Source organism: Podarcis gaigeae (assembly GCF_964106915.1).
Source record: "Podarcis gaigeae genome assembly, chromosome: 17".
NCBI classification, from domain to species: Eukaryota; Metazoa; Chordata; class Lepidosauria; order Squamata; family Lacertidae; genus Podarcis; species Podarcis gaigeae.
Genome location: NC_139694.1, coordinates 2,653,281 through 2,785,722, shown reverse-complemented (window position 1 = coordinate 2,785,722; position 132,442 = coordinate 2,653,281). Strand labels below are relative to the sequence as shown.

The following is a 132,442-nucleotide window of genomic DNA, read 5'->3' as shown; positions in this document are numbered from 1 at the left end:
CCTCAAAGAATTCTGGGCATTGTCGTCCCCCGTTACATTTCGCAGCAACCCTGAACAAACTACAGAAACCCAGAATTCTTTGAGGGGAAGAATGTGCTTCAAAGATAGTGCATGGATGGAGAGATGGCTAGAACAGGGTGAAAGGGAAGCACCGAAAGAAAAGACACAAGTGTGGCACAAGCGTCCTTAGAGGAGCCCATCAAAGGCGAGCGGCAGCCAAAGCCCCTGGAGAAACTGTTTCACTGCGATGCCTCGGCAGGCGAAGGAGTGTTTCGGGGGAAGCAGCCCAGAAGCGAGGCATTCCCTGGAAGTTGTTGCGCGCCCGCGGCCAAACAGGGCTGCGCCGACGCGGCCACCAGCTGCCGCTTTCTCTCGTCGGGGCGGCCTCCTTGCTGGGCGCCGGCTCCATTTCTGCCCCCGCGCACGCAGGCATCCTTCTTCTGCAGTGGCGGAACAGGCGCGGACGCGGAGGGCAAGGCAGCGCCCTTTTGCGCGCCCTAGGACACAAAGGGGGAAGCAATCTCTCCAGCAGCTAGGAGGCGGCGGAGCTCTGCGCCTCTTGCTCCTCCAGCGCAGCGCGCGGAGAGCTCACAGGGAGATGGCGAGGCTGATCTCCCCGGCAAGGGTGCCAATTTGAATAAAATATGGGGAGGGGGCAGGTAGGCCCCACCCGGACCTCGATCACAAGAGGAGGCACACACACAGAGACCACTTGAATGGCAATGCCCATCCACTTAGGGGGGGCTGGCCCCCTCAAATATTTTATTGGCCGGGGGGCGAAGGGACCTCTGCCCCTGGGAGTCCTGGCAAGCTAGCTGCTCCCGCAGCCAATCGGAGTAGGTGGCATTTATTAACTTACTGGGTAGGGGAGATCAAAGGGTCGGAGCTTAAGTCGATTAATTGAGCCTGTAGGGCTGGTCCAATGCTTTTTGCTGCCTGAGGCAGAACAAGTAGGGCGCGCGCACACACACTCACACTCGATCCTATCCTCTAGGAACACAACACCTGCAGTAAAACGCACGCACACACCTCACAACCTCTCTGGCTGCTATATAAAAATAAAATAAAAGCGCAACGATAACAAAATAACAGTTCCGCCGTCATTTTATGACATCCCAAACCAGCTGCCTAAGGCCCCTTCCTAATGGGAGGGCCGGCTCTGTGGTGCAGCGTGGCCCTGCTTTAGAGAAGACGGCCCTCTGTTGTTGCGACAGGCTTGACAGGAGCGCAACCCTCTCTTTTGAGGGTGCCTTATTTTGAGGGCTGCCCAGCCCAAACCGTTCTTGGCATCCGCCTTTCTCCGGAGACAACGGAATGCGCCTCCAAGACGAACTGCTGGAGAATCACAGCGCCTGTTGTGGCTGTAGAGACCAAGATGCAACCGCTGCCTCCCGCGTTTGCTTTTGCTGCGTTTGCCTGCACCGAAGTGACCTGGAGCAAGCCTGGGTGGTGTGTATAGTGTGTATCCTGGGCTGCCCAGAAGACAATTCAGCCTCTCCGATGGGGTCCAAAGGAAAGCAGAGCAACTACTTTTGGCACCAGCTTGGCTGCAGGAGTTGCTGGAAGGAGGTGGCGTCTCCAAGGCGCCTTAGGGACTCCAGCCCCAAAACAAGGAAGCAGGGAAAGGGAAAGCGCCAGAGCCTTGAAAGTTGCCCGTGGGCACTGAGCAGCATTCAGACGTTTCCCATTGCATTTCTATACTATAGCCGCTATTTCTACACTTGCACCTTTGCCTAGACTTCGCCAGGTGCGATTTTAATGGAAGATGCCAAGGGTGTTTGTCTAAGAACGTAGCACATTATGATGTAAATAATGGTATTTTTTGTCGGGAATCCATCTACAGTAGTGACTCCTAGCCAGTGGCATAGCGTGGGTTGTCAGCACCCGGGGCAAGGCAAGTAATTTGTGCCCCCTACCCGTGGATTTGCGCCCCCTAACCCTAACCCCCAGATGTTGCGCCCGGTGCGGCCGGCCCCCCCCTGCACCCCCACGCTACGCCACTGCTCCTAGCTCACCCCCTCCAGTTACGTTCCCTTGATGAATGAAGAGATTTAAATAAACCTTCATAAATGCTGAAGTTTGCTGGTCTGTGTGCGGTTTATTGGGTGGGGGGAAAGCCAATGCCAGAAACCACCAGGTGGATATCCAGGTTATGCTTTCCTTCTTGCTCCTACCAGCCAGAAACAAAGGCTGTGCAAGGACCTCCACACTCCCAGATGTATGCAAGGACATACAGATGTCTGGGTCACTTGGCAAGATATTCTTCTCCCCCCTCGGATGTCCATGTCACCCCTTTCCCGTCAAGATTATTTCAGTCGGAAGCAGCAGCTCCATAATGGAAGATGCGCACACGACCCTTTTTAAAAAAATGATGCCAATCCAAGAGATGTAGGACATATTATAATGTTTGAGAACTGGGAAAGATTGTGGAAGAAAGGGGGCAAGTTCACCGCATGTACTTTGTCAAAGGAAAATATAATGAAAATGGTGTGCAGATGGTAAAATTAGCAAAGATATATCATAATTGTGACAATATATGTTGGAAATGTAAAGAAAAGGAAGGAACCTTTTGTCATATGTGGTGGACCTGTCCCAAAGTGAAAGACTTCTGGGAAAAGAAGTTAAGAAGTGTAATTTTCAATAAGGCTATGATTTATGTTTGTTTGTCTTGTGGGTTTGTTTGTGAAATATACTCAGAGTTGCAAGGTGATTTCATGCTCTTTATTCAGCTCATAGTGGTGAGGAGGAATGAATGAAAGTCCCCTCAAAGTATCTGCTTTATATACATTATTTACACAATGGGCTGCACACGATTGGCTAATTCTGGAATTCTACTGTAAGCCAATCAGGTTGTGGATTCACTTCTATCTGGAGCATGATTGGGTGGTTCCTGCCAACCAATCATACTGCTGCATTGTTCTAGGACCAATCAGACTGCTGCCTTTTGGATCCTATTGTTCTAGGACCAATCAGACTGCTGCAGTTTGGATCCTATTCTATTCAGTACATAACAGTTTGTTTATAATATTGTGAAAACTAATATAATTTTTTTTGGGGGGGGAAGAATGATGCCAATCCTGGGCCGCCGGGTCCGTGAGCCAGAAAATGGCTCCGTGAGGTAGTCTAGAGGCCGGACACCTCGGCGGTGCAGCCGAACATGGCGCCTGACTCCGGCGCCCCCTCAGTCCCCACCATCCCCGGTGGCCTCGCCGAGAGTCCGCCATGAGCCGCCGGCCTAGCAAGGCGGGAAAGGAGGCCGGGAGCAGAGGCCGCGCAGGCCGCTTCTTCCTCCTCCTCCTCGCCGCCATTTTGCCTGCTCCCCGCATTCTCCTCAGGCCTCCCCCGTTTCCAGCGCGCCCTCCTCGGAGGCCTCTTCCTTGCCGCTTTGGCGCCTCCGGCCTCCTCCGCCGCCTGGAGGTTTCCGGGCCTCTCCGAGGGGCAGACACAACAAGCCGCCTCTCGGGAACCCCAGGCCTCCTCGGCCTCCCGCGGACCGGGCTGCTGCCTGACGGGAGGCCCGGTCAGAGAGAGGCCGGGGCGGCCTTGGTTTGGCAAAGGGCCGCAGCGCCCATCTCGGGGCGGAGGCCTGCGGGCGCTCGCTGCCGGTGAAAGGCGGCCTTCGGGGCCTCCCTGGGCGGCGGCGTTGCCTGCAATTGAGCCCCGGGAGTGTCCGGCTCGGGAGGCCGGAAAAGTTCCCTCGGCGCGCTGCGGAGCTCGGCCTGCCAGGGGGAAAAGCGGGGCTGGAAATGCCGTTTTTTGTGGACGGAGTCGCCGGAGAGGAGACGGATTCATATCCAGGATGGCAATTTGAAAGCGCCCTCCGTGGGGATATTTTGACATTTAAAGCGCCTAGTGGAAGGGAGAAAAGGAAGAGGCCAGTTGCTTTTTCCCCATTTTCTGCCCTGCATCTCTATGGAGTTTGTTATGGTGACACTCGAAATCCGCTTTTCCTTCCTCTTTTTTTTTTTAAAGAGAACCGAAAACTTGCACCGATATGTATGCATATATATATATATATATATATATATCCCCTTTTCTAGATTCACATTCATCCAAATGGCATCACAGACAGCATTTGCACGCCTGAGATTTAAATTGGCTCCCCCCCCCCTAAAAACCAATTGATATTGCAAAGGTAAAAAGCAAACACTGGTCAGAAGACTGAATTTTGAGTTTCTCTTCCTTGGCTTTCCATCTCACATTTTCATAACTGGCGAAACTAGAGTGAGAGAAGCGCTCTTTTCAAGGGTCTTGTGTGAAAATGTGTTACGGCACAATTTTTGGTGAACTTACTCAGAGGTAAGTCTTAAGTTCAGCAGGGTTCCCCCCACTCTTTAGAAAATGTGTTGAAGTTTGCAGTTCTGAAGATGCCCAACTTTTGCAGGTGATGATGCATTCCAGGTGAAATATATACTTTATTGGCACTACAGGAAAACAGCCATTTAAGGGAATGGCTAGAATCTCGTCACAGCTCTCCATAGGCTCAAAGGGGTCAACTCTCCTCTGCCATCCTATGTTCTGCACAACTCTAGGAAATTTTAAGTGGGAGAGCTGCAGGGAGGGTGGACCGTGGAGGAAAACGTGTCATTTAGGCGTTTTGATTTCAACATCAATAACTTCTGTTTATACACTTACTCCGAAGCTGTCAATTATAATTGCATGCTCTCCTCTAGCTCAGCTGAATGGCAGTCCAACTGAGATCTGGACAGGATACCACCAGATTTAGCTAATCATACACTTTACTAGAGAAATATAGGTCTTTTCCATTTTCTGGTCTATAGTAGGTATAGAGTGGTGAGAGTGGAAATGTAGTCTAACTTCAGGGAGGTTGGAAGAGCTAAAAAATAAAGTGGAGAAGACGAGTGGTGCAGGAATTCCAACAGTGCAAACCTAAGTGTTTTAACTCAGAAGTAAATCCCACTATCCTCAGTGGGATTTGCCTGCTAGTAAAAATGCTTAGTGTTACAGCCCCAATCTTTTATTAAAGGAGTTTAATGACTAAAGTGAGCATCTGAATCTGATCTTTAAAATCACTTGAGATGGAGGGAAAGAGTGTGCTTCCTCACAAATTTCTACAGCTTCTCACAAGCCTAAGGATAATATCTACATGATGACTGGGCCCTACACTGTTTGACCCACATCAGTTGTTTCAATTGCTATGCACAATAATTACTACTTTTATGCTGGCAGGTTTTTCAGAATAGGATTAATTTTCATGATTCCAATGAATCATTTACTCAGGATGGGAATGGTCTGAATCTGTAGTAGCTCTACAACGTGGACCATTTTCAGAGCCTGAAAACTTGTGCAACATGTGCAAAAGCTTGCAATGTGACACCATCATGCGTGTTTTGCATAGGTTTCTGCCTATGCAGCAGGGCTTGTAGGTCATTGGATGGAGGTCAGTTATAACTGCCTTGGGAAGATAATCCTGATAGGTGGCTTTAAAAAAATGCATTTAGAAATAGTTTTTCAACGGACTTAACAGTAACAAATGTACTTCACCGTTATTCGCCTGGCCCTGTCAAAACAAAAATGTTAAATATATTTTAGAAAATGGCATGCTCTGTCACTTTAGTCTGGTGACATACAATGCTGCTGTGTACATGGAATGGTGAGGTTTCTTACTTCAGGACAAAAGGGCCCAAATCAGCTACAGCATTTGCTTAATTTGAAATATGGAATGAAATCTCAAACTCGGATTAAAATCAGAAATGAAATAGTACTTTCAGAATTTGAAATAATCTTTTGACAGCAACAAATGCAGGGCAGCAGTCTTATGCATGTCAACTCAAAAGTAAGCCCCATTTTGTGCATGGGAGTGCAATTCCTATAAGCATGCATAGAATCCAGCTGATAGGCCCCTTTTGCTCTGATGATGTCACATAATGAAATGAATGTGGGAATGTCTGTATATTGAGTACCACTTAGAATTAGTTGACTGAATAGCATAGCAGGAGCCTTGGAATTTCTGGGGGCCAAATTGCAGGTGATACTCGTTTGACTTTTGTGACTCTTGAATCCCACAACAGTAACGGGGAATTTTTGGTGGCCCATAAACGTGGCCAAAGAACAAAAACAAAAAAACTTTTTCTCATGCCTACTTAACCATGACCCTTCAAAGACAAATTACCCAAGAAAGCGTGATGGCATTCAGCCTCAAGCTTTAACAGCAGGTGCTTTGGAAGCCAGTCTAACTAAAAATAAAAAGTTGTTGAAAAAAATGGAAAAATAAACAAAACAAAACGGCAATACGGTTGCGGGTCGTCCACTGAAAAACGCAGTGTTCAAATCTTTGCTACAGGCGTAAGTGTGCAAGGAAGGGTGCTGCTGCTATCCAGACGGTGTCGGAAGTTAATGGTTATTTTAATAAAACCGAGATGTGCAGAGCCCAAGCCGTTGAAGGTGGAGAGGGAGACGGGGCAATGTGGGGTGCAGGAGAGAGAATGCACGGAAGAGGGATCTCTCTGCCAAGAGATTTTGTGCAAATGCTGCGCTGTGCTTCCCGCCATGGAGCAGCATTCATCAGCTGCAACATTCTCAGAAACACTCGATCCTAATGGGCGCTTTTTCAGCGCAAAAGCAAGGAAAGGCAGTGAATGTCTGGATCTAATGGTTTACCCAGAAGAAAATCCCACCGGTTTTAGCAGGGCTTCCTGGGATCGAAGCCTTTATCTGAACACCCTAGGGAAAGAAGGACGTGGGAGAATTGAGAGATCCAGCATCTGCGTTTGTGAAATCAACGTGATCACCACCAGAAGGGCGAAGAAGACCGTCGCAACCATTGAAACCAAAGATGAAATTATGCATTTCTGTCCCCGCCCCTTACATGAGCTTTTTTCGCCCTCCAAAAAGCAAGGAGGACATCTCCATCATTTGTTTTAAAACAACGGAAAAGAAACCAGTTCGACCTGTGCCTTCTCCCTTTATTCTTAAGAATGCAGCGCTTTGCCTAAGAGAGAAATTATTTCCCGCAAAAATTCAGCCTCAGGGTCCTGGATGCCCAGTTATCCAGCCGAACTCTTAGCAAAGGCGTTGCAGACGCCAGCCTCTGGGAGGTTTTCCTGAGCCAGCCCCATAGAAACGAACGTCTGTTACTCAAAGGCACCGAGGGGCAAGGGTGCTTCTGCCACTTTCTCTTGTACGCAGCTTAATTCGTTCTTCCAGATCCCCTAAACCAGAGTTCAGCGCCCCGCTGCCCTTTCTCGCTCTGCGCGACGCTGGCCTGGTCTCTCCTCTCCCCAACGCCCCTTTCCATAAAAGACGGCGGGGAGACTTTGCACTGCGCGGCTTTCCGCTCGAAAACCTCTAAAACTTTACTGCGGGGAAGGATTGAAGGCCTGAGGGGAACGCCATCGAGATTTCTCACTAAGGCAGCCTGAAGCAGAGGGAGCCGTCGTTGCATTTGATCTGGTCTATAACGGAAAATTCCCTCCGAACGAAGCAGCCCTTTTGCACTCCACCCTGGCCTCTCGCCTTGCTCTGCCTCCTTCCAAATCCATCCTCACGCGCGTCTTGCCCAGCTCTCAGACGGTGACAAAGAGGGGCCGCTTGCCTTTCGCCAGCTGCTTCCACCGGTTTCGACCACGCCGGACACCGGCTCCTGCCTCCTGGGAAAGCAGGAGCACCTGCCCGCGCACCTTGGGTACCATCCGACTGCGTGGCATCTTCTCTCGCCACCGCGCAAAGCAGAGAGAGAGGTCGCCTTTGGGATGGCGCTGCAGATCGCGCGGATTTCCACCCGGGCCGACGGGGAGCTCGACACAGCTAGAGAGCAAAGTTCAACCTAGAAACAGCCCCCTCCCTCGGGAAGGGTGCGTGCAGGGGGGTAGAAAACTGCGCAAAAGGGCGGCAGTTCACTGGCCTTTGTTTAAACAACCCACCTCCCTCACCGCTTTGGAGTTAGGAGGTGGGGCTGCTGACAACAAAACGGCCTGCGGCTGATCTCTCCTCTGCGCTTTTTACTCTTCTGCGCAATCCCCTTACCCAAAGGTGCGCTAAGCTTGAATAGGGCTGCCGAGGAGCTTGCCAAGAGGTCAGCTGCCTGTGGGTGAGGATTCAGAGCCCCTTCCCCACACGCCCAGGCACAGGGTCCAAAAGGGCAAGCGCTCTGGCCTAAGAAAAGCAACCAAGGCCCTGTGGCACCTTGGGTACTTCGGGAGACCTTGATGAAATGGGTCCTGCCCGCGAAACCTATTCGGGTCCGGTCGCAGCGCACTATCCTTTCAGGGTTTCTCGGCTGCTTTGACTGCAGGCGGAGAGACGCGAGAATCGGACGCACAAGCTGCTCCAATTTGCAAGCAGTTTTAAGCGAAAGCAGCTGCATGTAAGGCGACTCGGTCCCAGCCAGGTCCATGTAACTAATTGGCCGGAGTCGACCCAGGCTTTGATTCTGGCTGTCCAGTTAAGGAGGAAGTGGAGGGGGGGAGCGGAACAAGAAAAGGCAGGCTGTCTGGTTGCCTCGAAATGCGATGAAACTCATCGCAGCTTGGTAGGCTCTTTAACCTTTGGGCTGACGGAGATCGAATTAATGCTTCAATCTATCTTTTGGGGAAAATATGGGGAGATTCTGTTTTGGGTCTGTGGAAACAGAGGAAGCCCCCAAACATCTCCCCCCCCCCGTCTCCCATTTCAGACAATTATGTTTGTCCACAAAAGCGGAAAGACAAAACAAACCCGGGCCAAGTCCTCACCGACGCCTGCTGTTAAACCAGAGGCGGAGGGTGATAAAATCAAAAGGGAACCTGGTGGCTCGGTTTTTCTAAGCGCCCCCCACGCCAACCCCCGTTTCTAGTAACGCACTCAATCGAAGTTCCCCCTTTCCTGGAGAAAAACAGATAAATTTATGAAGGGATAGCTAAGAGAATAATTACAGGGGAAGGCCGTTAAATTTTATTTCGAATCCCCAAAGGCAAAAGTTGACATTTTATTGCAAACATCTGGCGGGCTTAAGGAGGCTGGCATGGGGTTGGTTCCAAACTCTTAATGCCGGTGTGTGTTTTAATTCGGAGCAAAAAAAGCAAGCGAAGCCTCGTCAAAACACGTTCCCACTATCCCCAAACCCTATTTGCTCAGTTAACAAAAAAGGGGGGAGGTTTAGCAAGAATCCTTTGGGAAGTTCTCTTGCGCACGCCTCGCGGAGCTGCCCAGAGCGCTCTTGAGCTGGTGTGGTGGAGCGGGGCGCGGGCTATTGACCAATGCGGTCTACTTGGGAGTAAGCTACCCTGAAGAAGCTCAGGCTCCTGCAGCAGATGGAAATGCCAGTCAACGCTTCCCACCCACAAGTTCTTAAAATCTCACTCGCTAGCTGTCCTTAAGGGAAGCTATTCCTCGATCCCCACCCCATCCTCTCCCCAATGGGCATAATGGATCTGATCTACTTTTACGGGGCTCTTATAACGAGGACTGCCACAAAATAATATCTGCGACGCCCTTTGAACAACCCGAAGGCGCGACGCAAATAAATGCAGCATTCTTCTTCTTCTCTGCAAGTTGGGAGGGAAGGAAGAGGGCGAGAGAACCTCCATCATAACTAGCTAATAAGAAGGAGGCACTGGGCTTGGGGGTGTCCCATAAAACTGCAGTCGGAGGCCTGCTCTTTACAGTCCTCATAAATGCGCCCCTTTGCCAGCCGGCGCGGGGATATCAACGTGCTTGACATTCCGAGGGCAACCAGAGCAATTGGGCTGAAATTAATCTCGCCTCTTAAACTAGCGCCGGGCCCGGCTCCTCCACCCCCTTTTAAAGACCATCTAATAAGGTAGTAAAGGACCATAAATCACAAGAACGCCAGCCCACCCCGCCGGCCGGCCCGGCTGAGCGCTCTGCAGCTATTGCGCAAAGACCCCTTACTTAGCCGAGCCTGGTACAAAGCGGGGGGGGGGGGGTGCCCTCAAAAAGTTCTTTTCCCCCCCTTCTCCGAAATGGGCGAACTAACCCTCCCCTTCGTGGGGATGGAGTAGTTGACGGTGCTACTACTTATAAGCGTTTTAACCGGCTTTAGCGCAAAACCCTCTTCTCCCATCCGTGGTTTTTGAAGTACATTTATTGAACGGTGCGCTTCGCCGCTTCAGCTTGGTTAGGTAGAGGACGCAGCTTTCCCGGGGGCAGCCCCTGCAGGGTCTACTCTGAAGTAAACCCTGCTGGGCACAAGGTTGAGATGGGAAAGCTGGATCTGCGCTGCGGCCCCTCAGATCGCAGGTGGAGGCCAATCTGATGGAATTATCCTTCGCACCAAATAAAATAAAAATGCTATGTGCCCACAGCATGCCAAGTGAAGCTCATTATGCGTGCAGCGTTTTCTTCCTGCTTTGTTTTTTTGTGGGACTCGGGAGAAGCACCCGGGCAAAAGAATCAATTCCTGGGGTCTCTGAGCTGGTACAGTCCAGACTCAGGCTTACCATCTCAGGGCGAAACGGGCCTAAGGGTGAGCAAGACTGCAACTCTGGACTGGGGTTTCCAGGTTTCAAAATCTAAAGGCATTATCACTCCGGAGAACGTGAAGAGGGAGATAAAGGCTCTCATCTGATATAATCGCTCATCTAATCGGTCTGGGGTGTGTGTGGAGCGAGTGAGGGGCGCTGTGATAGATGTTTCTCCTTTTGCAAGGAAGAAGAAATAGGAAATCCCATACAGCAAAGGATTCAGGTGGGGAGATGATAGCGATTGTCAGTAAACAGCTAATTAATCCGAAATGACCGACGGCGGTGTTTAGGCCACCACCTAAAACTTGTGGGGCGGGGGGACGACCTCTGGGGTCCTCCCAATGTCCTGGAACTGACCTCGGTCCTCGCCAAGACTTTCAGGAGGCAGCCGCGCTCGTAGGATGCCACGCAACCTCGTGGCGTCTCAAGGCTAGTTTATGCCATAATAAACGTGTTAGGTGCCACGCAGCTCTTACTCTCACTCCCGGGTAAATGTGCTTCGGAGTGGAGACGGATCTTTCGGAAGTTAAACAATAGACATAAAAATCCGAAGGAAGGACATAGATGGGCTCGGAATCGTGACCTTGACAGAGGTCTTGTAGGTGAGCGAAGTCTAGGAGAGCGATAGGGGAGGGGGCGGTGAGTTGTCAGCCTGGGTGGGCGCTATCTCACGCACGTTAACTTGCCATCAAATCCCATTTAATTCTATGGGATTTACTTCGGAGTAGAAGAGCTGTTCGCCCCCGGATTTTCCTATTCGCTCCAGATTTGCCAGCAATCACTGCCGCCTGCCTTTTCCCTCCGCGGTTGGCTGGTAGATTTTGACTGCATCGTCGGACCACTTAATTTCGGATTAATTTCTGAAGCGCGCGCGGAAGTAATGCGGGCAGTGGAGGTCGAGTAAATATTTGTCACCTCTGGAGCCCTAAGGAAAAATCGACTTAAATAAGTTTTCCAAACTGCGATAAAACACCAAAGGAATTTAGCGCGCTTTTGGCGTCGCCAAATCAGACTGAAAGAGGCGCAGAGTGGCCATAGTCGCTTATCTTCTTATCTTTTCGAAACACTGCGGGCAGATTATTATTATTATTATTAAAACAAAATACCCCAGACTATTTGCACTTAGTTGGACGTCCGCGGCACAGATTCCCGAGGGCCAGGTTCCTTGCAGGCCACTTGTTCTGGGACCGTGATGTGGGCGAAAGAAGCGCACAGGCCATAAGGCAAGATGCAAGAGTAAATGAGATTTTGTTAAACTCATTTTCGTTTCTGTGCTGGGTTTATCACCAGTCATTAAATGGATAGGAACTCTATCCCGATAGTTTCCACTTAATTTGCGTACACATCAGTGTGCTTAGGATGGGGGGGCAATTAAGTAATCTCACTCAGCGCCCCCCTTCCACTCGAACCCTGTTTATTTACTAGCAAATCAGTCCAGGTGGCTACCATTGAACTGACTGGACCCATGTGCGTGCAGAGCATGCTCACGCAAATATAATTGGCTCCAGTGAGCCTTTACTCTCGAGTAAATGTTCTTAGGGTTGCAGCATTGAAGTGTCATGGAAATCGAAAGAACTTGCACCCAAGATTTAAAAAAATTTTTTTTGGCAAAGTGTCACTGCCTCTTCTGAGAGCGCTTAAATTTTCCTCACAAAGCTTTCCGTTACATAAACACTATCAAAATCCGCCGGCTTTACAAGGATTAAAGGTGAGTAGATAATTCTGTCTATTTTAAAGCCAGGATTTTGGTTTTAGAAAGGGTCTCCTAGGATACGAATGAGCGGCTTAAAAAAAAAGCTAGTCTAAACGTCAAAAAATTCTTCATCTCCTTTCCCCAGGTAGCTCCTATTTTCCTTCGTTTCTGTTTTAATACAAAAATGAGCCCCTCACCTATTTGCCTCCCCGCCCTCCCCAAGCATCTATTCCTCTCCGAAAGAGCCTTTGAATTGCAGAGTCCGCCCAAATACAGTACTGAGAGAATCGCGCGCTCTGACGCCCGCCATTCCTTCCCCGACGCACCACGGTTGCTTTTGCGTGGAGGACCCGAACTTTCGCCCTCCTCCGGCTGCTTTGCCGGAATTCAGCCTCCTGCAAATTTCGTGCGATTCGAAGGCTGGCGAAAGAGAGGATATGAGCTCAAAAGCTGACGAAGAAGCCCCGCTTTCTTGGCATGGTGGGTAACCATAGTCGGGGAAGTCTAATCGAAAGAAAAAGACGGCGAGAGGGAGAGTTTGGTGCGCGCCCGCGCGTTATTTGTCGCTGTCAACTCCGAGCGGAGCAGCCCGTCCAAGCCACCGCGAGGCACCGAGCCCGCCCGCGGGATACCTTACCTGATCTTCGCCAAGCTTTCCCAGCCCCCTCCCCGTCGGTTCTTCGGTCTCAGAGGACCTGAAATCCATCTGAAGAAGGAGGTTTGTGCCTTAGGCTGCCTTTGGCCCCAGCAAAAGTCTGGTTCAGCCGTGCCAAAGGACCGCAATGAGACGCTGCCTAGCTAGCCCCGACGTGGCTTTCTAGATAGCCGGCTGCCTGGATGTCCCCGCGTCCTTTCTGCCGTCCAGGGCAGCAGCCTGCGAGCGTCGGTTATGACAACTTCGCCTTTGTCTGCTATGGATGAAGGAGAGGCTTGGTGCACGATTCGTGCGCGCGGCTGCCTGCCTGCGCTCCCTGCGTCTCTTTCTCTCTCTCAACGCTGTGGGATTATTGGGCAGTTCGTTTTTCTGTTTCTGTGTCTCAACATAGAAGGGCGTGTAGGGGGAATGAAATGTAGCAAGAAAACAGAGTTGGACATTTTATTAAAAAATGACGACTCCGCTTCGCTTTTGCCCAGATTTATGAACTGGGAAATTTGGTTAAAATAAAATAAAATACCCTCTCCATAAAGAGGCCGATTCCAGCCCAAACCCCAAAACCAGGCAGCCTCTACATGCTTTACTGGCAAGTAAATTCTGCGGGAATAATTAGGGTTTAATTCGAGGGGAAATGCACAGGATCGCAGCCTGCCTTGATTTCACCGGGACAGATTTTTACTGCCGGCTCCTGTGCGCTGATTTCGTCGGGAGGTATTCCCAAGCTAGAGAGTTTAGAATCGCAGCCTTCTCGACGGCCTTGACTCTGAGGTCAACTTAAAAGTGGCTGTTACCTTGGGCTAGATCCTGCCCACGTCTTTTACCGCATCCACCTTTTTGTTGCCGTTTACAGCGCTCTTTCTTCCCCCATCCCCAGTAAACCTCTTTGAGTCCGTGGGAATGTGGCCTGTAAGTCTTGCAGAGCGATAATCAGAATTATGCGGATGGGTTAGTAGAATGGTCAATACATTCCATACATTATTAGATGTAAAGAGGCGTAGGAAATTCCTGTTTCCCAACCTTGTGCCTCCAGATGTTTTTGGCCTACAACTCCCATCATCCCTGACCACTGGTCTTGCTAGCTAGGGATGATGGGAGTTGTAGGCCAAAAACATCTGGAGGCACAAGGTTGGGAAACACTAGGACAGGAAACATCGAATAGTCGTGGCCGTCATACCGTGATATAGAAATATATTGTGCCTCTGTTGAGTTTTGATTCGGTCGTTGTGATTATGCATTTTGGACGCACACCTGAAAGAGTTTTCTAAGGCCGAAGGTTTTCACGGACAGTCCCTCCTCCCGTCCACCCATCAACCTACCAACATCGAAGTTTGCCTGGATTGAAACCATTTTAAATCTCATCCAATAACGCCCAAAGAAGCTATTCGCGCGCGCACAAAACTTTGCACTCGGGAGGAATTCCGGATCAGGCTGCTTAAACAGGACTTCGCCGCGGAACTGCCAGACCCTCATAACGGACTTCATTTTCAAGGAGATATGTACTGTATATATATTGGTTAGTACATTTTAGAAACCTCGCTGCTGCTCCCCCAACCCTCGCGGCTTTAATTCGCTAGAAGGAAAAGGTAGCGTTTGCAGAAGTGGAAAACGATCTCTCCTGCATGCGGTCGTCGGCGTTGTCAATTTTCTCCGAGCAGCTTCGCATATTTGGGGGAGCGGGTGGGGGAGAATCTTATGCAAGATGCCAGGGATGAGGGTGGGTAGGTGGGGGCTAGCATCTGGGGCAGGGTGGGGGGCTGGGCGCCCCCTCGGCTTGTTTTTGGAGGGGGAGAAGGGAGAGTGGCTGCGTGCTGGCGGAGGGGGGAGGAGTGCTGCTCGGCTTCCGTCAAGCAAAGGGTTAATTCCGCGCGCAGCTGCCCAGGAGGAGCCAAGCTGGGAGAAGCAGCCCGGGCGCTTGGCCCGCCCCCTCCTCATTGGCTCCGGGGCGCCGAGGTCCCTGGCCTGCGCGCCTTTCCATTGGGCAGGGGCTTTGCGGCTCTCTCCTGACAGGCGCGCACAGCCTGGCGGTGTCGTCGGGGGTGTTGGGGGGGGGGGGGGAGAGAAGAAAGTTCCCCAGAAGTTTGGATCAATCAGAGGGAGGGAAAGGAGGGGGGGGAGGGAAAGGAAAGAATGAAGCGCAGGCTGCAAGCGCCGCGACTCTGAGCGGCGCCGGCGATCCGGGCGGTCGGTGGGTCGTCTGCGCTGCTCCGCGGATCCATGTAGCGTCCAGGCGGCCGCTGGGCGCTCTCACGTCGAGGCGGCCTCTCCGCTTGCCTCTTGCTGGGGCCCAGCCTCGTGAACCAGCCATCTAGCCAGCGTCGCCCTCCCTCCGGCCAGCGCTTGGGCAGCTGGCGGCGTGCCTGCCCCTCGGGCCGCGGGACTCGCCAGGCACGCACTCACCCCGTCGGGCGGCTAAAATGAGCGAGAGGAGGCGCTCGGCAGTGGCCCTCAGCTCGCGAGCGCACGCCTTCTCCGTGGAGGCCCTCATCGGCTCGCACAAGAAGAGGAAGCTCCGCGACTGGGACGACAAAAGCCTGGATTTGTCCATGGACAGCCTCAGCCCCGACGGGCAGCTGCCGGACGCCGACGACCCCGCCCAGTGCCTGGACCTCAACGCCAACGGTGAGTGGCCTGGACGGGGTTGGATTTGGGGAGGGGGAGAAGGAAGGAAGGAAAGGGTCCGCGGACGCGCCTTGGGGCGGCTGGAGAGTCCTCTTGGCACGCGGAAGCCGTGGCCAAGTGCGAGGCCAGAGCCCGTCCAACGAGACAGGCGTTGGTTGTGGCCTGCGGAAGCTTGACCTTCCGCCGACAGGTGTTGCTGCAGGGGGCCCGGAATAATGGCCGGATTTTTGGAGGTTTCTGGTGGAAACCGTTCAGGCTGCAGGCGACGGAGACATCTTTCGGGAAGGTTAATTTAGCGCAGAATGGTAGCATTGGAAGCGACCCACAGGGCCGTCTCGTCCGACCCCCTGAAATGCAGGAATCGCCTCAATGTTGCTTGTGGTTTTTAATAGCCGTCGGGGAAACTGTATCTCTTGAACCCCGGCCCGGGCGTCCCCAGGGACTCGGCCTTCCCACGCCTTGCCTTCCTCTTGCTGCCAGGCAGCCCCTTCGCCCCTCCAGGACAGGAATAGACCGGCTGATGGCTATTAATAGCCAAAGGCATCAAGGCAAGCCTCGCCTGGCATCGAAAGAGCGCCCCCCGAAGGGCCAAGCGGCGCTGGGTGGGCGACGCACGCTCCTTGCCAGCTCGCCACTGCCGGGCCTGGAAGAGATCTGGGAAAGGGGCGCCTCCTCGCGCGCTCCTACCGCGAACACATCCCGGGATGGAGACTCGGGACTCCGAGCGCGGAGAAGTCCGGGGAAGTTCACTCAGGGACGCAACAGGATCAGGCCTTGGGCCCACGGGCGGGAGCTGGGCTGCGGGTCCTGCCGGAAAAAGGCGCCGCGATTGGCAACTCAGCTTGGAGACTATTTTCGTTCAAGCGGCTCCTCTCCAGAGTCCTTGGGCCGCGGAGCCCGGCAGCGAGGATGGACGGACTGGGCTCTTGCGAGGACCGGGTCCCCCCCTCCTTCCCCACGGCTCCAGGGGGCTCGGTGTAGTGTTAGCAAAGACTTACCTACTTTTCACATCGGTTCCTCTTCCTCATCCTGGTCTTTCAGGACGCATGCCATATATCTACTATATTTATTTATAGCTGTATCTATAGCTGTACAGTATTTGTGATCCGTATATATATGAGCCTAAGCAGCCTTACTCAGAAGTAAGTCCCATGTAGTTCATGGGACCTTACGTGTATGCGTGGGATCGCAGCCTCCACAAATAATTACATGACATCCCAGGTGATCGTTTTGAATTTTCAGCTTTTTAACCGTTTTCCGTTTTAAGCAGTGCTTCCTGTAAATTATATTGTGTCTTCCAATGACACTATTGCGAGAAAGGGTTTAAAAACGCCATTTGATGGTAATCCATTTTTTCCCTTTGTTTGGCTGCATGTGTCAAATCACTTCAGTTATAATTCGAACGACGGTTGTTTAATTACTGTAAATAATATTATTTTTAAAAAATAAGGACTTCAGAAGCAGGAAAGCGCTGAAAATCTGTAATTTTCCGAAACGTAATTTTTTTCCTGTTGCAGTAAAAGCGAAATCTCTTTTCTTTGGGTTAAAACCTTAAGTCAATTCGTGTGTCTAGGAGTATAAATACAGGCCAGAATTACCGGTGGGTTGTTTCATGAAACTGCCTGCTCGAAGTCAGTCCCTTGCTGGGAGTCTGGAGCGAGCGCACGCTCCAAAGTGCCGTCGAGCCTCCAGCGGGGCTTAGATTTCCACGTAGCCAAGGATCGAAGTCCTTTTGCAAGTCCTTTCCCCGCTTCCTACACTTCCCCTCAATGCAATTATGACGATTAAAAAGCAAAACAAAATCCCTATTCTGACCTCTCCGCTGTAGCCGAAGCCCCGTCGGGGGACAGCGAGTCGCAACTCGCTCGGATTCGGCAGGATTTTTGGAGTTTGCCGTCCAGTCTTGGAAAAAGCGCAATTCCTTGGGACGTTTTCCAGCCGCTTCCTCGAGCAGTCAGTGGAGCTTTGCGCAGGAGAACTGCCCGGTCTATCAGTCTCTGAAATATAGTGGCTTTCAGTCCGATTTGCAGTCCGCCGGCCTTTCCCACTTTGCCTCACGGGTGAATTATTTTAACTCAGTAGGACAAGGCCCGTCTCCCAGCGCTGTTTCCCGAGGCCCCTCTGCTGTGAATCGAACTCCTTCCCTCTCTTGTTATTTCTACTTCAAGTGGGCTGATTTTTTAAAAAATAAATAAATTGGAGGGCTCGTCTTAATTACAAATGTCTTAATTATGCTCTGCCTCGGGAAAAATTAGAGAATAACGGGTGCGGGCGGGACAGCAACTTCCTTGCCCCTTGTTATAGCCAAGTCTCCTGGAACCGCATTTAATAGCCCTTCGATAAGCGCTTCTAGGAACCGTCGGAAAGAGACCTTGCGAAGAAAGGCGTTTGAGATTCCGGAGGCGAAAATTAATTTTCTGGAGGGGCCGCGAATCCGGGAATCCAGACTTGGGTATCGAAAGTTCTTACACAAAGTAAAGAATATAGAGAGATCTATCTGGGGGATTCCTTCCCCACCCTTTCCCAAAACCCCCACACCGCTTTACTCCCCCCACACCTCTTGGAAGAGGGCGCACATTGTTCAGCTATTTGCAGTCCCGTAGAAGCGAGATGTTTTCCAACTTAGCAGGAACGACGGCGATCCCTGCTCCACCCCCGCTCCCAGCGGATTCGTTTCGAGGGAATCCCCCGGGCTGAGGGTCGGAAAAGGAGAACTGCGAAGGGAAACGCGAGGTCGAGGCGAGGGGCTTTTGCGCAAAGCACCAAACCAGAACAGAAACAGGGACTAGCTGCGGCAAGAAGATAATAGTTACCAAAAAAAAAAAAAAAAAAAAAAAACCCCACAAAAGGCAAATCGTTAGGGGAAAGAGCCCATTGCAGCAGCCGCCTAGATCCCGAGATTATCGCGATCATTATGGACATTTATTTCTGACGCCAACAATGTGGGCGGCGGGAGGGAAGTACAATACTTGCTTACTTAAACCAAGAATGGGGTGTGTGGCGGGGATCTCGCTGCAACGATAAAAAGCACAACAAGGCTGGCTGTTCCCTTTTAACGAAACCCGCTCTATACACAAGAAGCGTGGCTGGTTTCCTCTTGTCTCTACGCAGCGGGCCACGATCTGCGCTCTGCGCCAGGCCTCAAATTCAGCGTCCATTATATTTGCAGCCGTCCTCTAAAACACCGGATCATAGTTAAACGTTCTTAAAGAGCTTTGGTGCTGTTGCCGAGCTGCCCAACCGAAACGCGTCCTGGAAGAAACGTAAAACACGGCTCTAACTTCGCACCCCGTCTCTTCTCCCGCTACTCCCCGTCATAATATGTATTTCTCCTCCCGCGTGGGCTTTTCACTCGACCCGTAAACCTGACAAGTCCTCTGTTTCCTGGTTTTTGCCGCTGCAAAGCGCGCGGGGCGTTTGCGCCAAAATTGAACCGGCCGAGAATTTCTCTCTCTCTCTCTCTCTCTCTCTCTCTCTCTCTCTCTCTCTCTCTCTCTCTCTCTCTCTCTCTCTCTCTCTCTCTCTCTCTGTGTGTGTGTGTGTAGGGGGGGGGCGCACACTGGTACGGTGGATGATCCTCCTTACCTAAAAGGGCGAGTCCAGTTTGGAAGAAGTTTGGCGGGCTCCTCAGTTTGTCTGGATTTCTGCCTAACCCAGTCTGCCAATGTCGCCCCGGTGAAAGCGACTAGTTTAGCTGAATTAGAAACCCTTTCGGGCAGGATGCGCCGTTCGGTAAATCCGAGGCACAGCCTTGGAAAAAGAGAAAATTGTTCTTGCTTCTCGGGGTCTTTTTCCTTAAAAATAAAATAACACTGGAGAGTCTGGAGGGATTTTTTTTTTAAATATCGAGACATTTTTTAAGATTCTGACGCGCTAAGCATCTCCCTAGTCATTCTGTACACAGTCGACAGTGCAAAGCGAGATGCCAGCACAAACTAAGGATTCAAAAGTCTCTTCAGAAAACAAACAAACCTGAGAGCAAAACTATGTAGGATCTTGCGTGTCCTTCCTTGCATTTTTCGGGGTAGTGATGGTGGGAGGGTGGGTACCGTTTTTCACAGCGATTCCACTTTCTATTAATCTCTCAGCCCCATGCCACCTATGCGATGGTGTGTTTTCCCCCGATGAGCTTACGACCTTCTCCTTCTTCTCCTCCTCCCGCCCTCAGCGCCACACACGTGTCCTAGGTGCAGAGATTTTTTTCACACGTAGTTTATGCCCTCGACTGGTGTATGCAACGACCTGGGTGGGTTTGGGGACACCGATCTGACAGTGGCAGTAGAAAATTGAGTAGAACAGGGCGTCGTCGGCCCCTTCTAAAAGTGGGCGCGCAGGGGAAAAGTTTGTGAAAAGGAAGGAGACGTTCTTCCCAAGTCAGACTGGGATGGTGGGGCAAGTGGAGGAACAGCCCCCCTCCAGGGTCAGCCAGTGGGGGTCCTCTTCGAGAGAGAATTTAGCCCTTTTGAATTGTGACAGCAAGAGGTCTCCACACACACCTCAAGATCCTACCCCGTTCCCAGATTGTCTTTCTCAGAGAGGAACCTGCCCCTTAGTTTGGGATCGGCTCCGATGAATCTGTGGCAACACAGCCCAAACTACAACCCCCTTCAGGTGAGCAGTTTAGATGCTTTATAGTTGTGCAAGCCTCCCCATAATTATCCCGAAAGTTTCATTGAAATCAACGAGATTTTCTTCCAGACGCATGCAAATTACCAGGCTGCTGGAATGGAAATTGGTGGGATTTCAAACGAATCCCCAAATGCTGTGTTTATTTTCATTAAGCTCAATGAAGGTATGGCTTCGTGCTTGGCCCGCTGACTTGGAAGTATCCATCTCTGGACGATGTGCCCCTAAACACATTTAGGTCAGAGGCACAAAACTTGAATCTAAGCATGTTTCCTTAACTGGGTGGATAGTTACTGCTTTCTGTGCCAAGTAACTGTTTGCTAACCTGTTTCCGAGCCCGGCAAAAGCGCCAAAATTTGAGCACAATTATACTCCCACAACCTTCACCACGCCGTTTTGGAATAAACTCGGTTGGAGTTAGTTGGCTGTGCTCACCAGTTATATGTTGGGGGTCAAAGTTGCCAGCTAGGGCCTATAGTTGATCCTATCCATATTTATGGTTATCGGGTCCCCGTGTTTTTAGTGGGTCTTGCTTCCTAGCGCCTTTGCCTAGGATCACATCTTAACCAGCCGCAGCCCAAGAAGCTTCGGTTTATCTGGGTTGCGGAGCAGGCTGTGAGTTTGTTATGCGCAGCTGTCCATCATAAAATGTGGACTGTGTAGATGGTGCTGGTCGTCACAGTGTGCATTAAAATAACCCCCCCAGAGGTCAGGGCAAGGCAAACGGGAAGATTTCCTCTCAATATGGTTCCCTTTTATCTCTTTTATGTTGATGATAACTCAGAGAGGGGGTTTACATAAACCAGAGAATTACCAGCTAGTCCATCTGTTTATGTTAATATAGTTTTAGTAGTTGTACTTTTAGGTCCAATAATCAGAAAAACAGAAGAAAATTAAACTTCCTCTTCTTTGCTCAACAAAGGTTTTACTTATTTATTCATTGTGAGTTCACCTTATTTTTTTGGTTTCTTTAGTGTTCTACTTGCATTTCTCAACTTCATTGTGAAGTTGTTCGATGAAGAGGTCTCATTGCTGGGCAGCATCTCTTTGTGGCATAATGGTTCTCCTGAGAGAGCTGTAGGTCAAGTTTAATTTTATAGTTTAACCAAAAGGTCATAATGATAAAATGCCAAACAAAGGAAGTATGGTTCAAATGAATGTGTCTGCAGTCTAGCAAGAATATGCAGGCTTTTTTTTTTCTTTTTGGCCTCAGTTTCATTGCAAATTTTGAGATTCGCTTTGTGGCACATTTCTCCTGATTTTATTTTTTATTTAAAAAACCCCCAATCTTTGTAAAATAATAATAAAAAATAGCTAAGGTCTTCAGGTTCAGTAGAGATGGTGCAATGGAATACATAATACATAATGAAACACTGTTTAAATTTCATTGCCCCACAGATGCATAATAATAATAATAATAATAATAATAATAATAATAATAATAATAAAAATTTATACCCCACCCATCTGGCTGGGTTTCCCCAGCCACTCTAGGCAGCTCCCAACAGAATATTAAAACACGATAAAACATAAAACATTAAAAACTTCTCTAAACAGGGCTGCATTCAGATATCTTCTAAAAGTCAGATAGATGTTTATTTACTTAACACCTGATGGGAGGCTGTTCCACAGGGCGGGTGCCACTACTGAGAAGGCCCTCTGCCTGCTTCCCTGTAACCTTACTTCTCGTGGTGAGGGAACCGGCAGAAGGCCCTCGGAGCTGGATCTCAGTGATGGGGGTGGAGATGCTCCTTCAGGTATATGTTGTTCAACTGGAATTTTCCAAGAACAGTGATCAGAACACTGTTAAGCCATCACTTGGAGCCTGAATGGTGCCTGAATTGGTACCTGAAGCCAGTGGATGCTGGTCCACTATGGTGAATGGGGCCACCAACCTTAATCTGCCTTCAGCCAGCCCTCACCTAACTGCCATCTTACTTACAACTGTCCTAGAGCATGGCCTTCCCACCAGCTTCCTCCTGGTTAGTCTCGGTGTTGCCCTCAACAGGAAAGAGACAGGAGTCAAAGCTAGAACTAGGTGGCTCTGCCTCTCATTGGCTGAGCTTGCCCTTGTCACTGGCTCTTGCGCCACCTACTGCTGACATCCCTGCCTTCTGCCCTATCACCAGCCCCCACAGCTGGAAGCAGAGCAACAATGGCACCCCTCTCCTCAAGGCGAGGTGCAATATACGGCAAGGCTAACCAAGGTATTCTGGACCCGAGGCAGGAAAGTTCCACAGATACCTCTCTGCCATTCTAGCAGTAAAAATACAAGAATAAAAAATAAGTAATGAACAACTTGCTGCCTTTTTGCTTTGAATTTCTTGGGAAAAGTGAAAGAACAACAACAACGTCTCCACCCCTACGGTCATCAGCTGTGTCTGAGGCTGTCTAATAGTAGGGTCAATCTAAGATGGCAAATTAATAAAGGGACTCAGTAGGTAATGAATGAGACTCTTAATCTCTGGGTTGTTAGTTTGAGCCCTACGCTGGGCAAATGAATGAATGAATCGGTTTATTTCAGTCACTGACCCGATTGTATGCTGGGCAAAAGATTCTTGCCTTGCAGAGCGTTTGACTAAATGACCCTCGTGGTCTCTCCCAACTCTGCAATTCTATGATTTTATGAAAATAACTTTCTAAAGCATGACTAGGTTTTGCAGGGTGAGGGTATAGTGAAAATGCTGTGGTTTGACTCGACTCCATATCTAAACTAGGGAGAAAATGCTTTAATCTCTTATGTAACCAACGTTTTGATTGATCTAGGCTTCAGTATCTTAAATTCTGGGGGGTTAATGCCCAGTGCCCCTAATTTTAACACCCCCTTTCCCTATTTGACTTTCCAGTAACTGCTGCTAATATAACTGCCTTGTTCCAGAAAAGTTTAAAATAACATATATAGAAAGACTTAAAAGTGCACCATTTTATCAGTTTAAGTCTCACTTCTTCTCCAATACATGCTGTGGGTGTTCCAGGCAAAGTTGTTAGGAATTTATTTAGTGAGATTTCCAGCCGTTTGGTCTCAATCAAACCCCAAGCCACAGCATCGTAATTGGGGGAAAGAAACCTCTAGTTTGAGCACTCTCAGGGATAGGAGGGTCAGACCACTCCCTTTCCTTTGCCAAACCCAGGAATAGCTTGTGAAGGCTGAGTAGCTTTTAGCTTAGCTCACATCATTGCTCCTGTTTCTGCAGATGTCACCCTCGAATCGTTGAAACAACGAACTTGCCCAATGATTTGATTATCTAGGGTCCCTCTTTGACATGCAGTCCAGTCCCGAAAAGCAGCCAGTTTTATTTCAGTGTAATTAATATATAACTGCTCTCTCTGTCAGATTGCCTCCCTTCAACCTTTCAAAAGCCTTCTCGGCCCTGTGTGGGAGCTGTAACATAAAAGTGTGTGTGCGCTTGTGTGTAACCCTAGACGACTGTCTAAGCAATCCCCATAATACTACAAGATGTGCCCAAATTAATCTCTCTTGCTCTTCAGCCTGACACCTCAGCTTCAGCAGCTGTGGTAGGGATATTTATAAAGTTGACTGCCATTCTGCTTGGCCTCTGACTCTACCCCTGATCCCAGGCTGGAGGCTGTTTGAGGCGTAGCAGGTGGTTAGGGTGGCTGCCTAACAGTGCTCAGAGCCTATTTGTCTGTTTGTTTATTGCTCCCATGGGGAAGGGAAACAAGGAAGAATCTCCAGCACATTCCATCTGGGAAGTCAAGTTGCCCTCAGCACAGTTCTCTCCCCCCTTCCCTTCCCTTCCCTTCCCTTCCCTTCCCTCCCCTGCTCGCTCCATTGCACACCAATACCCATTTTGGGAGGCTGTAGAGGAATCGGAGCTGAAAGCACTAATTCAATTAATCAGCAGATTAGCCAATTAACTCATGAACTGCAGATCAAGGATGACATGTTTTAACTGGACTGTCTCCCATGATGATTAGTTAGCGCTGATGACATTATAAGGAATCTATTTGACTTCCTTGGTCTCAAGTATGTTTGGCTGATTTTTCCAAAGGTTTTTTTTTTTGGGGGTAAACATCAAACTTATGAGGAGATTGTAATAATCATTTATTAGGTTTTAAATGAAGTTGTATTAGACACTTAATATGAATTAAATATCCCTCATGTGCATTGAGATGCACATGTAGTTAAATGATTCACTCAAAGTAGGGCTGATTCACAAAACTTTGGCAGCTTCTTATTTTGAACAGGTTTGCTTTTTAAATTTTATTTTTTTGGTGACCCATTCTGGAAATAAACCCAAGGAAGGCTGAGTGAGTTAGCTTTTTATTTTCTAAAAAAACATATAATAGTCTGGGACATATAAGGAGCCTTGTTCGGGGTTTGTACAACCGCCACACAGCTGAACATGTACGTGTAGTATCAAAATAAGAATCTGGAAAAATAAGAATCTGACCATAAAGTCATATAGGAGTTTAAAATATTGCTCTGGTCAGACCTCTCTTTGTCAGAATTGAATGAAATTTGAAGGCAAAGTAGCCCTTTTTGTGGGTAAGAAGCCTATTGAGTCTCAGACAGGGATTTATAGACTAGGTAGGACTTGCCAATCAGAAGGTCGGCAGTTCGAATCCCCACAACGGGGTGAGCTCCCATTGCTCGGTCCCTGCTCCTGCCAACCTAGCAGTTCGAAAGCACGTCCAAGTGCAAGCAGATAAATAGGTACCACTCCGGCGGGAAGGTAAACAGCATTTCCGTGCGCTGCTCTGGTTCACCAGAAGCGGCTTAGTCATGCTGGCCACATGACCCGGAAGCTGTACGCCGGCTCCCTCGGCCAATAAAGCAAAATGAGCGCCGCAACCCCAGAGTCGGCCACGACTGGACCTAATGGTCAAGGGTTCCTTTAACTTTACCATTAATATAGATATATTTAAAAGGCAACCCTATAACTTTTTAATTCCTTAGCAGAATTGGATTATATTTTCAGGCACAGTTTCTCTTCCTGAGGGAGTGAAGACTGCCAAGTTTCAGACAGATAGCTACAGAGGATTATGTGCAAGGGGGAGTCGTTTGGGGAAAAAGGAATTTGTTCCCCCCACTTTGTGAGGGGCAATTTGTATTTAAAGATCTACATCAGGAATGGGGGCGGGGGCGGGAATAAATAGCTACACTGGGAACAAGGAGGAGGAAATCAAATCACTCTGACCCTACAGCTGAAGTGGGAATCAAAGGCCATCTCAGGGGAGAAAGGAGGCTAGCTTTGAATAATGCTGGGTGGGGACAGAGCCCAGGAGACCCCAGAGGGCAACTCCTGTCATTTCCTCCCTAGGGTGAAAGAGACCACCAGCGCATGATATGTGCTGAGAGGACCCTGGAGAAGCAGCATGGATGGGTGATTGCCAAGGAGGAAGCAGCCCTTGTGGATCCTGCTGCCTGAGGCAATAACCTCACCTTGTCTCATGGCTGAACCGGTCCTCCACAAACTGATGTTCCTTCTGCATCCCTCCCAAAAGCAGAATGATTAGAAGCAGAAAGTGGAGTCCTGATAAAATTATTCACTGGTTGAAAACTCAAGCTCTTAGCTACAAAACTGCGCACCTTACTTTCCGTTTCCCCTCTCCTGTCATGCTACTAATATGTGGATCTTGGTGTGTATATCAGTTTATACAGACTCACTTTCTGTGTTTCAGAGTCCCTCTAAATCTGTCCCAAAGCTCCAGGAACAACCCAATTTGCCTTGGAATCCTTTGAAAGACATTCATTTCAGTTCACATAAATCCTGTATCTTTTCGTTGTGGCACACTTTGGTCTGGGGTTTGTCTGAAGTGCAAGCACACCTCTAATTAATACAGTATGTGATCAACTATGTCATTATGAAGCCCAACATTCAATAGTATGTTTCATATGCTTATTTCTCATGCAAAACTGCCTAAGAAGCAACCAAGTGTCATTGAAAGGATCTGAACACATTAACACCAATGCTCTGGGCATGATCCCCAGCTGAGTTCTCATGCACAAGTCCCACTGAAATTAATAAAGGTTGTGGAAAAGAACAGTGATGTTCTTAGTGCAAGCCCTGCTCCTTTTAATGTGAGATGCTTAGGAGAAAATGCCAGGGGAGTGTGCCCTTTGCCACCTCAACTCCCTGTAATAGTTCCATTTCCTACTTGCTACTGATATTTTCAAAGTTCATTTGTTCAGTAACATTAGCCAATGTCTTTTCTTTTAAAATCAGCCAGGCCCTTCCAGGCTTCTAAAATATATTTGTGCTCTCTAAAGGCTTGTCATTAATCTGATCTATTCTTGTTCATTAACCTATTGCATTTGATTATCTGAACCTGGTTAGACTATCAAATAGGGAAAGGTCTGCCCGCTGGAAATTAAAATGAAACCTCCGCTCTCTGAGGCTACATTATATATATGGAAGCAAACATTTTCTGTTGCAAATACTACCAGCCAACATCCCATGGTTATTGAAAGGACTGTCAACACCAACATTTATTTCCCTAAATGTTAACTAACTAAGGACACAAGCAAATCGTTTTCTGCCCCATTGAAATAACTGGAAATGATAAGTATTTAAATTTGGCCATATTATCCCCTAAGTATTAATTCGTTTATGGCTTGTGTGCCGTGTCCTTCCTCTAAGGAACTGAGAGTGACACACATAGCCTTTTCTTTCTGCTTGATTTTCACAGTAACCCACAGAGGTAGATTGGGCAGAGACTGTGGCTGCTACAAAATTACATGGCAGATAAACACATCTGGAGCTGCCCAGATGTGAATCGGTATAGCAGCCTAGGCATGCGCCCTGGATTTTGTCAGGTTCATTCAACTTTGACCTCAGAGTCTTGAGAATGGAGGAAGCGTGGGGAGGGGGTGGGTTTTTGTTGTGTGTCTCCAAAATAATCTGCATCTCATTGTCCTGGGGAATCCTCACTTCCAGGCCTCTGAAATTCCTTTTATATGGAGGTTTCTGGTCTGCATTAGAAAGTTTATGCTGCTTGATTGTATTCATATTTCTAAGGGTTTGAAACAGCTTACAATGTAAAACAATTACCACTACTTGTTTTCAGTTGCAAGTTTTCCAATATAGGCCTGTTTCCATAGGTTGCTGTAGAATTTGTCCTGGGTTCTCTATTAAGCTGCAAAAACTACAGATTGAGATGAATTTAAGTCGATTCACATTTTTTTTTATTTTGTCTGTGTATATGCAGGCATAAGTGGTCTTGTGCTAGAACATATCAAACTATATCAATTCAGTTTTTCTAATGCTAGCAAATATTTTGGAAGTTGCCACAGTGCAAAGGAAAGGACCGGTTCCATTAGTATCCAAAATGGATTTTTAAAAATGATAATAATAAAATAAAATGTTTTTAGTGCAGATTGCATTCTGGTAGTTTATTTTTTAATGTAAGTCAGATAAGTACACCGATTGTGACTTTGAATTTGTGATTTGAATTGGACCATGAATTCGTGTCATTTCTTGACCCCACTCAAATGGCTGCAGAGAGAATATGGCCTTTGGACTGCTATCCATAATCAAACAAGACATGCGTTTACAGAATAATAGAACATATGGTAGTCAACAAGGTGGCACATTAAATACATAAATTATGTTGTATCTATATTCCTTGGGACCTAGCAATTAACTCAAAGTACATGAATTTATGTTAAGCCAATTCACATGTTAAAAAAAAAATCAGTCTCCAAAAGAATCTGCATCTCATTGTCCTGGGGAATCCTCACTTCCAGGCCTCTGAAATTCCTTTTATATGGAGGAGAACTAGGCAGAGGCTGAGCAGAATGAGGTGTCAAGCAGGTGAGAATGTGGTTGTAGAATGCTTCCAGCAACACCACCCAGAGGGGGACCACTTTCCCTGCGTAAAAAAAAACTATAAATAGTGATAATACACTGGCGTAGCCCAGGATTTTGCCTGCCAAATACCAGATTTCTATTTGCAGCGAGGTTTTATTTCTTTATCGTAGTGAAGCGTTAAAAATTGCGATCCACCCCTCTCCACCTGCAGTCCATTCTTCTGTTACCTCATTCTGTAGATTTTTGGATTGCCATAAGGATGCAAGTAATAGGTTTTTTTTGTGTGTGTGTGTTGGAGAATCCTACAAATGCACTCAAGGCTGGAAGAGGTGTCAACTGATGTCTTCATTTAGAAAGATTACATGCATTTTAAATACCACCCCCCCTCCGCTGGTTTCCGCACAATATAATTTTATTACATCTGTAGGAGCAGGAAGAAGTGGGATTCAGAAGACATTCCTGTCTGGACTGTGATTTCTAAGCAAATCCAAAGAGGTTTGATTACACACAAAAGTCAAAGATTGACTTACAAATCATCTATCACGGCTCCCTTTCCCCACTTGGGCCGGAGTTATTATATCAAATATCAACACAACTTGGCCTCTTCGAGAAGCGGCACCCGGCCCTATTCATATCTGTCTTTGGCGAAACTGATGTTTTTTTCAGATGGAAAAGCTGGGAGGGAGAAAAGGAGGGGACAGCCTCAAAAACGCCACAAAATGCTTTATTACTTTGCAGCCTGTTCCTGAAGCCCCCTAAAGCACCGGTTTGAGTGAGTAAGAATTTATTGCATTAGAAGAGTTCGGCTCTCTAGGATTTATATTTTAGTTTTTAGGATAGTAACATTTCTCTGTCCTCATCTTATGTTTACAGGTTTCTGGTCTGCATTAGAAAGTTTATGCTGCTTGATTGTATTCATATTTCTAAGGGTTTGAAACAGCTTACAATGTAAAACAATTACCACTACTTGTTTTCAGTTGCAAGTTTTCCAATATAGGCCTGTTTCCATAGGTTGCTGTAGAATTTGTCCTGGGTTCTCTATTAAGCTGCAAAAACTACAGATTGAGATGAATTTAAGTCGATTCACATTTTTTTTTATTTTGTCTGTGTATATGCAGGCATAAGTGGTCTTGTGCTAGAACATATCAAACTATATCAATTCAGTTTTTCTAATGCTAGCAAATATTTTGGAAGTTGCCACAGTGCAAAGGAAAGGACCGGTTCCATTAGTATCCAAAATGGATTTTTAAAAATGATAATAATAAAATAAAATGTTTTTAGTGCAGATTGCATTCTGGTAGTTTATTTTTTAATGTAAGTCAGATAAGTACACCGATTGTGACTTTGAATTTGTGATTTGAATTGGACCATGAATTCGTGTCATTTCTTGACCCCACTCAAATGGCTGCAGAGAGAATATGGCCTTTGGACTGCTATCCATAATCAAACAAGACATGCGTTTACAGAATAATAGAACATATGGTAGTCAACAAGGTGGCACATTAAATACATAAATTATGTTGTATCTATATTCCTTGGGACCTAGCAATTAACTCAAAGTACATGAATTTATGTTAAGCCAATTCACATGTTAAAAAAAAAAAATCAGTCCCAAGTTGTCTCCAGCTTAGGCCCCATCCACACTTTATATTTAAAGAATTATCATGACTTTCTCCGAAGATTCCTGGGAATTGTAGTTTGTCAAGGACACTGAGAGCTGTTAGGAGACCCCTATTTCCCTCACAGAGCTACAGATCTCAGATTTACCTGGGAACAAGGATTGACTGTAGTTCTTGGAATAAGGGTCACCTAACAACTCAGTGGACTTAACAAACTCCATTTCCCAGGATTCTTCAGGGGAAGCCATGACTATTTAAACCGGTATAATACCTCTTTAAATGTATAGTGCAGATTGTGCCCATCATATTCAGTACAGACCCATTGAAACCAATGGATAACTTACTTAAGTGTATTAATTTCAGTGGTTCTCAGGTAGATCCAACCCTAAGCACACAATTAAATCCAAATTCTGGCCATGCAGTAAAGCATTGAAACATTTTATTTTATTTTGTGCACCATCCTAATACCTACTTGATGAAAGCTGGGGTTTTTAAAAAATAATAATCACCTAATAATAAAATAAATGTCTCCATCTCACAACCAAATCAATGTTTAGCATATGATGGGAGTCGTGATTTTATGAATTTGTGCAATTGCATGGAAATTAATCTGGCCACAAGATGGAGCAAACAGTTTCTAGAAGTCTGTGAGGTGAGTAGAAAAAAAAAATAAAGGACCCACCATCGCATGCACTTACGAAAAATGTCTCTGAGGGGCAATCAGATACCCCTATTTCATGCAACTGTGTTCTCATAAACCATTACTGGGTTGTGTGTGAATTAGCCCCAGACAGGTTGCCTGTCTCATATAATCCTTTCTTTCAGTTGCTTAAATTTGTAGCATGCTACTTTCCAAGGGTTTTGGCAGATAGCAGAACTTAAGTATAGACATAAGGATAACTTATTGGTGGATTGATCACTTTGCAGTTGTAGGAAAGGGATTTCACAGTCAGCTTGCAACTTATGAATGCTGCAAGATAAGAAATACCTGTGTGCTGCTTTTCAGTCAATGGTCCACAAATTGTGTCAAGCATCATTGTGGTCCTTTTTGGCTTCCATCCTGTCAGCATTCACCACCTGAGTTCGCTATTAGAAGCAACAATGCTATGCTTTATATTGCCTTAAGATAATAATAGAAAATAATAGATAACCCGAAGGACATTAGAATAATAATTAGAAGACAATTCACTAAACATGAGGGGTTGGGAAACCCAATCAAAAGAAAACACATCGCCTCATATGTAAACACTATGAAACTACACATTGGCTTCCTAAGATAATAATAATTAAGCAACATTTATATTATTTTCTGGGAACGAAACCCAACATTCTGGGTTCTGGCCAATAAAATGCCTATTTAATTTCCTACCCAATTATTTTTTTACTGGAAGAATGATCGCTTTTTCAAGCAGTCTGACAGTACAGTGTTTTATGGCATATGTTTTCACGGGTCTCTGGAAGAGTCTCTGATTCATCATAAGCTCCTCCTGCTGGGGGGGGGGCATCATTTTTGCAGTTTTCCTTTTCCTCTCCTGCAGCCTCCAGTGCTGTCCCACCCCCAGGATGTTCCAGAAGCTCCCCATAACACTCTGAAGTTGCTTTTGCAGAGGGAAGGCGGATTCTGCAACAATAATCTCTCCCTTCCTCCAGTATCCTGTTACTGGAACTTCACTCATAGGAAGCCTGGGTGCAGCTCACAGATGCAGTTTTTCCAGACTTGATCACTGAAACTCTCTGCCCATGGAGTCTGGAAAAGCTACATTTGGGTTTATTTCTTTTTAATCAGAACTTATAATGAATCCAGATTCTGGGCCTGTAAGCATATTTAGCTGGCATAAGCTGTGTTAGACTCGGTGGTGCTTTCTTCTGAGTGAACATGCTTCAATGCCTTTCTTCAGCCAACCAAAATGCACCTCTTTTTTTTGCATTTTTAACAAAGCTCTTCCAAGGAACTTTTATCCTTTCAAAATAATTGCCCCTTTCTTCTAAATTGCTACAACTGCTTGCCTGCCTTTCATTACTATGTGGCGGGTCTTTGTGTGGAGGTGAAGACTGCATTGCGGCGTAGAATGACAAAACCTAACCAACATCCCTGACGGAGAAGTGCAAAGTGTGTTTGTGTGTAGAGTTTCTGCCCTCCCTCAACATCCTGCCTATTATAACTATAAAATTATTTCTAGAATAGATTTCTAGATAAAACCAGGAGTGGACCAATGTGAGCTCTGGTTATTTATAAGCAAATGTTCACCTTTATTATGGAGACATTTTTTTCCAGCTACCACAACTTGTAAACCAACTGGGTGCTTGCCTCATGAAGAAAAAATGGGCGACATAGATTCTTAATTCCCTCCCAATTTCTGCATTGCTCTGCTCCTTCAGCTCCTAAGCCTTCTCTTTATTTAATTATTAACAGGGTTATCTAGTAGACCAGGGGTCAGCAAGGTTTACCTTGCTTGGGCTGGTTCACTCCAGTGGAGATCCTTCCGTGGGCTGGATCATGTGTGTATGAGCACACATGCTTGCAATTTCTGGCATCTGTGTATGCACAGACACAATTTCTGGTGCCGTGGATGCACAGATGCAATTTCTGGTGCCGTGGAAGCGAGCCCCTGCGCTGCACTGCGCGGGTTTAGCGCAGCAGGTGGGGACTCGCCAAGCGGGCAGCTCGGGGGCCTGTTAAACGACCCCAATGGTCTTTTTGTGGCCCATGGGCCTTAGGTTGCCGACTCGTGTAGTAGACAATTGGTTTAAATGCATTTCTCTCTTGTCTGGATTGCTCATCCAGACAAAATGTTCCCTGCACATAGAAAACTATCCTTTTATTTGTTTATAAATTAAAATAATTATATACTGCCTGCTATGCAGGCATCTCAAGGTGGCATACACCAATGTCATTAAAATACAATACAAAACACAATTGCATTTAAAAACACAATACAGATAAACAAAGAAGCAGTCAGTGAATGTCTGCAATGCCTGTTGTCAATAGCCAGCAAAGGCTGTTCTTGAAGTTGTTGCTGTTATTGCTGTTGTTGTTGTTGCTGCTGTTATTGTTATTGTTTTGCATGCACTGGAATTGTATGCTGACACATGACTTATCTCTAGAGGGAGACTATTCTACTGGCACAGAAAAAACCTTTTCCTAGCTTAGAGAGAAGGCCAGGTCTCTTTTCTCCTGCCATGCAAGTTTTTACTGTACAGAAAAGGATATTGATAAGCTGGAATGTGCACAGAGGATGATAAAGGGTCTGAAAACCAGGCCTTATGAGGAACGGTTGAGGGAGTTGGGCATGTTTAGACTGGAGAATAGTTGATATGAAAGCCATCTTCCAGTATCTGAAGGGCTGTCACATGGAAGATGGAGCAAGCTTGTTTTCTCTTGCTCCAAAGGGAAGAACATCGTGTCCAGTAGTGGTATCAACTTCCTTGGAAGGTGAGGGTTTTCATTGTAGGTTTTAAAATGGGTTGGGTGGCCATTTTTCAGGGATATTTTAATTGTAGGGGGTGGAGCTACATGACCCCGTGGGGTCCCTTCCAACTCCACTGTTCTCTGCTTCTGTGTGAAGCTCCCCCATGTAGTTGTGCAGGCTAGATGCAGGTGGGATACCTCGGGGAGAACTAGGCATTAACAAGTCTGGAGAGAGAAGCAGGTATTAAGAGTTTTATAGTTTTGAAGAGAACTGAGGGGAAGGGAGTAGCAGCCTTTCTTAACCTGTGGGTCCCCAGATGATGTTGAACTACAACTCCCATCACCCCAGCTAGCAAGACCAGAGCTCAGGGATGATGGGAGTTGTAGTCCAACAACATCTGGGGACCCCCAGGTTGAGAACCGCTGGGAGCGTCTTATCAATATACTCTGAGCCTGTTCATCCCTGGTCTTGCTGGTGTTCTTGCTTGTTGATTGGTGAGGAGACTGTTCTTTGCTGCGGGAGAGGTAGAGTTGAGTATTCCACGCCATTTTCACATTCAGTTTTCGCACTGGAGTCCACTTTCATTCAGCAAAGCTAGGAATGTCATCAACATAATAAATCATGCAAATAAGTCTGTTGGCTGTTTCTGAATGTTGGTTTCAACTCTACTGGCTCGCTGAGTGGGGAGAAGGTTTTCTTGGACCGTTTCTAATTAACAGTGTGGATCCTAAAAGGTAAAACTGAAACTGGTTCGGGACTGTGTGTAATTAGCCACTGCCCATAATGTGATTGCTTTTGCCAATCTCCTGCTAATAAAGGTAAAGGGACCCCTGACCATTAGGTCCAGTCATGGCCAACTCTGGGGTTGCGGTGCTCATCTCGCTTTACTGGCCAAGGGAGCCGGTGTACAGCTTCCGGGTCATGTGGCCAGCATGACTAAGCCGCTTCTGGCGAACCAGAGCAGCACATGGAAACACCGTTTACCTTCCCGCCGGAGCGGTACCTATTTATCTACTTGCACTTTGACGTGCTTTCGAACTGCTAGGTTGGCAGGAGCAGGGACCAAGCAACAGGAGCTCACCCCGTTGCGGGGATTCGAACCGCCGGCCTTCTGTTCGGCAAGTCCTAGGCTCTGTGGTTTAACCCACAGCGCCACCCGCGTCCTTTAATCTCCTGCTAGCTAAGACTTATAAGGGGAACTTGGAAAGTGGCCGGTTTTTGGTTGCTGACAGAAAACAGACATGAAAATGATACTGACTCATCTATTAGCTGTGTAAGCTAGACTTGCCATATCTTGAAGAGGAAATAGAGGACAGCCCGAGCCTCTGCTAGCCTGAGCTGGGGGAAGAAGTGCATGGGCATGTGGGGCCACTGCTCCCACGAGCCTCATTTCCCAGCTTGGGCTGGCAGCAGCTGCGGCGTGCAGAGCAGCCCAAGCCCAAGTCGCCTGAGCCCCCCAAACCTGGACATTTCCTTTAAAATGTAAAAGTCCACCTGGATGGAAATTTTGGTCCCACAAAAGAGGACATGTCCAGGTATTCCCGGACTCTAAGCTGAACGTTAGATATTTTACTCTCTGACAGTTTTCATTTTTTGTTTACATACTTTGTTTTTGTGGTGCTTTTCATGGCCAAGACAATCAAATCTGAAACAGAAAACTGTATGGCTATATCTGCGAATGGTTCACAAGGATTGTAACATGTTGGGTTTGGGGATCTCACTTGTGATGAACACATTTCTTTTTTCCCTGGTTCTATTTTTTATTTTTTTATTTAAAAATTATTACATTTTCCATTTTCCCCCAATATTGCTTCATAACATATAACATAATACATAATTCCAAAATTTCCCCATTCCCCTCGGACCTCCTTCTCTGGTTTATTTCAAATAGTCTCAATTACTGCGTATTCCTTTTTCAGTCCTTTTTTATGTTTTAACTTTTCAATTATATAATTTTTGTCAATTGTAAATGGTTATTTAAAACCTGCTAGTGAGTCCAGTTCTTTGCACTGATTTTTTAATATAAGCCAAAAATGGTATAAAACCAGACCTCTTCATCAAGGTCTTCCAGAGGAGCCAGAAACTTGCTGTCCGCAGCTGCTAATCAATGTGAAGAAATGTGTTCATTTTTGGCATTTTCGTGATGAACACATTTCTTGACATTGATTAGCTGCTGTGGACAGCAAGTTTCTGGCACCTCTGGAAGACCTTGATGAAGAGGTCTGGTTTTATACTGTTACCACCGTCTGTATCATTCATAAGGTACCAACAGCCTGGAGCCATGGAACCTGGTAACATGGCATCTCACAAGCCATCTCCATGCTTTCATGACCACAGCATCACCCTGATAATGGTTGGAAGGTGTACTACAGCTTGTATACAACCCAAATCAGGTTATCTAGGGAGCCAGTGAGGTCTCTGACGCTCTCCTCAGCCTTGGGTCCTCAAGCTGAGCAACCTATTAAGCAGAGTAGTTGTTCTGCAAACTCCTGGGCCCCGGCCCCACCTCCTGCAGCAGCTGCTACTATTGTCCACTTTTGGAATTTGATCGCTTGCCTATCTAACTTGGATAGGATGCTGTTACTTGCAGTGGCCTAGCATGGGTTGCCAGTGCCCGGGGCCGTGCGGAGAGGGGGAGGGAGGGAAACAGATGGAATATGCATATGCATGCAAGTGCCTAACAGTGTCCATGTCACCCAGGAGTTTGCAGCTGCAGAGATAAGAAAAGAAGAGTCGTTCCATTGTATGGAGAGGTCACTTCCTGGTTCACATGGAGAAGCTGTTTTCAGCAGAGCTCAGTGACAGAAATACGCAGCTGTATTGAGGCAGCACTGGGTGATGAAATTTTGTGCCCCTAAGAGTTTTGTGCCCGGGGCAACTGCCCTTGTGGCCCTCCCATGTTACACCACTGGTTACTTGATCTGTGCCTGCACTTGACCTCACTTCTCCCCTCTTTTGCCTCACACTGACACCCAGCACCCCACTGGACCTGATCCCCGTCCATTTGCAGGACTGACTCTAATGTGCCCTGGTTGAACTGCATACCATATTTTTTGTTCTATAAGACGCACCAGACCACAAGATGCACCTAGTTTTTGGAAGAGGAAAACAAGAAAAAAATTATTCTGAATCTCAGAAGCCAGAACAGCAAGAGGGATCGCTGCGCAGTGAAAGCAGCAATCCCTCTTGCTGTTCTGGCTTCTGGGATAGCTGCGCAGCCTGCATTCGCTCCGTAAGACACAAACACATTTCCCCTTAATTTTTAGGAGGGAAAAAGTGAGTCTTATAGAGCAAAAAATACGGTAACTCATTTCTCATTCTCTATGTGTCTTTAGCATGGCAGTTAAGGTGCCGCATTGAGCTCTCCAGCACCAGTTTTATTACAGCGAAGCTTCACAATATTTTAAACAGGCACAATAACTAGAGTTTTACTCGCAAGTGCTATTAAAGTAAGAAATGAAATAGTCCATGCCTATGTGTCTGAGAGATCTGGAAAACTATTAAAATAAGTCATTAAAACAACACATGGGTCTAAATTCTTAAAGCACTTTTATTTCATCCTATAAGTTAAAATAGCAATCAAAAGGTTTCGGGGTAGGAATTTCTGTGTGCTGGTCTTTCCAGGATATGCAAAAGAATTACCGTATTTTTCGCTCTATAAGACGCACCAGACCACAAGACTTTTTGGAGGAGGAAAACAAGAAAAAAATTATTCTGAATCTCAGAAGCCAGAACAGTAAGAGGGATCGCTACACAGTGAAAGAAGCTGTTCTGGCTTCTGGGATAGCTGCACAGCCTGCATTCGCTCCATAAGACGCACACACATTTCCCCTTACTTTTTAGGAGGGAAAAAGTGTGTCTTATAGAGCAAAAAATACGGTATTTTCTGTTTGGCGTCAAACAGCTTGGCCAATGCTTCTTTCCTCCCAGTCGTACCTCTGTTGTTTCACTCTTCAGATTTCTTTTCTTCTCTGGGTTCAACAGGACTGGTCTTTATAATGCTTATAAAATTCTGAGTGGGTGGCAGGAAAGCCTGGCTTCCTAACTCATCTCCATGTACAATTCTGTAATAAAACATAATAAAATGATAATAAACCAAAGTTAGAAGGTAACAGATTGCACAGGTTTCCAAATAAAGGCTTGAATAACCCATTTTAGTTACAAACTCAGCACTCATCTTTCTAAGCTATAGTCGCTAATATGTTTCTCTAATTTAGTGATTAGTCATGAATTTGAAGTTATGTAAGTAATTTATACAATGTGTTGTATCAATTCTCTAAATAAGGGACATCTCTGGAAAATAGGGACACTTTGAGGGTCTGACACACACAAATCCTGGGCAAAAATCCTGACCAGCCAGCCGCCCCCCCCCCCCAGCTACAGCTCTGCCTAACACTGTTTTTGTGTGTGTGTGTCACCCTTCACAGTCACAAGAATATCTAATCTGATCCAGTCAGCCTTCCAAATATATTTAGGAATGTGCTTCAGTTTTGCGCAGTGTGTGTGTGTGTGTGTGTGTGTGTGTGTAGCGGGGAGTCTTTGAATGGCCAGCTTTTTAATAAAGCTGTAACAAGGTTTTAGGCACAAGGAGCCCAGTGAGAATTTCTCCTTTCCTCGACTCATTCAGATGAGTGGGCCCTGTGCAAAAACCTTGCTATTTCCATACGGTTTGCAAAGCAGAACATCCCACCTGCTGATTTTGGTCTTTTTTGCTGCCACCGGTTCTCCCTTGCCGGACAACTTCGCAAGATCGTTCAAAAAATGGTTGTGCCAGTGCGGCTGATGGCAGTACAAATGAAAAGAAAATCATCTGTGTGCCTTTTCTAATTGCTTGTGAAAGTGTTTCACATTCAGATAGGCCATGGAGGATGAGTCTGGAAGGGCACTAACTAATAGTTAGAAAACACAGGGTTGTAAAAATATGTTTCTTTTGTGAGAAAGCAGTTTTTAAAATAGTTATGTTAGAGCAAACTCTTGACCCTTCTGACACCTTTAAGTTTTTCCCCACTGGGCAAATAGCAGCTGTGGGATCCACTTAGATCAGGAAAGAGTTAAATCCATCTTTCTGCAGCCCAGTCCAACCTGCCTCATAAGACTACAGTTAACTCAACCCACCCAACCAATAGGAGGCACATAATCTTGCCTAAGGGACGCGGGTGGCGCTGTGGGTTAAACCACAGAGCCTAGGACTTGCCAATCAGAAGGTCGGCAGTTCGAATCCCCACGACAGGGTGAGCTCCCGTTGCTTGGTCCCTGCTCCTGCCAACCTAGCAGTTCGAAAGCATGTCAAAGTGCAAATAGATGAATAGATACCACTCCGGCGGGAAGGTAAACGGCGTTTCCGTGCGCTGCTCTGGTTCGCCAGAAGCAGCTTAGTCATGCTGGCCACATGACCCGGAAGCTGTACGCCGGCTCCCTTGGCCAATAAAGCGAGATGAGCGCCGCAACCGCAGAGTCGGTCACGACTGGGCCTAATGGTCAGGGGTCCCTTTACCTTTAATCTTGCCTACTTTGATGCTTCCTGTCTCTGCTGCTTTTATAATACTACAGTAGCCGTCACACTAAGTTATTCTCGGACAAAAAGTCTGCAGTAACATTTCGTTGCAGGAGGTTGGACTAGACGACCCTCGGAATCACTTCCCATTCCACAGCTCTATGAAAAGCTGCACATTTTAACAGTGTTTGGAAGCTGTGGTGTCACTGAATCCAAAAAGGTCTGCATTTGCATAAAACTTCTTCAGACTGTGCTGGATCCCATGGACAGGAGGAAACGCAACAAAGCTTGTGGTCTTCTGAAGAGCCCAGGAAATTTCCTTTTGGTCTCTCCCCCTGCTCCCCGCCCCCACCTGCACCACCACTTAATGCACGGACAACGGAGAACTGAAAGGAAGTTATGATGTGTTTTGCATCTCTCTCCAGGTTAGGAACAGGGAAAGGTTAAATGACGACGCGATTTGAATGGCAGCAAGCCATCAATTTTGGCTCCTAGGGTTCTTTTCTGTCCTAGCAGTTGTAGCTATTTTATGTGGCGTGCCATTTCGGCAGCAGAGAGAGAGAGATGCTGGCACTGATCTTTAACACATGTGGAAAATACGGCTAGGGAGTGAAGCGTATGGAAAACATATTAATCTTTTTACAACCAGTAGATCCATGTTTGCTTCTTTGCACTCCTCTTGCTGCTTTTGACTCCACTGCACATTTGGAAGCTCACCCCTCCCCTCCTCTATGAAATAAACAAGAGACAAGGGGCCCAATCCACCAAGAAGCTCTTGCCCGACTACTGTTCATTTTCGATGGATTTTGTTTGTTTGCACAGGAGAACTTCCTGGCTGATCGTACTCATTCGTACTGTTGAAATGGATCAGAGCAGCATAAGAGGACGGTACAAACATAAACAGCATCACCAACCCAGATTTACCCCAATTGCATGATTGGCTTGCATTAAAAGAAAAACAACAACCAGAATAACACTGTAAAATGTGCATGGTTAATATGAGACTTCAGGAAATAGTATCCAGGAAGGTTAAAACATCTCTATGTAAGGTTTTGGTCTTAAAATGGTTAGATTTTTCACAAAATTATGAGCTGGAAATGTTGAGGAAGATGCGTCTTGCTGTGAATTTTTGCTAAAAATATTTCCAGTGAGGTCTTTCTGTAATTTGGGAAACATTTCTTTCCTATTCTGGATTCTCTGATCTGATGCCGGGACACATAAGCAGCTGGACTGTAAGCAAGAAGCTTCACATTATCCTAACACCCAGTGGGATTTGATAAGACTGATCGGGCAATCCTATAAATGTCTACTCAGAAGTATGTCCCATTGACTTCAGTAAGACTTAGTCCTAGGGGAAATTGTAGTAACTTACTTAGGCGCAAGCCCCAAGTGAGCTGAACTTGCTGGTCCTTGATTCTGGTAGGATCACACCATATCCCAATCTCAACACCAAATATATCAGATTGTACTGAATAAGAAGAAGAGTCCAGGATATATTTTGCAATGCAAGTGTGAAATTACCATTTCATTTCTAAAGGAGAGTATGTGCAAAGGAAATTATCCAAAAATAAACCAGGGCTATTCACATCAGTGCTAGAAATAGGCTGGAACTAAGGTGGTGGAATCTTGTCCATTACAGTTTGTAAAATCAGGTAGGACTGGACATTTGGACCTTGAAGGTGGCTAATGCCTCTGGGAGTGAAGGTATGAACCCCGATAGCTTGAAGAAACTTAATTCCTATCTCCTGGTTTCTGATAACTACCCCAGCATTTGGGGGCAAGCTCTTGGAGTGTGTGGTTCTTCTCGGCTCCAGTTAGTCTGTGATGTTGCAGGTGGTTTTGATCCATTCCAGTTCAGCTTCATGCCTGGTTTTGGGATGGAAACAGCCTCAGCCACCCTGATGAATAACTAGCCCAGTGGAATGGATTTGGGAGAGTGCCACCCTGCTAATTCTCCTGGGCTTCTCAGTGGTTTTCAGTATCACCAAGCCTAGTATCTCTCCAGAGCAGTTGCCTGGATGAGTCCTGGTTCCAGTTTTTGAGGATTTGAAATCTCAGAATGTGGTGCTGTTGCTCTCCAGGTTCCTTTCTGTCTCCCTTCTACATGAAACAGCTTGGGAAACTCGACTGGAGGTTTGGGCTGATGTGAGGATAATGTCTGCTTGTCTGCTTGTTACTGAGCTGTGTTCTGATGTTTTTTTGTTGTACATATGCATTAAATTTTGGTATTTGTGGATTATTTTTTACCGGCTTCTTTGAAATAAAAAACCTGTTGTAACTGTATTAATTGTACTCTGCCTTGGGACCTCTGCCATTGCTCCATTCAGTGAGAGGTGACATAAAAACATTTTAAGCACATAAGTAAATGAATGAATCAATGAATAGATGTCTTTTTGAACTGGATTTGTTTCTATTTCTGATCTTCGCTCATTTCCGAGCACAGTTCAAAGTATTGGCGCTGACCTTTAAAGCCCTAAACGGCCTTGGCCCAGTATACCTGAAGGAGTGTCTCCACCCCCATTGTTCTGCCCGGACACTGAGGTCCAGCGCCGAGGGCCTTCTGGCGGTTCCCTCCCTGTGAGAAATGAGGCTACAGGGAACCCGGTAGAGGGCCTTCTCGGTAGTGGTTCCCACAGAGAGGGGAAGTTCCTGGATTCCTTGGGGTCAGCATTTTAACCAAGGCCTTATCCACACTTCCTTTTGTCTCACTGCTTTCCCTGCCTGGGGAAACTGCTCTTTAGTGTTCAGCCAGAGAAAACAGTGATTTGGGTTTTCCTCAGATTGCCATTTCTTCTGATCTATGGCTAGAATGGGGTTTCCCTTGGAAAGGAGCAGGGCAAGGGGAAAACTGCTCATACTCATGCTTTCTAAGCATGGCACAAACAGAAGTGTAGACGAGCCCTACAGTGGCAAAGGATTTGGGAATCCTTTTGCCCAAGGGACAGATGACAAAACATTCAACCAAATGTACGGTACTTGAAAACCTAAGCAAGCAGGGAATGACTTTGAATTCCCAAATCTGCTATTTAACTGTGCAGTTCAGCAGCAGGCAATATCAGAATGACTAAAAGAGGAATGTAAATTCTGCCAGCTATTATGAAAGCAATAAGCTGTTCTAGCACTTTTAAAGTATTTTTCTTCTTCTGGGCAACAGCTAATTGAAGGATGGGTAAAAAAAAAAAATTGCAATAATGGGGCAGTTCCATTAGTTCCATAATAATAATAATAATAATAATAATAATAATAATACTAATACTAAATAAATAAAATAAAAAATTCAACCAGTTTTATAGAAAAGTAATAGCCGGCATGATTGATCAGAGATTTATCCTCCTGATAGGCTGAGGGATATAGCGAATTCTATCCAATACTTCCCATTGACACAACAGCAGAAGCATGCAATGTAAAAGAGACCTTTAGGCCCAGCAAGCGTTTGCATAGCTGGAGATTTCACCTTGTTAAGGACCTTTCCCGCCAGAGCTCAAAGCTGCTTCTAGCATTGTCTTGGCTCCTGCAGGTATTTTTGGCGCACAGTCTTGCCTCATGTAGCTTTATGAGTTGGCTTTTCCCTTAGGCAGGAGAAAATGGCTTGGCTCAGGCAGTGGTGCAGCTGTCTAAATCACAGAGCCTAGGGCTTGCCGATCAGAAGGTCGGCGGTTCGAATCCTCACGACAGGGTGAGTTCCCGTTGCTCGGTCCCTGCTCCTGCCAACCTAGCAGTTCAAAAGCACATCAAAGTGCAAGTAGATCAATAGGTACCACTCTGGCAGGAAGGTAAACGGCATTTCTGTGCGCTGCTCTGGTTCACCAGAAGCACCTTAGTCATGCTGGCCACATGACCCGGAAGCTGTACGCCGGCTCCCTCAGCCAGTAAAGTGCGATGAGCGCTGTATCCCCAGAGTCATCCGCGACTGGACCTAATGATCGGGGTCCTTTTACCTTTAAGGAGTGATACATTATCATTTTATTATATATACTGTATATATTTACCACTGCAGGGATTTTCTGCCATTTGGCTTTTATGCCCAGGCACCAACATTCCTGCTTTTGGGCTGCAGCGAAGCTCATGGGACTTTGAGAATCCCAACAATAATTTGTTGGCGAAGCAACAGCGTGACACCTAGGGGAGCGTTTCCTGTGCTCCTTGCGTGCTCCTGGCATGGGCTCACATGTATGCAAAAGCCACCATGAGTCACAGATTCCCATATTAAAATGTTTGTTTTCAAGGTTAAATTTATACCGGGTGTACCACTATAAGCAGTTAAAATTACACTGTGGCCTTAAAATGTTTTTAATAGAATTAACCTCCATTTAGCTAACGTACCTGAAGCGTTTTAAGAAGAAAATGCTGAACTGCATATTTAAACCCCATGCCAAGGGGTCAGCTATGCATAAATGTTCAAAAATGTACCAAGCCGGTTGAGTTTGCCCATGCCTTCCTCTCTGATTGCCCTGTTATTATTTTGCTAGTTCTCCCTTATCTCTCCTCTCTTTTATCTCAACACATCCCTGTCCATGATCCTCCAGTGCCACCACCCTGAAGCAGAGGCACCAGGTTGCCCCCAAAATTGAGGGGTCCCAACATGTGCTTGATTCAGAGTGGGCCCCTCCCCTCCCCTGTGATGACCTTTGATTCCCCCCCTTGTTCCCAATGTGGATCTTTATCCAGTGCCGGATTTACATATAAGCTAAACAAGCTGTAGCTTTGGGCCCCACTCTCTTGGGGGCCCCCAAAAAATTTAAAGGAAAAAACCCTGGATGTACATTTCCAAAATATAAGATAAAAACCAATAAAATCAAACCTACATACAGCAACAGTGTTTTGTGTTGTGTAGGCTCCTATAATGTAAGTAATGCTCATTTCTAGATACAGTGGTACCTCTACTTACGTTCACCTCTGGTTATGTATCCTACGGGATATGTACACGGCAAACCTGGAAGTATTTTTCTGGGTTTCATCGTGTACGCATGTGCAGAAGTGGTCTACCACTGTGCACGCATGCGCAGAAACTGTCCCTCCGGTTGCAGAAACCTCGGGATCCGACCGGAGCTCTGGAACAGATCCCGTCCGCAAATGGGATGCATAGGGTGCCTACATTCTACATGGACTGATTGCACGGCAACATGTGCAAATGGCTTTAGATACCTATTTGGTCCATAAATTGCCATATAGCATATATTCAACACAAAAACAGTGACAATTTGTTGTTGACAAAGGACAGCTGGACATATAAAGGGCCCCATTACCTTCAGGAGCTTAGGGCCTCATCAAACCTAAATCTGGCCCTGTCTTTATCCCACTCCCTTGCTCCTAATGTAGGTCTTCAGTCACCCCTTCTTCCCTGGCAGGATGTGTGCGCTATTTTGTGGTTCGCCTCAGGTGCCCAAGTGTCTTGGGCTGGCCCTGATTCAGGTTGCCCCAATGTATCCAGAGTTTCTACTCTCTAAAATATAACAGGGACGCGGGTGGTGCTGTGGGTTAAACCACAGAGCCTAGGACTTACCGATCAGAAGGTTGGCGGTTCGAATCCCCGTGACAGGGTGAGTTCCTGTTGCTCAGTCCCTGCTCCTGCCCACCTAGCAGTTCGAAAGCACGTCAAAGTGCAAGTAGAAAAATAGGTACCACTCTGGCGGGAAGGTAAACGGCGTTTCCGTGCGCTGCTCTGGTTTGCCAGAAGCGGCTTTGTCATGCTGGCCACATGACCCAGAAGCTGTACGCTGGCTCCCTCGGCCAATAAAGCGAGATGAGCGCCGCAACCCCAGAGTCGGCCACGACTGGACCTAATGATCAGGGGTCCCTTTACCCTTTACCTTTAAAATATAACAAGCTGGAAAATGGAGGTTCTCTCCCAGCCACTGAGAGGCCAGGCCATTGGAAAGATGTCTTACCCTTCTAGGACAGGCAAATTCATCTTGTGCTCCTCAAATGAGGCAGTCAGATTATTAAACCTCCTGGGCCTTTTAGGACAAGGATTCAAAATTCTCCTGTTTCCCTTTTGTCCATTCCGCATGTGATTCTCACTTATCCAAGTGACCCCAGGGTGTGTGTATTTTCTATTGGCTGGAGCCGAATCACAATTTCCTCTTTCGAGTGTCCAGTGCAACTGATATTTATAGACTTTTTCCTTTCCTCTTCCCGCTGAGCAGCCTCCCAGCTCAGTACTTTGAAGCGTCATCTATGTTTACCCACTTTTTATTGCATGTTATGGCTAACCCCTGCTGCTGCTCCTTTTTTTAAACCTGAGCCAAAACCAGTTTCTGGAGGCTGCAGTTGGAATTGTTATGAGAATATACTGCCTGGCAGATTTCAGACAACAGACTTTGCACCTGTTCGCCCAGTCAGGCTGAAGGCACCTGAAATTTAATGTCACTGCCCTGTGTTAAATGTAGACGGTAATTTTTTTAATTTGGGCTGTACCTCCAAGGAAAAATGACTCCTTTGTGTAAGTGATGAACTATTTTATGTTTGAAGCACAAATTTGGGAGGCTTGCATTAATACATGAAGCACCGTATTTTTCACTCTATAAGATGCACCAGACCACAAGACGCACCTAGTTTTTGGAGGAGGAAAACAAGAAAAAATATATTCTGAATCTCAGAAGCCAGAACAGCAAGAGGGATCGCTGCGCAGTGAAAGCAGCAATCCCTCTTGCTGTTCTGGCTTCTGGAATAGCTGCGCAGCTGGCATTCGCTCCATAAGACACACACACATTTCCCCTTACTTTTTAGGAGGGAAAAATTGAGTCTCATAGAGCAAAAAATACGGTAAATGAACTCCCTCTCCATCTTGGCTTTTTCTTCTCCAAACGAAGATCTGCAAGCCTCTTGACAAATGCTTTACAGATTGCACATGGCTACTATATATATTTTTCAATGCTGGTGATCATAGAATCATAGAATTGTTGAGTTGGAAGGGACCACAAGGTTAATCTAATCCAACTACCTGCAAAGCAGGAATCGTTCGTCCAACGTGGGACTTGAACCCACAAACCTGAGATTAAGAGTCTCATGCTCTACCAACTGAGCTATCTCTCATGGGTAATCTGTCTAGTGATTTCATTGTGGTTTCATTGCCCTAGTTATACTGCCCTGGGGCCTTTGGGTAGGGCTGCCATACGTCTGGAATTTTTTGCACATATATGTGATCCGCCCGTCAGAAATAGCGTCCATGCGTAATTTCCGAAAATCGGCAAAACTGTCCAGGGAAACACGGGCATGTGGATATGGTGAATTTCCTAATAAATAGCTCAAAAACTTTGTTTGTTTGTTTGTTGCAAAAGAAGCTCAACAACCCTAGCAAAAAGAAAAAAGGAACAGTCAGTTCTTGAAATATGGCAACTCTACCTTTGGGCGACCCCTTCATGGATCACTGCTTTGCCGTGGCGAAGGGGCTTGAATAACTCAGAGAAGCTATGAGCTATGCCGTGCAGGGCCACCCAAGATGGACAGGTCATAGTGGAGAGTTTTGACCAAGCGTGATCCACCTGGAGCAGGAACCGGCAAGCCACTCCAGTATCCCTGCCAAGAAAACTCCATGAACAAAGACAACAGGCATATAAAAGTTATGACGCTGGAAGCTGAGCCCCTCAGGTCGGAAGGCGTCCAGCATGCTACTGGGGAAGAGTGGAGGACAAGTACAAGTAGATTCAGAGCTCATGAAGTGGCTGGGCCAAAGATGAAAGGTCGCTCAGTTGCGGATATGCCTGGAAGCGAAAGGAAAGTCCAATGCTTTAAAGAAAAATATGGAGGGCGCAAGGAGAAAGGGATAACAGAGGACGAGATGGTTGGACAGTGTTCTCGAAGCTACAAACATGAGTTTGACCAAACTGCTGGAGGCAGTGGAAGACAGGAGTGCCTGGCATGCTCTGGTCCAGGGGGTCACGAAGAGTTGGACACAACTAAACAACTAAACAACAACAACAAACCTTTGGGCGAAGGGGAGGCAATATTTCTCATAAATAAATAACTGGTCGGGTGGAAGCCGAGGATCCCAACCGTAGGTGGAGTCAGTGCAAGTGACTGGCAGATCCAGCTAATTCTGTTTTTGCCCCAATCCTCCTCCCTGCTGAGTTTTGCAAGGGCAAAACTGAGACTGAAGAGGAGGAGGCAGATTGCCAGGGCAGCTTGATGGACTGGTTGTCAGAAAGGAGGCTGGTGGGTTTGGAGGTTGTTGGGACAGGGCCCCACTTGCCCTAAACGGGCTGGCCTCCACTGATAGTTCACGCTGGACTTCCCTATGTGTCCCAGGAGACTGTTGTCTTTTCGGTGCCACGTCAAGCCTTTTGATTTGCTCAGGTGTTTCGATACCGTTTATTTTATTGGTAGAGATTTTAAGTAGGTTTAACATCGGCGTTGTCACAAATTGCTCTGCTGTTTCATTGTTTTCATGAGATGTTTGCGACGTTAGTTTCAGACCGCTGTGGAAATCCTTTAACCCTGAGAGTTAGAGAGGAAGGTACAAATGTTTGGCCCCCCCCCCAAAGATTTAGGTCAGCGCCTAGGACTTGCCGATCAAAAGGTCGGCGGTTCGAATCCCTGCGGCGGGGTGCGCTCCCGCTGCTCGGTCCCAGCGCCTGCCAACCTAGCAGTTCGAAAGCACCTCCGGGTGCAAGTAGATAAATAGGGACCGCTTACCAGCGGGAAGGTAAACGGCGTTTCCGTCTGCGGCTCTGGCTCGCCAGAGCAGCGATGTCACGCTGGCCACGTGACCCGGAAGTGTCTCCGGACAGAGTGAGATGGGCGCACAACCCCAGAGTCTGGCAAGACTGGCCCGTACGGGCAGGGGTACCTTTACCTTTACCTTTACCTTTACCTGGGGACCCCCCCCCACTGCACATGAGTAGTAGCTGTGCCTGTTCTGTTTGGATCTATGGATCTCTCTACAGTGCTGAGTGGAGGGCCCCCGTAATAATAATAATAATAATAATAATAATAATAATAATAATAATAATTTTGAGAAGATTCATAAAAAGCAACTGTAACACAAGGAATTATTGTGAAAATAATAGGGGTTTTTTTTGTAGGGGGGGCAATTTTGTCCTTGCTCAGGACACCATATTATTGAAGTCCATACCTGTTCTCTGGATCCATGGGGTGTTCCCCCCAAAACAGACCTCAATGCTGCGTCCAGCTGCCACTCCCCTCTCACAGACAGTATGCCATCATGCCTAGCAGACACTGATATTCTTTTCCTCCTTGAATGAGGGCCTTTGAGATTTAGGGACACTATAGCTGTTCTTTCAGTTTTGCACAAGCCTATTAATAATCACTGTTCAGCTTTCTTTTCTTTTCTTTTTTTGGGGGGCAGCAGTGGCATCTAAATCTTGTGGCTCCGCTTCTGTATCCTTATGCAGCTGCCGTTCCTTCCAGTGGGGCTTGGGCAGGAGAAAATAAGTGGTCCTTGCTAGATGCTTTCTTCCTTGGTAAAATAATAAAAAGAAGTCTTCACAATGCGCTCATGGGATTATGTAACTTGCAGTTCCACTTGGGTCAACATCAAAGCCTAAAAACTGGGCCTGGCCAGGTGCTGTTGATCAGATAAAGGATCTTGGTTTCCAGTGCAAAGGGTTTGGGTGCTCTCCACATGCCCCACATGGCTCTCTGGGTAAAAGAGCAAAGGGAGGTGTTTTCTGAGCACTGCTGTAGGACTTCCACCATCTCTTTTTCCTGTCAGGGCAAGGAAGGCACCATGCAGAGAGAGAGAGGGAGGGAGAGAAGCATGAGGCAGAGATCTGTTGCACAGGCAGGAAACTTGCTGCTTGCTGCTAAGAGTCATATCCTCCAAGAACTCCACATTCCCAAGTGGCAAGAATAGGGGATACTTTGGGAGAAGCCCTTTGAGGTTCAGAGCCTTTGTCTCGTTGGGAAGAAATGTGCTCGAAAGTGGCAGGAACTCCTCTGCTGCAGGCTTCAAAGAGGAAATCACTTCTGATCGCCAGAGTCTGAAGCTGGTAATTTAATAGGGAAACTCCGCATCTCCTATAGGGTTGGCGTTACTTCCCTGTGTATTGATTTTTTCCACCCCCCACCCCCGTGAGCCCCTTAAAAAAAATGCACAAGGATATTGAAAGCAGAAACTTCTGGTGTACGGTTTGGATGAAAGGGAAAAGGGAGGTGGGCGAGTGGATGGGTGGGGGAATGTGGTGTGTGTGCCCACGTCAACTTTTGCTGGAAAAGTCACGTCAAGCCTATAAACACTGCAAGATGCAGAGACGCCAAGTGCCCTGCTGCGTCTCCTCTGGTCTTTCCATCTGTGCCTGCCGGAGGAGGAGGAGGAGGAGGAGGAGGAGGAAGAGAGGGCAACACGGGCAAGAGCAGGACCCACTTCTCTCGGAAATATAAAGCAAACTGACAAAGCAGCCAAACCCACAGCTGGGTGCAAAGTCAAAAATCTCCTGCCTATAGAAAGCAGAATAAAATTTTAAACACTGCTCCCTCCCCCATTAATAACATTATTTGTTTTGCAATTGTTATAAGAAAAAACTACTCCTTTTCTCTTATGGGGTATCCAAGAGCCCGTATAGAGTCCTTAAGTGGGTTCCCTATTGGTAGGAGAAAATAACAGAGGCCAACCAGAGAATATTGAGAAGCAAAGCGGCTAGTAAGCCTGATCTTTATTAAACTGTTGCAACAGGGTCCTCACTCACCACACGCAGGAGGGAGGAGGAACCCAGAACAATGGTGCGCAAGCCCTTATATACACTTTTGAAACTGCCCACCCTGTAGCCCAAGACCACCCCCCCAAAACATCATACATACATCACAGAAGGAGGCGGTCTACAGCAGAAATCCTGTCATTATCAGGATACCTGATAATGGTCACTGATTGCCTTTACCTGGGCAGCCTGGCCATTCTTTTGTGATGGTTAATACTTTAGTTCCTGAATCCAGGTCACAGACTCCTCCTATTCATGCACAAATATGCCCTTAAGACAGGATTTGTGAGTAAAGAGACAATGCGGAGTCTTTCTCATTTCCTTCCTCACTGAAGAGGAATATTTGAGGTCCTTGGGAGAGTCAAAACAGCTTCAGGACTGTTCTCCTGTACTATTTCAACACATGGTTTATATACTTACAGTGTATATATGTGTTTGCCTTGTAAATTTATGAACATGTATTTTATATCTGAGACCTTAGAATTCTTATAACGCAATTTTATTGATTCCACCAACACTTTAAACAGTTTGGGGACCCCAATACCTGTAGGAGTCACAGGAGCCAACTCCTAGGGCCCAAGGTTCCTTTAGCCCCCCCCAATAAAATATTTTAGGGGGCTGCCCCCCTCAAAGTTGATGGGCATTGCCATTCCAATGGTGTGCATGTGGAATGTCTTGTAATCAATTATGCAAGGTGTTGCTTACCTGGGCCCCCCCAATATTTTATTCAAGTTGGCACCCCTGGTAGGAGTGCTTCTTCCTAGACTAGCTTGCCTGTGTCTTAAGTTCTTCAGAGGAGGCTTCTAGTTGGGTAAACTTCATTAGGTGACAATGTGGGACAGAGTCTTCTCTGGGGTGGCACCGCCTCTGTAGGAGGCCTTTCTATTAAGGGCATATGTGACTGGAGCCAACACAACAAGCATGTAAGCAGCAGGACAACACACATTTATTTCCCCAGGCATTTTAAAATCCACTCTCCTCTAATCTAATCTCATTTCATCTAATATCTAATCTAATCTAATATGCTCTAGTTACAGATAGGTAGCCGTGTTGGTCTGCCATAGTCAAAACAACAAAAAAATTCCTTCCAGTAGCACCTTAAAGACCAACTAAGTAAGTTCTTGGTATGAGCTTTCGTGTGCAGTGTATCTGAAGAAGTGTGCATGCACACGAAAGCTCATACCAAGAACTAACTTAGTTGGTCTTTAAGGTGATACTGGAAGGAATTTTTTTTGTTTTGACTAATATGCTCTAGTCTGTTCTGCTTTTGTGCTTTGTAATGGCCTCTGTAGTTTTCATGGATGGTGCTCCCCTCACCCAGTAGTCTTATATTGGATTTGTTTGTTTCGTTTTTCTTCACCTTTGCATGCTGCAGGGGTATCTCTGTAGATGAAGGGCAGTCTAGAAGCCTGATTTTGCTTCTTTAAGGCTGTCACCTTGCGTAAACTTACCTTGGTAAAAGACCCACTCCGTCTAGCAGGCCATATATACTTTCATGTAAGCAAAAATAGGCTTGTGCTGCAGATTTTTCACCAGGTCAAAAGCCCTTTAATTGAGATAAATATTTTCCAGTGGTCCCAACAGCTATACTTTAAACAACTTGCCACTCAGAATAACTTAAATAAATTGCCACCCAACACCTTTGTGTGAAAAAATATAAATAACATACTTCTCACTGCCTAAGTCACCATTGTTCCTGATGTTCAGGAGTGGAGGAACCTTCTGAAAAGCAAGCAGCTACTGTATATGTATATAGATCACCTATAAGCCATAGTCTTCCTCTTTCAAAACTGCAGATATGAAGTGCAAGGATTTTAAAAATAGCCTCCACTTTGGGCATTGACGGATTGTGTGATTCCACCAGGGGGCAGTGGTGGCCGCCAAGTCAGATGGCTTTAAAAGAGGATTAGACCAGAGGATTGGGGACGCGGGTGGCACTGTGGGTTAAACCACAGAGCCGGACTTGCTGATCAGAAGGTCGGCGGTTCGAATCCCCACGATGGGGTGAGCTCCCAGTTCCTGCCAACCTAGCAGTTCGAAAGCACGAAGTGCAAGTAGATAAATAGGTACCACTCCGGCGGGAAGGTAAACGACATTTCCATGTGCTGCTCTGGTTCGCCAGAAGCAGCTTAGTCATGCTGGTCACATGACCCAGAAGCTGTACGCCGGCTCCCTTGGCCAATAAAGCGAGATGAGCACCGCAACCCCAGAGTTGGTCATGACTGGACCTAATGGTCAGGGGTCCCTTTACCTTTACCTAGACAAATTCATGGCGGATAAGGCTGCCAATGGCTTCTACCCACAATGGATAGGTGCTACCTCCACCTTAGGAGGTAGTATTCCCTGACCACCACTTGCTGAGAATCGCAAGTAGAAAAAGTGCTGTTGCACTCAGGTCCTTCTTGCAAGCCTCCCATGGGCATTGGCCATTGTAAGAGAAGAAGGCTGGACTGCTGGCCTGTTCTAGCAGACTCTTCTTCTATATTTAAGCCCTCCAGATGTTTGGAATGGCAACTCTCAGCCCCAGCCAGCACAGCCATGCTGGAGGGTACCAGGTTGGGAAGGCTGTAGTAAGGCATGGTGAAAGGTGAAAGGGTAAAAGGGACAGGGGTGGCGCTGTGGTCTAAACCACTGAGCCTCTTGGGCTTGCTGATCGGAAGGTCAGTGGTTCGAATCCCGACAGAGTGAGCTCCTGTTGCTCTGTCCCAGCTCCTGCCAACCTAGCAGTTTGAAAGCACACCAGTGCAAGTAGATAAATAGGTACCGCTCCGGCGGGAAGGTAAATGGCATTTCCGTGTGCTCTGGCTTCCGTCACAGCGTTCTGTTGTGCCAGAAGCGGTTTAGTCATGCTGGTCACATGACCCAGAAATCTGTCTGTGGACAAACGGCAGCTTCCTCAGCCTGAAAGCAGAGATGTGTGCCGCACCCCATAGTCACCTTTGACTGGACTTAACCATCCAGGGATCCTTTACCTTTAATAAGGCACGAGGCTCCATCATAGTAAGATGGCCATGGCACCCAGTGGACCTTTGCTGTTGGATAGCTGAGCCGTTTCCTTTGGTAATTCCAAGCAGAGACAAACAACTTGCTTCCACCTTGGTCCCAGTTTTAGCATTCATAGCTGTATTAAGTATCCGATAAAGTTGTGGCCAGTTTAATTCCCATACCCACCTCTCGCTGCCATTCTGCAGTGCTAGAGCTTGCAGTCATGGCAGCTATACAAATCAAAACCGCACAGCCAATGGCAAACTGAGAGATACCTTAAGTAAGGGACTTCCAGTCATTTGTGTTGAAAATTTGCCCACTATGTGTTTGATAGCTTGGAATTTTTAAGGGTAGCATATGAAGTTGTTCCAGCTGTAGAAATTTATTTGGGGTGTGTGTGTGTGTGTTTGAGTTTGATGGCAGTTTCCTTCACCCCACCCCTCTTTTAACTTGCTCGGTTTGAAGAAGGAAGAATCTCCCCTGGGATTTGATTGATATGGATTTGGCAGCTGTAAATCGCTCACAGCGTGCTGCAAAGCCTGTCCTGCGAGGTTATGTTCAGTTCCATTGAGATTTCATGGTTGGGCAAAGGAAGCTTTGTAAGAGAACAGAGCAGATGTGTCTTTCAGCTGGCTCATGCCTGTGCCTTTTGCAGCAAGCCTTTTCCTGGACTGCGTTGATCTCCTGGCAAGCTTGTAGAAAAGAGGGCTCTGAAGAACCATATTGAGGATGAACTTTTAACTTGGGGTGTGGGTGGGAATCCAGAGTGCGACAGAAGTCTTAATGCAAGCAGATTCAATGTTAGAAAACTTCCCGACAGTAGTTGCTCAGAACAGTTGTCCAGAATCTCGATACTCCCCTAGTGGCAATTTTTTAAATACATATCTTTACAAACACAACATTGTGTCGAACAGTTAAAAGGAAGCTGGTTGTGACTGCAATTTGAAACTCTTTCAAGGCATTGCATTATTTTGCAGAAGGTCACGCAAGGGCATTGTTAATACATTGTTGTGTGTGACATGAGAGAAACAGCTAGATTTGTAGGATGGTGATGTCCCCGTGATGTGAAATGCAACTGTAGGGGCTAATATCTTTGCAAATATAACTTGCAAAGCAACAAACACCAAGTTGTGCTCTGAGTGGGGAGCGCATCCCTTTGTGCTTTCGGCATGTGTGTGTGGTGGGAAGGCACTGGTAGTTGAGGTGGACAAGCCTTGTCACAATTGTCTTGTCAGCATGTGAATTGTGGGTTCAGGCTACAGATGCAACACTTTCAGAGCAACCCACCCCCTTTAAATTATGCTGGTTGTAGCTGCAATCCTGCTGTGGCAGAAGGGAAGGTGGACAAATTCAGTGAAGATGAAGGAAGTGTCATGCTTCAATGATGGGTGCAGGAACTGGTTTGCTCCTTTTTTAAGGTCATTTTCATTTTGCTATGTATTATATGTAGTAAAGGTAAAGGGACCCCTGACCATTAGGTCCAGCTGTGGACGACTCTGGGGTTGCGGCGCTCATCTCGCTTTATTGGCCGAAGGAGCCAGTGTACAGCTTCCGGGTCATGTGGCCAGCATGACTAAGCCGCTTCTGGCGAACCAGAGCAGCGCACGGAAACGCCATTTACCTTCCCACCGCAGTGGTACCTATTTATCTACTTGCACTTTGACTTGCTTTTGAACTGCTAGGTTGGCAGGAGCAGGGACCGAGCAACAGGAGCTCATGCCGTCGCGGGGATTCGAACCACCAACCTTCTGATTGGCAAGTCCTAGGCTCAGGCGGTTTAACCCACAGCGCCACCCACGTGTATTATATGTACACAGGTTAAAATAAAGTATGTAGAGTTTTAAAAAAATCAGGTCCAAGTAGTATCTTAGTAGTTATACTGTCGGAGCTTCACTGGTTACCAATTTCTTTTGTGGTGCTGGTTTTTACTTGCAAAGCCTTGACTGGCCTGAGCCCAGAATGGCTGAAGGCTCATCTCCTCCCATGTGTAGATCTGTGATGTCCAGCTATGGTATGGTACAACTTATACTGCTTTTTAGCCGGAAGGTTTCCCCAAAAGTGGTGAAAGACATCAATATTAATACAAAAGAAACACACAATGAAAGTATGATATATAAAAGACAACAATCCTGCATTGTTCCTGCATTGATAGGATTCAGTCCCACTCAAGATCTTCTAGATCTTCAGATTCTTGAATCATTTACTAAGATTTTTTCTTTTGAGCCAGGTTTTTAGCCTTCATCATTTTGAGAGTTCTGCCGGCTTTGCATCATTCTCCCTGCTGTTAAGATAATGCTGCTGATTCCATTTGCCTTTTTCTTTGGGCTGTTTTAATGGGATTTGGTTTTTCTCCTTGTTGGCCATACTATTACCCACTCTGAATGCTCATTTGAGCTGAAAAGCAAATGATAAATCCTAAAATCAATTAATAAAAAGTTCTTGCCCAAAGGCTGACTACCTAAGCAAAGATGAGATGCAGGAGAGAACAGGAAGGGATGATGGGAAACAGGAAGTAATGGGAAATCAAAGTTGTGTGCAGTTGTAATGCTTTCAGGAGGCTTTTCTCCTTACCATTATGGAACCTTTATAATTGTTGGCATCTGTCAAACCATCATAAGAGTGGAAAATAATGACAAGTTGAAGGAAGTTCCCTCATTTCCTTTATGGAAACATTGAGTTGCCAAATGCCAGGCCACAGAATTAATCTTATCTCCATCCTTGTCTTTGGCAGATGATGGAAGTGGAAGCAGGAGAAGCGATCAACCTTCCACAACATAGTGTCTGCCAAATGCTTTGAACTACAGCTTCCACCAGCCCCAACCAATATGGCTGTGCTGGCTGACGCTGATGGGAACTGTAGTCCAAAAGATCTGGAAGAAACCAGGTTGGTGGAAGGCTGACCTATTGACAGAGTCAGGGGTTGGTTGATAGGACAGATACCAAAGAGCTGGAGCCAACTTTCAGTTCATCTGTAGGGTTTTTGATTTTCTTAATCATTGACTTATTGATTAAACTGGTTTTTGGCAGCTGTAAATGGCACGCAGCAAAGCCTCTCCAAAGAGATGTCTTCAGTTCCACTGAAGACTTTGAAACCACCCTTCCCCCAAAAGGGACTTTTGGCAAGGGAGAAACACGCTCTGTGCCACTGGACACCTGTTGTGAGGCATATTGCAGTGTGCTCAACATATGTGCCCAGCTGAGGGCTGGCAAAGTGGGAGGGTGGGAAAGGCTCAGTTGACTTCCTATGGGGATTGACATCTGTGTGCATTTAATTCTGTGTGGAAGGCTTGTGCTCTTATTTTGGATGCAGGTTTGCATTGGGAATTCAGTGTAAATTTAACACATGAAGTGCCATGGGCTTTGCCCTAATACTGCACGGGTTCATGCATCTATAGGATCCCAAAAGTGTTAGAATGCATTATGTAAAGATTAGAACAGCCTATATAGAGGGAAATCTATGTCTTTGACCCAACTGACAGAAATAATTTGTTGAATTCCTTTTCTCATGAGAAACAATATTGGATTCCATTCTTTCTTAGGCAGAGAGGTTGCTTAACAATCCAGAATAATTAGGTGATGTTTCATCAGCAGAACATTTTCTGTCAAATGACAAAAAAATTCATTTTGCCTTCTCGAACCCCATGACTTGGAAACAGCTTTTGATAGCAGTTTTTAAGCAAACAACTGTGTAGTATATTTCAGTCACACCCATGTCTGCCTGTCTCTCGTTCAGTCTTCTCTGATCATAGGTTTACTACGGAAAGCTGCTGTTACAAATGAAAACTATTTGATAAATTAGATGTGGCTGAATCATGGCAGTCTTGAGCACATTATAGCTGCGCTGGCATAGTGCCTAAGAGATCAAGCTACAAATGAGGGAATCCCCAGTGGAAACTCCATTCATTCTCCCATGAACTTGTAAGGCTGGCATTAGGCAGGCTATAACCTCTCCGTCTTAGTCTCCATTCACAATAATCCTGAGCTATTGCAAAGGTTGTGGCCTTATAAGCTATCTGAAGTGTTTTGACAATCCAAACATGTCAGGTGGGTGGCACAGAAACCCAACAGAATGCAAAAAGAGAGCAACCAGTTCTCCAAAGTGCCAGCGATGGAGGTTTATTGTAGGTTTCTTTCTTCAAATGCAGACTTTGAGCTTCTGAAGCAGGTTCCTTTTGGAGCCAGATGGGCAACATGCAGAGTTTGTGTGATCTGCTTCAGAAAATCTAGGCTTATGGACTATGCAGAATTAGACAAGATGACAGGAAGGATTCGAAACCTGCAGGATCAGAGATTCTCAGAGGACTGGAATAAATATGTGAGCTATCTGAAAAGCAATTGTAATCAACAGATCACGCTAGTAGGATTGCAAGAAGTTTTGTAAGGAGGACTACGTGAAATATCACGGAGAAAAGCATGAAGAGAACTATTAGTGAAGGGCTATTAAAAACAATAGTGAAATTAATGAAATGCAAATTAAGTGATAAAGGTTGAAAAATCTTCAGATGTGGTTGATGGAAGTCCAAAACATTGAATAAGATGAGAAATTATGTTGTATGTTTTTTGGGGGAAAATTTTATGTAAAAATTAATAAAAAATATATTTTAAAAAAGAAAGTCTAGGCTTGCTCCTCAGGAAAAACTTCAGCTCTGAAATGTGTTGAACTACAATAAACATTAACAGGTGTCACTTTTGAGAGCTAGCTTCTACCTTTTTGCATTCTTTGTGAAGTATTTTGAATGCTCTATATCAGGCATGTCCAACTCCCAAGAGACTGTGATCTACTCCCAGTATAAAAAAACTGGCAGTGATCTACAGCTTGTCTTTGGAGGGGGGAGGAGCGTGCGTGGGGTGGGTGGATTGCGTTGTTGAGCTTTTTTGGGGGGAGGATTGCGCAGAGGTTTTTTTTTAGCTTTCCCCCCATAACTTTTTGTACATGATAACGACCCCGCAATCTACCAGGATCAGCTGGGGATCTGCCGGTAGATCGCGATCTACTGGTTGGACATCCCTGCTCTATATAAGAGACAAGTACTATTCTTTGGAAGTAAGGCCTACTCTAATCCTTGGGACATCTTCCTTTTTTAATAAAAAAATTTAAGGTTTATAGAGAAAAATACAAAACTTAATATCTTTCCCCCTTTTAAAAACCAAACCAAGGCTTTTATCTAGATACAATAAATACACAAAAAGGGAGGGAGGGAGAGAAAAAATAGAGAAAGAGGAAGAAATAATGAAGAGTAGAAAAGAGGTTAAAAGAGAAACATAGAAAAATAAGATTGGGAAAATAAATAACTTCCTATTCTTCATCTGTCCACTATATAAAAACAATATTCACTTTCTATAAACAAACATTATCTTCAATCCTCAAATCCATATGTCATCATTTCTTTTTCTTTTTCATGCAAAAAGTCTATGTGAGCTTTCCAGTCTTTAACAAATGTTAAAGAAAATTACTTTTCTCTGATTAAACATGTCAATTTCACTTTTGAAAACCAGCTTCTCCTTTTTTGCATTCTTTGTGAAGTGTTTTGAACATTCTATATAAAAGCCAACTAATATTCTCTAATCCCTGGGACATCTTTCAATTGGTATGAACTGCTTACATTTCCTGCACTTGTGACTCCAATATATTCTGTATGAGAGTCATGCATTTTGGTTGCTTGTATTCTTGTTATAGTTACACAGATAATGCTTGTTAGATGGTTTGTTCTCATGTTTTTCAACACGATCAATAGTTAAGTTCATGAAACATATTAAGCATGCAATATGGGATGTGTCATTTCATATTGGTGTCCTTGATAAATCAGATTTTTGTTTAATGTGTACAAATTCTCTAGGCTGGTGCAAAATCATTTCCTTGCACTAGCAATACATTGCTGGAGTTTTCACTTCCTACCTGTGCAAACAACCAATAAAAGGAAAGAAAACTGAATACTGCTTGCCTGTTTTTATTTATAAGTAAAAGGACTGGAGGCTTAACGTTTTACCAAAATGAAAATCCTAGGGAGGGACCAGTGATATTGCTTAGAGTATATCCTATATTTATTTATTATGCTTGTATACCATCGAATAATACTTTCAGGGTGGTTTACAAGTATAGAAACATGTACCCACCTTTCGGTTCACAAGGCAACTCACAATAATAAAAAATGAAACTGCAAGACAAATGTGGAAAAGATCACATCAAGAAGTAGCAAATAGCACTATAATGGAATCCAATAACATTGTGGAGAGATAGAGTCACATCATGCCAAATGCTTGGCAAAATATAACTAGCTCTTATGGCTCACTTGGAAGCTTTAACAGAGGGAAGCAGCTGGGCATCTCTAGAAAAGGGATTTACCAACCAGGGGGCCATGACCAAGAGGGCCCTGTGCTGCCTTCCAGCTCACCAAACCTCAGAAGGCCATGAAAATATTCACAACATGGCCATGGCCTCCACAAACATTCGGTGTTTGCAGAGCAGTTTTTGAAAATGGTTTGGCGCAAGCCATTTCTTTTGTTCAGCCCCATCGTTCTGTTTCCCCCTCCTTTGTTAGCCAGACTTTTATATCCCAAGACCCCTGCAAAAACGTAGGTGTCCCTTGAAATAACAATTACTTTCCCAATAATTCTTCCCATATGTTCGCCATCCTTCCTTCTGCAGCTTTAGTGCAATGTGGTTATTTTCTCACGGGGGAAAAAATCATTGTTCCAGAAATTATAATAGAGGAACAAATAACATATATTTGCAAAGAAAGCTCTGCCAAAATAAACCCAAAACCAAAAGCAACACCCATTATTTCTGAGATGCTAAAAAGAAGGAAAACAAGCATTTTGTCTAAAAATATCTAACTGCAAGAGCAACATATGTGGCAGGACATATGAGTAACCAGAACATTATTTCTCTGGTGTTGAGTGAATTTTCTTTCTTTCTTTTCCTCCCATCTCCAGTTGGAGTGCTCCATTATTGTGCATCCTGAATACATTTCTTGCTATTTATATTTTATATTGTGGGCAATTTCATACAGCTGCTTTAAAACTTAACGAAAATTCCAGATGTCATGTTAGGAACAGAAAACCAGAAACCAGATTGTAAATCACAACAATAGCATGCATATAATAAAAGAGATGCTGTTTCACTCGTCTTTCTTTATTTTATTTTTTCAAAAAATAATCCTTATGCTGACTTTTCTTTATGCCTTCCTTCTGTGGGGAATTTTAGAAACTGATAGTTTGATCTGGTGTGCTCTCTCATTTGTTTAGATTCAGAGCAGAGTACGGGTTCAGACACGGAAGTATTGGCTGAGAGGACATCCTGCTCCTTTGACACGCACTCTGACCTCACATCCAGCGGCCCCATCTCTCAACCACCTCCTACCTCATCCATGGAGGAGATCCAGGTGGAATTGCAGTGTGCTGACCTCTGGAAAAGGTTCCATGATATTGGCACAGAAATGATCATCACTAAAGCAGGCAGGTAAGACGAAGGCATCCCCTCAGCACAAGACTCTGAGTTTCAATGTGAAATCGACTTGATGAAATAGAAAGGTTGTCACGGTATCGTCCGCGCATTGTCACAAACTCATTCCCCAAGACTGACAAGGGTTGAGGCTTGGAACAGGACTTTTCCCTTACCATAATATCCATGCCTTAGCTTTACATCCATGCTGCTCTGGAGGCAGCCCTGCCTGCCAGTATGTTTCACAACAGAGATACAGTGGAACCTCGGTTTTCGAACGTAATCCGTTCTGGAAGACTGTTTGACTTCCGAAATGTTTGAAAACTGAAAGCGGAAGCCTCAATTCAACAGGGAAACTCTAAACCAGGCATAGGAAAACTCGGCCCTCCAGATGTTTTGGGACCACAACTCCCATCATCCCTGACCACTGGTCCTGTTAGCTAGGGATTATGGGAGTTGTAGTCCCAAAACATCTGAAGGGCCAAGTTTGCCTATGCCTGCTTTAAATGGAAGCTACGTGGGACATTCAGGTTCCTAAAAATGTATGAAAACCGGAGCATGTACTTCCAGGTTTTCAGAGTTTGGGAACTAAAACGGAGCTGTTTGAGAACTGAGGTTTGACTGTACGTAGGAAATATGAGCCATCGTTGTACATAAAACCTTTCATATTTCATCTCTTAATCCTAGCTATGGCCGTACCAAAGTAACTGTTGCCGTATGGGTACATGTTTAGGTGTGTATGCATGTATACGTATATGTGTATTTTCATTCAGAACGTGATCGTTAAAAAGAATAACACATCATAATAATAATTTTTTATTATTTTGTATACTGCCTGCCATCTGTAGATCTCAGGGCAGTTCACAGCCTAAAAACACAAGATAAAAACAGAAAATAAGAAGAAGAACAAGAGCAAAACAATAAACTGCTCCCTCCAAAATATATATTAAAAGTACTGGTGCCCTTACCACTGGCCAGCATGAAACCTTTAGTGCGGATTTTAAAGCATTTCCAATGGTAATCTATATATGCAAATACCAAAAAAACTCACGACTTTTGGAAGCTTGTAGAACTTCAGCGTTAAAATAATATTATTAATACATCCGTTAAAAGCAATTGGGTGATGATACCTTCAGAGGCACCCAATGGTCTGCTATCTTCTAAACTGGCATTACATATTTCAGCCAGTTCCCATTTTAATTCCAATTAATTTTCATTTTTGCAAATAATCAGCACCTTGGACAGAGAAAGGACTCACCAGGCTGTAATAGTGTTCAGTCACTTAACACGAAGGAAAGTTGGGGGGAAGAGATTCAGCCTCTTTTCCCCCACTGTTTGATTTCCGTTATCTTTTTTTCTTTGCTCTCCTTTAATTCCCTGAATTTCATAAGAGGAACCAAGTGTAAGATATGTTTGTGGCCTGTATTATGGTCCACGTGACACTGAGCTATTGCTCCAGATGAACCCAATGGGTTTGGAGAAGTTTCAACAATCCACATCTTAGAAGCCAATTCTTACACCTGTCTCAAGGCTCTTCTTTTCCCCATGAGTACAGGCAATAATCTAGCGTTTGTCATTTGTTTTAGACCGTACGTGGTTCCTAATTACACAGATCAATGGAAACAAACAATGGATGTTTGGCAGCCACTGTTCTCATGTTTACGGAATCATATCACATTCAGTGAGGAATACTCCTTCAACTCAGTTGTAGGTTTGCAAATAGGCTTTAAGAGGTGACTCTGCACCTGTTTGCTGGCAGAGGGGTATATGCAGTATATGCAGCATGTATGGGATATGCAGATGCTTCAAGCTATCTGAACTATACATCTAAAGCAGCACCATGCCACTCAGGGCAGTTTGTTAAGGGTGCTGTGAGCTGTTAGGACACTCCCTATTCCATCCTAGAGCTATAATCCCTAGAGTGGTTTAATCAATCCCTTTCCCCAGGGAACTTCTCAATTGTGCTTTAAAAAAAGATGTTGGTTTTTTAAAACAGCACGAAAAATAACACCTAAAAATACAAACATCTATATAAGCAATGGGAATGGAAAAGAACAAAACGTGATTCTATATATTCCTCTAGGAAGCCTGTATGCAGGACATCAGGTTCTTAACTTGTTGTGTAAAGAAGTAACCACTTTGAGGTTTGTTTGATTTTTTTTTTACAATCAAGGGATATATAACTTTTATGAAATCGGTAAATACAGTATGTACTGGGCAGGGTCTCTTTTAAAATGAAATTGAGCATCAGTGGCTCAGTGAAGCAAAAAAAGTATCTTCTGGTTAAATATAAAGATGAATTAGTATGATCTAGAGAGAGATAATTTCTCTCCTCCCTCTCTTACCCCAAATAAATTGACTGACGGTACATTCAGGACATTTCTCAGCCACACAGGTTTGTTGTGAAGATGGAACAAGAGAGGACAGAGGCCGACATTATACCACCACTCTGAGCTCATGGCAGAAATGGTAGAACAGAAACGTCATGGTGTGACATTAAGCTTAGGGAATTCGTTGCAGCATTTTGGTCTGGCTTTAAAACCTTCACCTCCTGGTCCAATGAGTGTGATCTACACATAAAAGCAAGCTGTTGCACAGGTGTGCAATGGATGTGGGTGTTGGGAGTGCATCTGAATGCAGTTTCATGATGCTCATCCAGGTTCCGTTGAATTAGCTGGATGAAACTTTGAGTGTGTCTACACATCGCTCTATTGAGTTGCTAGTTGTTGCACAAGACCTATCTACCCAAGACTTGGGGACCTCCTGATGTTTCCATATAAGAAGCAGGCTGTGTTATTGTTGAATGGTGATTTGGGAGTGTTTTATAGTGGCTGATGTTCTTTTGATTATGATTAAGAATTCCAATTTAGGGATTTTAATGTCCTTTCCTGTTTGTCGTTGGGATATTGTTGTACGTTGTTGTTTTGTTACTCTGGTTTTCTTTTTTTCTAATGAAGAGTAGTCTTTAAATGAGATGAGATATATAGAATACTTGAGTACAGGTAGGGTTGTATGAGGCCCTACTATTTTAAACTCTTTTAACTGCATAGTTGTGCTGTGTTCCTTGCTGCTAGTCTGGAATGTAATGGATTTTGTGTGTGCCGGGAGCAAAGCCATTGTGCTTTTGCACAGAACTTGCACAGTTGTTTCTGTAGACTGCTCACACTGGCTGCATGGAGGTTACCCTGTCTTAGCCTGAAAATCTTAACCAATTGACATCTATGGCAAATCTCCCATGACTTCACTTAGGTCAGGTTTTTTTTTTTTTACTGGTTTCCCATCCTTTGAACTATGATTGCAGCTGGCTCCGTTCTCCCCTCAGAAATCTGTACTGCAGTGCTTAAAAGTCTCTTGGGATTCTGTAGAGTGGTGATCCCAGGCTCCAGGACCAGCTGGCTCCTAGCAGCCGCTTTTGCTGTCCTGCGCCTGATGCTTTCCGCATCCACAAAACTCTTTGGCATCTCACCCACTTTCAGGCAAGGCAGGCCTGATGGATTTGCAGGACTTCGTATCTCTTGCTGCTTTGTAGATACTTTGCAGACACAGGTCTCTGAGCAGGGGAGCTGCTCCTGCGCAGGGAGAGAGGAAATCGGTACCCAAGACTCCATTATGCTTACATGCCATTTCTGTTTCTTATTTCTCGGATAAAACATTCATGTGAAATGAACTATTGGAGTCAGGGCCGGATTTAGGTTTGATGACACCCTAAGCAACTGAAGGTAATGGGACCCTTTATATGTCCAGTTGTTCTTTGTCAACAAGTAATTGTCGCTATTTTTTGTGTTGGATATCTGCTACATGGTAATTTATGGGCCTAATAGGTATCGAAAGCCATTTGCACATAACAAATAGGAGCCTACACAACACAAAACACTGTTGCTGTATGTAGGTTTTATTTTATTTGTTTTTTTATCTTATATTTTGGAAATGTTCATTCAGTTTCTTTTCCTTTAATTTTTTTGGGGGCCCTGTAGCTTGTTTAGCTTATACGTCCCTGTAGCTTGTTTAGCTTATACGTAAATCCGGCACTGATTGGAGGGCTCATTTTCGCAAAGCAAATTTCATGAAAACCTCCCACCCCCAGCAAAATGCATCCAAGGATCCCCTCACACTGTTGGAGGCCAGTGGAGAAGCACTTGTGCACCATCGTGGCATAGGTAATATAAGGGACTTGGGTGGTGCTGTGGTCTAAACCACTGAGCCTCTTGGGCTTGCCAATCATAAGGTCAGCAGTTCGAATCCCCACGATGGGGTGAGCTCCCGTTGCTCTGTCCCATTACCTGCCAACCTAGCAGTTCGAAAGCACGCCAGTGCAAGTAGATAAATAGGTACTGCTGTGGCAGGAAGGTAAACGGCATTTTGGTGCTCTCCAGTTTCTGTCACGGTGTCCTGTTGCGCCAGAAGCAGTTTAATCATGCTGACCACATGACCCGGAAAGCTGTCTGCAGACAAATGCTGGCTCCCTCGGCTTGAAAGTGAGATGAACACCACAACCCCAGAGTCGTCTTTGACTGGACTTTACCGTCCAGGGGTCCTTTACCTTTTACCTTTTTAAATCTGACAATATTAGGGGCTAACACCACTGAGGACCTGCTGAGGTGTCCACCCCAAGCCTGGGCAGCAGTTGCATCTTCCACCAGTTCCATTGTGCCCCTCGAATTCGACTGGACATAACCGTCCAGGTTCCTTCACCTTTACCTTTTACCTAGGTAGTCTGAGTCTGAAGTCAGCAAACAATTCTTCTCCCATGAAGGGGCCTTTGAGCCATTCCTTGACACATCGAGCTACCTGTAGGCAGCGTCCAATGAAGTTACAGTTCCCCCACTGCAAGGATATTGGACAGCTGTAAAAGGTTCAGAAAAGGGCCACCAACATTATTAAGGGGGCTGGAATAACTCCTCTATGAGAAAAGGTTACAATGCCCTGGGCTTTTCAGTTTATATAAAGGGCAAGATTGTTCACATCACTGTGTATAGAGAAAATGGTAGAGATAAAAACATCCTGGAGCTAAGGGTGGGAAGTTAACTTCTAAGGATATATTAAATTGGAAATTAATTTTAATTTTAGAATTGTTAATCTGATATTTGCTAAATTTGTTAATCTGTTTATTATTATTTGTTAAAGAAAACGTAATAAAAATTAATTGGCAAAGAGAGAGAGAGAAAGAAAAAGTGAATAGAGAGAATTTTTTCTCCCTCTTGCTTAATTCTTTTTTTAAAAAATAAATTTTTATTAGATTTTCCACAGTGATAACACAAACCACAAAGCAAAATGATACACAAAAAGAGAAAAAAGAAAAAAAAGAAAGGGGGAAAAGGGGGGAAAACAATAAACAGATAAACAATAACAACAAACTTAATTCTTCACAAATCCAACCTTTGAAACATCTTGGTTGACTTCCTCAGATCCCTCCCTTCTGAGTTTCCTTGTAATTAAAGGTAACAGCTTTCCAATATCATTATTAAACTAAAACAATTTCCAATTATAGGCCATCTTATTCACTTTTCTTAACATTCTAAATCCCATTTATTTAATTATAACTTAATTTAATCCTAGGCCTATGTGTTTCTTTCATGTAATTTCTAATTTTTTATATTACAATATTTATTCAAATAGTCCTTGAATTTCCTCCAGTCCTCTTGAAACTCCTTTCTGGTCGCGGATTCTTCCCGTCAGGTCAGCTAGCTCCGAAAAGTCCATCATCTTCCCTCTTGCTTAATTCTAGCAGGTAGAATAAAGCTGAATGTTGAGACATTGAGGAGAGACAAAATGAAGCGCTTCTTCACAACAGGTCATGTTAAGATATGGAAATCATTGCCGCAAGATATAGTTATGTCTACCAAGTTGGCCAGCTTCAAAAGGCACATTAATGGAGAATAAAGTTATCAATGCCATGATGTCTATATATTACAATGCTGGGGGATTTTCAGCTGGGCTGCCTCTCATGGCTGAGACCTGTCTGACTCTGCCACCTTCAGTCTTGCTTCACCTTGTCTATTAGGGCTACTTCTGGATCAGGCCCCGGAAACCTGATACATCCTTTAGCTATTCCCCAGCCTCCTCTCTCCAATTAGGGAGACCTTGGCTGTAAATTGCAACTTCCTCTACCCATTTGACTTGGCAGGTTTAACAAGCCGGTGTGGTGGAAATGAGGCAAGGCCCCCAAGCCACTCCATAGTAATTTATCTTGCCTAAAGACTGTGTCCGGCTATGAAGCTAACCTCATCAAATAGACAAATCCTCTCCCTCAATATGGGGTTTTGGAAGGGTTCCTCTCTCCCCCCCCCCCCGACAGTTTTATGCTCTTAGCTTTAACTACCCAGAGCCTTTCTGGCAAAAGCAAGATTTCCTTGTGCTCCTGCGAAGGTTGCTTAAAAAGCAAGTAAGCCGCAAATGCCGCCAGATACCTCATGCTTAAAAAATGCAGACTTTAAGGTGATGAAATGGAAGAAGCGACAGCTAGGTGGAGCAATAGATCACAAATGTTCCACAGACAATTCCTCCTGTGCCATTCTGAACTGGTTTGGAAAGAACTTTTCCACAGTGCTTATTTCCAACCCACAACCAACCATTTTTAGCCGATTTTTAAAGAACCCAATAGAAAAGACTATTGTGATCAATAGAATGGGAAGAACATATGGTGCTGGAGGAGATTCTTGAGAGTCCCATGGACTGCAAGAAGATCTAACCTCTCCATTCTGAAGGAAATCAGCCCTGAGTGCTCACTGGAAGGACAGATCCTGAAGCTGAGGCTCCAAGACTTTGGCCTCCTCATGAGAAGACAAGAATCCCTGGAAAAGAACCTGATGTTGGGAAAGATGGAGGGCACAAGAAGAAGGGGATGACAGAGGACGAGATGGTGGGACAGTGTTCTTCAAGCTACCAGCATGAGTTTGACCAAACTGCGGCAGGCAGTGGAAGACGGGAGTGCCTGGCATGCTCTGGTCCAGGGGGTCACAAAGAAGTGGACAAGACTAAACGACTAAACAACAACAACAACAAATTGGGATCAATGACATCAGAACATATCATTATGTCCTTTAATCATATCCTTTAAAACTAGTACTGCACAACATTTGGGGTGGGCAGGGGTCTATACCCCTCGTGCAAAAGAGATTTGGAGTGTGGCAAACTTTTTCCTGAACCCCACTCGAATGGTTTGTTGATGACGGCGTTTTGCATCTGTTCCCTGTTATTTGCTGTCCCAATCAGCTATGGCTTCAGTGCGTTGGAAACCACCAGCCATCTTCCCTCTTTAAAAACTCAGGTCAGGCGTGCCAACTTTAATAAAATGTTTTTTTGAGGGGGCAAGTAAGCCACACCCCCATAATTGATCACGTGATGTGGCTCACACACACTATTTGAATAGCAATGCCCATCAATTTTTGGGCTCCCTGGCCCCCTCAAATATTTTAGGGGGGGGCAAAGGAACTTTGGCCCCTAGGAATTTGCTCCTATTATTGAGTTTCTCATGTAGCCTGTTAGATTTACCTAGGTGCTGGGACCATAGAAGGCAAACAAAGCTTTTGAGGTTACTGTCCATAATCTTTGTCCCCAGGCCCTAGTCAAAGTCAACTGGCTATATGAAAACATTGCTGTTTTTAGGATGAATGAGATATAAATCATTGGCACCAAAGAGCTGAATCAGGCTGTAAATGAACTAAGAAAGGGATGAGAGGAGGGTATGCATTGTCAAGAAGATGGGAGAAGCAGCTATTGGGGTAAAGGTGGCATTGGGAGGTGACTATAACCCCCCATAAATATAACTCCTGTACATATCTCCCAAAGTTTAGTTTAATACAAGTAAAAAAAAAATGATGTTGTTTGTGGGAACATTCACATCATTTTTTTTTTAAAATATATTTTTAATTAAAGATTTCTTAGTTTACAGAAATATGTGCATTGTCTCTTTTTTCAAGTTGTGTTTTCTACAGATCAGTTACATAATGCTTCTATTTTTCCGCTTAGTTGTATGTGTGGGGTTTTGTGTCAGCGTCACTTGTGTGAGTTTCTCTTTCTATTCGCTTGTTATATTTCCTTGGTGGTGAGTGTTAAATTGTGGGTGAACATATCAAATGACACAGCGATTCTTCAAACAGCTCTTGTTTATTCACAGGCCAGAACAGAACTGAACTGAAGGGTTAGCCAGCCTGCTTATAGAGCTCCACTAGAACGCAACAGGAACCATTTTCTGTAACTATCCAATCACTGAACATCACTTTCAATCCCTTATTTGCATATGTGGACCTGAGTGAAAACTATCTACAGTATCCCCCTGCTGGCCCATGGTCTGAACTTCAGTACATAACAGTGAGAGAGGTTGGGGGTAGCCTAGGGTGTGGTTGGTTGTTTTTGGTTGGCTGTAGTGAGATTTGTTTATGTGTCGGAGTGTGTGAGAGGGTGGGTTTTTGGGTCAGGTTAGCCATATTGATTTGTATGCTGGCAGATTCTTGTTGTTGTCTTGTTGGGCTTTGTGTGTGATAAAGGGGAACCATACTGGGGTGAAGGCATCTTCTTCTATTTGTCCCCATGTCAGCTTCAGTTTATTGGTTAGTTTTTCTAGTGAGACTGTTTCCCATACTATTTGATACCATTGGTCCATGTTTAGTCCTGACAGGTATCTCCAGTGTCTGGCTATTATGCTTCTGGCTGCTGAGAGTAGGTTGGTTATGAACTCTTTATAATGTGAGTGGGCATTATTCTCTTGGAAGATGTTAAATAGGACCAGTTCTGGGGTGACTTCTAAGACTTGTTTAGTTATTTTGTTTCTTTCTTGTATGACTGATGTCCAGAAGAGTTGGATTTTGGGACATTCCCACCACATGTGGAGGTATGTGCCTGTGGAAATGCATCCTCCCCGGCATTTTGGTGAGGCTCCTGGGCATATCAGTGCTAGTTTCTGAGGTGTTAGGTACCATCTGTAAGTGAGTTTCAGGGTGAGTTCTTTTCTTTTAGCTGAGATGGATTTAAAGTGGGGTTTGGACCACATTCTAATCCATTGGGTGGGGTTAATTTCATAGCCTATGTCATCCTCCCCCCCTTTTTTTTGATTACGTCGATGGGGTTTGTGGGATTTTTGGAGCAGTATTTTGTATATTGTGCATATCACCCCCTTGACATGTCCCTTTGTGGTTAGGAGGAAGTTTATGAAGGTTGTCAAGGACCTAGTTGCTGCTGATTTTACTACTGGATTGTTTAAGAAGGCATGTAATTGGTGGTGTGTTAGCCAGGGCATTTGGACGTCCCCTAGCTTGTCTTGTATTTCTTTTTTCCTTTTTTTCTTTGCATTGTCAAAAACAGGAACAGAAAGCATACTCTACCCCCCCTGTCCCACTTACAACTTCGTACCAAATACAGCATGTATACATATACCACATGACTCCCACTCTTGTCCTGGTTCCTTTGCTTTTCTACTACTCTGTGTAATCCACATCTTTTTAATCATCCAATTTGTTATCTATTAAAAACTCTATCTGTTTCAACTCTTCTGGATTTATTCAAGACCTGCTAAGCTATGTATTTGTTTATACTGGTTCTTAAAATATTCAACAAACATTATCCATTCCTCCTTGCATTACTTATCTTTGTTTTCTCTTATCCTGTTTGTCAGACCAGCCAGTTCAGCATATTCAAACATTTTACACTGCCATTCTTCCTTAGTGGGTATTATATTTGCTCTCCAGCTTTGTGCCAATAAGGTTCTAGCTGCGGTGGCGGTGTTTCGGGGTAAGCTTTTTAAAGTATCTTTTTAAATTCATTATATATAATTTCCCAATATTCCTTAATTACTTTACAGGACCACCACATGTGGAAAAAGGATCCCCCATTTTCATTGCACTTCCAACATATACCTTTTTCTTTTTCAGACATTTTCGCCAATTTGGTGGGTGCTAAATACCATCTCTGGGTCATTTTCATCTTATTTTCTTTTATCGCATAACATGCTGTGAAATTCATATTTCTTTTCCACAACTTTCCCCATAATTCATAATCAATATTGTGACCTACATCTTGTGCCCACTTAATCATGCTTGATTTCACAAATTCCTCTTTAGTTTCCCACTCCAACAGCAATATGAACATTTTTTATACTACTTTTATATTTGTATCTAATAGGTCTTTGAGACTTTCGTCCTGCAAAGCCATTTCCCCTATCTATCTTAAACAATTCATTAATCTGACGTACCCGTAGCCAATCCGTAACCAGATTTCTTAATTCCTTGAGATTTCTCAGTCTTGGTTCCTGTCCTATAAAATCTAAAATTTCACTGTATGTTAACCGCTGCTTATCTATATTTGTTCTTCTCCTGGTCATAGCTTCCACTGTCAGTTTGGTTTTGCCATCTAGTATCCCTTTAGTGAAAAAGAATCTGCCTCTCTTGTCTTTTAGCACTGTTGTGGCTTTGAAATTCAGGTCTCTACTGTGTATTATAGCTACTCCGCGAGCCGTTCCAGAGTCAGGTGCAAACCATTGTTGACTGAAGCTGGGTTTGCTCAGGAGTTTGCTTCCTTTAGGTGAATTGTGTATTTCTTGTAGGAAGGCAATGTGTGGTTTCATGGTGTTTATATACGAGGTAATGCATTTTCTTTTGATAGGGTTTCCCAACCCAACCCCCTCACGTTTAGTGTAATTGCTTTTAAGCAAGCCATTCTGCTTGTCTACTTTATAGGATGATTCCCTACCAACTGGTCAGGGTTGTCCTGTGTCTCTCACCTTATATTGTCTATTCAACCTATCTTGTTGTGTTGGCATAAAGTGTGATGGGTGGGAGAAGAGGGGGATTAGAATTAGATTTGGGTTAAAGAGTGGGGGGTAGATTACAGAAAGTAGCCTATATGTAGTTATACAGTATAAGTGTTTGCTTGGGGTTATTTGGATCATCTGGCTTCCAACCCGTTGGTCCTGGGTCTCAGCTGGCATGGAGGGCCTTGTTTAAGAACAGGACATCCTGCCTGTCATTTGCGATAGGGGAATGGTCAGTGAGATGGTGTTAAGTGCCTTTGTGACACTTGTGTTGGGTATAAGGTTTATAAGCAATATTTTCAGTGTTGTTAAACAACATTATTGGTTTGTTGGAGTGTCGGGGTAGGGATATGGGTATTGGCATGCTCTGGCGTCACCATTGTGGTGGTTGTGGTGGCTAAAACAGATTTTAGCCTGTTTATTGATTGCTTTATTGAAGTTGGGTATATTGTTTTAGTTGGTATGGGTTTCTTTCTTTGCTTTTAATTTTCTTTTACCTACTGATTTTGTTTGTTGCCTTTGTGTGGTGAAGGAAGAGACGGAGAGGTTGGTGGGGGAATTCACATCATTTTAATTATTTTTGTTCAGTATTAGAAATAACTATTATGAACACACTGAGGGAAATAAGGTTACTGGTTTGCCTTCTGTGAGTGTTCATTTACCTTGTTGCTCTGATGTATGGCTGTGAGGTTGTTCATATGACCCAAGGTAGCCCAAGATAGAAGCATGTTGACCAAATGTTGGTAAGAACACAAGAGGTTTGCTGCATTTGGGCCCAATGTCCATTGAATCCAATATTAATGTTTCCAACTATAGTCACCAGGAGGCCTTGGGGATGCCTATAAGCAAGGTGTAAATGCAATACATGGTTTTGTCCTGAGTAGCTGTCATTTGGTGGTAGAATGCATCTGAATATGGAGGTTCCATCTAGCTAGCATGAGAATGCTGGCTAAGAGTCAAGGCTGCAGCTGAAACCTCACCTCAGCTATAAAGCCTCAAGTAAGCTGCCATTTTCCTTTTTAGTCACTCTCCCAATTTACAGCACAGATATATAAATAGTGCAGTGAGGATTCCTGAGGTAATCTTTGTAAAGCACACTAAATGCTATATAAATAGGAAGTATTTTTCCCGCTTATTACATTTGAGCGGAAGGCATTGCGGCCACCACTGAAAATCATTTCTTGCTTCCATTATATAACAACACTGAATTGGCAGGATTCCAATGTGGCCGGAGGAGGAGTTATAATCTCTTCGATGACCCCAGCAGCGAATATTCTTTGTTCGTAAAACAGGGCTACTGTCTCCATTTGGTAAAATACCAGGGTGGCACTAGGAAAATATTGACATTATAAATAGAAATTGGTGTCAGGTGGCCATCAGTGGTATGGCACACACACTGAAGAAAATTTGATGCGTGCATTAGACTGGGCGTATCAGTCCTTCAGAGAAAAAAGAAGGGTGCACAGAATGTGTCATTTGTTCTCCTAACCCGGGGTAGGCAACCTAAGGCCCAGGGGCCGGATCCGGCCCAATCATCTTCTCAATCCGGCCAGCGGATGGTCCGGGAATCAGTGTGTTTTCACAGGAGTAGAATGTGTCCTTTTATTTAAAATGGATCTCTGGGTTATTTGTGGGGCATAGGAATTTGTTCATTCCCCCCTCCCCCCAAAAATATAGTCCAGCCCACCACATGGTCTGAGGGACAGTGGACCGGTCCACAGCTGGAAAAGGTTGCTGACCCCTGTCCTAACCAAAGGAAAGAGGATGAGATCTGGGGGGCAGAGGAGAGACCAGGAGGCTGGGTTATATGTGAGGGGTGGCAGCTGTCCTCATCAATGGTTGGGGGCGAGTTGTATTTGCAACACCTGGAGAACACCATGTTAGTTGTCCCTGGTATTATGACATTGTTGTTGTTTAGTCGTGTCTGACTCTTTGTGACCCCCTGGACCAGAGCACGCCAGGCCCTCCTGTCTTCCGCTGCCTCCCGCACTTTGGTCAAACTCATGTTCGTAGCTTCGAGAACACTGTCCAACCATCTCGTCCTCCGTCATCCCCTTCTCCTTGTGCCCTCCATCTTTCCCAACATCAGGGTCTTTTCCAGGGAGTCTTCTCTTCTCATGAGGTGGCCAAAGTATTGGAGCCTCAGCTTCAGGATCTGTCCTTCCAGTGAGCACTCAGGGCTGATTTCCTTAAGAATGGAGAGGTCTGATCTTCTTGCAGTCCATGGGACTCTCAAGAGTCTATTATGATATTAGGGTGTGCCATTTTAGAGAGTGAAATTTAATTTTTGCAAATTTCTTCAGTGAGGGGGGTCTTGAGAATATGTCGTTAGGTGTGCGGGATTCAAATCTGCTATCATTTTTTGTATTTAACTTGGTAAGCCTACATATGAGAAAGAAGCACAAAAACTGCTTTCGGAAAACCAAAGAATTTTAATTTTGCCTTCTGAAAAGGTCAGGCCAATTCTAAATAACATTAATAAATAAAAATAATATTAATCTATAATATAATTGCAAGTACTTGGCAACCATTTGAAATGATTTCTATGAAATTTTACACACATATTCCTTATCAAACAAAACTAAACAATATTAATTTAACCGAAATATTTTTGAATTCCCAAGTCTCTTACACGATTTTAGCTTGGCACCCTTCATTTTTTGATTTTGAAAAATTCAGCATGCCCTAATGCATTCCTAGCCACAGGTGTGACCTGAGCACCCACCTACATTAACAGATCCCAAAGCGTCGCTTCTTTGCTTCCCCGTTTCATTCTGGAGATTCTGCAAAAACTTGGAATGAGCGAGTGAGTGGAGGCGAGAGTTTATTGGCATGTTTGCTTGAGGAGTTTTCTATGCCAAGAGTCCCTTTGTGTCCCTCGACGCGGGACACAGAGCAGCGATTTTCAACGTTTTAGCAGACTTCTTCCTCTGTCATCTTTACAATCCTGCCTTTCCCCTTCCTCTTTAAATGATGTGCAGATTGATTTTTCAGAGAAATTAAACACTTTTTATTGGTGCTGGGTGGGTGGGGAAGGAAGGATTGCAGCCTCAATTTAATTTAATTTATGGGGAGGGAATGAGGTGGTGATTGATGAACAGGGGTAATTATTGGGGGGGGGGGTGGAACTGATGTTACAGACACAGATGTTCTCATATTATATTTGTTATAAAATATATATTAATCAGAGGCTCACCAACAACTGGAGTAGCTGCATGTATGTTTGGGCGAAGAACTGAGGAGAAACTGTGTGTGTCTGTGTGTGTGTGTGTGTGTGTGTGTGTGTGTATGGCATGATCCTGGGGGAGAGAAAGAGATGGGGGGGTGCCTTATTTGCACAGAGGAAATGAGTGGACTGAGGGTTAATTTAGGATGAATTCATTTAGACAATGAATTAGGGGAAACGTGTGGGGTGGTGTTCTTCCCAATAGTCCTTCCCTCCCTGTGGATGTCAAGGAGATAAAGAACTACACAACTATTAGAAGACATCTGAAGGAAGCCCTGTATCAGGAAGTTTTTAATGTTCGATGTTTTGTTATGCTTTTTACGTTTCCAAGCACAATTCAAAGTGTTGGAGCTGACCTTTAAAGCCCTAAACGGCTTTGGCCCTGCATACCTGAAGGACCATCTCCACCCCCATCATTCAGCCGGACACTGAGATCCAGCGCTGAGGACCTTCTGGCAGTTCCCTCACTGCAAGAAGTGAGGTTATAGGGAACCAGGCAGAGGGCCTTCTCTGCCTGCCCTGTGGAACGCCCTCCCATCAGATGTCAAGGAAATAAACAAAGATCTGATTTTTAGAAGACACCTGAAGGCAGCCCTGTTTAGGGAAGTTTTTTATGTTTGATGTTTTATCATGTTTTTAATATTTTATTGGCAGCTGCCCCGAGTGGCTGGGGAAACCCAGTCAGATTGGCAGGGTATAAATAATAAATTATTATTATTGTAGAACAATGAAATGTCTCCAAATGCCTTTGTAGCAGTGCCAGCCAAATGCCTTTGACATTCTTAAAAGGGGTCGGTGCACAAGGCATCCCGTTTGTCCCCAGCGTTTGATAGGAGAGTGTATGAGTTTTATCGCTGATTGTATGATGCCTGTCTGTGCATGATAGAGAAGGCTGTATAAAACCATGTGAATTGTCATTTCAGGCTTGGGTGGTGTGTACCCCCATCTCTAAAATAGGTACATGTTTTTTTCTAAGAGGTTCACTTGCAATTCCATCATCACACAAGCGTACCATGTGTGATATGACCTGAAGCCTGTGGTTCACTTTCTTGATGTTTGTTGTGCTCTGTATGAAGGTAATTTCCTGCCTTTTGACTATAGCATGACTAGTCTTGTCTGAGTTATATTGATACCATGTGGGGATGGATAGTTATTATTTAATATGTGGTGGATTTATAAACTCATAGCTAAGAAAGGATTTGTGCATCAAACGGAATGTGTTGGGCTGTGTTTCTACAAATTTATATCCACAGTGGAAGACCTTGTTCAGGCTCTGTGTCGCAGAACTTTTTAAAAAATGTGCAACTTGACATAAAACATTCCAGGAGGAAATTAGCCATTCCAAATTCAGGTTAGTTACATTTAGTTATTGAAGAGATAGGTAGTATATTGCCAAAATAGTGCAACGCTTTGTCGTGTTGATAAAGAACATAGAAGCTTAGATAGTTGTTGTTGTTGAGTCCTTTAGTCGTGTCCGACTCTTCGTGACCCCATGGACCAGAGCATGCCAGGCACTCCTGTCTTCCCCTGCCTCCCGCAGTTTGGTCAAACTCATGCTGGTAGCTTCAAGAACACTGTCCCACCATCTCGTCCTCTGTCATCCCCTTCTCCTTGTGCCCTCCATCTTTCTCAACATCAGGGTCTTTTCCAGGGAGTCTTCTCTTCTCCTGAGGTGGCCAAAGTCTTGGAGCCTCAGCTTCAGGATCTGTCCTTCCAGTGAGCACTCAGGGCTGATTTCCTTCAGAATGGAGAAGTTTGATCTTCTTGCAGTCCATTGGGCTCTCAAGAGTCTCCTCCAGCACCAGAATTCAAAAGCATCAATTCTTCGGTGATCAGCCTTCTTTATGGTCCTTCATAGATAGTTACTTTATACCATTTCAGACTACTGGTCCATCTAGCCTTGTATAATTGTCACCAACTGTCAGCAGCTCCTCAAGATTTCAGGCAGGGAACCCTGCCATCCCTACCTGGAGCCTTGAACCTCCAGGGAATGTAAACCTTGGACCTTTCGCACGCAAAGCGTGTGCTTAGAAATGGTTTTAGTTCTCAGTTTTCCTAATCAGCTCTCCACATTTCTGCAGGAACTTGTGATTTTTCAAAAAAATCCTCATGAAAATTCTTTAGCATTTTAGTGCAAATTTCTCCTAATAAACCCACTTTTGCTGCCAGTTTTGACTGATGTACACTTTTTTTGCAAGCAATTTTCTTCTGATATGATGTAATTTTGTACACTATTTTCACCAATATGCAGTGGTGCCTCCGGTCGGATCCCGAGGTTTCCACAACCTGAGGACCGCTTCTGCACATGTGCGCATGGTAGTAGACCACTTCTGCGCATGCGCACATGGCAAAACCCGGTAAAATACTACCGGGTTTGCCGCTTTTGCATCCTGAAGGTTATGTAATCAGAGGGTTATGTAACCAGAAGAACTACTGTACTAATTTTTCTGCACACTTACCCCCTAGCAAATGCATTTCTGTGGTGGGTGCCTTAGTTGAGATTACTGCCTTTCAAGGGATATGACTAAATGATCCTTTGGGTCCCTTTCAACTCTGCAATTCTATGATTGGTTGGGGAACTGCATCACAAAATTTGGATAAATGTGAATTTTTGCAGGGTGGCTGTGTTTTGGGTCTTATAGAATCATAGAAATCATAGCATTGGATGTCAAGGAGATAAAGAACTACACAACTATTAGAAGACATCTGAAGGAAGCCTTGTATCGGGAAGCTTTTAATGTTTGATGTTTTGTTATGCTTTTTACGTTTCCAAGCACAATTCAAAGTGTTGGTGCTGACCTTTAAAGCCCTAAACGGCTTTGGCCCTGCATTTCTGAAGGAGTGTCTCCACCCCCCTCGTTCTGCCTGGACACTGAGGTCCAGCTCCGAGGACCTTCTGGCGGTTCCCTCACTGCGAGAAGTGAGGTTATAGGGAACCAGGCAGAGGGCTTTCTCGGTAGTGGCACCCGTCCTGTGGAACGCCCTCCCATCAGATGTCAAGGAAATGAACAACTATCTGACTTTTAGAAGACATCTGAAGGCAGCCCTGTTTAGGGAAGCTTTTAATGTTTGATGTTGGAAGGAACTGCAAGGGTCGTCTAGTCAAAGGCCCTGCAATGCCGGAATCATTTGCCCAATGTGGGACTTGAACCCACAAAGCTGAGATTAAGAGTCTCGTGGTATTTTGGAATTTGATAGATTCAGTTTTAAATGGATTTTTTTCCATTTCCCCTGACATGTGCTCTATCACTGAGCTAAGGACCTCCTCCTTAAGTGTAGAGTGCTCTTCTTACCTAACACTGTCAAGAGTCTCAGTTCTGAGGATTTCCTGCCACTTTCTCTAGGCAGAACTCTCAGCAACAAAGTATGGACACACAAAAAGACAATGCACATGGGAGCAAGTGTGTGAATTAAGAGGCACTTTATAGCGGGGAATGAACTTCACAGGTTGCTGATAGAAACTAATACTTTGTCACCAAGCCCAGCCATAACCTGTAGGCCCCTGGACAGTTCTGTCTCAACAGAGCAGCTCTCTCAGGCTCATCAGGATGACTACGTTGACCACTTTCCTCCTTCCTTTTCAACCTTCATATTTCTAGGAGAATGTTTCCTGCAATGAGAGTGAAGATTACCGGACTGGACCCCCATCAGCAGTATTACATCGCCATGGATATTGTGCCTGTGGATAACAAGAGGTATAGGTAAGTGCTCCATTGAGGATCAGAGAGCCTGAGCGAGCAAGAGAGAAAGCTCAGCGCCAGACCCAAAAGGGTCAGAATTGCTTTTTAAAAAAGAAGAGAAATGCTTGGATGTGTGTTGGAGTGTGCCATAACACACCTGGTTAAAAAATAGTGCGCACACTCTCTCTCACACACACACGTATATAAAATCATCATCATCATCACTGCTTTTTTTCTTTAAAATGTTTAGGGATATTCTCATTTCCCTACTCATATTGAAATACTGCCCCTCAATGAGGCCAAACTTAGATTCGCAAAATGTTTAGGGGTATGTGTACCCCTGCGTCTCCCCAGAAAAAAAGCACATTCAGAATTGAATGAAATTTGAAGGCAAAGTAGCCATTTCTGTGGGTAAAAAGCCTATTGAGTCTCAGACAGGTCCAGGGATTTATAGACTAGGTAGGACTTGCCGATCAGAAGGTCAGCGGTTCGAATCCCCGCGACGGGGTGAGCTCCCATTGCTCGGTCCCTGCTCCTGCCAACCTAGCAGTTCGAAAGCACGTCAAAGTGCAAGTAGATAAATAGGTACCACTCTGACGGGAAGGTAAACGGCGTTTCCGTATGCTGCTCTGGTTCGCCAGACGCGGCTTAGTCATGCTGGCCACATGACCCAGAAGCTGTACGCCGGCTCCCTTGGCCTATAGAGCGAGATGAGTGCTGCAACCCCAGAGTCGGTCACGTCTGGACCTAATGGTCAGGGGTCCCTTTACCTTTACTGATGTATGTAAGTGCTTTTACCTTAAGCTGACAAAGATTTTTATTTGATTTGATTTCATACTCTGATCAGGAGTATGATCCCCCCCAAAAAAATTTGGGGACTTACATCAGCATAAGTTATGCTGACTTAAGTTCCATTGGCTGAGTCGTCATTGAGCCAAGTTGTATATTTATACCAGTGTATCTCCAGCACAGCTGGGGTGAGGGTCTCACTCTGGTGTAAGCTTGGCTGAGCTCTGGCTCAACTGGGAAAGCTCAAGACCTGCCAATTCCAAACTCTCTCATCCCAGCAGATTTTGGGTGCGGATTCTGATGTTAGTAACTTTCACTGAATCGAAAACTTTCAGCTTGCTATCCTCTTCATCAGTTATATATATTTTTACTCGCCCTTCACCATGATATTTCAGGGCGGGTTAGAACAATTTAAATAATACTATATTAAAAACAGTTGAAGCAGATTACGATCAAGATAACAGGGTGGACACTAAAATGTTCATGGCCAGTGTTGCAGCACACCAAAATGGAGTCTGAACCAAGGATTTTTAGAGATGAAATCATGGGACCTCCGCTGTGTAAACTGAGAAGCAAATGGCATTTGCAGGTGCAGTGTGTTACAAGAGTCATCTGCAAGTAATGAAATATTCCTATTATATCTCTAAAGGCTTTCATCTGTGGATTAGTAGGGTTAACCAATTAGTCTGTCCCATGTGCAAAGTTTTCTAGGGACAGTAATTGGAAAAGAGGATTAATAGAGATACAAAAGGGAGGAACTGGTTCCAGGTATCATCTGGTTTCCATTAAAGATGAAGCACACGGTTTCCTTCCTGTGTGTATAATCTGAGCCTGAACGCTGTTGGGTGAGTGCAGAAGGAAAGCTCTTAACGGGAGGGGGACTACAGGTGTTGTCTGTGTCTGCACTTTGAATAATAAAGCCTCCTTTCTCACATCCTCGTCTCTCGCAGGTATGTGTATCACAGTTCCAAGTGGATGGTAGCGGGCAACGCGGACTCCCCTGTGCCTCCAAGGGTTTATATTCACCCCGACTCGCTGGCATCTGGGGACACCTGGATGCGGCAGGTTGTCAGTTTTGATAAACTCAAACTGACCAACAACGAGCTAGACGACCAAGGCCATGTAAGTTATTAAGAAGCACATTCCCTTTTCAACAACCTTTTGCTTCAGACCTGCCCCTTTGGGCACTACACACTACAGTGGGCACTACAGTGGGCACTACCCACTACAGTGATGTATTCCTTAGCTCAAATCCCTTCCCCCAAGCAGGGGCAGAGGAAGGGGGGTGCAGTGGGGGTGGGCCGTCCTGGGTGTCACCACTGAGGGGGGTGACAAAATGCCGGGTGGCACTCACCGCAGGGCCTGCAGCATGCTCGAGCCATGTGTCTCTCCTGGGAGTGACACAGTGACTTGGTCGCCCGCAGGCTCCGCGCTGCCCCAAACGGTCCCCCCGCTGCCTCCCCCTCAGCTGTAGGGCAGCTGAGTAGGAGGGGGCAGGCAGACTTGACGGAAGCCCCGTGGAGCGTCCTGCCCCACCCCGTGGGCAGTTGGCCCCGCCCCTGGGCGCAGGATACATGCGCCACCCCAGGCGCCTGACCAGCTTGCTCCGCCACTGCCTACAAGGTGCAGTTTCTGCTCTTCCTGCAGGGCCATAGGAAGGCAGGGGCACAGTGTGTGTGTGTCCAGTGCTCCTTTTCAGCCACCAAGGGTCGTGTCAGCCAGTTGGACTCCCCCCTGCATGGGTGGGAAGGTGCTCAGGGAAGCCCTGCTTTGCTCCAGTGGGGGTGGGGTCATTCTGGCAGTGAGGACTGGGCTGGTGTCCCCCTGCCCAGTGTGTACATGTTGTCCCACCCTGGACACTGGCAACCAACGGTAAGAAGGTTTAGGGACTACAGTCATACCTCGGGATGAATACGTGTCAGGTTAAGCATTTTTGGGTTGCGCTCCACGGCAACCTGGAAGAAATGGAATGCGTTACTCCTGGGTTTTGCCGCTCGCGCATGCGCAGACGCGGCGGAAAACAACCCGTGCATGCGCAGACGTGCAGTCACATGTTACGTTCACTTCAGGATGCGAACGGGGCTCCGGAACGGATCCTGTTTGCATCCAGAGGTACCACTGTAGTTCCACTGGGGACTGGGAGTGACTGCAGGGAACATAAAACGCCGGTTCTAAAAGATCTACGCAGCCTCTCAGTATGTTTCTGAGCACAATTCCAAGTGTTGGTGCTGACCTTTAAAGCGTATCCACCCCCATCATTCAGCCCGGATGCTCAGGTCCACCTCTGAGGGCCTTCTGGAGGTTTTCTCACTGCAAGAAGGCAGAGGGCCTTCTTGGTAGTGGCGCCCACCCTGTGGAACGCCGTCCCATCAGATGTCAAGCAAATAAACAACTATCTGACTTTTAGAAGACATCTGAAGGTGGCCATCCTGTATCAGGAAGTTTTTAATGTTTGATATTTTACTATGTTTTTATATGTGTTGGAAGCTGCCCAGAGTGGTTGGGACAGCCCAGCCAGATGGGTGTGGTATTATTATTATTAGAGTATAATTCTATCCTTATCAGGCTACTAGTTTGGGAGTCATTTGTTCAGTACCCATCCCCAAATATCAGCTCTGAAATTTTTAGAAATCCGCTCCACTTCTCAGTGGGGAGGAGTTGCAGTGGACCGCGTGGCCACCCACTCCCCACAGGGGGTGGGGGACTTTGTCCCCCATTGCCTGGGGGATCCCGCCCACGTCAGTGATCGGCCAGCCATTTAAACAGAGGAGCGAGCCAGAGGACTTCTTCTTTGGCTCGCTTCCTCAATCACCCGCCCTCCCTCCCTATTTTGCAGCTTAGGCAATGACCTTGCTATGGACTTTGGTTGGTGGCCTTGGTTGTCCGAGGGGCCTGGTAGGAATTTTTCCACTTGGCAAATTGGCACTGGCCGCTTGGTTTTCGCCTGCCTCGTAGCAATCGTCCCAGCTTTGTTAGGGTTGCGGTTAGGCATTGTTTGACCTTGTGTGGGGGAGGGGAGGTGTGGCCATCACCTGCCCCTCCATGCTTAAGGGTATTCCGTTAAAGGAATCCGGGGGTGTTGATCTAGTCTGAAGCCCGGCTGGGGGGCTAAGGCCTTGACACAACCCCAACGAGAACACCAGGGGGAGCTTGAGTTGGTTTGCATCGACAGGGCTCTCCCTACTGGTGGCTTACCCTTACTGGACTTCCTGCACAATGGGCAGGAGTCAGATACAGCCAGGTCCAATCAATGCCTAAGCCAATACCGCTCACATTCTGTAATTTCAATAAAGTTGTGGCCAAAATTTGCCCAATAACATAAACCTAATATCCTTGTCCTTGTGTGAGTTATTTTCAACAAGGGGGTGGCTGCGGGGTCTCGGCATGCAATGGTGCATTTCAAGTAAATCTCCCTTGCCTTTCCTCTGTTTTCCCAAAGATAATCCTGCACTCAATGCACAAGTATCAGCCCCGTGTCCATGTTATCCGCAAAGACTTCAGCAGTGACCTGTCTCCCACAAAGCCAGTTCCCACAGGTGATGGGGTGAAAACCTTCAACTTCCCAGAGACTGTCTTTACCACCGTCACTGCTTATCAAAACCAGCAGGTAATGAAAAAGATGCTCTAGCAGCCCATCTGTTAACCGCCGAACAGATCTGCTCTTAAATGAAAGCTATGCTGTCTGTGCCAAACTATGGCCCACTAATTAATACATTTATAAACAAATCTATCAGCAAAAATGTCGCAACAAGGCAAGTACTGTTACAATGCATGAGCAGAGTGGTGGTCTCAGCAATAAGTCAACAGAGCAAGCAAAAATGACAGCATAAGTTAGCTTTGAAAGAAAAAGACAGGTGGTGTAACCCAACTTGTGGGAAAAAAAACCCCACACACAAATTCCACAGAGGAACAGAATTTGTCATAAATCAGGAACAGAAGGAGATTTGCAACATGGACAGTTGAGTTTACAGGCTGTTGATATGGAAATATTAAGTCTTTGGAAGAATTCCAGTAGGAACCAACCTAACATGAATGTCAAGGTAGCCCAACATCGTTTCGACTACATATGTATATTTCAAATCTCAAAATCGTAAATACACGCTGAATTTTGCAGAAGACAAAGAAACCCTTTCTGCGACTTTATGACTTTAAGCTACTTACACAGCTATTAAAAAAATGTCCGTGTTAGGAACTCAGGAAAACATGGAGAAGTGTTCAAGGGCTGAGACCAGGCTTTCCTCATAATGCGTATCTGTTTTCTTTCCCCAAATCCTTCATGAAACCTCTCTCTTGCAAGGTCAACCAGCTGCAATGTAAGATGCACAATGTCATTACATAGTATGTAGCTTAAAGCATATGAAAGCACAATCTGTTTTCTTTACTCGGTCCCCTGACAAGATCAAAACTCTTTGCCCTGTACTATAGATCCTACAAAGTAATGTATGCTGGTTCCAGTTTTAAGGCCATCGGGCATTGTTCAGCAAATTCCTGAACAGGACAGGCTAAAGTAGGAATTGCCGTCTGTGAACTTTGCCATTCTCCCAGAAACAGCTGACGTGCGAAGGACTGAGTGTGCTTTGCTGCTTTCTTGAGCTCACTGTAGTTGGAAAAAAAAATACCAAGATATGAGAGAGATGGAAATCTAGAAACACCAATTGCAGCTTTGAAGATAGAATGCTTTTCTGATATTTGCTATTTTTATAGCAACATAAAAGCCTAAAAGCCGACACAGCATTTCAACACAAGAGGAAATGATAAAAGGAACAGAGGGAAGGATAAATATTGTTTAAAAGGTAAAGGTAAAGGGACCCCTGACCATTAGGTCCAATCGTGACCGACTCTGGGGTTGCAGTGCTCATTTCGCTTTATTGGCCAAGGGAGCCGGCATACAGCTTCCTCGTCATGTGGCCAGCATGACTAAGTAGCTTCTGGCGAACCAGAGCAGTGCACGGAAACACTGTTTACATTCCCGCCAGAGTGGTACCTATTTATCTACTTGCACTTCGTGCTTTCAAACTGCTAGATTGGCAGGAGCAGGGACCGAGCAATGGGAGCTCACCCCGTCGCGGGGATTTGAACCGCTGACCTTCTGATCAGCAAGTCCTAGGCTCTGTGGTTTAACCCACAGCGCCACCCGCATCCCTATAAATATGGTTAGGTGTGAGCAAATGTAGTCTTCATTTTAGCTATAAATCAGTGTTTCCCAAACTTGGGTTTCCAGCTGTTTTTGGACTACAGTTCCCATCATCACTGACCACTGGTCCTGCTAGCTAGGGATGATGGGAGTTGTAGTCCAAAAAACAGCTGGAGACCCAACTTGGGAAACAGTGCTGTAGATGAAGGTGGCAAGGATGCCTAAAGGTCTCATAGAATAAGCGACATGGGCTTTTAGGAAGAGCAAGGGGTATTGATCAGGGATAGCTGATTTACAAGTTGAAGAAACAAATACACACACACACCACACATGATATACAATGCAAGGTATGTGTGCAATTTAATTCTGAGTAAAATGCAGTTGAATGCAACCCAGAATTTACAGTGACATAGAACTGTTAATTTACCATTTATGGAAGCAATAAATTCATTGCGCATGCCCCTAACTCAACTGCAAACTGTTTAATGTGTGAAATGGCATGAAGCACCAATGAAAAGAAGAGTAATTGTGGAATGATCAAAATTATGCAAAGTGTTAAGGAATGAAATATTCTCCATAGAATCTAAGTTAATTTACATTCTGTTACAGATTACACGATTAAAAATTGACCGGAATCCATTTGCAAAAGGGTTCAGGGATTCTGGAAGAAACAGGTAAGAGAGTTCCTGATTTTCTTTATTGTATCATCCTTCTCTGGCCACGGTGCTGGAGCAGTTCCCCCAGGCACAATGTGGTGCCTTATGTAGTTAAAAGACCCTGGAATCATCATCTGGGGCAGCAGATGGATTCACTTGCATCTTCAAACATGGCTATGGTCCGTTTTATTTGTACCAGTCACATTCGCCCCTCCCCAAGACGTGACCAATATCAAATCTAATGACACTTACCATCTGCTTTGCTCTGCTTTTTTACAATCAAGCAATATATAAATGTTATGAAATAAATAAATCTGCTGGGTGATCCCCCTCTCAGATCCTTGTTCATAGCCAATGCTATGTGCATGAATTGCTGGACCAGGTTATATGCTTTTGGGAGGGCAGTGGACAGAACAGATATAGGCTGTCGTGCTGCTTTAATTGCCCTGGTTTCAGTGGGTGATTCTGATTAGGTTGCCCAAGCTTGATAGTTCTAGTTCTTCACAAGGCTTTTTGAAACATGCACTGATTTTCTAACCCTCTTCACCATGCTATGCCATCCACCCCACTAGTGGGAGCAGAATGACTGCAGCCCCGCTGCTTAGAATCTTGTAGGCTCATAAATGTGTGTGGTCTTTCTGCTATCAAGACCAGAGGATGCCCTTCCCTAACTTCAGACGTTTTGGACTCCAACTCCCATAGGCCCTGCCAACTGGGACTGATGTGAACTTCAGACCCAAACATCTGGAGGGTGCAGGTTTCCTCTCTTATTTGGGCAAGTCTGGGTGGTTTGGTAGTTCTTTTGGATTTCTGATCCAGTGAACATTGCAGATGGTGGAAAAGCTTGAAGTGTGTGTGTTGTGGGGGCAGGTCGAACTCTGGGATTTTAGGCATCGTCTCCCAGGGATCAATTCTGGACCAGACCCTCCAGGCCCATAAGAGGCCTCCTGGACTTGGTACACAGTGAAACCCACATTGCCATGGATGGAGCTCTCCTTGCTGCCTTCTAGCAAGTAGCGCAACACAATATGAGAGTTGGTGTCAAGGAAAGTCATAGTCTGAAGGCCAAGGAAGTCTTCATCAGTTGGTTCTTGTGGGAATGTTCAGGGTGGCAGGAGAGGATATATTGTTTATCAATATCCTTCCTAACTTGCGCTAGCAAGTTCCTTTACTCAGCAGAGTGCATTCCCCTTTACACGGCAGTTGCAAACTCGTGTGAGTTTCTTACGACAATACGCAATTCAATCTGGCTTGTCCAGACTGAAATGTGTTCTAATATCTTCCTGGTAAGACCCCTTGAATCCCTCCTAAAATAATAAAGATACCACAGTCTTATTCATAAGCAATAAAAAGAAAGTTTACTCACAATCAGGCAGAGCACAGTGTGATCCCCGAGGGCAGCCTTTAGGCTTAAATTTACAAACATGTACAAACAGGTTTACCCCATATGGGAGATAACCTGGGGGACTGCTTGGCTGGCAGCCAGCAGTTCATTCCAGGAAGTTGACAGGATGAAAGGAAGATGGAAAAGAGAGAGAGTGGCAGCATGCCTTGGCCTTTTACCAAGTCTGGGAAGGTCACACTCACCCACTAGTCACATGCAAGGAAAGATGCTCCAGGCCAGGAGGAACAGGAAGTTTCGACTGGCTGAACCAAACATTCCCTTGCATGTCCACTCTAGCAAAACAAGGAATGTTGTACTTGACTGCTCCCAGTGGATTACATCCCACAGTTCTGATGTACGATGATGATATAATCACTATTAGGCCTAGGAGTCCAATCTGAACTCAGTTTGGATTTTGGATGAACTTCCCACGCATCTGGGAAATTAGTCATTTCTGAAAATAATTTCTAGGATGGGCTGGAGGGATTTGTCCCTTCCCTGATGAAGCATGGGTCTCAGGGGGACTGATAGATTCAAGAGCCTTGTTTGGGAAAAATTGGGAAGGGCCAGGGAAGTTTGTGTAAATAAATTAACTGCATTCGGCAGGTCTGAAGGTGCTTGTGAGTGATGAGAGTGGTCCATGAACATGTGGCTGGGGGGCCAAAGTCCAGCATATGAATGAGACATCCGCAAGGTTTTGGCCTGGTGCGGTGGGACTCCACCTCCAAAACAAAACTCTGGGAATCACAGAAACTTGTGGCTCATTAACATTAGGTATAGGGCAGGAAATTGCTACACGGCTGTGGCTGCGGAGAGCTCAGCGCAGCTTTCTGCTGACGTCAAACGGAACTGAAATCTTTAAGGTATTACACATTTAAGAAAGCTGCCCTGGGGGTTTTTTGCAGGAAAGCCACACAAATAGTTGTGAGCGTTAACGAAGACCCTGCCAAGATTTTGTTGCAAGGTTCAGCCAACGAGATGCTGTAATTCTCAGAGGCCTTCTGCAGAGAAATTGCACACCGAATGCAGTTGGGTGGAGGGACTAAAGGGAAAGGCAGAATAAAGGTGTCCTGAAGAGGTTTTCTATTGCATTACATACACATTAATTTTGTTCAACAGCCATTCCCTCACCTGTAGAACCGGGGGACTATAGCGGGGGAGCATTATTATTATTATGATTTATTGAATTTAAATACTGCCCTATACCCAGAGGTCTCAGGGCTGTTCACAGAACAAACTCAAAATATAAAACCACAAAATATATAATTAAACTAAAAACAGCAGCCCATTGCTCCCCTTCCACCACCACCCCATTTTAAAAGAGCGTAGGATGTCAATCAAATCAGCCAAGAGCGTGGCAAGGCTCTCAAATGGAGGACATACTACAGTTTCCAGGATTTTGGGAGGCAGTGGGAGAGCCATGACAGCTTAATTGCTATAAAATTGATATACATTTCAAGTGTAGATAACCCCAGTGTGTACTTTGAATTATTCTCGTCTTCTTTCTTTCGCCACAATTTTCAGCCTCATAGTTAGCCTTGTACAGAACCAGCAGGGGGCTCTGTGATTATTCTCAATTCACCCAGATTTTTTTTTTTATTACTACTATTATATGTTTCTCACCATCACCATACAGTGTGTGTATTAGGATATGTAAAATGAGAGTCGTCATAGTGATCCATTGTCAAAAGCAGAAGTTGGCAAATGTGTCCTCCTTTTTGCTCTTCAAAATATGGCAGCCCTAGTATGTATGTGTGTACATACATGTACACACACACTCTCCCTCATTGTAATTATATATGTCCTTCCTTTCTGGATAAAAATCCTCACAAGGCAGTTTACAAGTAACATGAAAGATACATAAACAGAATGCCAGTAAAGGTAATAGGACCCCTGACCATTAGGTCCAGTCGTGGCCGACTCTGGGGTTGCGGCACTCATCTCGCTTTATTGGCCGAGGGAGCCAGCATACAGCTCCCGGGTCATGTGGCCAGCATGACTAAGCTGCTTCTGGTGAACCAGAGCAGCGCACGGAAACGCCGTTTACCTTCCCGCCGGAGCAGTACCTCTTTATCTACTTGCACTTTGACGTCCTTTCGAACTGCTAGGTTGGCAGGAGCAGGGACCGAGCAACGGGAGCTCACCCCGTCGCGGGGATTCGAACTGCTGACCTTCTGATCGGCAAGTCCTAGGCTCTGTGGTTTAACCCACAGCGCCACCCATGTCCCTAGAACGCCAGTAAACATTATCAAAAAAGTGATCAGAAATATTGTCATGTGGACAGCAGAAAGGGATGCGCAGTCACCCACTCTACCTTCTCACTGCTTGTGGTTCCCAGTTTTCAACCCATGATTTGCAAAAGCATAGCAAAGCTTTGGATTAATTAAAAATAAATAAAACACAGTAACATAAATGCAGAATGTTAACATATAACACCAGTCCTGAAAGACCTACAGTGGCGCCCAGTACGTTTCCAAGCACAATTCAAAGTGTTGGTGCTGACCTTTACAGCCCTAAATGGTCCAGTATACCTGAAGGAACGTCTCCACCCCCATTGTTCAGGTCCTTCTGGTGGTTCCCTCTCTGCAAGAAGTGAGGTTACAGAGAACCAGGCAGAGGGCCTTCTCGGTAGTGGTGCCCGCCCTGTGGAACACCCTCCCATCAGATGTCAAGGAAATAAATAACTATAGTATCTGACTTCTAGAAGACATCTGAAGGCAGCCCTGTTTAGGGAAGTTTTTAATGTTTGATGTTTTATTGTGTTTTTAATATTCTATTGGAAGCTGCCCAGAGTGGCTGGGGAAACCCAGCCAGATGGGTAGGGTATAAATAATATTTTTTTTATTATTATTACTAAAGTTTCAACTGATCATGCACTAAAGCAATTTTTCAACAACCAAAATGCTGGCTATTAAAATCTCTAGTTTTTGATCAGCTAAGTTACCTCATGGGGGTTGTTGTTGTGAGGGTAAAATGGGGTTGTGGAGAGCCATGAGTGCCTCCTTAATCACCACAAAGGAAAAGTGGCAATAAACATCCATAATTACAAGGGCAAAAACCATTATTATTATTATTGTTGTTGTTGTTGTTGTTATTGTTATTGTTATTTGAAGCAAGCAAGCTCAGAATCTGGGGATTGCCTCTCATCCGAGGGGGATCAACAGCTATCCTTCCCCACTCTGGGGGTGCACACATGACTTTTGCCTTCCATTACAAACTTTCTTTTGTTCAAAACTCCTCCAGGGCTGAAAAACAAGTAGCAAACAATCAAAAAGGATTACAATATTGGTATCCTCTTTCATCAAGCCTTTCCTTTTAGAAACTGTGTCTCTCCCCCACACTTTATCCTGGGATAATTGAGGCCTTCTCTGCCCCTCAGTCACCAGGTTTTGTTTCTTTTTATTAGCTACTGCAGCATTCACACGGTGTAACGTTGCCATTAAAAGCATAGTTTGCTGTCCATTTGTAAACCTATGGGGCAGGCTCCAACACCGAGTTAGGCATGTCGGTTTCCCATTGGTGTCAACGGGCTTAAGCACGCTTAACTGCGCACTGGATTAAAGCCATGATTTTTATTTGCTCATAAATTCTACCAACCCTCAACCCTCCCTCTTTTTTCTGGGTAGAACCCTGCACAACCCTATAAAACCTGGCTGAATTAATTGGTGGCTTGGGAACACCAACCGAAATGTACCACTCCACAAAACAAACTTAACCTAGTGTGGTATAGTGGTTCACTGGGGTGCTTGACCTGGAGGGAGGGAGAGATGGAGGGAGAGAGAGAACAAGAGAGAACCAGAGGTTCAGATTTCTCTTCTAGCATATTAAATCCAGCCAAGCTGTGGTATTATCTCTACCAGATATCTCTAGTATAGATAATGCCACAGCTTGGCTGGATTTAATATGCTAGGGGAGAAATCTGAACCCAGGTTCTCGTTAAATGGGTAGTTACAAAATAATGAGGCATTAGGTAGCCAGTGTGACCTACAGGTTACAGTTGTTGAGTAATCAACATGGCACAAGCTAAGCAAGGCAATAATTCTACAAAATGCATTCAATGTGCCTTGAATATTTCATACCCTAATCATCATAATCACCATCAGTGCTTTTTTCTGGGGGTACGCAGGGGTACGCATACCCCTAAACATTTTGTGAATCTAAGTTCGGCCTCATTGAGGGGCGGTATTTCAATATGAGTAGGGAAATGAGAGTACCCCTAAACATTTTTTATAGAAAAAAGCACTGATAATAACAATAACAATAATGCCCCCCCTTTTTGGTCTGTGTCTTGAGCAACAGAAATGGAGTTTGTTTTTGTTTTGGGGATTTTTACACCACTCATTTGCTCCGATGCATTTTGTTTAATGTCTCTAGAGAGATGAATGTAAAGACCAGAAGAAATAAGGCTATGAATCCTTACAGAGAGTTGTCATTCATCTATCTGGTTTTAAAATACAGTTGTTAGGGTGCTCTTTTCTAGCCCCTTCCCTAACAATGTTTATTTTCTAACCCCACTCCTGCTCAGCACCCCTAATTTGCTCCACCTCACTGTTGCCATTCCCTCATTAGGGATACTTTGCAAATAAAAGCAGAAAAATATTACACCAGCTAACTTTTCTTTATAAGTGCTTAAAAATACAGGAGTTCTCTATCCTTGACTTGCTTTTGTGAGACCCAACCCATAGCTTAAGCTGAATGCTGGATATTGTGATTATTCAAATGGTATTGAAAGTGTTAAGCTGAAAGGGACAAAGTCTATGTGTGTTGTATCAAAGTGTATTCTTAATTTTATATAAAATCCCAAATTTATTTGGAAAACGCTCTACGACATATGCCAAAACAAAACAAATCCACCCCAACTTTCGCAACAAATCTTTGACAGATTGCTCTCATGGCCACTTTGCCTTGGGGAGATGCTACTTTCCATCAGAGAAGGTTTGGCGTTCCCAAATTAGAAGCGAAACTTTTAGATATGCAGTTGCTTTCTGACAACTGAGATTGGTGATGTACGCTGGGGGTGGGGAAAGCTTTTCAGATCAGCTAGGTGGGGTGGAAAATGTAGCAAGATATTCCAGATGCCAAGGAATGGGCTTCTTGCAAGAACACTCAGAAGACAGCAAAAACACAGATGCGGTGGGGGTGGCGGGCCATATGGAAAGAGTTACTGAAACAAAGAGATACGTGGAACATCTTTTCCCATTTTGGGGGAACAATGGGGTCATTTAATATATTACCTATTAATAAAATGTAATGGCACTAAAAAAAACCTAAAAACCCCAAAGAAAATCAAACAAGAGACAGTAAATTCTGAAGACCTATTAAAGAGGCTAGGTTTTTAAAAATGAAATGGAGCCTATACAGTTTCCCTCTTTCTCCTTCCAGTCCATCATTAATGACAGAAAGAAAAATGAGAGTTTGTGATTGAACAGACAAGATTAGTCCGCAATAGGACTTGGGGGAGGGCAGAGAATAGGAAACCTGAGCTGACAGGCAGGCAGTCCGCTTGGACCAGGTCATGCATGAGAGCTTCAGTCTTGGTTAGGAATTCAAATCTGCAACCATTTCATCAAAGTCTGATATCATCTTGTAAAACTAGTTCTCCATGTGGTAGCAGACCATTTGGCAGGGTAGAGCCATGGAGCCATCTTCCTGAGACCGGTGCCCCTGGAGCTTGCCAAGGTGGGGCAGCAGTGAGGTCTGGGCTGAGTGGAAGCACCCAATTGGTTCTGCTGGTGCATCTGTTGTTGTTTAGTTGTTTCTGACTCTTCGTGAGCCCATGGACCAGAGCACGCCAGGCCCTCCTGTCTTCCACTGCCTCCCGCAGTTTGGTCAGACTCATGTTTGTAGCTTTGAGAACACTGTCCCACCATCTCGTCCTCTGTTGTCCCCTTCTTCTTGTTCCCTCCATCTTTCCCAACATCAGGGTCTTTTCCAGGGAGTCTTCTCTTCTCATGAGGTGGCCAAAGTCTTGGAGTCTCAGCTTCAGGATCTGTCCTTCCAGTGAGCACTCAGGGCTGATTTCCTTCATAATGGAGAGGTTTGATCTTCTTGCAGTCCATGGGACTCTCAAGAGTCTCCTCCAGCACCAGAATTCAAAAGCATCCATTCTTCGGCGATCAGCCTTCTTGATGGTCCAGCTCTCACTTCCATACATCACTACTGGGAAAACCATAGCTTTAACTATATGGACCTTTGTTGGCAAGGTGATGTCTCTGCTTTTCAAGATGCTGTCTAGGTTTGTTATTGCTTTTCTCCCAAGTAGCAGGAGTCTTTTAAACATGAATACCTGAGGTTAACTTTAAAGTACCCTTAGTGGTAGGGTCTGAAGTGAGTTGTCAAAAAGAGGAGCATTTCTGGATCAGGCCCATCTAGTCCAGCATCCTGTTTTCACAGTGGACATCCAATTGCTCACAAATAGGTTCTGAGCACAACTGAAAATCCCTTTCTGGAATTTCCAGAAACATTACTGTCTCCAACAGAGGAGACGTTTCAGTCCAACATTCCCCGACCTTGTGCTCTTGTCCAAATGTTTTCTTGGACTACATTATATCTGTATGCTTATTCCCTTGCTATAGTTAAGGTTTGGAAATCTGAAGTAAGCCCTGGATCTGAAGCAAAGTGGAGTTTGTTTCAAGTGATCCGAAGTGAAGAGGCCCCTTATCCGAAGGAGGTTCTTAAGCCATATTTCCTCCACACTGCTAATAAACATTATTCCTGGTTTTCAAATGTGTGAAGCAGCTCTTTTTAAAGTTTCTTTCTGGACTGTGTTAGCGTTAACAATGCAAGTTCACATTGTTGTGTCAACTTGAGCCTTGTGCGACTCCTGTGGATTTCACATGAACCAGAAAGGTTTGGGGTTTTTTGTGGTGCTGTAGCCTGTGCTGTTGTGAAACTGCAAGGTGGAAACATCTTCTGTTCTTACACTCAGCAGCTTAGCAGCTAATAAACACTGTACAGCAACTTCTCATCTCTGAAACTTGCTATTACAATACAGAGTTTTGCCAGGCGCTATATATTTTAAACATCCAGACTTCCGGGGTGACTTTGGAAAGTCAACTGAGCAATGGCATGCATGTTCAGGAAACCTTTTTAGCTGCAGCAACACAAGCTCCCGTAAGAGTCTCTAGGGACCCAAGGGCTGCAGAAATGGAACATGAGCAGGTTCTCAAATTTAATGAGCCATAAGAAAGTAGGCCAGCGATAGGAAATAAAACAAAGAGGGAAGAGCGAGTAATGGAGGAAGGTTAACTGGTCTCCTCTGATTCCTCCTCACTACTCTTGCTGTTTCTTTCCCCAGTTCTCCTTTAGCTTTGCGGACAATAATGAAGGCTGTCAAGCCAACTCTGAGTTTGGACTCCAGCTCTGCTACAGGCCTTGAATGTGGCCTCCGTCTCATCACATTCTGCCTCACTTTCTGCATGGACTGTTTAATTTTTATTTATTCATGTCCCTTCCAGAGGTTTTCCCAGTTCAGAGTCTGAGGCACAGCTTGGAAAGATCAGTTTTCCTGATCAAAGAGGCAGTGCCAAATTAATCACTAAAGCCGCTTCTCACAAAGGAGTGGATGATTTAGAAGCCAACAGGAAAATATGAAGGGGAAAACCTGTATCGTTAAAAACAGGGGTGATATTAAAAATAAAATAAAAAAGCACAGGTGTGCATAATATAGCAATTCAGAAAGTTTCTGTTGACAGAGAGAACAATAAAGCTGAAATAATCTCATTTATTAAAGTGGCTATACCTACTCACTGACATTTCTCTGTCTCTCTTGTCTCTCTCCCTCTGTTTTCATTTCACAGAACTGGCCTGGAGGCCATTATGGAAACATATGCATTCTGGAGGCCTCCCGTGCGCACACTCACCTTTGAAGATTTCACCACCATGCAAAAACAGCAAGGTGAGCCATTTTATAATGGGCACCAGAATGGTGGCAACGAAGCAACTGCAGAGCTGCTCTAATGGGCATATGGTATCCAGCTGAATCCCTGATAGTCCAGGGACTCTTGACAGCCGTGCAGAGATATAAACCAGAAAAAGTTCAGCTACTAGTTTCAGAAACAGGGGAGGTTTCATAACAGGGGCACTTTATAGCCATTGCAAAGCCCTCTGTATGGGTAGTTCATATTTGGTCTAACACCCCTACTGTACGGGAGAGAGCAGCACATGTGCTTTGAGTTTGGAAGATCTCAAGCTGAACCTCCCACTTAAGTAAGCAAGATTTCAGACAAAAGGCCTAGGAAAGGCCTCTTTGCCTGAAAACTTGGGAGAATTGCAGCTAGTTGGAGTAGAACAGGGCTGGGGGAATCTGGATCCCTCCAGATGTTGTTGGACCCCAACACCATTTTGTTGTTGGCGTCCATCTGTCTTGAGAGACAATGGAGTGCTCCTCAAAGGGTGAAGACAAATTGAAGTGGCCTCCCCACTGCCTGGGCAGTGTGTATGGGCTGCCCAGTTGACAAGACCTCCCTCTCGGCCTCACTGATGTGGTCCAAAGGAAAGCAGAGCAATGCGCTTGGCACCAGCTTGGCCGCAGTAGTTTCTGGAAGGAGGCGGACAAGGTGCCTTCCAGCCGTCCTGGGGACTCCCCTCTGGATTTGTGTAGGGTTTACTCCTTAGCCTTTTCTTCTCCAGAAGATATCCGACAAGGTAGCAGAGGTTCAGGGTCCTTCTTCTCGATGGGGTACCTTCCCAGGTTGACGAGCCCCATCTGCCCCCCATTTCCCTCTACAACATGTGCAGAAACTGCCTTCTTGACCATTGAGTCCACTATTGGTTTCATCCGCTCAATCCACCAGAGCCCGTCTTCACATGCAGGGGGAAGTCCCTAACTCTCTGAGGGGTTGAGCCCCATTGGCTACCCTCACCTGGTTTATCCAGCCAGTTGAAGCCATTTCCCGGGCCCCTGTCAAATGCCGACAGCTTTTAAGAGCCACAGGTGAGAGCTGAGTGCAGGTAGGGACCAAAGGTGGGCAAGCTACCCTAGAAGGAGCATGACATATCTCCCATCAGATACTACTCCTCCCCTAGCACCCCATACATGGGAGTTCTAGCTTGACAATATCTGGAGGGCCATAGGTTCCCTATCCCTGGAACAGACAATGCTAGGCTGCAGGAGCCCGTGGTCTGAATCAATATACGGTTTCTTCCTGATAGAGAAAGAGGATGTCTACTTAAATGAACTTAAATGAAAGGTGTCTGGTCGACGTAATGGTGGTGGTGGGAATGTCAATGCATTTTCAGTTCAGCATTGGGTTTTCTTGTACATGGCTGATTTCTTGCTCTCTTCCGCCTTCCTTATTTCTTCCCTTGTTCATCTGCCAGTTGAGACGAAGCTCCTCGTTTGTAAGTTTACTGTTCCCGCACTGCTTCCCTGCTGCTTTTTCCATCTCCTTGTCCCTGCCAAGGAACATGGAGCCCTGATAGACGATCCCTGCCTTTAGCAAAGGCCAGGGCTGAAATAAACCTCCGCTGTTATTTTTTCCTGGGAAAAGTGGCAACATTTCCAGTGTGCTTGTCACAATATCCCCACTGTGGTTTGCATTCTCCCAGGCAACTATGCCCAAGGGTGGTCTTTTGAGGGATCACCAGGAGGTTCTGCCCCAGAGCCAAGGATTGCCTCCTGGGCGGTGACCAATAAAGGAGGAGGAGCTGTACTGTTTTGCTGCCTTCTCTTGTCAATAAATATAAGGCTCATTTATGCCATAAACTTCTGTCAGTTCCATACCAGCCTAATTACAGTGGTACCTCGCAAGATGAATGCCTCGTAAGACGAAAAACTTGCAAGACGAAAGAGTTTTTCGTTTTTTGAGTTGCTTCGCAAGACGAAATTCCCTATGGGCTTGCTTCGCAAGACATCTTGCAAGTTTGTTTCCTTTTTCTTAAAACCGTTAATACCCAGGGTGCATTGCTTGAAGAGGTGCAGTTGTGACTTGACTTCGAGGAGCAACTCATAGCACGCGGTGTGGTAGCCTTTTTTGAAGTTTTTGAAGACTTTTTTTGAGGTTTTTGAATCCGTGCTTCGCAAGACGAAAAATTCGCAAGACGAAAAAACTCGCAGAACGAATTAATTTCGTCTTGCGAGGTACCACTGTATCATGGTTTCCCTTGAAGAAATCCTAGAAATGGCAGTTTGGTGGAGGTGTTAAGAATTCTCTAGAAGAGAGCCACGGCTCCTTGTATGGAACTAAACCTCTCAGAGTTGGTTGAGATAAAAGATTATGCCCTGCCTTTCTGCCCTGCGGGGCAGCTTACAATCACACAAAAACCATTAGCAAAAAAACAAAGTGAAAGATAAAACCAATAAGCAGCATAAACATCAGCAACCAAAGTCGAACAGTGGCAGTAAACCTAATGGAAACCATGCTTTTAAAAAAACAACAACCCGCTCTCTTGTGCTAAATTTCATTGGAAAAATTTACTGGGAGAGAAGGAATGGCTATTAAACCACTTGGAACTCCCTGCCTATTGATAACAAGCAGGCACCTTCACTGTATGCGTTTTTGGCACCTGCTAAAAACATTATTGTTTAGGCATCCTACCCAGGTGCGCGTGGCGCTGTGGGTTAAACCACAGAGCCTAGGGCTTGCTGATCAGAAGGTCGCGGTTCGAATCCCCGCGACGGGATGAGCTCCCGTTGCTCGGTCCCTGCTCCTGCCAACCTGGCAGTTCAAAAGCACAAAGTGCAAGTAGATAAACAGGTACCGCTCCGGCGGGAAGGTAAACAGCGTTTCCATGTGCTGCTCTGGTTTGCCAGAAGCGGCTTAGTCATGCCGGCCACATGACCCGGAAGCTGTACGCCGGCTCCCTTGGCCAGCAAAGCGAGATGAGTGCTGCAACCCCAGAGTCAGTCACAACTGGACCTAATGGTTAGGGGTCCCTTTACCTTTACCTTACCCAGGTGCTTAAAAAGTTGAGGTACCGGTAATTTTAATCTCTTTAAGTATTTTTTTTTTTTTACTTTTGTGTGTTTTAAAGTACCCTTGTAAATTGTTCTTATTTTCTTGTTTTATCTTTTTGTAAACTGCTTTGAAATATTATTTTTTTTAAAAAATAAAATAAAGCAGTGTATAGATTTTATGAAATAAATAAGTAGAATAGCTAGTCCCCCACTTCATCCATAGTGACTGAACTGTGAGGGTTGGGTGGGCAAAGGGGACCATTACATTTTGTGACCTCTTCTTAGCTCCTGTGTTCGAAGGCTATTGGAGGCTGAGGGTGATTCACGATTTGGATAAAATTGGGAGGAGTCAGCAAGTGCTTCTTAGGTTCATTAAGGCCCATGGCCCCCAATGTCCTGATATAATTTAACTACTGCTTCCTCAGTCCACAGTTTATTTAAATGTATGAGAAGGAAACTTCTGTACTGTATCATTCTGTTTGGTCAGATTTGTGACCTATCCAGTGCTCCCCCACCCTAAAAAATGTTTAGGGGGACTCTCATTTTGACCCAAGAAAACCTCCATTTTATCATTCAAGTGGGGGGAAATAAATACAGTAAATGGACAAAAGTGCAAAGATTCACAAAATGTTTAGGGGTAGGCGTCCCCCTGCACATCCCCCCCCCGAAAAAAGCACTGCACCTATCCAATTTTCAGAGGTATTTCCTGGGTGCTGCTGAAAATTCTCTCTCACCCAGTCCAAAGCTCTTTCAAGAATTTAACACCAAACCCAAAAACATACCATCTGTGTTGCTGATTATGTTCCATTAATGCTACATACAAAGACCTCAGGGACCATGGATTTTAGTGATTTGCCCCTGTTATGTACTGAGCTGAATCCTAGAACAATAGGATCCAGAATGCAGCAGTTTGATTGGTCCGCAGGAGCCACCCAATCCAGCTCCAGGTGGAAGTGAATCAGCAACCTGATTGGCCTGCAGGAGCAGCCAATCAGGCTTCTGGAGGAAGTGAATCCACAACCTGATTGGCCTACAGGAGCAGCCCGTAATTAGCCAATTACACGTGGCCCATCGGGTAAATAATGTATATATAGCAGATGTTTTGGGGGAAGTTTCATTCATTGCTACTACGAGCTGAATAAAGAGCATGAAATTCCAACTCAACTCCAAGTATATTTCAACCGCCTAGGACTGGAATATCTGTTCTGTTTGATTGATACCCTTGGTCAAAATGTTGTAAGTAAATAGTACTTTCTACAACTTACATGTGTGGCCAGGCTAATAGCAGTCCTTTTTTTTTCCTTTTTCCTTTTTCTAAAGGGGTGGTGGTGTCAATATAGAACTTTATAATGGCATGGGAGTAAAAAGTTGACACCCCTCCTCAATATATTTGCTCTGATCAAATTCAGAATGCCCCATAGCTGTTTTTAAAATAAAATGTTGGGAGATCAGATCACATATCTCCCTCATCCCATCTATCTACTATAAGACTCTGAAAGGTAGCCCTGTGCCTAAAGGCTTTGACTCAGAGCCTGGGGCATGTTTTAGCGGCACATTTGTATGTGAGCATCCTTGGATTATCAGGCCAAGTGTGGCATTTTCTGCTCCAGTGATTAGATGGACCACTAGGCCTTGACTCCATAGCTGCACTGATAACCTTCTGCCCCAGTGGCTATCAAATGACATGTTCATATCAGCCGCAGCAACTGCTGACACAGTCAAGTAATATAAGGAAAGGAAAATATTTCATGTATTTTTAGCTTCTTTAAATGCAATTTGGCAGCTGAAAAACCAGGAAGCAAGCCAAGACCATGTGACCGGTTAGCTCCCTGCGGACTTACTACCAACTGTTGCCTTGGCTGCTCATTCAGGATGGCATCAACTAAAATTTGTCCCTCGTTCAGAACCCATTTGCCAAAGTCATAAATGACTTTACACCTACAGCTTTTATGGTCTTCATTTTATGTGCAGCTTTCCGAAGAGACCCTGAAGAATAGCTAAGCTCAAGCAAAACGGGAAGTTTTAAAGGCATAAGGATTTGACACCCTGGAAGAGACAGGCAGTTTTGCATTTTTCCAGCTATATAAAACATTGACGCGGGTGGCGCTGTGGGTTAAACCACAGAGCCTAGGACTTGTCGATCAGAAGGTCGGCGGTTCAAATCCCCGCAACGGGGTGAGCTCCCGTTGCTCGGGCTCTGCTCCTGCCAACCTAGCAGTTTGAAAGCACGTCAAAGTGCAAGTAGATAAATAGGTACCACTCTGGCGGGAAGGTAAACGGCATTTCCGTGTGTTGCTCTGGTTTGCCAGAAGCAGCTTAGTCATGCTGGCCACATGACCTGGAAGCTGTACGCCGGCTCCCTCGGCCAGTAAAGCGAGATGAGTGCCACAGCCCCAGAGTCGGTCACGACTGGACCTAGTGGTCAGGGGTCCCTTTACCTTTACCTAAAACACTGAACCCAGTAGAACCAACAGCTAAGAGCAATTTAATAATGCTGCCTATGCTAGCCCACGTTGCTAGCCCTGGAAACAACCATCTGAATCTTATAAGGAACCGACTGAAGACCTGTGGCCCATTGCTAAACAACTAGAATCTGGCTCAACACAATGTTTGTCCCCTGGACTCCTGCTCATGTGTGGAAGATTATGTTCTTTGTGACTAACTTCCTTACGATTCAGCTGGACTTTTATGACCACCGTGCAAAACATGAACTCAGTGCTTTCTGAGTTGCTGAACAAGAGAGGTTCAGGGCTGATCTGTGGACTCGCCAGCATTTTACAGGCTCTTTGACATATATAAATTATTATTATTAATTACATTTATATACCTCCCTTCACCCAAGGATCACAGGACAGTTTACAATATGAAGACACAAAAATGCATAACATGGTAGCAAACAAAAACAATAGCCCTCCCCCAGTTTAACAGGCCATTTAAAAAAATAAAATGTGTTTCATTGGTTTTCAGTTACAAATGGTTGTTTAATCAGCCAAAAGCCTGGGAGAAGAGGAACATTTTTGCCTGGTGCCCAAATATATGTAATGAAGGCACCAGAGAGCCTTTCTGGGGAGAGCATTCCACAAGCAGGGGCCACAGCAGAAAAGGCCCGATCTCATGTTGTCACTCTCCAGACCTCTTGCAGAGGAGGCACACTTAAGGCCTGGGGTGATGATCACAGGGTCCAGGTCAGCGTATGGGGACAGGTTGTCCAAAGTAATCCCTACAAATAGCTTGTAAATAATTGTTGTTTTCCATTTATGTCACTTTCCTTTAGGAGAATTAGGTCAGAATGTCAAAACTGATTTCAATAAACAAAAACAAGCAAGCTGCTGCCCAAAAAATAAATAAATGAGATTAACACAATATTCCTTCCTTCCTTCCTTCCTTCCTTCCTTCCTTCCTTCCTTCCTTCCTTCCTTCCTTCCTTCCTCTGTGCTTTTTACATAACTGAAAGTCCCAGTCCACTAAGATCTCAGTCATTATAAATGTTTTGTCCAGTTGGCTTCTTTCTTTTTAGAGGGGTTTAGGAGGACATTAGCAGGATTATGCCGTGAAACAGTGTGAGAAGCACCGCCCAGACGACAGATTTCGGCACGTCCGTTTCACTAAGAAATTCTCCTGCGCAAGCCTTTATTTATTTTTTATTGTCTATATTTTTCTCATCTTCTCGAAGCGCTCAGAGTGGCAGACAAAGTAATTGTAAGATTCAGCAAACAGTTTCTTGAAACAGTAAGAAACACAACTTCCACTTTAAAAGCAACAACTGTGAAACTCCTAAAGCCTATTACTGTAGCAGCAAAGCGTAAGAAATGATACGTATTAAAACGGGCTACAGTAAAGCTATTTGTGTTACACAGTAGAAAGTCCCTTTGGTGGAAGAGATTCCAGGATCAGTTCTAGGAGGATCTCAAAACGTCACTGCTGTTACTTCACAGGGATTGCTGCTCCTGTCCATCCATGTTTTTGTAGTTACCTGCAAACACAGGTAACTACAAAAGGGCTGAAAATTAATGCTAGGCCTACTCAGATTATACCCACTGAAATTAGCGACCATGACTAAATTAGGTCTACTAATTTCAATAGGTTTTCTCTGAGTAAAAGTTAGCTCCACCCACAATATATGTGTCCCCTTACTCAGATCTGTTACTGGGGGTGGGGGTGGGGGTGGGGGAGAGAGCTAAAAATCTGAAAACTTCCCTGGCTATATTAACAGACATTTTGAAAGGCATTCTAATATCTTCTCTGAAGGCAAAATGGGGAGAAAATGTGGGCAGTGATTGACCGAGGACAGATGCCAGAATATAGGTTTTTCCTCAGGATGAATAAGAGTTGGACTGAATGCAGGCTTAGTCCCAGTGCATGGCCCTGGTGCCTAAATTTTTGGGTGTCCAGCTCCTTCATGGGGAATTTTGTGGGTGCCTGGGCAGCCAGGGCCCCAGGGAGTTGGCACCTATGACTGAGTGCATCTGTTGTGGCCCATATACTGTGGAGCCAAAAGGGGCGCGGGTGCCGCTGTGGTCTAAACCACTGAGCCTCTTGGGCTTGCCGATCAGCAGGTTGGCAGTGCAAATCCCTGTGACAGAGTGAGCTCCCGTTGCTCTGTCCCAGCTCCTGCCAACCTAGCAGTTCGAAAGCATGCCAGTGCAAGTAGATAAATAGGTACCACTGCAGTGGGAAGGTAAACGGCATTTCCGTGCGCTCTGGTTTCCATCACGGTGTTTCGTTGTGCCAGAAGTAGTTTAGTCATGCTGGCCACATAACCCGGAAAGTTGTCAGTGGACAAACACTGGCTCCCTCAGCCTGAAAGCGAGATGAGCCCCACAACCCCATAGTCGCCTTTGACTAAACTTAACCATCCAGGGGCCCTTTACCTTTACCTTTACCTTACTGTGGAACCCCACCCTGCAGAGCACTGCAGAGGATTCTGGACATTCTTGGATTTTCCAGAGCAAGGCCAAAATTTATTGGACCTCACAGTTTCTCTGTGTGAAATAAGAATGTGACTTATGTAGAACGTATCTAATCATCTCCAGTGGCTGCACATAGGAAGGGAAGGATGATGGTGGTGAACCAGTGACATGTGGGTATAGCTTGTCCCTCATTATTATTTTTAAAAATGATTTTATTGTTCACACTTTTTGAAACAAAGAGATAAATTTGGGACAACCAGGGAATTTGATAATAGATTAAATGTCGTTGCAGCAGGGGACTAAATCAGAACCAAGTAATACTTAGTATTTCTAAGCCCTAAGCACAACCAGAACCTTGTTTCTAAGATGCCAATCTGCCTACCCTATGACTACAGGAGAGGACTATTTTCAGAGGGGTTCCATTTCAGCCCCGTTCCGCCCCCTGTTCTGCTCCCATTCTGTCTTCTTCCCGGTCAAAAAGGACCTCCACATTGGCGATTGCTCTTCAGTTGGACGTGTCTAAATATTGCTGCTTGTACTAAAATGGATTGTAAAATCAGCTCCTTGATGATATTCTCATTATGGCATCCCTAAAAACCTTCCAAGGAATGCTGAGGTTCCCTGAGCAATGGTTTTAACTTGTGTACAACAGCACATCGTGTTCTGTGTGTGACTGCTTGTTTGATTTTTAAAGGCTTGCTCATCAATAACATTACTGAGCAAGTAAGTGGCATTTCGCCAGACCAGGACATCGTGACTTTCTCCTAAGAAAACTGTCATCTCTCTGGCCGAAAGAGATCAGGAAAATGACAGGTGTAGAATCCTGTTTGTTTTACAGAAAAAGAAGCATCTAGCTGGTTTAAACCAATAAAAAAAAAAGCAGCCAAAATAATAGAGATACACTTCAAAACATAAGGGCTCTGGAAGAGCTGAACTCTTTATGAATGACGTCACCGACACTGAGCTTGGGACGAAGCAGGTTTGAGATTAATTAAATGCACATGGCAATGAGATGTTATGGACTGGAGAGAGCCAAAAAACTATTAAACACTTTAAATGTTTTGGGGGTATTTTTGAAACCAAGTTGAATCCGATCCAGATTCTCATTATTAAAAATATTTGGCTCTGCTTCTTGACTTTAATGAAGAACGTTTAGGGAGGGAGAAGAGTTCCAGTAACTCTGTACTATGTCATTTTCCAAGAGTGCAGAAGCTGTTGCTGGCTCCTAGACACAATTCTTTTTCTCAAACAAGACAGATAGGAGATGCTAACAATGGCTCTGTGGGCAAAGGGTTTGCCAAAACTCATTAACCCCAGCCCCAGCCTTACAAATTTGTAGCAACTAGTTTAGAATCCTTCACTTTGAAGCACAAACGATTGAGAATAATTACTTGTTGTTGTTTAGTGGTTTAGTCGTGTCCACCTCTTCGTGACTCCCTGGACCAGAGCACGCCAGGCCCTCCTGTCTTCCACTGCCTCCCACAGTTTGGTCAAACTCATGCTGCTAGCTTCGAGAACACTATCCAACCACCTCGTCCTCTGTCGTCCCCTTCTCCTTGGGTCCTCCTCCATCTTTCCCAACATCAGGGTCTTTTCCAGGGAGTCTTCTCTTCTCATGAGGTGGCCAAAGTCTTGGAGCCTCAGCTTCAGGATCCGTCCTTCCAGTGAGCACTCACGGGTGGTTTCCTTAAGAATGGATTGGTTTGATCTTCTTGCAGTCCATGGGACTCTCAAGAGTCTCCTCCAGCACAAGAATTCAAAAGCATCAATTGTTCGGCAATCAGCCTTCTTTATGGTCCAGCTTTCACAAACGACTGAGAAAAGTTACTATCCTCAGGTAATTCTCAGCTTGTGACAAGCAGGTTTAGTTCTCCAGTGCTGTGGCATCCATGAGTGCATTGAGCCCTTTTCACACTGCGATGGGAGTAGGACCAAGACACTGGGTAGTTTTGCCTCCAGCAGGGAATCTTCATCTCTCCCATCTGTATCCTGCTCTTCCTCCAAGGAGCCCAAATCAACGCACCTTCAGGCTTGCCCAAATTTTATCCTCATAACAACCCTGGGAGCTAGTCCAGGCTGAGAAAACCATGGCTGGCTCAAGTTTGCACTGTGGGCTTCATGGACTAAGCAATAATGATGATGATGATAATTTATTATTTATGCCCCACCCATCTGGCTAGGTTTCCCCAGCCACTCTGGGCAGCTCCCAACAGAATAATAATAATAGTAAAGCGATAAAACATCTAAAAACTTTCCTAAACAGGGCTGCCTTCAGATTACTTCTAAAAGTCAGATAGTTATTTCCTTGACATCTGATGAGAGGGCATTCCACAGGGCGGGTGCCACTACCGAGAAGGCCCTCTGCCTGGTTCTCTGTAGCTTCACTTCTTGCGGTGGGGGAACTGCCAGAAGACCCTTGGACCTGGACCTCAGTGTCTGGGCTGAATGATAGGGGTGGAGATGCTCCTTCAGGTATACTGGGCCGAGCAAGGACTTGGAGCCAAGTATCTTTAGCCAAATCTAATTCTTTTGCCTTTCTGGCTCTCCAAAGCACATTGCTGGCCTTCCTTCTGCACATACATATGCCTGTCACAGTGATGGGTATTTCGCAAGTGTTTTATAATTCCCAGGTTATATGTGTAATAGCTCCAATTTGTGACCTTCTGTAATCATCTGGTGGAAAATTCCATGGACGGTGTGTACAGGAAATGTGGGGGCTGAATGCCAGCGACTTCCAAATCCAATACTCAGCATTCTGTGGATAATTGCTGGAGGAATGTCAGCCTGAAGGGAACTGATAAGCATCGGCTACTGCTTTTGTGAACCTTGCTGATTCCTCTGGTCACATGGGATTGCACCTGCTGGGTTTGATGAGGTTAGAGGAAAAGGCATGGATGGTTGCAGTGTAATTTCTTGCACTTCCACTGGTGTGCAGAAGGACAGGGAAAACTCTGTCTCTTGCTCTTCTTAGGGGTTCTCTAGCATTGTCCAGAATGGGACTCCCCATTGTGAAGTTCCCTTTCCTGGATCTCAGGCTTGACGTAGACAACGATCAGACACAGCATCCTCCCTGGTGTACATGCTTCTTTCTTTTGTACTCCTGCTTTCCTTCTGCCATATAGAATTTTCATGTTTTGAAATGCTAAAAAGCCAGCAGCCCTGAACCCCACAAACTCTTGTGAACACAGGCAACAGTGGTTTGAGTGTATGCCCCATGCAGTAGACCATTCTGAAAATGTTGGTTTCTTTCAGTCCCCCCCCCCCATATTAAGCTCCGTTTGCCACATTTCCACAAAACAAGTCCTTGTGGAAAAAACAGTCGCCATATTAGTACATATTTCCCCAAATATACACATTTTTCTATGCAATTTTGGACAATACAAGCTATTTTCCATCCTCTGTTCATTTTTGTATGCATCTTTTGGTTGGAGGACTGCATCGCAAAATTTGGAGAAGTGTGGAAGGATAGCGGCAGGGCTATTTTTCTAGAAAAAAAGGTGCCAGAACTCACCACAAATGCCTTCCTCGTTTTCTTACAATGGCACCCAGCTGAGAGGTGCCAGAACTGAGTTGTGGCAAGGTAGCTGAAAAACGTCTTGGACAGTTGTTTTTTGGTTCAAGTAGTGTTTTGGGTACTGTGAATTACATTGGATCACATTAAAATGTGAACAGATTCAAGTTTCTCCTCCATCCTTCACCATGAGTAACTCTTAGTCTTTCCTATAACTTTCAGAATACCTTGCTCACTGAATAAATGATCTGTGGCCAACACTTCACAGAGCACCTTATTATCGATTCATTGTTTGATGCTCCTGAACAGACATGTCATTTCCTATTTTCAATTTGCTTCTTCAGGGCTTAATCCTGTGTGGTGTAGTGGTTAAGAGAGGCAGACTCGTAATCTGGTGAACCGGGTTCGCTTCCCCGCTCCTCCACATGCAGCTGCTGGGTGACCTTAGGCTAGTCACACTTCTCTGAAGGCTCTCAGCCCCACTCACCTCACAGAGTGTTTGTTGTGGGGGAGGAAGGGAAAGGAGAATGTTAGCTGCTTTGAGACTCCTTCGGGTAGTGATAAAGCGGGAGATCAAATCCAAACTACTACTACTCTTCTTCTTCTTCTTCTTCTTCTTCTTCTTTATTTTTGGCAGGTTAACAGGACAGCAAGTCACAAGGTTCAGAAATTCAGAGGTACCAGCACTATCTTAGGTGCAAGTGTTTTGAATAGAAAGCTAGCTGGGTCTTGTACGCAAGATAATATACTGAAGACTTTATTAGAGGCAGCAAACATTTGACTTACCTCTGTGCAGTAATCTGGTTCTCATCCATGTCTTTGATCTGCCAGACTCATCTGCAAAATATTTTTAACAAACACCATTATGAAGCCAATTTTCCCCTGCCATTATGTCAAAAGCCAGATACAACATCAATATGCTTGGGGGGGGGGGGAATTGACATGACACTAACTAAACATGTAGTAGAATCCTATCAGTGGCGTGCGGTGAATATTACGGTCAAAGACCAGCTCGAAAAGCACAACTGGGACAGCTTTCACAAGAATAAAATATACATGTAAAGCAGTGTACAGCAACAGCTTAAAGATGAATATCTAAGATAAGCGCATATACACATAAAGACCTAAAAATTTGGGCTACCATACAAATTGGCCCTGATACCCTGGAGGCCGATTTTGACTGTTTTCCTAGCGGACTAATTTGTTTCGGAGGTGGTCTGCGCCTGCAAATCTGCCCAAAGAATCTGGCGACCATCCAGGGCGTCTTGTGGGCTTTGCCTAAGAGGAGAAAATTGAGTTTAGACTTATCCGGAAGGTCAGCAAGCCTCACCAGCTGGGGGTCAATGGTATCTCTGCGTACCTCATCATAAAAGGGACATCTAAAAAAGAAATGTTTGGGGTCTCCTATTTCCCCTAATGGGCAGGCGCAAAGTCTCTGAGCATATGGGACTTTTCCAAATGCTCCTTCCAAAACCGGTGAGGGCAAGGCTGAGCTTCTGGCTAGAGCAAAGGCCCTTCTGATGTTTCTTGATATGAGAAAATAGAGGTATGCTGCCAGGACCGCAACATACCCCTCATTTTCTACGATTACATAATCGGGGGGCCTCAAGCAGTCCTGTTGTCTCTGTATGTCCATGATTCTTGGCCTGACCACAGATCTTGCTTGGCCCAGGCCCAAATTTAGAAGGGCTTGAGGAGCAAAGCCCAATTTCTGGAAAGTATTCAGAACTTCTGTCTGCCAGCCAGACTTGAACCGGTCGCATAGAATCAGTGGGGCTATTCCTCGGGGGAGCAGTTTCAGTGTCAGCTATTTATAGATTGATGTTAAACTAATATACCGTATTTTTCGCACCATAGGGCGCACCAGACCATAGGGAGCACCCAGTTTTTAGGGGGGGAAATCAAGAAAAAAAAATCCCCCCCAGCCCCAAAGAGCAGCGTACAGGCTGCGCACAACCTCTCCCTGCCGGAGGGTTGCGCGCAGCTATGGAGCAAGCCAAGGCAGTGAGCGGGATGGATCCCGCTCACTGTTTTGGCTTCCCCCTTAGCCCCGTGCAGCCTCTCCTTGCCGGGAGATGCTGTGCAGGGCTTTCCTGGCTTTACTGGGAGGTGGGGGGATTCCCTCACCTCTCCCAAAAGCCCACAGAGTGCAACCCCTTTAAAGAGATTGCGGCTTCTCCTGGCTTTCCTGGGAAGTGGGGGAATTCACCCACCTCCCGCAAAACCGGCAGAAGCCGCGCAACTCCTTTAAAGAGATCGCGACTTCTCCTGGCTTTTCTGGGAGGTGGGAGAAGGGACTGATGCGGCCAGTCAGTCCCTTCTCCCTCCTGTGGAAAAGCCCGCAAGAGCGCACGGAGCTTGTGTGCAGCTCTTGGGGGCTTTTCCCGCCTGCCTCCCCCCTCCATTCGCTCCATAGGACGCACACACATTTTCCCTTGCTTTTTAGGAGGGGAAAAGTGCGTCCTATGGTGCGAAAAATACGGTAAGTTTATGCCTAATGAATTTGCATTATCTTCCCTTGTCATCTCCCCTGTCCCTTTTCTTATCTGCTGCAAAATTATTGTTTTACAAAATTAGAAATAATGAACATACAGGTATGAATGCTATACAGGTCCACTGCAAAGTGGTCAGAATCTGGGCTCCCTTCTGACGGATTTACACCTCCCCTTGCAGAGGGCAGCTTCAAGAGAAACTCAACTTGGAAATGCGAGAATGCATCCCAAATCCTCCTTATTGCAACAAGCCAATGGGGAACTGGTCAAATGACAAGTTATATCAATGTTCTTTTTGAGGAAGTCATATGGGATAACTAGAAGGAATGTGAAGACAGATGTCACTTTATAAGTGTGGTGGAGGTAGTTCAGAACACATTAATTGTCTTCATGGCATTTGTTTTCACGGCAGCAAAGATGTGTCCAAAATTCCCTTCATGCTTAAAATGCTACATCTGTTTCCACCCATCTGCTTCATTTTACAGCGAGGTCAGAAGTAGGGGATGAAGAATTTGTCCATTATAGTTCTCTCATTCTCCCATTTTTCTAACCTTAAATCCACTTCTTCACATTTCTGGAGCAATTTTCCTTTTTACATCCTTATGAAAATTCTCCAGCATTTTAGTGAGAATTTCTTCTAATAAGAACTGAGTGACAAGGAAGCAACCATGGGGTCCATTGTTAATCAAAGGCGTTTTTCACTTGCAGATAGCACATATTTGGCAAAAGACCCCAGAGACTGTAAACAAAAGTAGGACAGAAACAGTTCCAGATTTATGTATAAGCTAAACAAGCTATAGCTTAGGGCCCCACTCTCTTGGGGCCCCCCCAAAAAATTACAGGAAAAAAACTGGATTACATTTCCAAAATATATAAAACCTACATACAGCAACAGTGTTTTGTGTTGTGTAGGCTCCTATGATGTAAGTAATGGGCCTGCCTGCTAGCCTGCTCCATAAAATATCACTGGTTTGCTCATTTCTATATATAGGGTGCCTACATTCTGCATGGACTAGTTGCATAGCAACAAGTGCAAATGGCTTTAGATACCCATGAGGTCCATAAATTGCTATATAGCATATATTCAACACAAAAAACAGTGACAATTTGTTGTTGACAAAGGAAAGCTGGACATATAAAGGGCCCCATTGCCTTCAGTAGCTTAGGGCCTCATCAAACCTGTCAGGTGGTGGTGTGGTTGCTCGAGAGCAAACAGGCAAGACTCCAACCTGTCTTTCCCAGGGGAGGGGGAGGGAAGGAAGGAAGGGGAATAAAAGATCAGGCTAAGTTCAAATTGAAAGCCAGGCGGAATAGCTCTGTCTTACAGGCCCTGCGGAAGGAAGTTCAATCCTGCAGGGCCCTGTTCTCTGTTCTCTGTTGTAATTGCAGACTCCTGTACACAGCGGAAGGATGAGCAGTACATGCCACATGCTTAACTTTACTTTATTTACACTTCAGTGCTGAGAGATTACATACGAGCATCTTGCCTCTGCGAGAGCAGAGAAGCAACTTCCTTGTCCTCGGAAACAAAGAACACCGAGAGAAGTGTGAAAAACAGGAAACCAGTGTACGTCACATCCAGTCTCCCATTCCCATGGGAAAGCCAACAGTACTTTGACTGTGGAATGCAAAACATTGTCCCGTGACAAGCACTTCGCTGCACAGTGAAGGAAGCAGAAACCAACAGTCTCATGGGACAGAGCATTCCACCAGGTCGGAGCCACCACTGAGAAGGCCCTGGCGCTGGTGGAGGATAGTCTGACTTCCTTAGGGCCTCTAAACTATGATTATTCATGGACCTTATCCATGATGATGATGCTTGGTGGTTGTTCTGCGTTATGCCTCAGAAATGTTTGTTGTCGCTTTTGTTTTCCAGGGGGCAGCACAGGAACTTCTCCCACCACATCCAGCACAGGGACACCTTCCCCTTCTGCATCCTCTCACCTTCTCTCTCCATCATGCTCGCCGCCGGCCTTCCACTTGGCCCCCAACTCTTTCAATGTCGGCTGCCGGGAGAGCCAGCTGTGCAACCTAAACCTCTCTGATTATCCTCCATGCGCAAGAAGCAACATGGCCGCCCTGCAGAGCTACCCAGGGTTGGGCGACAGTGGATACAACCGGCTGCAGAGTGGTGGTGCGTCTGCCACTCAGCCCTCTGAAAACTTCATGCCTCAGCGGACTCCATCTTTGATCTCAGGGATGCCAGCTCCTCCTTCGCTGCCCAGCAATGGCAAGATGGAAGCTTACGGTGGCCAGCTGGGGTCATTCCCGACTTCGCAGTTCCAGTATGTCATGCAAGCTGGCAATCCTGCCTCCACCTCATCTTCCTCACATATGTTTAGCGGCGGCCACATGCAACAGAGCTCCTACAACGCCTTTTCCCTTCACAACCCTTACAACTTGTATGGATACAATTTCCCAGCTTCTCCGAGGTTGGCAGGAAGCCCCGAGAAACTGGCCAACACCCAAAGCACTTTACTCTGCTCTTCGCCTTCCAACGGGGCCTTTGGAGAGAGGCCATATCTGTCGACGGGAATGGATCATGGGATGCATGTGATCAGCCCTCCCAGCAACAGCCAACCCCCAGCCAACGCTTGCGATAATAGACAATACGGGGCTGTCCCAGGGTCCTCTTCACAAATGTCAGTGCACATGGTTTAACTGGTGCTTGGAGTCACCATCTTGGTCGACAGTGAGCGAGGATCTCGTCATTTCTATTGGAGATCTCATCTCTGTTGCTTTTCAACTTTAGAAAAAGGACTTGTTTGTGAACAATGAATGGAAACACAAGCCATCCTTAGCTAAATCCCAAAGAACCTGATAGCAGCAGACTGGAATCAAGACTGTCATGTAACTGAGTGGCTTCTGTTCCTAATGGATTTTTAAAAAATAAAATAAACAAAGGAAATGGCATTGTTTGCAGAAAACCTGGGGTGGGGTGGGGAGACCTATATAGTATATGCATTAACTATCTGAACTTGGTGTGAACTGTTCACAACAGAGGAAGTCCAGTGTGGGTGTGCTGTTCCTTCTGTTTCCCAGCTGCAAGCAACAAGACTTCGTTCCCTAGACCTGCACTGCCAGTAAGAGGCCCTTATTGTAACCTCACCATCTTTCCCCATCTTGTCACCTACAGTCATTAAGTTGAATCTACGGCTTTCTCTCGCCCACTGTAGGAAAAGAACATTGTGTTTGAAGTGGGCTTTCTCTTCCTTGAGTAATTTTTTTTGGCGTTCTTGCTGTTGGGGGCCTTTCACTCTCCCTAGACAACAATTTTCCTAACGAAAGCATGTCATCGAAAAGAGGGCAAGGGAGGATTCAAACCATTAAAAAAGGTTTTCTTTAACTTTGCAGGGAAAGGCTTCTGTTAAACATGGTTGGTAGCAAAAAAAGAGGAGGATCTCTGCTGCACAGGATTCCATGTTGAAAATGCTGCGTAAGGGGAAACGGCGTTTACCGTATTTTTCCATGTATAAGACACCTCCATGTATAAGACGGCCCCTAGTTTTTTTTAACCCAGAATTAATAAATTAAGTTGTTTAGCTTTTTTTGGGGGGGGTCACTTCTGCCAATCATTCGCCTGCCTGCCACTGCCGATTGCTTGCCACAGCCACTGCCGATCACACACCTCGCCGCAGTCGCCAATTTTCTGCCCTCTCGCCACCACCACCAGTCCACCTGCCCACTTGCCGCAGCTGCCAATCGCCTGCCCAATTGCCACAGCCACAGCCAATCACCAGCAGGCCTTGCCGCAGCCATCAATCACCCACCCACCCACTCGCTGCTGCCAATCTCCTACTTGCTGCTGCCATTAATCGCATGTCCCCCTTCTGCATTCACTATTTGTGTATAAGACGACACCCAATTTTTGCCTATTTTTTAAGGCAAAAAGCACCGTTTTATACATGGAAAAATACAGTAATTGTACGTACGTTCAGTGCCTTTGAGCTATTGATAGCCTAAGTAACATTAGCAAAGCCATAGCAAGGCATGCTTAAAATATATATCACTCAGAGGAGTCAACTGGAAGGGAAGGAAGTCTCCAGACTGTGATAATGTCGAATGACAAGTTCTGTAAGAGGCTAGGCCTGTTCTGTGAAAGTATGCAGCCTAACCCCAGCCTTCTTGCATGTACCAGGGAAGCAGTGAAAGCTACTTACTAACATCAGGGGAAAGTCTTCTTATCCCCTGCCCAGCTTGCCAATTGGACCATCAAGTCATGGCCAATTTTCTTTCTTTCTAAAGTACTGTTCTCTTCTGGTTTTACTTTTCCTTCAGCTCTTTTAAAAGTAAGCAAACAAGCACGTGCTAAGAAGTTTTAAAGTCGTGTGGAAGTCCAAACGCCGAGCAACAGAATACAGAAATTGCAGTATAGAGATTTGTTTTGATGTGTTGTAGATAAATGTATTTATGTCTCTAGCGTGTGGGGGAGGGAGGGGAATCAATATTATGAATATTAAAAGAGGGTAATAAATGGGTATGTAAAATATATATTAAGAAAGAAAATGTATAAAGATTTGCCCTCTGCAGGGGACTCTGTTTGTAGGTGCCAAGCACATAACTAATGCAAAATAAACCTTTGTTCCTTTTGTGTTTTGTCTGTCTGGAAATAATGCAGGCGTCCAGTTCCAGATTGCTGGGATGGTTTTACCTAATTCATCCTCCCTTCCCCTTTTTATTTTTTTAAAAGACAGCTTTTAAATACAGCTGTCAAACACCTCTATGGTTGGGTGGGTTTCATACCATTCAAATGGACCTTCTCTGGGCATAAAAGGTAAAGGGACCCCTGACCGTTAGGTCCAGTCGTGGGCGACTCTGGGATTGTGGCACTCATCTCGATTTACTGGCCGAAGGAGCCGGCGTACAGCTTCTGGGTCATGTGGCCAGCATGACTAAGTTGCTTCTGGCAAACCAGAGCAGTGCACGGAAACGCTGTTTACCTTCCCGCTGGAGCGGTACCTATTTATCTACTTGCACTTTGACGTGCTTTTGAACTGCTAGGTTGGCAGGAGCAGGGACCGAGCAATGGGAGCTCACCCCGTTGCGGGGATTTGAACCGCCAACCTTCTGATCGGCAAGTCCTAGGCTCTGTGGTTTAACCCACAGTGTCACCATTCCAGCCATAAAGCAGAATTCTCTTCGTAACAGAACATCAGATCAGAGCAATTTACAGGGTTGGAAAAGGCCATTAAAATGATGTTTTCTCTTCCAGGACAATCTTCTGCATGAAGAATGGGAGCTGTGCGTTAGCAGATGTGCGGTTGCACAGCTCCTATTAATTCCACAGAACAGGAGAACTGACAGTGCATCTATTCTTCCTATGACTGGGTGGATGGACAAGCAGATAGGTCAAATTCATAGTCATTTGTCTGTAAAAGTACATGAAAGGTGGCGTTGGGGTCGACAATCAGGAAACCAGTTAAGGCAACTGCTTTCAAATAAATAAGAGCAGCCTCTAAATTGAAATAATTTTTTAAGAGAGAAGATTGCTGAATATTTGGATTTGAATATCTATATAGTGGAAGCTTGGTTCTTGAATGGCTTAGTTGATGAACAAATCAGCTCCCAATGCTGAAAACCCAGAAGTAAGTGTTCTGGTTTTTGAACATTTTTCAGAAGCCAAACGTCCAACGCGGCTTCCGCTTGAGTGCCGGAAGCTCCTGCAGCCAATCAGAAACCGTGCCTTGGTTTCCGAATTTTTCAGAAGTCGAACAGACTTCCGGAATGGATTACGTTCAAGAACCAAGGTACCACTGTATTATAATTGACTGAGCACTTGGTAATAAGGTCTAAGTTTATAACATGCACTTTATATATTTTAAAGCACTTATCCATACTGTTTAGAAAATTGCAAAGTGGTGTACAGAAATCATAAAGCAACAGATGACATTTAAAACAGCATAAAGCCAAAATACAAACATGCATAACAAGACAATATCCACTCCAGCAGAGCATCCTCCATAGCTGGTGATTTGTGCCAATTCAATGTAAATGGCCCAGAGATGCTTGAGCAAACAGATATGCTGAAAGCCCAGAACAGTCAGTTCACTCCATATTTCCAAGGGAAGGTTGTTCCACATGGTGGGTGCCACCACCATAAAGGCCCTCTTCCAAATGGTCGCAAAATGGGTTTCTGAATGCTGTGGCACTTCCAAGAGGTTCTGAGAATATGACTGGCTAACATGAAAAAGAAAGCACACATAAATCCAGCCATCAGGAATTAAGGAGAGGAATGGAAGGTTTTGGTGCTATGACAACATGTCTCCAGCCCCTTAGGAACCTCTCTTTGGGAATCTATTCCATGTCCGGGAAGCTGTGTCTGTGAAGGATGCAACAGAAGGGTAAAAATGTTAGGCAAAAAGGGTGAAAATAAAATAATCAACACACACGCTGTCTTGTTGTGGTGCTGATTCTGGGATGGAAATCTAGACTGGTGAACCTTGCCATGTGTTTGCACCAGTTAAATGCAGCCCATACCTACATGGGATAAGTAATAATAATAAATAATAATTTCATTATTTATACCCCACCCATCTGCCGCAGCCACTCTGGATGACACATACTAAAACATCAAACATTAAAAACTTCCCGATACAGGACCTGCCTTCAGATGTCTTCTAAAAGTTGTGTGGTTCTATATCTCCTTAACATCTGATGGGACGGTGTTCCACAGGGAGGGCGCCACTGCCAAGAAGGCCCTCTGCCTGGTTCCCCATAACCTCACTTCTCGCAGTGAGGGAACTGCCAGAAGACCCTTGGAGCTGGACCTCAGTGGATGTCATGTCAGAGCACCACATAGAAGCATTTAGTGAGTGTCACCTAGGACGGTGGGTGGGTGGAGGAGAAGAAATTAGATCATTCTCCAGTTGGGAGGGAACTTGTCCTGGTGGGATTCTTGCAAAGAAGGCTGGAGTAGTTGAACCTTAATTGAACTAGTTGATCCAATCAGTATCACTCAGTACTTACTAGCTCATGCTTTGACTGTTTGGAGATATTGAGACTGCATTCTGCTTCATCTATTTAAAATATGCCATTGGATCACAGGGATTCCAACAAAAAAATAAAGTAGACCAAGTGAAGGCTGAATCAACGCACCTGAAACTAGGAGATAAAATGGCAAGTGCCCATAAAGATCCTTCAAGCCCAACCTTGGTTACAGAGCTACCCACAGTAGCTTCACACAGTAGATGGAAACGAAAGTAGCGACTAGAGATGAATTCAAGGGGCTACTTGGTGCATCATTGCTCATAAGAAGGGTTGTGAACAAACTCATCGTGACAAAGGGATGGATATAAAGATAACTTCTCTGTGCTAATATTTGGTTCTGCCTTCTCATGCTACTTATTCAATCAATCAATCAATCAATCAATCAATCAATCTATGCAACAGCTGCCATGTTTAAGTTATCCAAACTCTTCATCAGTTACTCAGTGATGCTGCACATGCCCTGCCCCTCCCAGTCACTGCCAGTCAGCCCCTGCTTGGATCCCGGTTTGACATTTCTCATCTCACAGGTCCTTGACACTGGATCCCAAAGGACAGCTGCTAATGTTCTCACTCAAACACACGCCCTCCTTTCGCCCTCTGCAATGCTAACCACGTCTTGCGGCAACTGCCACGGGAATACTGCCACCCCAACAATAGTCTTACTGGATTTTGAATGACACACATCAACCTGGTCTCTCTGTGTGATTTTAGCAGCAAAAAACAAGTCCACAAGGAAAGGGTTAATCGTTCCTCCCCCTCTACTGCTGCTTGCAACTTCTCTGCCAGCTCCTGGATGGTAACACTGACTAGACTTCATTGCAGGGTGGTGTACACCATCCTTTTTTATTTTAAAACGTTTTTATACTTCTTAATCATTTCTAAGCATTGTGCATTTGCAAAAAGAGAAAATGAAACAATAAATGATCACAGGGCTGTTTGCACCATAAAAATACAAAACAAGAACACAAAACGCATAATAAAATCAAAAACAAAACAATACCCTCCCTCTCACAAAGACATTTAAAAGGACATAGAATAGCCCATAAGCCAAAGACTTGGCTATAGAGAAACATTTTCGCCTGACGCCTAAAGATATGCAATGAAGGGGCCAGGTGAGCCTTCATGGGGAGAGCATCCCACAAGCAGGGGGCCACCACAGAAAAGACCCATTCTCATGATCCTACCCTCCAGGCCTCTTGCAGAGGAGGCACACAAAGAACGGACTCAAATGATGATGATGTTGGTCATAGGTTCTGGGTTGGTTCATATGGGGGGAGGTGGTCCTTGAGATATTGAGGTCTATGAGTCCTGAACCAGGTCTTCTATTTTTCACTGAGACCCAATATTCTCTAAGAATGCAGAATGTCAGACAGCAGGGTAGTGCAGCCATGGGGAAAGTCCCTAAACTAGTTCCAGCAACAAACAGGCTTTTCAAATGGTGTGGCTGGCATCGCTGAAACTTGTTGACTGCTGTGGCTGAGTGTCAATATCAGCTTGTGATTCGATGACCCGATCCCCACTTGGGGAATAAAGACACGTGAACACAGTGTATTAGGTTAATGGGCAAGAAAAGGCCACAACTTTATTGATTACAGCATGTGAGAAGGTATTGGCTTAGGCACTGGACCACGGAGATTAGACTCCACCCACTCAGTGAGGGGTGAGTCTGAAGAGGGGTTACCCACCAGTCGGGGGAGCCTGTTGATACTAATACAACTATAAGCTCTCCCCTGATGTCACCGAGGGTCGTGCCATGGCCCCCCGCCACACAGGCATCAGACAGGATCCACGACCGCCGGATTCCTTTAACGGAATACCCAAAATTTAAGGGTAGGCGATGGCCACACCTAGCCCTCCCAAGCACCAACAACATATTCCAATGTCTAACCGCCACCTGAGCCCAAACAGCTTGCCGCCAATATCCTCATAGCTGCAACCAATTCCTAAGACTATTGGTTATGTTAGCAAGCCAAATGTCGTTTCCCCGATCTGAGAGATGAACGCCGTCATCCTGGAATAGGCTCTGGTTGCCAATCCAGATATCGTCATGCGGATATCGTCAGGGCTTTTCAAATGGTGCGGCTGGCATCGCTGAAACTTGTTGACTGCAGTTGCTGAGGGTCAATGTCAGCTTCCGATGTGTGAGCCCATCAGCAGAACAACTATAAGCTCAATTCCAGGGGGAAACCCCATAGCAACAAAGTTTATTAGTCTGTTGGATAGTTAATTTCCGAATTTCACCAGGGAGTTCGAACTATGTTGTTCTAAATCCTGGAAAGTGTTCTCAAGGGACCAATTCTGTATGTGCAGGGAAATGGCCGGGGGGTCTCTCTTTAATTGTTCCATGACAAGGCAACATGACTAAAGACTCCATTGAGCCTCACTGTATATGTCAGTGTATATCTTCAGTTGCAGTTCAATTGAAGTTGAGTGTAATGCCCAGAAATACTCTCCATTCGCCCAGCTGTAATATCTATATTTCCCCTTCATCAGTTGCTGCTACAATTGCACCGCTGGGAGATTCTTAAATTCAGTTTTCTGCTACTATTATTCATTTCCCCCCGCATTTTAACAGCTAAAATAGAACATGATTATTTATGATGTCTAAATATCTCGCTCTAATGTTTCTCCCAGGCTAGGAAAGGAAACGGGAGCCATGAAGATTTCAGTGAACCACAGCTGCCTATGGCGCTCCCACCAAACCCCATACATCTAGGGGAACTCTGCCTTCACAAGCAGCTCGGCCATTTTCTCCAAACATAGGCAGAGATTTTAGGATAAAGAAGAAGAAAAAAGCACCAACGGCAGCATTGGCTGTCTCCGTTGTATCTTGATATATAAACGTTTATAGTACTGCAATACCCTTTGATAAATTGCCCATCACTTCACAACTACCCAGTTTCACTTCCCCTTTAATATTCAGTGTTTTGTCACATCAACTGATGACAAAGTAACTCTATAAGATAAGGGACGCAGGTGGCGCTGTGGTCTAGACCACGGAGCCTCTTGGGCTTGCCGATTGGAAGGTCGGCGGTTCAAATCCTCACGATGGAGTGAGCTCCCATCGCTCTGTCCCAGCTCCTGCCAACCTAGCAGTTTGAAAGCAAGCCAGTGCAAGTAGATAAATTGGTACCGCTGTGGTGGGAAGGTAAATGGCATTTCCGTGCGCTCTGGTTTCCATCACGGTGCTCCGTTGCGCCAGAAGTGGTTTAGTTCTGCTGGCCACATGACCCAGAAACCTGTTTGTGGACAAACACTGGCTCCCTCGGCCTGAAAGCGAGATGAGCACTGCAACCCCATAGTCACCTTTGACTGGACTTAACCATCCAGGGGTCCTTTGTCCTTGCCTTTGTTTTTTTTTACAATACAAGAACAGAAGGGAAAAGGAAGAAATGCAACTGTATGTCAAACAGAGCGGAGCTGAACCTAGTTACCAAATTCTGTGTTCATTCTCATGTGTCCGTGTGTGTGTGTCCGTGTTTGTGTGTGTGGTATTTTCAGCCATTTTTAACACTTGCAGACACAGTGTTCAGTTGGTTAGAGCGTGGTACTGATAATGCCAAGGTTGCAGGTACAATCCCTGCAGGGTACAGCTGCATAGCAGGGGGTTGGACTATATGACCCTCAGGGTCATTTCCAACTCTACAGTTCTATGATACTCATTCAAATGGGTTCTGGTTCTGTTCTTTTGGATTCTGCTGCTCACCCGCACTATACATTTAAACCAAACAGTCATGGCTTCCCCCAAAGAATATTGTGAAGTGTAGCTTGTCAAGAGTTCTCAGAGTTGTTAGGAGACTCCTATTCCTCTCACAGGGCTGCTGTTCTCAGAGTGGTTCAATAACTCATTTGTATGAGAAGCTGCGGTCCTGAAATATATCAGGGTAACTCAGTTGGATTAAACTGGGTTGTTGTTGTTGTTGTTGTTGTTGTTTAGTCGTTTAGTCATGTCCAACTCTTCATGACCCCCTGGACCAGAGCATGCCAGGCACTCCTGTCTTCCACTGCCTCCCGCAGTTTGGTCAAACTCATGCTGGTAGCTTCGAGAACACTGTCCCACCATCTCGCCCGCTGTCATCCCCTTCTCCTTGGGCCCTCCATCTTTCCCAACATCAGGGTCTTTTCCAAGGAGTCTTCTCTTCTCATGAGGTGGCCAAAGTCTTGGAGCCTCAGCTTCAGGATCTGTCCTTCCAGTGAGCACTCAGGGCTGATTTCCTTCCGAATGGAGAGGTTTGATCTTCTTGCAGTCCATGGGACTCTCAAGAGTCTCCTCCAGCACCAGAATTCAAAAGCATCAATTCTTCGGCGACCAGCCTTCTTGATGGTCCAGCTCTCACTTCCATACATCACTACTGGGAAAACCATGGCTTTAACTATACGGTCCTTTGATGGCAAGGTGATGTCTCTGCTTTTTAAGATGCTGTCTAGGTTTTTCATTGCTTTTCTCCCAAGAAGCAGGCGTCTTTTAATTTCGTGACTGCTGTCACCACCTGCAGTGATCATGGAGCCCAAGAAAGTAAAATCTCTCACTGGGTTACACTGATATATTTCAGGATGGCAGCTTCACATACAGTGGTACCTCTGGTTAAGAACTTAATTCATTCTGGAGGTCCGTTCTTAACCTAAAGCTGTTCTTAACCTGAGATACCACTTTAGCTAATGGGGCCTCCCACTGCCGCTGCATGCTTTCTGTCCTCAGCTTGAAGCAAAGTTCTTAACCCGAGGTACTATTTCTGTGTTAGCTGAGTCTGTAACCTGAAGCGTATGTAACCTGAAGCATCTGTAACTTGAGGTACCACTGTACAAGGAGGCATCTGCTACCAGTCGAGGTACCACAGGAATTCTCAATTCTTCCTTATTTACAAGTATTTACATGTAACTTCCTTAGTTACAAGTTGTTGCTTAATAGAATCTTTGTGAAGACAAGCGAAAGAGTCGCAGTTGACTCTGTCCAGGCAGAGCGGTATTCTTTTCATACAGCTGTTGCTTTGCTAGCTTGCTATGCAGTGTCAAAGCCACAGCAGCACTGGGCTTTGCAGTGTCAAAGCCACAGCAGCCTACCACATTATTGGCACCAGGGCAACATTTCTGAACCACCTGCTGCTCAATTGCTTCCCCATTCAGACTGCCAATGGACACCCAGTGGGGAATAATCTGCTGATTGGTTCTGCTCTGGAAATACAGTAATTATGAAGTTGCTAGCTATTAAGAGATCATGAGAAATGACTGCCAATTCTACATTAAAACATCACCATTAAATCTATCTATATCTATCTATCTATCTATCTATCTATCTATCTATCTATATCATCTATCTATCTATCTATCATCTATCTATCTATCTATCTATCATCTATCTATCTATCTATCTATCTATCTATCTATCATCTATCTATCTATCTATCTATCTATCTATCTATCTATCTATCTATCATCTATCTATCTATCATCTATCTATCATCTATCTATCTATCTATCTATCTATCTATCTATCTATCTAATCTCACAACTAACATGCTTGTTTATTCTTAAATGATTTAGGCTACAACCCTAGAAACCCTAGTAAGTTCAAGGTGAGAACTGGGCTCTTAAATTTATGCTATGTATGTATTGTTGTATTTATTATGTATTAATACATATGTTGTATGTATTAAAAAGTAGAGACATCACCTTGCCAACAAAGATCCGTATAGTTAAAGCTATGGTTTCCCCAGTAGTGATGTATGGAAGTGAAAGCTGGACCATAAGTGAAAGCTGGACCACAAAGAAGGCTGATCACCGAAGAATTGATGCTTTTGAATTCTGGTGCTGGAGGACATTCTTGAGAGTCCCATGAACTGCAAGAAGATCAAACCTCTCCATTCTGAAGGAAATCAGCCCTGAGTGCTCACTGGAAGGGCAGATCCTGAAGCTGAGGCTCCAAGACTTTGGCCACCTCATGAGAAGAGAAGACACCTTGGAAAAGACCCTGATGTTGGGAAAGATGGAGGGCCCAAGGAGAAGGGGATGACAGAGGGCGAGATGCTTGGACAGTGTTCTCGAAGCTACCAGCATGAGTTTGACCAAACTGCGGGAGGCAGTGGAAGACAGGAGTGCCTGGCGTGCTCTGGTCCAGGGGGTCACGAAGAGTCGGACACAACTACTAAACAACAACAAATGTATTGTTGTTGTCACCCGTCTAGCTCGGGAGACAAGGGAGGAGTGCGCCTTTGAGGTTGGAATCAAATTGTTGGGAAGTTACAGTGCCTGCTGTGGCTGTAGAGACAGATAGAGGAGAGACATGTGTTGTTGCAGCTGGGGCAAATGAAAGCATTTGTGCTGCTGCAGATGCACCATGGCATTTCTTCTCTCTGCACTCCTCCCGGCGGTCATTCCTCTTCTTGGTCACTGCTATGGATGCACAACCTGACTATCTGTCTCCAGGCACTGCGGTCGTCTGCAAGGAATTCCCGGCATAACTGTTATGTTTGTAGGCATCTTTGTAACGCAGAGTTGGTCTGCTAACGGACCTGGTGCCTGAAGCCAGTTCTTTGCAGAGCACATCCTCTGGGGATCCTGACATCTTCCATTCTGTGGACATGGACCAAGCCAGTGTAAACATTGCTCAGACAGGAGTGCGAACATGTTGGAATGTAGGCTTGAGAGATGCCCAAAAAGTCCTATTTGGCAAATCTCCCCTGGAAAGGCTAATGTTTGATGCAACCGGTCTGGGAAAATTAAGGAGCAAATGCCTAGATTTGATTTCATCGGAACTGAGAGAAGATGGCATCTGCCAGCAGCGAAATGACTTTCAGATTGATTCGGCATAAACACCAGCATGTGAGGATATACTACAACAATAGGCTTACAAGCTGTAACAATAGAAGAGTCAAGCATACAAAATTCACACAGAAGCGCATCATTGCTTACTTCAACTCTCCTGTGGAAACAACTCAGAGGCCATGAAAAAGGAAGGTTAACAACATGAAGATTTAAAGGAACTATTGGAAACTCAAGGCAGTAGAGATATAAGATGAGCAGAGCCCCCCCCCCCCCCGAACTTGAAGCATGGGAAGTCCCAATAAAAAAAATTATAATTTGGCAGAATATTCGGACTATATGATATGTATTTGTATAATTTGGAATATTTAATGTGATTTGATTGGATTGTTAAAATGAAAAATTTAATAAAAATTAATTATTATTTTTTTTAAAAAAGAGAAATGCCCCAAATTGTCCTGATAACCATGACTGACTTCCATGCATATGTGGATATGCAGTATATAAACAAAACTGGAGGTGATACTGAAAGGTACTTAGATAACTGGCAAAATAAATACCATATTTTTCACTCCATAAGAGCCACCTGACCATACGACGCACCTAGTTTTTAGAGGAGGAAAACACGAAAAAAAATATTCTGAATCAAATGTTGTACTAAACTATTTAAAGCAGCAAAGCGGGCGACTCCTGTCTGCTTTGCTGCTTTAAAGCGAGCCGCGGAGGAGGGACGGATGGGAGCCATGGCTCCCCTACCTTCCCTCCTCTGTGGCTCACTTTAAAGAAGCAAAGTGGACAGGAGCCGTTTGCACGCCGCTCCTCCGTGCAGCATTCGCTTCATAAGATGCACAGACATTTCCCCTTACTTTGTAGGAGGAAAAAAGAGTGTCTTATGGAGTGAAAAATACGGTACTTCTACCAAAAGAGCAGCTTGTTTTTTTGTGGGAGGGGAATTAATCTGAAGGCGTGAGGGATTCAGGAAAAGGCAAATGATAAAACAGTCTCTTGAGATGTGTCAGTCTGGGCATGGGAAATAGTTTGAGACCTTGGTGGTCCCCGTTGTTGGTTTTAGTCACATCGTCATAAGTTGTCCCATTAATGTCTTGTTTAACGTGGCCCTCAAATGGATGTTTCTTTTCTAATATGACTGTGTTACTCACACCTTTCGTCACCATGGTGACTGTTCGCCATGTCATATTTTTGTGTTTTGAAAAAGCAACACTGAAAGGAGGCAAAATTTCATTTATTGTGAAGATCAGCAGGAAACATTGGGTTATAGAGAATAAGTCATACTCAAAGCAGGGGAGTCCTAGCGAGGCCCCTCCAGATTGAGAGGGGAGGGGCTCAGCCCCATCCCTGCATATATTTGGTGGGCGGGGAGTCCTGAGCTGTCCTCAGCCCCATAGAGTTGGCATCTATGGTCAGGAGACTTGCTGAGGAACTTTCTCAAACGCTTTTTGAAAGTTCAAGTACAGTGGTACCTCAGGTTAAGTACTTAATTCGTTCCGGAGGTCCGCTCTTAACCTGAAACTGTTCTTAACCTGAAGCACCACTCTAGCTAATGGGGCCTCCTGCTGCTGCCACACGATTTCTGTTCTCATCCTGAAGCAAAGTTCTTAACCCAAGATACTATTTCTGGGTTAGCGGAGTCTGTAACCTGAAGCATATGTAACCTGAAGCGTATGTAACCTGAGGTTACCACTGTACTAACAAGTTTCTACTGGATCACCGTTATCCACATCCTTAATGATATTCTCAAAGAACTTTAAAAGGTTAATGAGAACCTTTCGAGAATGCAAAAAATATATATAATTGTGCTAATAAATTTTGGATAGATCTTGAGCAAGCTGCAATTAACAAAACGGAAAAATGCTTTGGGGACCTTGTAGGGCAGTAACCTAGGCAAATGAAACCACTTATGGAGGGTCACATTCCAATGATGAAATGTGTTTCACATTTTGAAAATAGGTGCTGTTGTGATACATGAAGTAGTAAATAGGGCATTTGAGATGTTTCCAGATTGGCCACTTGTTAACGAAGCAGAAGTAAAATGCCTTCCTAAGAGACTTATCTCACAAAACCCCGTGTGGTGCACTGGCCAGAAAGCTAGACTAGAAGCTAGGAGACCAGGGTTCAAATCTCCAATTAGCCATGAAAATCAGCTGGTGACCCTGGGCCAGTCACCGTTCTCAGACAGAGGGCTTTTCCAGACATGGTCTGCTCTTTAAAGCTCCATGTCCCTACAAAAAAACCACTCTTTAGAGCTGAATCAGAGCAAATGGCCATTTGAGTTTTCTACAGAAATTTGACTTTTCTCCTTTAAAGGGGCAATTTGAGTTTTCCCCTTAAAGAGTGGGTTTTCATGGAGAAAGCTCCAGAGTGCAAAAAAAGAAAAAGAAAAAAGAACCCAGACATTGAGCTTTTTTAGGGGGAATAAATTTTATTAGGGTTTATAGAGAAAAATACAAAACTTAATATCAAATTTCTCTTTTTTTGCCATTTTCTATAAACAAAGATTATCTTCACTCCTCAAATCCAAATGTCGCTATTTCTTTTTCCTGCAAAAAGTCCATGAGAGACTTCCAATGACTTTTCTCTGATTAAACATGTCAGCTTCGCCATCTCAGCTAAGTCCGTTAGTTGTAACAGCCATTCTTCCATTGTTGGCATTAATGGGTCCTTCCATCTTTGTGCATATAAAAGTCTTGCTGCCACAATCCTATATTGCAACAAAGTTCCATAGACCCGAGACACTGAGCTTTAAAGTGGGGACCATGCCCGAATAGAGAGGAGGAAAGGTCAGTGTGGATGAGCCCTTTGTTAGACTTCCTAGCTCCACAGGTACCCTATAATCAGAAAACGTGTTGCTATAAATCGGTTCCTTAAGAAGAGCAAATTCACAGGAATCAGGAGTATCAGTAGCTCTGTTGTCAGAGATGCATCAGAAACAACCACAGCTCAGTGACAAGAGTTCTTGCTTTGAGAGAATAAAAATCTAGATATAAACTTTGGTGATTCCTTTCATTTCTAGTAGCAGGGGCTCTGAATGACATCTACCCAAAGCTTTGGAGAGGTGTTGCTACTTAGTAGACTGTGTTTAATGAGATTAGCCAATATTCTGAAGTAGCTTCTTCTCACATTCACCCCTAGCATATTCTTTCTTTCTTTCTTTGAAACCAACCACCTGTCTCCTGGATCCTTGCCCATCCTGGCTTATAAAAGCTAGCCGGGAAGGACTGGGCGATGGGCTTCGTGGGGTGATGAATGCTTCCCTCCGTGAGGGAGCCTTCCCAGACCCACTGAAAGAGGCGGTTATTAAACCACTTCTTAAAAAACCATCTTTAGATGCAGCCACAATGGCCAACTATCGCCCAGTCTCAAATCTTCCATTCTTGGGCAAGGTGATAGAGCGAGCGGTTGCCGAACAACTCCAGGCACGCCTGGAAGAAGCGGACCATTTGGATCCCTTCCAGTCGGGATTCAGGCCTCATCATGGGACTGAAACTGCCTTGGTCGCACTGGTTGATGATCTCCGGCGGGCTAGGGACAAAGGTGAGAGCTGTTTCCTAGTTCTACTGGATCTCTCAGCGGCGTTTGATACCATCGACCATAACATCCTTCTGGACCGTCTTGAGGGGCTGGGAGCTGGGGGCACTGTCCTACAGTGGTTCCGCTCCTTCCTCCTGGGCCGTGTTCAGAAAGTGGTGGTGGGGGGTGAGTGTTCAGACCCCTGGGCTCTCACTTGTGGGGTGCCTCAGGGTTCTGTCCTCTCCCCCATGCTTTTCAACATTTACATGCAGCCGCTGGGAGAGATCATCAGGAGGTTTGGTCTGGGTGTTCATCAGTATGTGGATGATACCCAGCTCTACCTCTCTTTTAAATCAGAACCAGTGAGGGCGGTGAAGGTCCTGTGTGAGTGTCTGGAGGCGGTTGGAGGATGGATGGCGGCTAACAGATTGAGGTTGAATCCTGACAAGACAGAAGTACTGTTTCTGGGGGACAGGAGCCGGGCAGCTGTGGAGGGTTCCCTGGTCCTGAATGGGGTAACTGTGCCCCTGAAGGACCAGGTGCGCAGCCTGGGAGTCATTTTGGACTCACAGCTGTCCATGGAGGCACAGGTCAAATCTGTGTCCAGGACAGCTGTTTACCAGCTCCATCTGGTACGTAGGCTGAGACCCTATCTGCCTGCGGACTGTCTCGCCAGAGTGGTGCATGCTCTGGTTATCTCCCGCTTGGACTACTGCAATGCACTCTACGTGGGGCTACCTTTGAAGGTGACTTGGAAACTACAGCTAATCCAGAATGCGGCAGCTAGACTGGTGACTGGGAGCGGCCGCCGAGACCATATAACACCGGTCTTGAAAGACCTACATTGGCTCCCAGTATGTTTCCGAGCACAATTCAAAGTGTTGGTGCTGACCTTTAAAACCCTAAACGGCCTCGGTCCAGTATACCTGAAGGAGCGTCTCCACCCCCATCATTCTGCCCGGACGCTGAGGTCCAGCGCCGAGGGCCTTCTGGCGGTTCCCTCATTGCAAGAAGCGAAGCTACAGGGAACCAGGCAGAGGGCCTTCTCGGTAGTGGCACCCACCCTGTGGAACGCCCTTCCAGCAGATGTCAAAGCGATAAACAACTACCTGACATTCAGAAGACATCTTAAGGCACCCCTGTTCAGGTAAGTTTTTAACGTGTGATATTTTACTGTATTTTTGGTTTTTATGGAAGCCGCCCAGAGTGGCTGGGGAGGCCCAGCCAGATGGGCGGGGTATTAATAATAATAATAATAATAATAATAATAATAATAATAATTTTCTTTCTTTCTTTCTTTCTTTCTTTCTTTCTTTCTTTCTTTCTTTCTTTCTTTCTTTCCTTCCTTCCTTCCTTCCTTCCTTCCTTCCTTCCTTCCTTCCTTCCTTCTTTCTTTGGCGATCACTCATAGCTGAGTAAGTTTGTCATACATAAACACGGTTTTAAAAGTGAGTCCAAAAGTGACTGTGGAGGCCAGTTCTGGATCTACACATCCTTCCACAGTGGGGACATAGGTTTCCGGCCAGGAGTTGATCACAGTGAGAGTTTGCCAAAAGTGCCTTCCGCTTAGTGTGTTTTTCCCTTTTGTTCTGACTTCGAGCATCTTCAAAGTCCATGACACCGTTGGTAAAGGCTGTTCTCCAATTGGAGCACCTGCAGGCCAGTGTTTCCCAGTTGTTGGTGTTTATACTACATTTTTGAAGATGAGAGAGTCTTTGAACCTCTTTTGTTGACCACCAGCATTACACTTACCAGTTCCAAGTTCGGAGTGGAGTAGCTGTTTTGGAAGACGATAATCAGGCATCCTCATAACATGACCAGCAGCATATTAATAACCCCAGAGCTATAGAAAATAGAATGATTTGATCACTAGCTGAAACAAAACCGCAAGAACATTAAAATTCAAAATCAGCAAAGTTAATATAAAACAAACGTCTTTGCAAGGTAGCCTGTAAAATATTATCAAATGCTGATGGCTACATGTCAGACGCTGCCAAGCGTTGATAGCCTGCATGTCCAAATGCTGATGGCTTTGAGCAACATATAGCCAGATGTGGACTGAACATTTGGAGAAGACTACAGGAATGACTACATCCCAGTAGTGATGTATGGACGTGAGAGCTGGACCATAAAGAAGGCTGATTGCCGAAGAATTGATGCTTTTGAATTCTGGTGCTGGAGGAGACTCTGGAGAGTCCCATGGACTGCAAGAAGATCAAACCGATCCATTCTTATGGAAATGAGCCCTGAGTGCTCACTGGAAGGACAGATCCTGAAGCTGAGGCCCCAAGACTTTGGCCACCTCAGGAGAAGAGAAGACTCCCTGGAAAAGACCCTGATGTTGGGAAAGATGGAGAGCACAAGGAGAAGGGGACGACAGAGGATGAGATGGTTGGACAGTGTTCTCGAAGCTACCAGCATGAGTTTGACCAAACTACGGGAGGCAGTGGAAGACAGAAGTGCCTGGCGTGCTCTGGTCCAGGGGGTCACAAAGAGTCGGACACGACTAAACGACTAAACAACAACAACAACAACAAACTGGAATGATGCGGCTATCAAAATACACAAGTGAAAATCTGGAGGAGAAATTGAGCGGGATGTGAAACTAGCTTCATCTCTATTTCAAAACCAGCTGGTGGTAATATTTAGCTAAATATATACCATTTCCAAATATCCAAAGCACTCCACATGCGTTTGTTGAATAACTAAGTGCCTCACAGGGTTGTTGTCTACCAGCTCAGCACCAGGACCCTCATGTTGTAGGAGGAGGGACTGAAGCTGAGAGAGGGAGTTGCTTGCTTCAGAGAACATAAGTGAGTTCAGAGCCAAGGCAAGATTCAAAGCTCCAGCAATGTGCTGATTTATAGCCTCCATTGAACCAGCTGAAGCTTCTTACAGTGGGTAGTTCAATAGGCCGTGTGTTGAGTTAGATGGAAGAGTGAGCAGTCTGCCTGGGGATGGCTTTCTGCCATGAAATGGCTATCAGTATTTTACCTGAGGGTTCCCTCTGGCCATTATTAGGGATATATAAAGAGAAGCTGAGCATCTGGTTCTGACACTGACAGATTCACACGCTGTTTCAAGCTAAAATGCCCAAATGTTACAAAGATAAACCATATGGAAATCTCCAACGTTCGGGGCCATTAATGGGTTTTTTTAAGGCAACTGTGATTGATGGAGCAGCTCTCACAAGTCCAACATCAATGAAAATGCAACTTGATCTTTTGAACTTAAGAGATTTTTCTTGTTTTTTTGCTTCTTTCTTTTTTTAAAGTCACATAAAAACGATTTTTGTTCAGACAAAAGCTGTCTGGAATGCACGGCCTTGTCATACACATTTTAGTCAAAATCTTTCCTTCCCTGCTCTCTTCCTAGGCAGACAATCATGCTTCTTTTAAAATTTTTGTGTCTTTAATTCTCACCGGAACCCCAGCACCTGTGGTTTCTTATGGTATAGCGACGGCCTACAGTCTGAATTGGGAATATTTGTACTGCAGCTTCTGTGCCCTGGTTCACAAGGGATACAATTCCGTCTTTCTGTCTGGGGAAAATGGAGCACAGTTGCAGCTCAGTTTCACACCGGTTGAACCTCACAGAGGGAATCTTTGCCATGAGTATTCTGTTTAAGAAGAAGTTGCAGAAGAACCAGAAATGGTTGCATGCGAATGTGGTGCACTAGTTAAGTGCAGAGCATTTCAGACCCTCCAAGTACCCTATTTTCCAGTGAGAGTCCCAGATTTACAGAAGCCATTCTGTAAATGGCACCTGTCCATTTATTCCTACATTTCCTGCAACAACCAATTCCTGATCCAGGAGAAGGCCTCTCCAGACCCTCCAACATTCTCTGTTCTCTATTATAATTATTCTGATTCTTCTTATTATTATTATTTATACCCCACCCATCTAACTGGGTTGCCATTATATAAAAACATACTAAAACATTAAACATAAAAAAAAAAATTTCTCTATACAGGGCTGCCTTCAGATGTTTTATAAAGCTTGTAGTGAAACTTATCTCCTTGACTGGGGATCACGTAACTCCGTACCCTCCAACATTTCTCTTATGAAAATAGGTTTGTCCTAAGGAAAAGCAGGACATTCTGGGATCAAATCAGAAACCTGTAAATCCAGGACTGTCCCTGGAAAATAGGGACGCTTGGAGGGTCTACCTCTCCTCTTCTTCCTTGACTGGAAAACTTTCTGGGGAGCCTTTGGTACTTTGAAAGCCTTTTGAAAGTTCAAGTGCAGCATGTCAAACAGGTCACCTCTATCTATATGCTTGCTGACACTCTCAAAGAACTCGAATATGTTTGTGAGGCAGGACTTGCCAGTGGCGTAGCGTGGGGGTGCACGGGGGGCCGTCCGCACCGGGTGCAACATCTGGGGGGGGGGTGCTCGCCGCCTCCGGAGTCCCCAAAGAGCCTCGGGCCCAGGCTGTAGCAGAGCCCCATGTCTCGCGGAACCGACGAGCGTCCGGGCTGAAGGCGTCCGGCAGGCAGCGGCTCTCAGCGCTCGCCGCGGTCCCCGCGCATCAGGGCCGCGGAGGGCGCCCCAGGCAGCCCCTCCTCACAGCCCTGCCACTGCTGCTGCAACTGCTGGGCCATGTTGTATTTTCCTCGCCTCTCTGCCCTCCTCCTCCTCCGGGCAAGCTGCGTCGTTTGGGTGGCAGGGCCAGCAGCAACTCACCTCAGATCACCTGACACGGACCCGCCGCCGCCGCCGTGGCTACCTTACCGTAAATACCCCAGCCCAGGCAGCAGCAAGAAGAAGCTGGCAGCGGCGGCAGGTTAGGGGTTAGGGGGCGCAAATTACTTGCCTTGCCCCGGGTGCTGACAACCCACGCTACGCTGCTGGGACTTGCCCTTGCAGGAATGACTATGGCAAGGTGGCGGGGGGTGGAGGGCAGGGAACAGGAGAGAGAACTTCGACAGACTTGAGATGGATGCCGGCAGTTTCTTCTTTGGGAGCTGCTGTTCTGCTGTTCTTCTTCAAGAGCTGCTCTTGCAAACACACACAGTGGGTGAGTTGGCGAGGCCAGCAGCCCTCTCTCGCCAGCTGCTTTCCCTAGCTGAGAAGTATGCATTCAATTAGAGGACTTTAATTAAAATTCTTTTTCTGGAGCATCCTGTTTCCAGTCCCTGCTGTAAATTCAAGATGACATTCTCGGGTCTAACAGGTGGATGAGATTATTCTGAAAGCCACCAGATGAGGGGAAATGGAAGCAGATCCGGAGGTACAGCTACAGGAACGTAGAGACAGGGTAATTGGCAGAAGGGCTGGGTATGTGTGTGAGATGAAGGGACGTTGTTCGTGCTTTCTAAATAGTCCCCAACAGCTATATAGCCTGCATTTTCCACAATTCTCCTTTCAGAGCAAAGAGAGTTTTGAGAATATCCCTCCCCCCACCAACAGATGATTTTCTAGAACATAAGAAGATCTCTGCTGGATTGGGCCGGGGATCCATCAGTTCAGGGGGAGCTTTCCTGCAGCCAATCAGAAGCCATGCTTTGGTTTCGGAAACATTTTGGTAGTCAACTGTTATTTGTGGGGCATAGGAATTTGTTCGTTTCCCCCCCTTCAAAATATAGTCCGACCCCCACAAGGTCTGAGGGACAGTGGACCGGCCCACGACTGAAAAAGGTTGCTGACCCCTGGGTTGGAGGGAGAGAGGGGGGGAGAAAAAAAGGGGGGAAGTAATGATCTTTCATTCTTTGGCATAGTGTAGGATAGGTTCTTTATTTGTCTATGTTAGGGGTCAGCAAACTTTTTCAGCAGTCCGCTGTCCCTCAGACGTTGTGGGGGGCCGGACTATATTTTGGAAAAAAAGAAAGAAGAAAGAACAAATTCCTATGCCCCACAAATAACCCAGAGATGCATTTTAAATAAAAGCACACATTCTACTCATGTAAAAACATGCTGATTCCCGGACCATCCGTGGGCCGGATTTAGAAGGCGATTGGGCCGGATATGGCCCCCGGGGTCTTAGTTTACCTACCCATGGACTCTATTTGCTTGTTTTTGTTGGCGGTGAGGGAGGTTGGGGAGCCCAGAGGTTGGGGAGCCCAGAACATGGCTGGTTGCATTCAGTTCTCTGCAGCGAGTTTTGTGTGAGGGGGTGGAGTGAGGGTTGTCGAATTAGCTATGCCGATTTGTATGCTGTCAGGGGGTTATGTTGTTGTCGTATGATTTAAGGCTTGTTGTTGTTGTTGTTTAGTCATTTAGTCGTGTCCGACTCTTCGTGACCCCCTGGACCAGAGCACGCCAGGCACTTCTGTCTTCCACTGCCTCCCACAGTTTGGTCAGACTCTCTTGGGGCCCCCCAATAAAATTAAAGAAAAAAACCCCTGGGTGTACATTTCCAAAATATAAGATAATAAACAAATAAAATAAATCCTGCATATAGCAACAGTGTTTTGTGTTGTGTAGGCTTGAATGATGTAAGTAATGGGCCCCGCCTGCTAGCCTGCTCCCTAAAATATCACCAGTTTGCTCCTTTCTATATATAGGGTGCCTGCATTCTGCATGGACTGGTTGCATAGCAACGTGTGCAAATGGCTTTAGATACCTATGAGGTCCATAAATTGCCATATAGCATATATTCAACACAAAAAACAGCGACAATTTGTTGTTGACAAAGGACAGGTGGACATAGAAAGGGCCCCATTACCTTCAGTAGCTAAGGGCCTCATCCAACCTAAATCCAGCCCTGATTAAGATGATACTAACACGACTACCACAGTGCACTGTTGTTGTTGTTTAGTCATTTAGTCGTGTCCGACTCTTCCTGACTCCCTGGACCAGAGCACGCCAGGCACTCCTGTCTTCCACTGCCTCCCACAGTTTGGTCAAACTCATGTTCGTAGCTTTGAGAACACTGTCCAACCATCTCATCCTCTGTCGTTCCCTTCTCCTTGTGCCCTCCATCTTTCCCAACATCAGGGTCTTTTCCAGGGAGCCGTCTCTTCTTGTGAGGTGGCCAAAGTACTGGAGCCTCAGCTTCACAATGTGCTGAGGGCCACAACAGCCCCATATCCTTTAGAAAGACCCTAATCCTTTAAAAAGACCCTAATCCTTTAAAAAGCCACAGTGCCAGGGAACATCATCACCATACTGTGTGGCGGAAAATTACCCGTTCATTATGCCTTGGGGGAACAAGCACTTCCTTTTGTCTCACAGGTATTTCATACATTATTGTAAGGCACACCTGTGTGTAATCAGGAACTCCAGCCAACATTTGTTACCTAATGTGGGTGCCATAGGTGAGCCCTGTGGTTACTTAAAGGAAGAATTTTTCCTGTATTATCCTCAGCCAGTGTAAACACAGTTTCCCAAGGGCTCACTCCTGTCTTTTGGAACAAGAAGCACCCATTTTTGGCTCATATCACCCTTCTTTTCATGGAAGACTTTGATCGTGAGGAGCACCCTCTAAACGCCCTTTAAACGCCCTCTCTGCTGCTCTCTCTCCAGCCCAGATAAAAAAATACTGTACCTAAACTATCCACAATTGGAATGGAAGCTCTGGGGCCAGCTGCAGGATGCACCGGAAATCGGCTGCTCCTGCTGGGCTACCCACACATGAGATGTAGTGATCAGGTGGGATTGCTATGAGGAATTATAACAAATATAGAGTAAGCCATCTGCGTCAGCAATGAAAGCATTTCGTTGACTGGGTTTAAACTATTTTGCTATGATTCTTGATCAATCTACACCTCTGCATCCCTGTTCCATTTCTCTTTCTTGACCAGTCACGTACACTGCCAGTTGCTTCACCAGGCAGGCATCCTGGGTCATCAAAGACAGTGGGCAGTTTCTTTGATGTAGCTTTTCTGATATGTCTATCTTAGGGCCAGGAAACAGGTCTCACATAAAGGTGATAATGATCGCTGTCGTCCTGGCCATCCTTCTTATCATGTGTATTGATTGTTTATGACCTCCGGGGTTGCTGAATGCACCCTTTTGTAGTTTTCATTCATTTACCCCAAAAGTATGCATGCTTAACTAGTGTTTGTAGTTTAACTTTGTCCCCACGTGGGGTTTGTTGAAATGCTCAGAAGAAATCTGATTGGTTCTTATAAACACTCTGTAAAAAGCTCTTTTGTGAATAAAACGACCTGGGCCAGGGGCTGGAGCGAGAGATTATTATACACATCCTTCTCAGAGTCTTGCTGGTTCAAGCCTCTGTGTGTATTCTTATTAATCAGAGTTCAATCCTTCCTTTATTTTGGGAACGCCTCAATCAGCTGTTAGGCAGGGAGACTGAACAGACTAAACAAAGCCCTGCTGCACCTCCAATCTCTTCTCCGCCCTCGCTGACGTCCTCTTCAGGGTCCAGGGAGGGTCTCCTCATGA

General features: G+C 45.3%; 1 protein-coding gene across 1 annotated transcript; it reads left to right on the top strand.

Moving 5' to 3' along the window:
- Positions 1-14,740: 14,740 nt before the first annotated feature.
- Positions 14,741-111,408, top strand: TBX15 (T-box transcription factor 15). The gene is made up of 8 exons (XM_083719104.1): positions 14,741-15,391; positions 59,201-59,414; positions 76,966-77,067; positions 78,786-78,957; positions 81,275-81,442; positions 83,579-83,643; positions 92,809-92,906; positions 108,696-111,408. Exons 1-8 carry the CDS (start codon positions 15,187-15,189, stop codon positions 109,478-109,480), a joined length of 1,809 nt encoding a protein of 602 aa, XP_083575230.1. The 5' UTR covers positions 14,741-15,186; the 3' UTR covers positions 109,481-111,408.
- The last annotated feature ends 21,034 nt before the right edge of the window (positions 111,409-132,442 follow it).

Coding starts and splice junctions, on each gene's coding strand:
- TBX15 (XM_083719104.1), top strand. CDS start 15,187: ATGAGCGAGAGGAGGCGCTCGGCAGTGGCCCTCAGCTCGCGAGCGCAC. Junction 15,392..59,200: donor CCTGGACCTCAACGCCAACG/GTGAGTGGCCTG, acceptor TCATTTGTTTAG/ATTCAGAGCAGAGTACGGGT. Junction 92,907..108,695: donor CACCATGCAAAAACAGCAAG/GTGAGCCATTTT, acceptor TTTGTTTTCCAG/GGGGCAGCACAGGAACTTCT.